The following is a 127,427-nucleotide window of genomic DNA, read 5'->3' as shown; positions in this document are numbered from 1 at the left end:
ATAGATAGATGGATAGCTAGATAAAGGGATAGATAGATGGATAGCTAGATTAAGGGATAGATAGGTAGATAGATAGATAGATAGATAGATAGATAGAAGGATGGATGGGGTAATAGAAATGGATGGATAGATGGATGGATAGATAATAGATAAATGGATAGATAGATGGAATGATAGAAGGATGGATAGGTCGATAGAAATGGATGGATGCATGGATGGATGGATGGATGGATGGAAAGATAGTCGAGAGAAGGATGGATGGATGAATGCATAGAAGGATGGATGGATAGATGGAAAAATAGAGGATAGAAGGATGGATGGATAGACAGAAAAATAGATGAATGGATAGATAATTTGATATATAGATAGATGTTAGAAGGATGGATGGGTGGATAGAGATAGATAGACACTCCTGAACATTGAAATTGCAACACCAAGAAAGAAAAGTTGGGAAAATATGAAAATCACAGGAGGAGACATGTGTTTAATGATCTGCAAATGATGAAAGATTGAATTTTTTTTTTCAAAAAATCGATTTCTTCAGTCTGGAGTATGATCACCATGTGCAAAAATCCTGGCACCTCCAGCCTCAGCTGCCATTAACTGAGGTTAATGGTTGTCTGAGGAAGGTTCTCTGCTGAATTCACTTGGGCACAGAAATCATCAAGATCCTCTGCTGGCAGCTTTGTGTAATCACTGAGCAATGACGTCCCATGTGTTCGATGGGAGACAAGTCCGGAGACGCTGCAGGCAGGCCATGGTAGGGCATTCAGCCCATGCATGCTGCTCATAGTAGTACAAGCAACATGCGGCCTGGTGGTGTCATTTTAGAAAACAGCTCTTGGGACATGTTCACTGTCCCTGGTGAAGCCTCTTCAAGGAGCTGCTGATGAGGTCTCCAGACTAATCTCCGGCTATTATTGCATTCATGACAAAAGCAGGAGTCATCGGTCACTAGTCTCTGGCAGGAAGGAGGTGGATGTATCGTTGGCTCAAGAAAGGGGCATTTAGGGTGAGGAACAGTTGGAAATTCTTAAAGGGAGTGTCTCAGCCTGAACTCACTTTATAAACTAAGTATAAAGCTTTGTAGAGGAGATCACCCCTAGAAATATCGCACCTCTAATGTTTTAATATCTGTTTCCATTCTGCAGAAACTGAAGTTTAATCAGATATGCTAATTAGGTTGCGACAAGCACTCTGGGTGTGGCTAATATTCTCAGCACATTGTCCCGCCCTCTAGTTTTGCATGTCCCCGCCTCCCTCACCGGGAGCTTTCTCTGCAGACATTGCTCACTTGCAGGAGGCCAGTGCTGTCCCCAGGGTGCAATGGTGCGCTGATCCTCTTGGCCACACCCAGGGTGCACCTTGTATCCTAATTAGTATATCTGATTAAACTTTAGTTTTCACAGAACTGAGGCAATAATTAGATCACTAAAGGTGCAATTTTTATAAGGGTTATATCCAGTGGGACAACTTGAAGCTCATGGACATTCACTAATGGGCAAAAGGGACCATTTGGGTTTTTTAGACTTCAGAGCCTTCGTGCGACTGCCACCCCTTCAACTACTGTATTTATATCTCTTATAAAGCTCCCTTTAAGTAGATTAATGAAAACTTTCAACAAAAAAAAACAAAAACCAAGAACAGCGCCATACCTGTCTACAGGTCACGTGTTGTATTGCAGGTCCATTGACTTGAATGGAACTGAGGTGCAGTACCACATGTACCCTGTAGGCAGGGGTGGCACTGTTCCTGTGTACAGGTCAAGTGTGGTATTGCAGGTCTATTGATGTGAATGGAACTGAGCTGTAATGCCACATGCAACCTGTAGGCAGGTGTGGCACTGTTCCTGCCTACAGGTCAAGTGTGGTATTACAGGTTTATTGAAGTGAATGGAAATGAGCTGCAATACTACATGCAACCTGTAGGCAGGTGTGGCACTATTCCTGTCTACAGGTCAAGTGTGGTATTGCAGGTCTATTGACGTGAAGAAAATTGGGCTGCAATACCACATTCAACCTGTAGGCAGATGTGGCACTGTTCCTGCCTACAGGTCACATATGGTATTGCAGGTCTATTGATTTTAATGGAACTGAGCTGCAATACCACATGCAACCTGTAGGCAGGTGTGGCACTATTCCTGTCTACAGGTCACATGTGGTATTGCAGGTCTATTGATTTTAATGGAACTGAGGTGCAGTACCACATGCAACCTGTAGGCAGGTATGGCGCTGTTCCTGTCTACAGGTCACATGTCGTATTGCAGGTCTATTGATTTTAATGGAACTGAGGTGCAGTACCACATGCAACCTGTAGGCAGCTGTGGCGCTGTTCCTGTCTACAGGTCACATGTCGTATTGCAGGTCTAGTGATGTGAATGGAACTGAGGTGCAGTACCACATGCAACCTGTAGGCAGCTGTGGCGCTGTTCCTGTCTACAGGTCACATGTCGTATTGCAGGTCTAGTGATGTGAATGGAACTGAGGTGCAGTACCACATGCAACCTGTAGGCAGGTGTGGTGCTGTTCGTCCATGATTGAAACTATGTGGCATATAGAAAGAGAATATTTGTTGCCTTGAATTAGTTTTACCCTTAGTGGGGGGCAAATATTTTTTCACGCCCTGCGTCTCAAGAGCTAATCTGGGTCTCATCTTAATGATGTAATTCCACTTCTGGTCTCTTCTGTCACCTGCCATCACTTTACAATTGGAGACTGATGTTTTACTTAGTCCCATTTTCGGCTTTGTTTGCTCAGAGATTAGCGCTCGGGTTAGTCAGGGCTCCGTTGTTCTTTCTGCACATTGTTGTGGGGGTTGGGGAGGTGAGAAGGGGTTAAATGAGTTTTTATAGAACTATTAATATGGCACGGAATGCGCTCAGAACTGGTCACGTGACCGTCGATCACTTCCGCAAAGGTGATCCGAGGACCTCTGCGTGACTCATCGCTGTGAATGTCTGGATACATCGTTTACAAATACAACTAAAGTTGTTTAACCCCCGGAGACCTGAGACACAGGTAGTGTTTTTTTTCTCTTGTGTCACCACATTCCAAGAGCCATAACTTTTTTTTCTACTTACTCAGATTATTTTTGGGAGGAGAGGAGCCAACATTGTGCTGAACGCCCCCCTCGCCCCCCAAATTCAACATCTGTAAAAGGTGTATTTTTTATTAAAGTATCAATTTTGCGACAAATTTTCGTTGCCGTGTCGTGTATATACAAGAAACATATAACACTATATCTGGCCATTATAGGACTCGTATCCTGCATTTTTCACCAGGTTTCCCCTCTGCAGGCTCTCTGTATAATTTCCAGTTGTCTCTGAGCTGGTGGGTGGAGGCTAGCTGCTATAATGTTTCCTATACACAGCACACACAGAAGTTAAAGAACGGGCGCCAGGAAAGAGAAAAGAGCCAAAAGGGAGCAATGGATGGACCAGAACTGGAGGGCCAGGGAGAGGTGTGTATAATAATGATAGTAATCTCCTCAGCGTCGCACCGATTGATTGACAGGTCTCTCCCATGTGTGTATGTGCTGCCTATGACTTGGCCGGCTCTTCCCAGTGCCATTCCGAGTGATTGACAGGTCTCTCCCGTGTGTGTATGTGCTTCCTTTGGTTTGGTTGGCTCTTCCCAGCGTCGCTCCAAGTGATTGACAGATCTCTCCAGTGTGTGTACGTGCTGCCAATGGCTTCACCGGATCTTCTCAGTGCCGCTCTTAGTGATTGACATGTCTCTCCCATGTGTGTACGTGCTGGCTATGTCTTGGCTGGCTCTTCCCAGCACCACACCGAGGGATTGACAGGTCTCCCCCATGTGTGTATGTGCTGCCTATGGCTTGGCCGGCTCTTCCCAGCGCCGCTCCGAGTGATTGACAGGTCTCTCCCGTGTGTGTACATGCTATCTAAGTCTTGGTCGGCTCTTCCCAGAGCCACTCCGAGTGATTGACAGGTCTCTTCCGTGTGTGTATGTGCTGCCTATGGCTTGGCCGGCTCTTCCCAGTGCCATTCCGAGTGATTAACAGGTCTCTCCCATGTGTGTACATGATGCTTATGGCTTGGCCAGCTCTTCCCAGTGCCACTCTGAGTGATTGGCAGGTCTCTCCAGTGTGTGTACGTGCTGACTATGGTTTGGTTGGCTCTCCCCAGTGCCGCTCCGAGTGATTGACAGGTCTCTCCCATGTGTCAACGTGCTGGCTATGGCTTGGCCAGCTCTTCTCAGCGCCACTCCGAGTGATTGGCAGGTCTCTCCAGTGTGTGTCAACGTGCTGGCTATGGCTTGGCTGCTATTCTCAGTGCTGCTCCCGAGTTATTGACAGGTCTCTCCCGTGTGTATACGTGCTGGCTATGGCTTGGCCGGCTCTTCTCAGCGCTGCTCCGAGTGATTGACAGGTCTCTCCCGTGTGTATACGTGCTGGCTATGGCTTGGCCGGCTCTTCCCAGCGCTGCTCCGAGTGATTGACAGGTGTCTCCCGTGTGTGTACGTGCTGGCTATGGCTTGGCCGGCTCTTCCCAGCGCCACTCCGAGTGATTGACAGGTCTCTCCAGTGTGTGTACGTGCTGCCTATGGTTTGGTTGGCTCTCCCCAGTGCCGCTCCGAGTGATTGACAGGTCTCTCCCGTGTGTCAACGTGCTGGCTATGGCTTGGCCAGCTCTTCTCAGCGCCGATCCGAGTGATTGGCAGGTCTCTCCAGTGTGTGTCAACGTGCTGGCTATGGCTTGGCCGCTCTTCTCAGTGCTGCTCCCGAGTTATTGACAGGTCTCTCCCGTGTGTGTATGTGCTGCCTATGGCTTGGCCGGCTCTTCTCAGCGCTGCTCCGAGTAATTGACAGGTCTCTCCCGTGTGTGTATGTGCTGGCCATGGCTTGGCCAGCTCTTCCCAGCGCTGCTCCGAGTGATTGACAGGTTTCTGCTTTGTGTATACGTGCTGGCTATGGCTTGGCCGGCTCTTCTCAGCACCACTCCATATGATTGACAGGTCTCTCCCGTGTGTGTATGTGCTGTCTATGGCTTGGCCAGCTCTTCTCAGCACCGCACCATATGATTGACAGGTCTCTCCCGTGTGTGTATGTGCTGTCTATGGCTTGGCCAGCTCTTCTCAGCACCGCACCATATGATTAACAGGTCTCTCCCGTGTGTATACGTGCTGGCTGTGGCTTGGCCGGCTCTTCTCAGCGCTGCTCCGAGTGATTGACAGGTCTCTCCCGTGTGTGTATGTGCTGGCTATGGCTTGGCCGGCTCTTCTCAGCGCTGCTCCCGAGTGATTGACAGGTCTCTCCCGTCTGTATACGTGCTGGCTGTGGCTTGGCCGGCTCTTCTCAGCGCTGCTCCCGAGTTATTGACAGGTCTCTCCCGTGTGCATACGTGCTGGCTATGGCTTGGCCGGCTCTTCTCAGCGCTGCTCCCGAGTGATTGACAGGTTTCTGCTTTGTGTATACGTGCTGGCTATGGCTTGGCCGGCTCTTCTCAGCACCGCTCCATATGATTGACAGGTCTCTCCCGTGTGTGTATGTGCTGTCTATGGCTTGGCCGGCTCTTCTCAGCGCTGCTCCCGAGTGATTGACAGGTCTCTCCCGTGTGTGTATGTGCTGTCTATGGCTTGGCCAGCTCTTCTCAGCGCTGCTCCCGAGTGATTGACAGGTCTCTCCCGTGTGTATACGTGCTGGCTATGGCTTGGCCGGCTCTTCTCAGCGCTGCTCCCGAGTGATTGACAGGTCTCTCCCGTGTGTATACGTGCTGGCTATGGCTTGGCCGGCTCTTCTCAGCACCGCTCCATATGATTGACAGGTCTCTCCCGTGTGTGTATGTGCTGTCTATGGCTTGGCCGGCTCTTCTCAGCGCTGCTCCCGAGTGATTGACAGGTCTCTCCCGTGTGTGTATGTGCTGTCTATGGCTTGGCCGGCTCTTCTCAGCGCTGCTCCCGAGTGATTGACAGGTCTCTCCCGTGTGTATACGTGCTGGCTATGGCTTGGCCGGCTCTTCTCAGCACCGCTCCATATGATTGACAGGTCTCTCCCGTGTGTGTATGTGCTGTCTATGGCTTGGCCGGCTCTTCTCAGCGCTGCTCCCGAGTTATTGACAGGTCTCTCCCGTGTGTATACGTGCTGGCTGTGGCTTGGCCGGCTCTTCTCAGCGCTGCTCCCGAGTGATTGACAGGTTTCTGCTTTGTGTATATGTGCTGGCTATGGCTTCGCTGGCTCTTCTCAGCACCGCTCCATATGATTGACAGGTCTCTCCCGTGTGTGTATGTGCTGTCTATGGCTTGGCCGGCTCTTCTCAGCGCTGCTCCCGAGTGATTGACAGGTCTCTCCCGTGTGTATACGTGCTGGCTATGGCTTGGCCGGCTCTTCTCAGCGCTGCTCCCGAGTGATTGACAGGTTTCTGCTTTGTGTATACGTGCTGGCTATGGCTTCGCTGGCTCTTCTCAGCACCGCTCCATATGATTGACAGGTCTCTCCCGTGTGTGTATGTGCTGTCTATGGCTTGGCCGGCTGTTCTCAGCGCTGCTCCCGAGTGATTGACAGGTCTCTCCCGTGTGTATACGTGCTGGCTATGGCTTGGCCGGCTCTTCTCAGCGCTGCTCCCGAGTGATTGACAGGTTTCTGCTTTGTGTATACGTGCTGGCTATGGCTTGGCCGGCTCTTCTCAGCACCGCTCCATATGATTGACAGGTCTCTCCCGTGTGTGTATGTGCTGTCTATGGCTTGGCCAGCTCTTCTCAGCACCGCACCATATGATTGACAGGTCTCTCCCGTGTGTGTATGTGCTGTCTATGGCTTGGCCAGCTCTTCTCAGCACCGCACCATATGATTGACAGGTCTCTCCCATGTGTGTATGTGCTGTCTATGGCTTGGCCAGCTCTTCTCAGCACCGCACCATATGATTAACAGGTCTCTCCCATGTGTATACGTGCTGGCTGTGGCTTGGCCGGCTCTTCTCAGCGCTGCTCCGAGTGATTGACAGGTCTCTCCCGTGTGTGTATGTGCTGGCTATGGCTTGGCCGGCTCTTCTCAGCGCTGCTCCCGAGTGATTGACAGGTCTCTCCCGTGTGTATACGTGCTGGCTGTGGCTTGGCCGGCTCTTCTCAGCGCTGCTCCCGAGTTATTGACAGGTCTCTCCCGTGTGCATACGTGCTGGCTATGGCTTGGCCGGCTCTTCTCAGCGCTGCTCCCGAGTGATTGACAGGTTTCTGCTTTGTGTATACGTGCTGGCTATGGCTTGGCCGGCTCTTCTCAGCACCGCTCCATATGATTGACAGGTCTCTCCCGTGTGTGTATGTGCTGTCTATGGCTTGGCCGGCTCTTCTCAGCGCTGCTCCCGAGTGATTGACAGGTCTCTCCCGTGTGTGTATGTGCTGTCTATGGCTTGGCCAGCTCTTTTCAGCGCTGCTCCCGAGTGATTGACAGGTCTCTCCCGTGTGTATACGTGCTGGCTATGGCTTGGCCGGCTCTTCTCAGCGCTGCTCCCGAGTGATTGACAGGTCTCTCCCGTGTGTATACGTGCTGGCTATGGCTTGGCCGGCTCTTCTCAGCACCACTCCATATGATTGACAGGTCTCTCCCGTGTGTGTATGTGCTGTCTATGGCTTGGCCGGCTCTTCTCAGCGCTGCTCCCGAGTGATTGACAGGTCTCTCCCGTGTGTGTATGTGCTGTCTATGGCTTGGCCGGCTCTTCTCAGCGCTGCTCCCGAGTGATTGACAGGTCTCTCCCGTGTGTATACGTGCTGGCTATGGCTTGGCCGGCTCTTCTCAGCACCGCTCCATATGATTGACAGGTCTCTCCCGTGTGTGTATGTGCTGTCTATGGCTTGGCCGGCTCTTCTCAGCGCTGCTCCCGAGTTATTGACAGGTCTCTCCCGTGTGTATACGTGCTGGCTGTGGCTTGGCCGGCTCTTCTCAGCGCTGCTCCCGAGTGATTGACAGGTCTCTCCCGTGTGTATACGTGCTGGCTATGGCTTGGCCGGCTCTTCTCAGCACCGCTCCATATGATTGACAGGTCTCTCCCGTGTGTGTATGTGCTGTCTATGGCTTGGCCGGCTCTTCTCAGCGCTGCTCCCGAGTTATTGACAGGTCTCTCCCGTGTGTATACGTGCTGGCTGTGGCTTGGCCGGCTCTTCTCAGCGCTGCTCCCGAGTGATTGACAGGTTTCTGCTTTGTGTATACGTGCTGGCTATGGCTTCGCTGGCTCTTCTCAGCACCGCTCCATATGATTGACAGGTCTCTCTCGTGTGTGTATGTGCTGTCTATGGCTTGGCCGGCTCTTCTCAGCGCTGCTCCCGAGTGATTGACAGGTCTCTCCCGTGTGTATACGTGCTGGCTATGGCTTGGCCGGCTCTTCTCAGCGCTGCTCCCGAGTGATTGACAGGTTTCTGCTTTGTGTATACGTGCTGGCTATGGCTTGGCCGGCTCTTCTCAGCACCGCTCCATATGATTGACAGGTCTCTCCCGTGTGTGTATGTGCTGTCTATGGCTTGGCCGGCTCTTCTCAGCGCTGCTCCCGAGTGATTGACAGGTCTCTCCCGTGTGTGTATGTGCTGTCTATGGCTTGGCCGGCTCTTCTCAGCGCTGCTCCCGAGTGATTGACAGGTCTCTCCCGTGTGTGTATGTGCTGTCTATGGCTTGGCCGGCTCTTCTCAGCGCTGCTCCCGAGTGATTGACAGGTCTCTCCCGTGTGTATACGTGCTGGCTATGGCTTCGCTGGCTCTTCTCAGCGCTGCTCCCGAGTGATTGACAGGTCTCTCCCATGTGTGTATGTGCTGTCTATGGCTTGGCCGGCTCTTCTCAGCGCTGCTCCCGAGTGATTGACAGGTCTCTCCCGTGTGTATACGTGCTGGCTATGGCTTGGCCGGCTGTTCTCAGCACCGCTCCATATGATTGACAGGTCTCTCCCGTGTGTGTATGTGCTGTCTATGGCTTGGCCGGCTCTTCTCAGCGCTGCTCCCGAGTTATTGACAGGTCTCTCCCGTGTGTATACGTGCTGTCTATGGCTTGGCCGGCTCTTCTCAGCGCTGCTCCGAGTGATTGACAGGTCTCTCCCGTGTGTGTACATGCTGCCTATGGCTTGGCCGGCTCTTCCCAGCACCGCTCCATATGATTGACAGGTCTCTCCCGTGTGTATACGTGCTGGCTATGGCTTGGCCGGCTCTTCTCAGCACCACTCCATATGATTGACAGGTCTCTCCCGTGTGTATACGTGCTGTCTATGGCTTGGCCAGCTCTTCTCAGCACCACTCCATATGATTGACAGGTCTCTCCCGTGTGTATACATGCTGCCTATGGCTTGGCCGGCTCTTCCCAGCACCGCTCCATATGATTGACAGGTCTCTCCCGTGTGTATACGTGCTGGCTATGGCTTGGCCGGCTCTTCTCAGCACTGCTCCGAGTGATTGACAGGTCTCTCCCGTGTGTGTATGTGCTGGCTATGGCTTGGCCGGCTCTTCTCAGCGCTGCTCCCGAGTGATTGACAGGTCTCTCCCGTGTGTATACGTGCTGTCTATGGCTTGGCCAGCTCTTCTCAGCACCGCACCATATGATTGACAGGTCTCTCCCGTGTGTGTACGCGCTCCCTGTGTTTTGGCCGGCTCTTCTCAGCACCGCTCCATATGATTGACAGGGAAAGCTAATATTTTGAAGGTTTGCTCATGGTAATGGGTCGATTTTTCCATAGCATGCCATAATCTCCAGCTATTGTGAAACTACTACTCCCAGAATTACATTAATTATACTAGCATAAAATATTAACCTCATCCTGCCCAGATCGTCACAAAACCCGCCGTATAAATCGCGCCGTCCCCTTTATAATGTAATTTATCAGTGAATATGCCACAAATAATTAATATAACCACGTGTCTCCTATTCATGTACGTCTGCGATGGATCGTGCAAGAAAACAACAACGCATTAGAGGTTAGTGAGTCCTTTTAACCTACGTAATACAGAAGAATGTTAACAGAATGTGTCCTGATGTGTTGCAGACTGGTGTTAGTAAGACCTTTGCTTCCATTACATCTCTCGCAGACTGATACTTGTTGAAGGACCTGTTGGGCATATTGATTGCTGGAAGATGTGTTATGTGAGAAGATTTTATTGGTAGAGTAGATCCTCCCAGGGGAGGCGAGACCCTCCAAAACTGGAGAACACTACTGACATCTAGTGGCCACCAGTGATAGTGCAGGCTCTCTTCCTTTACAGACCGATACGACCTAAAACCAGATCATTTATGTGTTTATTGTCACCCATCATTACATTAAATTGCACTTTTCATTTTTTCTCTTACCATCTGTCATAAACGACGAGACCCTATACATTGAATGAAGCACAGAGCTTTGTGCATTGATTAGGAGCTCATGAAAGCCATTCATTGCTCAGGTCAGGCGAGTGTATGGATCTGTATATGCTAAAATCACAAGATTATGTGTTTGTTTTTAACATCTGTTTGTACAGAAAAAAATCAGCTTCCAGCGTCATTGCAAAAATTGATAATATCTGCCGGTTCTCCCTGATTTTTTTGGCACCCAACGGGGTACAATCGTTACGCAATTTGCATCAAGGCACAAAAATCTCTAAGCCTCATTATAAGGCTGGGGGTTACATGACCGGTAGCAGATGGAGAAAAACAGTTCTTCTCCATTGGGTCAGTCTGTGAAAATTGGACCACGCTTGGATGTTATCAGTCCAATTTTTTTCCCGTTGACTTGCATTGCTGAGTGCGATCTGATTTATGGATGCAACTCAAACAAGCTGCAATATTTTCCGTCCGAGGAAAAAATCAACCTTGTCCACGGCCCCATAGAATAACTTTGGTCCCACTGTGATCCGATATTTTGTCAGATCACGCTCGCACAAAAAATAATGTCATGTGCACGAGCCCTAAACTTATTGCACTTTTCATAAGGATTAACTTAGAAATGTGCACTATTAACCCCTTTACGACCAAGGACATACTGCTATGTCCTTGGTCGCCTATCTCCCGTTACCACAAGCTATGCTGGTGTACCTGCAGTAATCCCCGTACATCTCTGGTGATTGGATCAGCAGAGATGTGGGGCTAACAGGCGCAGGTGGATCGGAGATCCACCCGCACCTCTTAAGCGTTTAGATTGCACTGTCAAACACTGACAGCACGATTTATATGGCCACGGCAGGGATCATGCTCTTCACCGCTGCCATCGGTGGCCCCGTGACGCAATCATAGGGTGACAATGTACTGCCATAGTAGCGTGGGGTCAGATGATGACCAAAGCTCCTCTCTCAGAGCTGGATGTGGCTCAGGCCCCTCTCACAGAGCTAGATGTGGCTTGCGCCCCTCTTTCAGAGCTTGATGTGGCTCGTGACCCTCTCCCAGAGCTACAGTGCCTACAAGTAGTATTCAACCCCCTGCAGATTTAACAGGTTTGATAAGATGCAAATAAGTTAGAGCCTGCAAACTTCAAACAAGAGCAGGATTTATTAACAGATGCATAAATCTTACAAACCAGCAAGTTATGTTGCTCAGTTAAATTTTAATAAATTTTCAACATAAAAGTGTGGGTCAATTATTATTCAACCCCTAGGTTTAATATTTTGTGGAATAACCCTTGTTTGCAATTACAGCTAATAATCGTCTTTTATAAGACCTGATCAGGCCGGCACAGGTCTCTGGAGTTATCTTGGCCCACTCCTCCATGCAGATCTTCTCCAAGTTATCTAGGTTCTTTGGGTGTCTCATGTGGACTTTAATCTTGAGCTCCTTCCACAAGTTTTCAATTGGGTTAAGGTCAGGAGACTGACTAGGCCACTGCAACACCTTGATTTTTTCCCTCTTGAACCAGGCCTTGGTTTTCTTGGCTGTGTGCTTTGGGTCGTTGTCTTGTTGGAAGATGAAATGACGACCCATCTTAAGATCCTTGATGGAGGAGCGGAGGTTCTTGGCCAAAATCTCCAGATAGGCCGTGCTATTTGGCTGAGAAACAGCCCCACAGCATGATGCTGCCACCACCATGCTTGACTGTAGGGATGGTATTCTTGGGGTCGTATACAGTGCCATCCAGTCTCCAAACGTCACGTGTGTGGTTGGCACTAAAGATCTCGATCTTGGTCTCATCAGACCAGAGAACCTTGAACCAGTCTGTCTCAGAGTCCTCCAAGTGATCATGAGCAAACTGTAGACGAGCCGTTGACATGACGCTTTGAAAGTAAAGGTACCTTACGGGCTCGTCTGGAACGGAGACCATTGCGGTGGAGTACGTTACTTATGGTATTGACTGAAACCAATGTCCCCACTGCCATGAGATCTTCCCGGAGCTCCTTCCTTGTTGTCCTTGGGTTAGCCTTGACTCTTCGGACAAGCCTGGCCTCGGCACTGGTGGAAACTTTCAAAGGCTGTCCAGGCCGTGGAAGGCTAACAGTAGTTCCATAAGCCTTCCACTTCCGGATGATGCTCCCAACAGTGGAGACAGGTAGGGCCAACTCCTTGGAAAGGGTTTTGTACCCCTTGCCAGCCTTGTGACCCTCCACGATCTTGTCTCTGATGGCCTTGGAATGCTCCTTTGTCTTTCCCATGTTGACCAAGTATGAGTGCTGTTCACAAGTTTGGGGAGGGTCTTAATTAGTCAGAAAAGGCTGGAAAAAGAAATAATTAATCCAAACATGTGAAGCTCATTGTTCTTTGTGCCTGAAATACTTCTTAATACTTTAGGGGAACCAAACAGAATTCTTGTGGTTTGAGGGGTTGAATAATAAATGACCCTCTGAATAAACTTTTCACAATTTAAAAAAAGAAATAACATTCTTTTTTGCTGCATTTCACACTTCCAGGCTGATCTACAGTCCAAATGTCACAATGCCAAGTTAATTCCGAATGTGTAAACCTGCTAAATCTGCAGGGGGTTGAATACTACTTGTAGGCACTGTAAATGTGTCTCACAACCCTCTGTCAGAGCTAAATGTGGCTCACAACCCTCTCCCAGAAGCTGGATTTGGCTTGCGACCCTTTCCATGAGCTGAATGTGGGTCGTAAACTCTCTCAGAGCTGGATGTGGCTCATGACCCTCTTTCAGAGTTAGATGTGGCTCATGACCCTCTTTCAGAGTTAGATGTGGCTCATGACCCTCTCTCAGAGTTAGATGTGGCGTGTGACCCTCTCTCAGAGTTAGATGTGGCGTGTGACCCTCTCTCAGAGTTAGATGTGGCGTGTGACCCTCTCTCAGAGTTAGATGTGGCGTGTGACCCTCTCTCAGAGTTAGATGTGGCTCATGACCCTCTCTCAGAGTTAGATGTGGCGTGTGACCCTCTCTCAGAGTTAGATGTGGCGTGTGACCCTCACTCAGAGTTAGATGTGGCGTGTGACCCTCTCTCAGAGTTAGATGTGGCATGTGACCCTCTCTCAGAGTTAGATGTGGCGTGTGACCCTCTCTCAGAGTTAGATGTGGCGTGTGACCCTCTCTCAGAGTTAGATGTGGCGTGTGACCCTCTCTCAGAGTTAGATGTGGCGTGTGACTCTCTCTCAGAGTTAGATGTGGCTTGTGACTCTCTCTCAGAGTTAGATGTGGCATGTGACCCTCTCTCAGAGTTAGATGTGGCTTGTGACTCTCTCTCAGAGTTAGATGTGGCGTGTGACCCTCTCTCAGAGTTAGATGTGGCGTGTGAACCTCTCTCAGAGTTAGATGTGGCTTGTGACCCTCTCTCAGAGTTAGATGTGGCTTGTGACTCTCTCTCAGAGTTAGATGTGGCTTGTGACCCTCTCTCAGAGTTAGATGTGGCGTGTGACCCTCTCTCAGAGTTAGATGTGGCTTGTGACCCTCTCTCAGAGTTAGATGTGGCGTGTGACCCTCTCTCAGAGTTAGATGTGGCGTGTGACCCTCTCTCAGAGTTAGATGTGGCATGTGACCCTCTCTCAGAGTTAGATGTGGCATGTGACCCTCTCTCAGAGTTAGATGTGGCGTGTGACCCTGTCTCAGAGTTAGATGTGGCGTGTGACCCTCTCTCAGAGTTAGATGTGGCATGTGACCCTCTCTCAGAGTTAGATGTGGCATGTGACCCTCTCTCAGAGTTAGATGTGGCATGTGACCCTCTCTCAGAGTTAGATGTGGCATGTGACCCTCTCTCAGAGTTAGATGTGGCGTGTGACCCTCTCTCAGAGCTGGATGTGACTCACAACCCTTCCTCAGAGCTGGATGTGGCTCGCGACCCTCAGAGCTAGATGTGGCTCGTGACCCTCTCTCAGAGCTGGATGTGGCTTGTGACCCTCTCTCAGAGCTGGATGTGGCTTGTGACCCTCTCTCAGAGCTGGATGTGGCTTGTGACCCTCTCTCAGAGTTGGATGTGGCTTGTGACCCTCTCTCGGAGTTGGATGTGGCTCACAACCCTTCCTCAGAGCTGGATGTGGCTCGCGACCCTCAGAGCTAGATGTGGCTCGTGACCCTGTCTCAGAGCTGAATATGTCTCTCAAGGTCAGAAAGGTTGGGGACCACTGATCTATAGTATATGATATTGATTAGTTTGTATTACAACTTTTTAAGTGACTTTTCTTTTTTGTCTTGTGATATTCATTGCCATTTTTTGCAGTAAATTCTTAAAAATGATGCTTGCTGGTTGGTGAAATTTGCACAAAATCAAAGTTTAGAGGGTTTTTTTTCTATTTTTTTTGCATATTTGTAGAGCACCTTAGTCTTTAACTCAGCAAAAAGAAAATTAGGCAGACCTTATAGTCCAGTAGGGTACCAGAGTACAACTGCACAAAAAATTATATAAAGGTGTATAAAGGTAATTTTTAGCGGTGTGCATGGCTGCCGGCAGACACTGGATAGATCGTTAGGATTCTAATTAGGAGGCACATAACGTGCTGGCAGACGTTTAATAACGGGAAGCCTGATGACGAGTTTCACCTCCAGTAAAAATAAAAGTGTTGCTCCCAGCGTCATTAATAGTTATCACCTATCCCAGTGGTTGGAACTTGTCTGATTCAGAGAGCAGAGTGCAAAAATGCCCCATCGAAATGGAGCAGTGGTTGTGTGTGCCTACCATATCTTACCCTAGTGGTCTATGCCATTGTCTATGGGACTGCCGGTGATAGTGTGGCGCCCCTAGGCTTCAGTCGCCACAGGGTACTAATATTCATCTCAGGTAAGGAGGGGGTTACTCACCGGTGTTCCACATTTACACTTTTCATACAGCTTAGGTGCCTTCACTCTGGGGAGGTTAGACAGGGGGGTAGCCATCACGAAGCATGGGATTTTCCCGGTCACTAGGACAATCACCTGGGAGGCGGGTTCCACTTGGGGTAGAAGTAGGAGAAACCTGGACACTAATCCAGTCTAGTCAAGCCAGGACTACAGTTCTGGCGACACAACACCCCTTTCTTCTTCTCTTCTTTCTTCACGGGGCCTGCGGCTTGGAGCGGGACGCTCAGCCTGGGTTCCTCACTACTGGAGGGGCAACTCTAAGAAAGGACACTATCAAAATACCAGTGGCTACCTTTAACTTAACCGGGATTGACTGGGGCCCATCACGGCGGTGACCGGTACACTGGGAATGCCTGGAACAGTGAGTAAAGACACCTGGAACTGCAGGGACTGTGTCAGCTTGTTATTGCTGGCGCCGTCGCATAGCGCTTCAGCGCCGACGGCCATTACCACTCCCCTCATCATCCTCCCCGGGGCCTGCTCCACCTGTGGGGAGCAGAAACCATCTTTGCTGCTATTGCCATCCGCCCCAGAGGACAGAGACAGCAGTGTTGGGTAATCCCTGGCTGCATACCGCAGGTGGCGTCAAGAGTCAATCATCCTCCTCACCCTCATCCACTACTACCCTCATCCTCTCCATCCTGTCCATTCCTTCCGTGGGCACCTCAGGGTCAAGAATCCGGGCAGGGCCACCCGTGACATCCACCTGACCCTTCACCGGCCCGGCGACGAGTATCCCCCAAGGCCCTGTGGGGTGCTCCTGTAGCTGAGTACTATATTGCACTATCTCCTGCAGTCCTATAGACAATGAATAGAGCAGTGGCACACATGCTCCAATCTGACGTGGCATTTCAGAGCTAGATTCTAGAAATCAGGGGGGTCCCAGTAACTGTATCCCTACCAATACTCAAGGCATTACTTATCCTTTGAATAGGCGATAACGTTATTGTAACGCTCACGGCCAGTTAAGGGGCAGTGAGTGGGATTAGTGGACCCACTAGACCACAGGGGCTTACCCTTTAGTAGGAGGGGCTTAACTAAGTACCCACTGCGAGGCGGATGTCACGGTACCACTCCCAGGGCAGTAACCGGGACTATGGCAGCTGACCCCCAGGACAAGTGACAGACTTAGGTATGGACACAGTTGCAGGGAGGCACAGGTGAGAAGAACGGGACAGATGGGTTTGGACAGGTATGCTGAGCACGGCAGGGAGAGACAGGTATGGGAAGGCAGGTGCAGGGTGACAGACACAAGGATACCGGGATCTGACAAGTAGCTAGTCAACTAGGACACTGACTAACTCAAAGTGTTGCACAGTCACCTCCCCTAATGGGAGGGTTCTTTAATTACATAGTGCTTCTCAGCCACAGACTGAAAGGCATTTTTTGGAAATAGTACACTGGCCCTTTAAGAAGAAGGCCAGAGTGGGTGCACGGGTATTAGGTGCACTCCCAGGAACTATGTACGGCATGTACAGGGCCTGGGAGGGGAGTAAGGCAGGAGAGCAAATGGAAGGCCGTGCGGCAGCAGGGGGAAGCAGGACCTGGCCGAGGGGGGTGAGTAAGTTGGAGGACCTGGCTGGGGGGGGTAAGTTGGAGGACCCGGCCCAGGGGGTGAGTAAGTTGGAGGACCTGGCCTGGGGTGTGAGTAAGTCGGAGGACTCGGCCGGGTGAGTGAGTAAGTTGGAGGACCTGGCCGGGGGGTGAGTAAGTTGGAGGACCTGGCCGGGGGGGGGTGAATTAGTTGGAGGACCTGGCCTGGGGTATGAGTAAGTTGGAGGACCTGGCCGGGGGGTGAGTAAGTTGGAGGACCCAGCCGGGGGGTGAGTAAGTTGGAGGACCTGACCAGGGGGGGTGAGTAAATTGGAGTCCCTGAAAGAACGTTGGTGCTACAATTATATGTTGGAAGAAACTTTTAATATTAGCTTTCCTTTTAATTACAGGAGTATCTGATCTGAGTATCGTAATATGATGCAAATATACCGTATCTCAATGAAAGGTTTGCACCACAAATTCAGCTCTGCTACATCCGATATACCATTCGATAACATTTTAAGCCTAAAGATGACATAGCAAAGCCCCGAAGACCTGATAGTTGTCACTTTGGTGGCGGTTCTGCACATCGGTTTCGGCATGACGCAGAGTTCCCGGCATATTGGTAAAGGATAAAACTCCTTTAATCTTGTTTTTTTATCATGAAGAGCATAAATCTAACCGCGAGCTCCGTCCCTTTTCCCGGTTTATGTCCATTTATATGGTGTATACAGAAAACGACGGCGTAGATCAATCTACCTATTGGATTTGTCCAGCGAGGCGTTTGATGTTACATGAACGTAACCGATCGGAGAGGTTGTTAATTGCCCATTGTGCTGATCAGCTCTGTAACTCAATTGATTTAGCAGGGATCAATGGCTGATTTACTGTCTTACTAACTCCCGGTCTGGACACCTCATCAATAGATGGTTACTTAGGGATGATCAGCACATTAAGTGAAGAACAGATGCTAAACATCACCGCTCCGCGCCGTCTCCGAGCTCAAACTCTTTCAGCACCAGTATAGCTAGAGCGGCCCATATCAATGCGGCACGGACCCTTGCGATGCGCCAGATGTTTGGAGGTTTGAGCTGGAGGTTTCATTCTTGCTCTTAGAATGCTCAGAGCTGATTTAATTGTCCGACGTAACTGATTTGTGTAAATATCACAATTTATCATCTGATCGCAGCGGATGCACAATGAGGACTAACAAGTATTGGAGAAGTTTGGGTATTTATAAATATTTATAGATTAGTAAAAGTAACTAAATCGTGTTTCTTAAACGAATGGTAACATTTTTAATTGGGTTTTAAACTTTCAAAAAGTTGTTGCTAAACTGTTTCATAACTTGTAAAACAATAAACGCCCCTAGTACTCACCCTACCGGGAATCCAGCATCGGCTCTCCGCCCCTAGTACTCACCCTACCGGGAATCCAGCACCGGCTCTCCGCCCCTAGTACTCACCCTACCGGGAATCCAGCACCGGCTCTCCGCCCCTAGTACTCACCCTACTGGGAATCCAGCACTGGCTCTCCACCTCTAGTACTCACCCTACCGGGAATCCAGCACCGGCTCTCCGCCCCTAGTACTCACCCTACCGGGAATCCAGCACCGGCTCTCCACTGCTAATGCTCACCCTCCCGGGAATCCATCACTGTCTCTCCACCTCTAGTACTCACCCTACCTGGAATCCAGCACTGACTATCCGCTTCTAGTACTCACCCTACCGGAAATCCAGAACCTGCTCTCCGCCACTAGTACTCACCCTACCGGGAATTCAGCATCGGCTCTCCGCCCCTAGTACTCACCCAACTGGGAATACAGCACCGGCTCTCCGCCCCTAGTACTCACCCTACCGGGAATCCAGCACTGGCTCTCCACCTCTAGTACTCACCCTACCTGGAATCCAGCACTGACTATCCGCTTCTAGTACTCACCCTACCGGAAATCCAGAACCTGCTCTCCGCCACTAGTACTCACCCTACCGGGAATCCAGCACCGACTCTCCGCCCCTAGTACTCACCCAACTGGGAATACAGCACCGGCTCTCCGCCCCTAGTACTCACCCTACCGGGAATCCAGCACTGGCTCTCCACCTCTAGTACTCACCCTACCTGGAATCCAGCACTGACTATCCACTTCTAGTACTCACCCTACCGGAAATCCAGAACCTGCTCTCCGCCACTAGTACTCACTCAACCGGGAATCCAGCACCGGCTCTCCGCCGCTAGTACTCACCCTCCCAGTAATTCAGCACCGGCTCTCCGCCACTAGTACTCACCCTCCTGGTAATCCAACACTGGCTCTCCGCCACTAGCACTCACGCTCCTAGGAATCCAGTACCAGCTCTCCGCCACTAGCAGTCAAGCTCCCGGGAATCCAACACTGGCTCTCCACTGCTAGTGCTCATCCTCCTGGGAATCCAGCAATGGCTCTCCTCCGCTAGTACGCACCCTATCGGGAATCCAGCAGCAGCTCTCCGCCGCTAGCACTCATCCTCTCGGGAATCCAGCACTGGCTCTCCACCGCTAGTGCTCTCCCTCCCGATAATCTAACACCAGCTCTCCGCCGCTAGCACTCGCCCTCCTGGTAATCCAGCACCGGCTCTCCGCCGCTATTAACCACCCTCCTGGGAATCCAGCACTGGTTCTCCAACACTAGTACTCACCCTACAGGGAATCCAGCACCAGATCTACAAGGCCACTAGTACTCACCTTCCCAGTAATCCAGTACCGGCTCTCCGCCCCTAGTACTCACCCTCCCAGGAGTCCAGCATCGGCTCCATCAGCAGCAGATCAGTTAGTAATGCATCTGTTCACCCATCAGTTAACGGATCCGTTGCCCATGGACTCCCATTATACTTTAACGGATCTGTTGCCTATAAATGCTGGAGAGATAGAATAGAATAAAATACAATTGAATAAAATAGGATAGAATAGAATAAGACAGGAAAATTGATAGAACAGACAGAATAGATAGATAAGAAAATGGCTGATGGCATTTCCTACCTTTCTAATGTGAACAGGTCCAAACTGAACATGAACCATAGTAACAAAAAGGAGACAGCTGCACTCTGTAGTGCTAAGATATGTGAAACAATGAATATGGGAATATAGACCTGCATTACTGCTATGAAAAACCATGTAAAAATTGAGATATTTAGCTCACAAAAATGGCCTGTTTTATTTGAGCCCAACAGCCAGCGGCAAGGTGACCTCTCTTTGTTGGGTCCCTACCAAACTAAAACCTCTCTTTGGGTTATGGGCAGACAGGAACCTGCAAATTAAGAATTAAAATAGCTTTATTCTGAAGAGCAGGAGTATACTCAATCAAAAGGCATAACCTTGTAATTTAGGAAAAAGACTGATGGCACGTCCTACCTTTCTAATGTGAACTGGTGCAAACTGAACATGAGACATAGTAACAAAAAGGAGACAGCTGCACTCTGTAGTGCTAAGATGTTTGAAACATTGAATATGGGAATATAGACATGCATTACTGCTATGAAAAACCATGTAAAAATTTATATATTTAGCACACAAAAATGGCCTGTTTTATTTGAGCCCAACAGCCAACGGCAAGGTGACCTCTTTTTTCCTAAGAATATTTCCACTCTAACCGCATAGACCTGGATACAATCATGATGTATTTTTTTATAATCTCATGTTTAAACTATTTTTTTACCAATAACAATAATGCTTTAATATGGATTCAATACGTCTCTGCAGTTCCTGGATCTTCTTCACTTTCCAAATCTCCCCTGACTGTTGGGTTGGGTAGATGGATCTCAGTATGCCCAATCCTTTTTTTTTTCTTGGAAGAAAAGTCTTAAGGGTACTTTACATGCTGCGACATCGCTAGCGATCTCATTAGCGATGTCTAATTCTAGATCGCAAGTGCGATCTTTCGAGATCGCACATAGGTTATTTTTTGCATGTGCGATCTCGAAAGATCGCACTTGTGATCTAGAATTTCACATCGCTAATGAGATCGCTAGCAATGTCGCAGCATGTAAAGTACCCTTTACTCCTATTTTACAACTAAAGAAACATGGAAAACTGGATGAGCAATCATGAGGTATGTATGAGGTGGTCGAGAGAACAAACCAGTGTCCGAATGAGCCAATGTGTATAGAACACCTTGCCGGGAAAATGGAATCAATGTATAAGCATGTTGGGTCAAATGTTACCAGAAATATTCACCATCCTCCACATTAGTCGGTTCTAGAACGTTCTTTTGCCTCTTCCTTTCTCCCAAACCACCATCTTGGACATGGGTCCACTGCAACCCGACCGGTCAGATTGACCAAAGACAAACTATTGTTACAGCAAATACAATTAGTAAAGCAAGATAAACACGAAAGAAAAAGGCGTCCAAAACATAAGCCACTTGTAGCCACTCGGTGAGGATCTTCTGGTCCTTGGCGTTCTTCAGGTGGATCTCTTTCACAATGTGATGAAGAACTTCCAGGTATTTTTCATGCACGGATTTCAGTTGTGCCGGAACGTAACATTCACTTTCCTTTTCATTATTATAGTCCGGAGGAGTTTCTGGATAAATGAAAAAACAATTATATATTTTAACTTATCAATTTCTTTTATTTTTGGATAATAAATATAAATATTTACCGTAGAAGAGAAAATTTTTGTAATTCAAGTTCGCAACGTTGACAAATTTTACCAAAAACATTTCACTCAATTTTGCAAAGTTCTAAAAGAAGAAGTGAAACATTCCGAGATCTTCTAGGACTGTATCTAACCCCCTTACTAACCCCTTGTCGGCAAACGCAGCCTTAATAATGCCAAAGTGACCCCCAAAATACAATATTTAGCTATGGGGTAAATGGATGGTAACTGTTCTTGTTGTTACAAACACTGAGAACACGGTGAAAAATGAAAGTACGCAACAAATCATAGTGGAATTGCAGATTATTCCCATTTCCAATCATTTTTCATTTTACGGAGATTATATGGGAAACTAAATATAAAACCCGTCCCACAAATACAAGGCAATAATGTGCTCATATTGATCCAAAAATCAATAAGATTTGGATCTTGGAAGATGTGGATGAAAAAAATATAGCAAAAAAAAAAATGGAACAAGTCCATGGTGAAAATGGGTGAAAAATAATGTATAAAAAAAAAATCACCTATGATTAATTCAGGTTTTTATGTTAAATGTATTTATTTTCACTTTTTAATAATTACGGTACTTATATTTTCAATATCAATATCTATATTAAAACATATAAATCGTGTAATTTTCACATTGTCAACAAAACTTAATTTTAGATTCCTACTTCCTGTTCTGTAAAGAAGACTTTTCAGCAGTCTCAGTATCATCACGGTCAGGATCAAAATGACCCATAACACTTAGGTATACAGTAGATACCATAGGATCCACCATTTACAATAAGTAATACCACAGCTCACCTTCTCCTTCTGTACAATGACTAATTACACCTCTATAAACAGTAGATAACACAAGATCTGACATTCACAATAAGTGATATCACAGCTCACCTCCTCCTCCTTTAGTACAATGACTGATAATATCTCTATATACAGTAGATAACACAGGATTCACAATGCACAATAAGTGATAGTACAGCTCACCTCCTCCTCCTGTACAATGACTGATAATATCTCTATATATAACAGATAACACAGAATCCTCCATTTACAATAGGTGGCCACAGCTCACCTCCTCCTGTACAATGACTGATAACACCTCTATATACAGTAGATAACACAGGATCCACTATTCACAATAGGTGATGTCACAGCTCACCTCCTCCTCCTCCTGTACAATGATTAATAACACCTCTATACATAGTAAATAACATAGGATCCACCATTCACAATAGGTAATGTCACAGCTCACCTCCTCCTCCTGTACAATGACTGATAACACCTCTATACACAGTAAATAACATAGGATCCAATATTCACAATAGGTGATGTCACAGCTCACCTCCTCCTCCTGTTCAATGCCTAATAACACCTCTATATACAGTAGATAACACAGGATCCACCATTCACAGTAGGTGATATCACAGCTCACCTCCTCCAGTACAATGACTCATAACACCTCTATATACAGTAGATAACACAGAAGCCACCATTCACAATAGGTGATATCACAGCTCACCTCCTTCTCTTGTACAATGACTGATAACACCTCTATATACAGTAGATAACACAGGAGCCACCATTCACAATAGGTGATGTCACAGCTCACCTCCTCCTCCTCCTCTTGTACAATGACTGATAACACCTCTATATACAGTAGATAACACAGGAGCCACCATTCACAATAGGTGATGTCACAGCTCAGCTCCTCCTCCTGTACAATGACTAATAACACCTATATATAGTAGATAACACAGGATCCACCATTCACAATAGGTGATGTCACAGCTCACCTCCTCCCTAATAGGTGATTTCACAGCTCACCTCCTCCTCCTGTACAATGACTGATAACGCCTCTATATACAGTAAATAACACAGGATCCACCATTCACAAAATATCACACCTGACCCTGCTCCCCCTCCCTTCACAATGCCCACACATTCATTAGCTGTCTCAGTACAATGTACATGTGGATTGTCTGAAAGAACAGAACTTATGGGTCTTAAATTAGGTTTTATTGACTATTGTGAAATTTGTAAGATTTGTGAATTTTCATTAAAAGCAACATGTCCCCAGGTCAAACGTATCCAGTTTTTGCTCTTATATTATTCCCTCTGCTCCCCTGAGTATTCTGTTTTCTTTTTTAATCCGCCATACGATTCCACAGTTACTGTCTTTTATATTTTGTGATCTTTGCTAGGTTGGGGGTGTAACTCACAGGATCCTCAGGGGCGTGTCCTTAGGCTGCTGTGCATAATTACCCTGTAAGCCACGCCTCATTGGTAAGCACTAGAAAAATAAGTACTGAATAAAAAGGCCCATATCTATGGAACCATATGGCCGATTTGGAAAAAAAACCCAAAACATAGAAATGGAATAATCATGTGAGCAACAGGAGTAAAATAAGAGTAAAATCTGGAAACTTTTGACCAGGTGACAGGTCATTTTTAAATACAGATTATGATATTAAAAATAAAGAAAAAGTATCAAAAATGTTTTAAAAATATATTTAAAATAAATATCTGATTTAAAACAATGGTTCATTTTCTGGCAAATATTTCCGTTTCCGATAGATCCAGGGTCGGACAGTCTTGATGTCGCAAACCCTATCGTGGCGGTAACTGGGAGGTGTCCATCGTTGACCGCAGTCCCCCTCCAATATCCGCTCAATATACATTATATATTGTGTTCCCGCATCCTCGCTGGTCGCACACTCACCGCTGCTGACATTTTCATTATGAAAACAAGCTCCAGAGTTGGATCCATCGCGTTCTCCTCCATCCTTTATGGAAATAAAAACTCTCATCTTCTCCAGGACTAATGTCTTTAACCATTTAGGAACCTCGGGACTGAGATTCCGCTGATGGAATGTTCGGACGATCAGGATGCTTTCTGTTAGACTTATCAGAAGTAGGAGCATACACAGCGCAAAGTATATAGCTAGGAAGGAAGGGGGAAGACGAAATGTACGCCAACGTTAGCAGAAAACACATAATGCTACATTTACAGCTATAGCATCAAGGTGTGTTTGTATATGACATGTTATACTTGTATCCTGACATTACTAGTATGAACACTTTGATCCATGCAATGATTGAAACTCTTAAAGGGATGGTCCACTATTTATTGTTTTACTTTCAAAAAGAGCCCATTGTTGTCTTACAATATTTTTCAAAAAGATACTTAACAATCCCCACCATTTCTTCATTCTGCAATCAAATACTTGGGAAGTGCATAGGCAAGAAGTTGCTTTTTTACCCAATTTAAATAGATAAGTAAATAGTGGAGCTTTGCTTAAAGGGAATCTGTCAGGTGATGTTATAATACAATATTAATGTTATCTTTAAATAGGGCTTAAGGAGACCTTTTAAGATCAGTAAGTTTTATAGCTTTACCTTATCCTGTTGTCTTGTTGTAAACTTTACCTTATCCTGTTATCTTGTTGTACGCTCCATAGAATTCAGTGTCTCTTGCACACTAGTCAAGTGTATGTAAATACAGTTTGCATATTTACACCTCCCAGGTCATTCACTATCACTGCTGAGAGGTGGAAGGGAGCATCAATGGGGGCAGAAGTGCAAAATCAGTTCAGACTTACTATCACTGATGCCAGTGTAGAGCCAAGGGATTGCTGGCAGGGTTCTGCTCTATGTTACTAGACTGAACTGATGATTGTGTTCTGGGGGGTGCGACACTTAGTTGGGTTTTCAGGGGTGCATCTGCCACTCTACAGCCAGTCACCATTGTGTACGTAGCAGGGCGACACATCACACACAGAGATTCTTTACAATGCAACAACAAACCCTTTATTTGTCTTTCAATCTTCTGGACAGACATGGCCACTTTCTCTATATATTCTTGTTCTGCTGCCGCCTTTCTTTTGGGTACTTTTTCTTATACTAACCCTTGCCCTGGGTATTAGCCTTCCAGTAGCCGAGCCTAGACTCCTGTTTTTCCCTAATTCTTGTTCCTGCGCCTTCCCTGGTCCGCTTCACTAACTCTGATGGCTTTGTAGTCTCTTCACCTGTATATGGGCCCACCAGCGGTACAATTGCCTTGACACCCAACTGGTCCTTGGACTCTCCTAAGCCCGTCATGAGGTGAGCCATAGGTTCTGGAACATTGAAGGATACCTCCTGGTTCCGTAATGGACTCTGGTACAGAGCTCGTCCTTGCTTCAGCAACACATGGCAGAACTGACCCTCTTCCTGACCTGTCTCGCTAACCAACCCTCTGCTCTCTCACGCTCTTACTTTCTTGTTGGTCTCTGGACTCTCCTAAGCCAGGCACGAGGTGAGCTGTAGGCTCTGGACCATTGTAGGGTACCTCCTGGTTCTGCAATGGACTCTGGTACAGAGCTCAAGCTTGCTTCAGCATCACTTGGCAGAACTGACCCTCTTTCTTGCCTGTCTCACTAACTGACCCTCTGATCTCTCACACTCCTCCCATCCTGGTAGTCTCTGGACTCTCCTAAGCCCATCACGAGGTGAGCGGTAGGCTCCGGACCATTGGAGGGTACCTCCTGGTTCTGCGATGGACTCTGGTACAGAGTTCGTCCTTGCTTCAGCAACACTTGGCAGAACTGACCCTCTTTCTTGCCTGTCTCACTAACTGACCCTCTGCTCTATCACACTCCTCCCATCCTGGTGGTCTCTGGACTCTCTTAAGCCCATCACGAGGTGAGCTGTAGGCTCTGGACCATTGGAGAGTACCTCCTGGCTCTGCGATGGACTCTCGTACAGAGCTCGTCCTTGCTTCAGCAACACTTGGCAGAACTGACCCTCTTTCTTGCCTGTCTCACTAACCGACCCTCTGCTCTCTCATGCTCCTCCAATCCTGGTGGTCTCTGGACTCTCCCAAGCCCATCACAAGGTGAGCGGTAGACTCCGGACCATTGGAGGGTACCTCCTGGTTCTGCAACGGACTCTGGTACAGAGCTCGTCCTTGCTTCAGCAACACTTGGCAGAACTGACCCTCTTCTTGGCCTGTCTCGCTAACCAACCTTCTGCTCTCTCACACTCCTCCCAGCATGGCTCTAGTTACCTCAGCAATCAGGACATATCTACTACATTGCACATACTAAAATCCTTTATGCTAGCATCCCTACTTAACATTTCCCAATTAACACATTACACAAATTATGCTATAAAATGCATATTTTACAATAAAATACAGAGGGCGCCAATTGCTGCACTGCTCCAGCCCTGCTTAATCGTTGGCTGTACTCACCAGCAGAAGCACTTAGACATTTAAACAACATATGTACATCATAGGCGTGGGGTGATCTGACCACCTCCTACACCAGCACTGAGAGGTGGTCAAGGGTAGCAGTGAATATACAGTTTGTATTTACATATGCTTGACTATTTACTACGTCACACTGAATTCTAGGGAATTTACAACAAAATAACAGGATAAGGTAGAGCAATAAAACTTACTGATCCTGAAAGGTCTCCTTAAGCCCTATTTAAAGATAACATTAGTATTGTACTAGAAAATCACCTGACAGATTCCAGACAGACTGCTCCGGCTCTGCTTCATCGCCGGCTGTACTCACCAGCAGCAGGACTTAAGGGGGCTTTACACTCTGCGACATCACTAGCGATTGCTAGCGATGTTGCGAGCGATAGCACTCGCCCCCGTCGTTCGTGCGACATGTGGTGATCACTGCCGTAGTAAACAATATCGCTACGACAGCGTCACACGCACATACCTGTTCAGCGACGTCGCTGTTGCTGCCGAACAATCCCTCCTTCAAGGGGGAGGTGCGTTCGGCGTCACAGCGACGTCACAAAACGGCCGCCCAATAGAAGAGGAGGGCGGAGATGAGCGGCCGGAACATGCCGCCCACCTCCTTCTTTCCTTCTTTTCCGATGGATGCAGGTAGGATGATGTTCGCCGCTCCTGCCGTGTCACACACAGCGTTGTGTGCTGCCACAGGAATGATGAACAACCAGCGGCATGCACCACCAACGGTATTATGATAAGGAGCGTTGATCGTCGCTCCTAGCTGTCACACGCTGCGATGTCGCTAACGACGCTGGATGTGCGTCACACACACCGTGACCCCGACGATATATGTTTAGCGATGTCGCAGCGTGTAAAGCCCCCTTTAGACATTTAAACAACATATGTACATCATAGGAGTGGGGTCATCTTACCACCTCCTACACCAGCACTGAGAGGTGGCCGGGGGGGGGGGAGCAGTGAATATGCAGTTTGTATTTACATATGCTTGACTATTTACTATGTCACACTTAATTCTAGGGAGTTTACAACAATATAACAGGATAAGGTAGAGCAATAAAACTTACTGATCCTGAAAGGTCTCCTTAAGCCCTATTTAAATATAACATTAGTGTTGTACTAGAAAGTCATCTGACAGATTCCATTGAAGACAAACTAAGTTTTTGCAAAACTTAAACTTTTTTAAAGTTGTTTTAAAGATAATGTATGGGCACATAATGATCTGATGTGTAAATTTCTGCCAAAGATGCACCAAATTTATTAACAAGCATACACTTTGTAACAAATATTGTGCATTGTATAGTTTCAGATTGGTGCAGGAAATGCCGGCAGAAGCAAATCTGTGTCTCTGCATAAAAGCTTTGTTCCTATTTAGCAATATTTTCTGTTTGCTCCATAATTTACTCTCGTTTTCCTCATTACATTTTGATTGTTTTATTACCAGAAAGATATTGATATATTTTTGCTGCTCGTCATTTTTATTCTTCCAGACAACTTAATAATTTCATGCATAATTTTACTGTCTGACTGTTGAATAGTAAAAAGAATACTAAAAGAAGAAAGATAGAGGAAAAAGCATCGACACCTGGAGAACGTTTTCTGTAATTGAACGGATACAGTGAAATTAACACGTATTTTTCTACTATGTAAACATTTCGGTAGTGATCAGTTAAAGGGGCTTTCCAGGATATTGATTTTGATGCTTAACAATATCAATCCTTTTGGGGTTCGTTACCTTGCACCCCCAACAATCACCTGCTACCTGCACCTGTGGCTGCTGGATCTATACAGTCTACTGAGCTGGAACTGGGCAGTCTTGTGCAGTACTTAAGAATGACCACTACATGGTGTAGGCAGCTGTGTTGTTACAGTCTACACTGAAGAGCAAAAGGGTAACAATGTTTAGAACTTTTGGCTTTCAGGCTCCATATCTCACCATTCTCTACAGCCTTCAGCATGAGACAACCTTCATTGTATATGTAGCTCCCTGAAGCCATCAGGGAGCTACAAGGTACTCCCCACCGGGATGCAGGGCCTACCCCCTAGGGACCTAGAAAACCAGTGCTGGTAACACACAAACACTCCAGATAATCCCTGTTTTTCCCCAATCATCCCCCATAGAATGGTACAAGGCTAGGGTCGGACCAATGGATGGCCGCCTAGAGGTGGAGCCACTCCAGTCTACTAGACCACCAGGTGGGAGGGGCGGACTGTGGGGAGTGAGACAGTGGAGAAGAGACAGAGTAATGGTAGTAGTGGAGGAGAGTGTGTCAGAGGAAGTGAAAGTGAGCAGACGGACTGACAGAAGTGAACAGTGACCTGGGGCCTAGGCGGATAGTTGCCGGTAGAGTACAGTGGTGTACTCCTGGAACTATGCACCAACGGGGTACAGAATCCTAGGTCAGGCAAACGCTCAAGGCAGACCTGATAAAATCTGCACAGTGAGGGGACCATCAAGGACCTCACTAAGCTTGAAGTTTGGGACTCAGTAGCAAAAGGGAGAACCGGGGACAGGACTAGAGATTCCAACCCCACAGGGTTCACGCTACCGTCATACAGACTGCTGAAGAAGACAACCAGGAGGGGACCCCCAGCCACTCCAAGCCACGGAGACCCACCAACCAAAGACAGGTGCAGGAGAAAGAAGCCACTAGGTCACTAGACCGTCACTGGAACAAAGGGGACCTGAGGTTAAGACCAGCCAGCCTCGGGTCACCAGTTACCAGCTTGCAGTGAGTAAAAAGAACCAGTTACACCAAACTCCCTTGTGTGGACTACCTTCTTTCAACATCCACCTGCATCACCTACCCTCTGGGGCCCGGCCCTGCTTGTGGAGGGCCTAACATCCAGGCTGCCATTAACACCAGCCCCAGTAGTGGACATTGTGCAGCGGCGGCTCCATCCCTATAGCCGCAACATCGCAAGTGGCGTCATGTATGAACTTTATTCAACAATCCCCTGTAAATATTCCCCTTTTCAAAAAGCACCTAGGGCACGGAACCGAGCAACGGCCACCAAAGTGACATTCCCCAGTTATACACCGCCCGGGAACGAGTATCCCATAACTCTGGGCGAAACATATAGATAATCATCTTGGCTATCTCATACAGACATTTGACTTGCAACTATTTAGCATATCATTTGTATTTGAATGCTGATATGGTGAATTGTCTCTTCAGGGAGGAAGGAGGAATCTTAAAATTCAAAAGTGACTCTCCAACGAGCCTTTTCATATGACTTAGGGGTACTTTGCACGCTGCGACATCGCAGGCCGATGCTGCGATGCCGAACGCGATAGTCCCTGCCCCCATCGCAGCTGCGATATCCTTGTGATAGCTGCCGTAGCGAACATTATCGCTACGGCAGCTTCACATGGACTCACCTGTCCTGCGACCGTCGCTCTGGCCGGCGACCCGCCTCCTTATTAAGGGGGCGGGTCGTATGGCGTCACTGCGACGTCACACGGCAGGCGGCCAATAGGAGTGGAGGGGCGGAGATGAGCGGGATGTGCCCACCTCCTTCCTTCCGCATATCCTACGGAAGCCGCAGTGATGCCGGTAGGAGATGTTCCTCGCTCCTGCGGCTTCACACACAGCGATGTGTGCTGCCGCAGGAACGAGGAACAACATCGGACCGTCGCGTCAGCGTAATCATGGATTACGCCGACGCTGCACCGATGATACGATTATGACGATTTTGCGCTTGTTAATCGTATCATCGAGCCTTTACACACTACGATGTCGCATGCGATGCCGGAAGTACGTCATTTTCAATTTAACCCCACCGACATCGCACCTGCGATGTCGTAGTGTGCAAAGCCTGCCTAAGTCATATGAAAAGACTCGTTGGAGAGTCACTTTTGACTTTTAATATATAGGCGAACATTTTGCTTACAGTGCATTTGATGTTTGACCTGTTGACTAATGGCTGTTTTTGGTGAGGTTTTTTTTACTACTTATTAGTAGTAGCAATGCTATTGGTCAATGGCCGACCCTTGTATTAGACCGCAATGTAGCTTAGACAAATCCACAAGGAAAAGCTCTCCATCTGCAGACAGCTCTCAATTCAAGTCCTCCATTAAAAGACAGCGAATAACTCAGTGTACCAGATTTAGTTATTGGAAGTTTGTGCTCCTGTACTTCTTCCTGCATAACTATTCCATTATAATTAGGGGATAATTATCCTGTTGGTCCCCCATGACTATGAGAGTGAGGCTCTGGAGTGATTTGTTTGAATAGATTGATGACCCGAAGAGTGCACCACCATTCCATTCATTGTCATAGGCAGTGGTGCGCATGTTGTTGTGCAGTGTTCGGCATTGCACTCGTTGGATGTCATGGCGGCGTTGGACACAGTTCACAACTGCTGAGTCTGACAAACAGCCTGGGATCACTTAGTTGCAAAGCCTGTATGGGCGTCGGCTGGTTCTGGTTTCACTGCCGTCCAGTACAGCAGGAGTTAATCCATGTTGGTTTGTGATCATCTGCTGGAAGCTCAGGTGGCTGATCTCCACCAGCTGCCTTCACCCTTTATAAGGCTATGGATACTGGGACTGAGTGCCGGATATAGCTTCTGCTTCCTCGGTTCCTGTGGTTATCCAGTTCTATGGTGATTTACAAGTTTTGGTTTCCCGTAGTGTGTGAGTCATCCAATTGTGCGTTAATTCCCTACCCCTTTTGCTTTACACCCCAGTTCACATACTGTCCCCCCATTCATGTTTAAGTGCAGTGTGTGTGAGCCTTTGTTTACCCTTGTATGTGCCTACTTGTGGGGTTTTGGTTTCTGGGTTCACGGCCCAATTCCAGGATGGGGGAGAGTAGCATCAGGGCTTGGACAGAAGACAGGGTCACGGTGGGGGCTTGAACCTGGCTACCATCAAGCCTACTTTCGAGATAAGGGACAGCACAGGGCCCCCTGGCCTTAGGGTCAGCCTAGAAGCCCCTTTTCCACCTGTACAGAACCCTGTGACACATGTATGGTCATATTTCTGTTCTAACAGGGGACAGTAGAGTTTTTCTATCAGGAAGGTATCGGGGTGGAGGGCAGTGTTGGGATCCCCAACTTATACTTTGAATATGTGATCACTTGATAGGTTTGGACAACAACCTTAACTCATTTTTTATACAAGTTCAGTGCGCAGGCCATTTTTTTGTTGCTCTGGTCTCACCTAGTAATGGAGCTCCGGTTGCAGGTAATGTGTCAGATACAATGATGAGGAAAACAGAGTAACCTAGAAGAAGAGTGATCTTAAAAGATATCCTCTCTCCACTCTCCGGAGGAATATAGAAGCCAATAATATCCATTATCATGAGGAGCACGCTGGGGAGGATCAGATTCACAATGTAGAAGAGAGGTCTTCTCCTGACACCTACCTATGGGGATCAAATGTAAGAAAGAGAAAGTGCACAGGGTAAGAAGAGTAGGTATAATGGGACCTGGGTGTACGAAAACAAATAAGTCAATATTCAATATATCGTTGAATGCTAATTACTTGTAAAAAGCAATGAGATAATGTCATTCCTTCAGACAGTCTATAAACGTCACTTTTTGGCCTAATTCATTTTCCATAGGCTGGGATAAATAATCACAACCCAGTTCTGATGGCTTCCACCACTTTGCATTGAAATGAGATGGACTAGCCTTGGCTTCATCCGGCCATTGCGCATGCGCTGTATACTGAGGGAGCTGGTTTGTTATGATGTATTCCATCCTGATAGGTGTTAATCGAGCCAAAATGTGCATTTAATAACTGGCTAGTATATATCCATCCATCCATCCATAAATCACACACACACACACACACACACACACACACACACACATACATATATATATATATATATATATATATATATATATATATATATACACACACATATATATATATATACATATATACACACACACACATATATATATATATATATATATATACATATATACACACGCACACACACATATACACACACACACACACACACTCCACCCTGTTTCCTATTCAGCTATAGACTCCAGCAAATAGGAGACTTTTTGGTGACAACCTCATCCTATGATGTGATGTCACAAAGGTCCTAAAGCAGTGTTATGATTAGAAAATTAACTCTGGGGCCCCTAGGAGAATGGGGGCAAGGTGAAATTGCCTAATTTGCTCTCCCTTTCCCCTGCAAACCAGCCTGTCTCCTGTTCAGTTCTGCAATTAAGAGACATTTGGTCACATGACTGTAAAGTCATCAAAGGTCCTTGAAGAGGACCAATCACCAGGATTTTCATACATAAACTAAAGCCAGTGCTATACTGGCGCTAGCATGCGGATTCTATACAGACTTTTAGTTGTGAGATCGGATGTATAGTTTCTGAAATATAGGCAAGTAAAGTTTATGAAATGCACTGTTATTTGATTGATTGCAGCTACAGAATATCTAATAGGCTAGTTAATCCCACCCCTATCTGCTGCCTGTCCTTTCTCCCTCCTGTCCTTCCTCCCTCCTCCCCCTGTAATACCAGAGATAGGGGAGGAAGCACAGGCAGCAGACAGGGGGGGAATAACTAGCAAAACCCGATCCACCTATTAGATATTCCGTTCCACCTATCAATCAAATAACAGGGTATTTCACACACTTTACTTGCCTGTATTTCAGAAACTATTCATCCGATCTCACAACTAAAGGTATGTATAGAATCAGCATGATAGCGCCAGTATAGGCCTGGCTTTAGTTTATATAGGAACATCCTGGTGGTGGGTCCTCTTTAAACAATCTGAACTTTGGAATACAACTGATGGGGTTACTAACAGAGAGGGAACCTGAGAAATTGTGAAGTTTGATGCCCCCTAATGCTAGCCCTAATTGTAACTAGGGCTTATTTTTGGATTAGGGCTAATATTTCAGGCATACTCCAGAAACCCTGTAAAATCATGCTAGGGCTTATTTTCGGGGAAACACTGTACTTTATTGAAAAATGCAGTTTAAATGGTTATCCCATCAGAATATTCCCTGCTCAAAAGATAAAAGATATGGGGGAACATGTAGCAATATAATATTATAAGGCACTGTGAGTTGGGAACCAACCAATGGTGGAAATAGGTCTTTTGCACAAAGGTTTAATTGATGATTTAAGCCTTCTAATCTAATATATAAAGCTGAATGTGTGTGTGTGTGTGTGTGTGTGTGTGTATATATGTGTGTGTGTATGTATGTATGTGTGTGTGTGTATATATGTGTGTATGTATGTATGTATGTATGTATGTATGTATGTGTGTGTGTGTGTATATATGTGTGTGTGTGTGTGTATATATGTGTGTGTGTATGTATGTATGTGTGTGTGTGTATGTGTGTGTATGTGTGTATGTGTGTATGTGTGTGTGTGTGTATGTGTGTCCGGGATTGGCATCTGCACTGTCGCAGCTACAGCCACAAAATTTTGCACACTCACACGTCTGGACCCCGAGAGCGTCATAGGCTATGTTGTGAGGCGAAATTTTAACCCCGCGTGTTCCAATTTACCAATCAATTTTGCCCCTATCTACATAATGGGGAAAAAGTGAAACAAAAAGTGTACCCGTCGCATTTACAATCACAAAATTTTGCACAGACACCTCATGTGACCCAGGGAACGTCGTAGACTATGTTTTGACAGGAAAATGTAACCCCCGCGCTTTACAGTTACTCTCCAAAAAACATGCCTCCATTAAAGTAAATGGAGCCTGGAACTACAGGTTATTAGTAGGAGCTGTGATTGGTTGCTATAGGAACAAAAGACATTCATAGTATAAGAAGCTTATATGTGAGGTAATAAGATGTCGGTGGGGAGACGGATAGAGAGAGACAGACAGAGAGACAGACAGAGAGACAGACAGGGAAAGAGACAGACAGAGACAGACGGTGAAAGAGACAGACAGACAGACCTGGAAAGAGACAGATGGGGAAAGAGACAGATGGGGAAAGAGCCAGACAGACATGCAGACAAGGACAGAGACAGGCAGACAGGGAAGAAGGAGACAGCCAGAGAGACAGACAAAGATAGATGGGGAAAGACACAGACCCTGATAGAGACAGACGGGGAAAGAGACAGAGAAATAGAGACAGACAAGGAAAGAGACAGACAGAGACAGGCAGACAGGGAAAGAGACAGACAGGAAAAGACACAGACAAAGAGATGGGGACAGACCTGGGAAAGAGACAGACGGGGAAAGAAACAGAGAGATAGAGACATACAAAAAAAAGAGACAGACAGAGACAGGCAGACGGGGAAAGAGACAGACAGGGAAAGAGACAGACGGGGAAAGAGACAGACGGGGAAAGAGGCAGATGGGAAAAGAGGCAGACAGGGAAAGAGACAGACAGGAAAAGACACAGACAAAGAGACGGGGAGACAGACAGGGAAAGAGACAGACCTGGGAAAGAGACAGACGGGGAAAGAAACAGAGAGATAGAGACATACAAAAAAAAGAGACAGACAGAGACAGGCAGACTGGGAAAGAGACAGACAGGGAAAGAGACAGACGGGGAAAGAGACAGACGGGGAAAGAGGCAGATGGCAAAAGAGGCAGACAGGGAAAGAGACAGACAGAGAAAGACACAGACAAAGAGACGGGGAGACAGACAGGGAAAGAGACAGACCTGGGAAAGAGACAGATGGGGAAAGAAACAGAGATAGAGACATACAAAACAAGAGACAGACAGAGACAGGCAGACGGGGAAAGAGACAGACGGGGAAAGAGACAGACGGGGAAAGAGACAGACGGGGAAAGAGACAGACGGGGAAAGAGACAGACGGGGAAAGAGGCAGACAGGGAAAGAGACAGACAGGAAAAGACACAGACAAAGAGACGGGGAGACATACAGGGAAAGAGACAGACCTGGGTAAGAGACAGGAGGGGAAGAAACAGAGAGATAGAGACAGACAAAAAGAGAGACAGGCAGACGGGGAAAGAGACAGACGGGGAAAGAGACAGACGGGGAAAGAGACAGACGGGGAAAGAGACAGACGGGGAAAGAGACAGACGGGGAAAGAGACAGACGGGGAAAGAGACAGACGGGGAAAGAGGCAGACGGGGAAAGAGGCAGACAGGGAAAGAGACAGACAGGAAAAGACACAGACAAAGAGACGGGGAGACATACAGGGAAAGAGACAGACCTGGGTAAGAGACAGGAGGGGAAGAAACAGAGATAGAGACAGACAAAAAAAGAGACAGGCAGACGGGGAAAGAGACAGACGGGGAAAGAGACAGACGGGGAAAGAGACAGACGGGGAAAGAGCCAGACGGGGAAAGAGCCAGACCTGTAAAGAAACAGACGGAGCACATTACTTGGTCAATTTAGTTAAATCTGTGTGGAATATCTGTGGTGTTGAAATATATGTTGTGAAATGCTTCTATTAGCTTAGTTTTTGCCTTTTAATAATTACATTTCTATCTATTTGTTTTGTAGTTTTTGTGTGCAGAATAAATTTTTGTTAATACATTCCATTTTGTTAACAACAGTTATTAACCTGGGCGAAGCCAGGTAGTACAGCTAGTCTAATATATAAAGCTGAGTGTATGTATGTACTGTATGTATGTGTGTGTATGTCAGCTAAAGTCCGCACTGTCGCATTTACAATCACAAGATTTTGCACAGACGCCTCATGTGACCCAGGGAATGTCATAGACTATGTTTTGAGGGTAAACTTTAACCCCGCGCTTTACAGTTATTCACCTTAAAACCTGCTTACATTAAAGTCAATGGAGCTGGTAGCGACAGGTCATTAATAGAGGCTGTGATTGGTTGCTATACGCAACAAAGGACATTCATAGTATAAGAAGCTTATGTGTGAGGTAATAAGATGTCGGTGGTGAGACGGATAGAGAGAGAGACAGAGAGAGACAGACAGAGAGACAGGGAAAGAGACAGAGTAAGAGGCAGACAGAGACAGATGGTGAAAGAGACAGACAGATAGAGACAGACAAGGAAAGAGACAGACAGAGACAGGCAGACAGAGAAAGAGACAGACCTGGAAAGAGACACACTTGGAAAGAGACACACGGGGAAAGAGACAGACGGGGAAAGAGACAGACAAAGAGATGGAGAAAGGCAGACAGGGAAAGAGACATGAAAAGAGACGGGGAGACAGACAGGGAAAGAGACAGACCTGGGAAAGAGACAGACCTGGAAAGAGACAGATGGGGAAAGAAACAGAGAGATAGAGACAGACAAAGAAAGAGACAGACAGAGACAGACAGAGACAGGTAGACAGGGAAAGAGACAGGCCTTGAAACAGACAGACCTGGAAAGAGACAGACCTGGAAAGAGACAGACGGGGAAAGAGACAGACCTGGAAAGAGACAGACCTGGAAAGAGACAGACCTGGAAAGAGACAGACCTGGAAAGAGACAGACGGGGAAAGAGACAGACGGGGAAAGAGACAGACGGGGAAAGAGACAGATGAGGAAATAGACAGATGGGGAAAGAGACACCTGGAAAAAGACAGACAGAGAGACAGATAAAGACAGACAAGGAAAGAGACAGATGGGAAAAGAGACCGATGGCGAAAGATACAGATGAGGAAAGAGACAGACGGGGAAAGAGACAGACCTGGAAAGAGACAGATGGGGCAAGAGACAGTTGAGGAAAGAGACAGATGGGGAAAGAGACAGAGGGGGAAAGAGACAGAGGGCAAAAGAGAGAGACAAACAGACACAGACATAGAGACAGACACAGAGATAGAGACAGACAGACACAGACAGAGACAGAGAGACAGACAGACACAAAGACAGAGATAGAGACAGATAGACTGATACAGAGACAGACAGAGAGATAGAAACAGACAGACAGAGACATAGACACAGACAAACTAGAAAAGAGACAGACAGACAGCGACACTCAGACAGTGACTGAGAGAGAGACACTGATGGTTACTATCCCGGGCAATGCCGGGTACTACAGCTAGTAGTTTAGATTTCCCAAAAAATGAGAATCTCTTTATTATTACTTGTAGGATTGATTTCAACTTATGTCGATTTGTTGAGCGCACAGATACAAAGTCTCTGCCATATTCTGACTCCATTCACTTACATAGAACGTTATCTGTCCATACTTGCGGTTATGATCCGTAGTGACTTGGTAACTGGGCACCACACTTTCGAGATCCCATTCTCCTTCGTTCTCAGAAGGGTTCATGAGCAATTGCATATCATTTAGTGTTCTCCAAAAAGATATGTTTATATCTTGGGCTGAAAGATAATGATGTAAAAATGTGAACCGTCTCAGATGCAGATCATCTTCCTGGTATGATGACCTGATATCAAATACATTTGGGTGAAAAAAAAAGTAATTAAAGAAAATTACGATATTCTTACTGGAATGAAGCCAGCTTCTGAATGAGAGGGAACAGTTCAGGAAATCAAAAGGGAAATGGTAGATATCAAGACTGCAGGAAGTCATGATGTGAATGGGATTGTTCTTGAAGACTCGGCCTCTATTGTTCACGTAGATGTAAGGGGCATCTGTCGTCTCTCTAGCACCCACACTGGAGACAGAGAACAATCAGTACTTCTCTGGGGAGTCAGTAACAGAGAATGGAAGTATATATATTGTACGGAATGTTTATCCTAATAAAGTATCAAATTATAATAAACAACAATTTGTTACAATGTAACACATAATTCTTCTCTAGGACATACGTTCAGTGTTTGATATCCCTTCAATAACATATTAGTAACGTCTATATAATATTTCATATATACAATATCTAAACACAACTTTGTCTCAAGCTAATAAGCCCTTTAACCTTAATACTAAGGGGTACTTTGCACACTACGACATTGCAAGCCGATGGTAGCGATGCCGAGCGCGATAGTCCCCGCTGCGATATCTTGTGACAGCTGCCGTAGTGAACATTATCGCTACGGCAGCTTCACATGCACTTACCTGTCCTGCGACGTCGCTCTGGCCGGAAATCCGCCTCCTTCCTAAGGGGGCGGGTCGTGCGGCGTCACAGCGACGTCACACGGCAGGCGGCCAATAGGAGCGGAGGGGCGGAGATGAGCGAGGTGTAAACATCCCGCCCACCTCCTTCCTTCCGCATATCCTACGGGAGCTGCGGTGACGCCGGTAGGAGATGTTCCTCGCTCCTGCGGCTTTATACACAGCGATGTGTGCTGCCGCAGGAGCGAGGAACAACATCGGACCGTCGGGTCAGCGTAATTATGGATTACGCCGACGCTGCAACGATGATACGATTACGACGCTTTTGCGATCGTTAATCGTATCATCGAGCCTTTACACACTACGATGTCGCATGCGATGCCAGAAGTGCGTCACTTTCAATTTGACCCCACCGACATCGCAGCTGCGATGTCGTAGTGTGCAAAGTACCCCTAACACTATATGCTGCAAGCTCCTGAGATACCCCTAGTGGCAGATAAGGACAGTTAGTATTTTAAGATTTAACGATGATCTGTCACCAATTCAAAATGAGCCCGTTTTTGCTGTAATTTTAATCCCACTGCTCCCCTGCATATTCCCATTTTTTTAATCCACCTCACAGTCCCAGAGATGTAGGCCTTTTTATTAATCAGTATTTTTTTTATGGTTTTTGACTCGCCCACCCCAGTGCTCTGGGACACACGGTGTCGGGCCGGACTAGTCCGGGGGTAGTCAGTGGTGGCGGGGCCCGACTCCGTGACCCTGGCGGGGTCAACTAATATGGCAGTTATGGGGGTGGTAGTTATAATTAAAGTTTGTGGAAATATTCGTGACGCCACCTGTGGATTGCGGCTATAGAGCCGCCGCTGCTGGATGGGACCTCTGGGGCTGATGGATTAGCAGCTGGGATGGTTTTGCTCCCCACAGGTGGAGCGGTACCCCGGGGCAACCGTTGGTGCTTATAAAAGTCTATGGGGCCTTGGAAATGGTGCAGGGCTAATCAGGTAGTGTAAAGAACCGACACAAACAACAGTCTCTTTACTTTCTTTTCTTTTACTTGGTAACTGTTCAGTCCTGGGAGACCATCACAGGTGGTGAAGGGGATCCGGTCGGCCTGGGAGTACCTGGGGGGGGATCTCTTTGGCCAGTCGAGTATTGAGGCCTACTCCCTGTTCTTCCTCGGCTTCTACAGGACCCTGCACTCTGGGTTTAGCAATGGCCCTCTTGCTGCTGGGACCGGTGGTACGTCCCTTTCTCGTAGGATAGGCTGCGCAGGCCAACTCTGATGCTTCCCTGCTGGGGTCCACACAGGGCCCTGGTGATGCAGCTGTACCTTCGGATTGTTTTGGGGGCCAGGAGACCTACAGTCCTCCTGCCCTTCGGATTCGGCTATCAGGTAAGGGTTTTACACCCTGGCAACTACAGACTCCGATGTCTAATTTTCACTGTGTTCTTCTGAGGCGAACTGGTTCTGACCAGTTCTCCCCTAGAATCTTCTCTCTGTGCCTCGCTACAGCTCCTGCTTTTCTGGGTTGAGCTAGCCTAGCTCCAAACCCCAGCTCACAAGACCGCACTACTCTGCTCCTCTCTCCTTGAACTTCCCTAACAGACTACTTAACTCCTCTCCCAGGTCAGGGCTTAAGGGATCCTCCCTGGAACTTCAGGTTTAGAGCTCCCCCTGCTGGCCTGAGGGAGAAACGGTGTTGAATGTTGGTACTTACTGGCCAATAGACTACCCCAATTACTTCCAGGTTCAGCATTAACCCTTTGGAGGGGCAACACTGTTGTGGCAACCAGATCCTGGGGCGCCACATTTTTACTTAGGAGGCATGGCTTACAGGATCCTCGGGGGCGTGGCTTTTGGCTACTCTGCATTATTATCCTGTGAACCACAGCCCTTGTATAGGCTCTAAAAGTTAGCACTAAAGAAAGAGGCCAATATTTCTGGACCTCAGAGGCATAGCTAGGGGTTCTGCAGTGGGGGGGGCTTAGCAGGTAACCATGGTAACAACTATGGTAGCGCAGCCTAATTGTGGGTATAGGGTAAAATCAGGAGATGATCGACTGCGCTGTTACTGGAATGAAATCACGCAGCTCCCCAAAAATAAAAGTCTACACACTGTATAATTGCCATATCAGTAGCGGAGACACAGTTTCATGGTCCCCACAGTAGCCCCTAAACTGTATAATGGCCCGAAAAGTAGTCCCCACAGTTCATGACAGCCCCCCACAGTAGCCTCCACGCATTAGCTCCCACACTGTATATTGGTCCATGCATTAGTCCCACACTATATAATGCCCTCTGCATTAGGTCCCACATTGTTGAATGACCCCACAGTACTCTCTATGATGTTTAAGGCTCCCACAATGCATATGTGCCCACCACAATGTACAAGGGCCCCTACAACATAATTGCACCAATTTTTATCTCTGTGCATAATAACTAAGTAAATGGTTTGTTCATTGGTTGTATAAAAATAGATGAAGATTTCCTCAGACTTACACTTCTTCAATCATGATATCTGGAAGCCATATCGAATGTGTGGGAATGTGGATATGAGTGATGTTGTCAAACTGGAGCGGATCCCACATTAAAAACTCATCTATCCAGGACTGTATAGGATGAAAACCAAAGGAACAATGATATCACATTATTAATGGTCACAATTTTATGAAAAATGTATCAACCATCTAACAATTGCTATTGTTTTATTTCTTTTTGTAATATTTTATATATATATATATATACATACTGTAATATACATATATATATATATATATATATATATATATATATATATATATATATATATATATATATATACACACACACGCGGTATATACAATACAGACCAAAAGTTTGGACACACCTCATTCAAAGAGTTTTCTTTATTTTCATGACACTGAAAATTATAGATTCACATTGAAGGCATCAAAACTATGAATTAAAACATGTGGAATGAAATACTTAACAAAAAAGTGTGAAACAACTGAAAATATGTCTTATATTCTAGGTTCTTCAAAGTGTCCACCTTTTGCTTTGATTACTGCTTTGCACACTCTTGGCATTCTCTTGATGAACTTCAAGAGGTGGTCACCGGAAATGGTTTTCACTTCACAGGTGTGCCCTGTCAGGTTTAATAAGTGGGATTTCTTGCCTTATAAATGGGGTTGGGACCATCAGTTGTGTTGTGCAGAAGTCTGGTGGATACATAGCTGATAGTCCTACTGAATAGACTGTTAGAATTTGTATTATGGCAAGAAAAAAGCAGCTAAGTAAAGAAAAACGAGTGGTCATCATTACTTTAAGAAATGAAGGTCATTCAGTCCGAAAAATTGGGAAAACTTTGAAAGTGTCCCCAAGTGCAGTGGCAAAAACCATCAAACGCTACAAAGAAACTGGCTCACATGAGGACCGCCCCAGGAAAGGAAGACCAAGAGTCACCTCTGCTGCGGAGCATAAGTTTATCCGAGTCACCAGCCTCAGAAATCGCAGGTTAACAGCAGCTCAGATTAGAGACCAGGTCAATGTCACACAGAGGTCTAGCAGCAGACACATCTCTAGAACAATTGTTAAGAGGAGACTTTGTTCAGCAGGCCTTCATGGTAAAATAGCTGCTAGGAAACCACTGCTAAGGACAGGCAACAAGCAGAAGACACTTGTTTGGGCTAAAGAACACAAGGAATGGACATTAGACCAGTGGAAATCTGTGCTTTGGTCTGATGAGTCCAAATTTGAGATCTTTGGATCCAACCACCGTGTCTTTGTAGAAAAGGTGAACGCATGGTGTCTACATGGCTGGTTCTCACCGTGAAGCATGGAGGAGGAGGTGTGATGGTGTGGGGGTGCTTTGCTGGTGACACTGTTGGGGATTTATTCAAAATTGAAGGCATACTGAACCAGCATGGCTACCACAGCATCTTGCAGCGGCGTGCTATTCCATCCGGTTTGCGTTAAGTTGGACCATCATTTCTTTTTCAACAGGACAATAACCCCAAACACACCTCCAGGCTGTGTAAGGGCTATTTGACTAAGAAGGAGAGTGATGGGGTGCTACATCAGATGACCTGACCTCCACAGTCACCAGACCTGAACCCAATCGAGATGGTTTGGGGTGAGCTGGACCGCAGAGTGAAGGCAAAAGGGCCAACAAGTATGAAAGAAAAAGATCAAGACTGAACGAACTTGTGTCTCATCCTTGTTTGGAAAATTGTACAGTGTGCCGGAGTTATTTGTACTTTAATGTTTTTTCATGTGGCCCCTTGCTAAAATTAATTGCCCACCTCTGATCTAGGCAGTCATGCACCTTTATAATAAAAGTGATAAATACATAATCAAAATGATAAATATAATAAATACATGAAAACCCTATCACCCTCTACATTTTTGAAGGGGGTTGTTCCATTATTACATATCACATCCAGTGTCTAGATTATAAAAATTGACTATTAATTGTAATTTTAATGGTGTTAAAAAAAGCAATCCTGTCAAGACACGAAACATTTTCTTACATAGTATGGTAACGTTTCTGCCTATTTATATTGACTAGTTTGGAAAGGAGAGCGGATCACTATTCTGAGAGTCACTGAGCGCGTGCGTCCACCAGCATTCAGCTCTTTAGATGGACCTGCATATTGCTATGTACTTTGAACACTAGGTGGCACTATGTAACAAAGCATCATTCACAACTCTTCACTGGATCGTTTATTTATTTCTAACAGAATGTAAATTTTAAATATTCATATTTTATGATTTGGACAGTTGATGTGATATATTATGATGGGACAGCTCCACTAAATAAAACGTTTTTTTGTACACCATTGCAAAATAGTCAAATATTTTACTCTCAGGGTTGTGTAATAGTGAAGGACGATCAGTAACATTACCTGATTGTACCAGATATAGGTCTTCACAATTTGGTTTTTCTCATCCTGTTAATAGGGGAAAGTATTTAAGATGTAAAACAACTATTTATACCAGTTTAAAAGAGAAGGTCGGCCAATAATAATCAAGAGATTCAAGTGGTATAGGGAAGTGCAGGACCTGTATAGTCAGTGTAACTGAGAACTGACTGCTCTGTCATATACTGTAGTATCCACCTTAATAACAGCGTTTTTTTATTCTTCACCCACTGCAAACTAGGAGGACATTTTTATTACTCCTCTGTCCTAATTTACTACTAAAGGCAAATTCTGTAACCAAGGCTTGTGTGTCACAGAAACTGCATTTTGTCTTGTGAGATGGGAAAACCATTATTTTGTTTTATCAAATCTACATATTCAAGAAACATGGACGCAACTGTCTACCACACAAAATGTGAATGTAGTAAATTGTAAATTGTCTTATACTAGACCCATAAGCATCACCCAAATTTCTATCTAAGTAGGTTAAGGTGACATGGACATGAGTAAAGGGTGCTTTACACGCTGCAACATCGCTAACGATATATCGTCGAGGTCACGTCGTAAAGCGGGCTTTACACGCTACGATATATCTAACGAGATGTCGGCGGGGTCACGTCGTAAGTGACGCACATCCGGCATCGTTGGTGATATCGTAGCGTGTAACAGCTATGAACGAGCAGAAATACTCACCTTCTCATTCATCGTTGACACGTCGCTCATTTTCTAAAAATCGCACATCCTGTTGTTCATCGTACCCGAGGCAGCACACATCGCTGCGTGTGACACCCCGGGAACGATGAACTGCAGCTTACCTGCGTCCCGCCGGCAATGCTGAAGGAAGGAGGTGGGCGGGATGTTTACGTCCCACTCATCTCCGCCCCTCTGCTTCTATTGGCCAGCAGCTGTGTGACGTCGCTGTGATGCCGAACGTCGCTCCCCCTTCAGGAAGTGGATGTTCGCCGCCCACACCAAGGTCATTCAGGAGGTAAGTACGTGTGACGGGGGTTACAGCATTGTGCGACACGGGCAAGAATGCGATCGCACGATACATTGTAACGTGTAAAGCAGGCTTTAGTGACGCACATCCGGTGCCGTTAGCGACATTGCAGCGTGGGACACCAATGAGCGATGATCAACGAGCGCAAAAACGTGAAAAATCGTTGCTCGTTAACACGTCGTTCATTTCCTTAATATTGTTGCTGCTGCAGGTACGGTGTTGTTCGTCGTTCCTGCGGCAGCACATATTGCTATGTGTGACACCGCAGGAACGAGGAACCTCACCTTACCTGCGTCCACCGGCAATGAGGAAGGAAGGAGGTGGGCGGCATGTTCCGGCCACTCATCTCCGCCCCTCCTCTGCTATTGGACGGCTGCCATGTGACGTCGCTGTGACGCCGCACGAACCGCCCCCTTAGAAAGGAGGCGGATGGCCGGCATGAGCAATGTCACAGGGAAGGTAAGTCCATGTGAAGGCTGTTAGCGATGTTGTGCGCCACGGGCAGCGATTTGCCCATGACGCACAACCGACGGGGGCGGGTACGCTCGCTAGCAATATCGGTACCGATATCGCAGCGTGTAAAGTACCCTTAAGGCTGTGTTTGCATGAAGGAGCTCAAAAGCGATGCAATGCAGTCTCACACTATCTCGGAGTCTTGTACACGTTTTTTACTGAACGATTGTTTTACACAACCCTAATGTCTAAACATGCCATAGCTAAGGAAAAAAAATAACTTACCACTCCAAGAATTGCATATATTGATACCTCTATATATACAGTAGTGGTTTTCCTCCAGTTCTTCACAGGTCTCACGCCCTTGTGGTAGCCGTCCATCAAATAATCCGAAAGTTCCACTAATGTTGACTTATTGGAATTCAACGCGTAAGATACTGGTTCAGAAAATAAAATAAAATATATTTTGCATATTTTTTTTGTTGTATTTATAACACAGAAGACAACATATCACACCATACAGTATGTCTTTACAGTGGCATAGTGCTAAGAGCGGTAGACCACATGGCCGCTCTCACCACACCAGTCCAGCATCTTGATTTCAACTATGTCTGCATCCTTTGTTGAATTCAATGATGGAAGAGGGAGCCGTTGGCTCTCTGCTCCACTATTCAGTCTGGACATCTGAATTGGAGCACAGCAGACATTATGACCTCACTAGATTGTGTCTACTGTGCAAAGACCAGAGCACCAAAGTGGGGTAATGGGGTTCAGAGAGTATTTTTTTTTATTTTGTCGATCAGTACTTACAGACTCATAAAGATGGAATTGTGGTGGACATCATACTTTAAGGAGGTCAGTATTGGAGTATCTTAACGTGTAAGAGGTCACTATGGAGGCATCATACTGTATGGTCACTCTAGGGGTCTCAATGTGTGTGGGGAACTGTAAAGACATCATATTGGTTTGGGGTCACTTTGGGAATATCATATTGTAGGGGTTCCCTATGGAGCCTCATAACTTGTGTGGGGTGGAACAGGGGAGTCATCAAACTGTGGAAAATGTCTGTGTATGGGGGTATCATACTGTGTGTGTGGGTGAGCTGTAGGGCTATTACATGCACATGCTTCTGTATGATCACAGAGGTCCTTGGTGGCTTTGGATATTCTTATCCTTTCCAAATTGGTTCATTTTACCGTGTTTATAATCAGCTGCATTTTTTTCTGTACATGCAGGTTTCTGAGCTGTAGAAGAATGTATTGTTTGGTTATACAAGAAATTTGTTTTGTTGTTTTGTTCTTTTTTTACAGCCTTTAGCTCAATCTTGAGCCATGGCAGCTTAATGGATGACTGCTCTGTAGGAAGATCGATCTTGTGCAGCCTAGATAGGTCCACCAGGGTCTTCTCCACCTAGATAGGTCCGCCAAGGTTGGCTCTGCCTAAATAGGTCCACCAGTGTCTTCTCCACCTAGGTAGGTCCATGAGGGTCTTCTTCATCTAGATAGGTCCACGAGGGTCTTCTCCACGTAGATAGATCCACCAGTGTCTCTCCACCTAGATAGTTCCACGAGGGCCTTCACCGCCTAGATAGGTCCACGAGGGTCTTCTCCATCTAGATAGATCCACCAGTGTCTTCTCCACCTAGATAGGCATACGAGGGTATTTTCCACCTAGATAGGTCCACCAGTGTCTTCTCCACCTAGATAGGTTTACGAGGGTCTTCTCCATCTGGATAGGTCTATGAGGGTCTTCTCCGCCTAGATAGGTCCATGAGGATCTTCTCCACCTAGATAGGTCTATGTGGGTCTTCTCCACCTAGATAGGTCCACGAGGGTCTTCTCTACCTAGATAGGTTCACCAGTGTCTTCTCCACCTAGCTAGGTCAACGAGGGTCTTCTCCGTCTAGATAGGTACACAGTGTCTTCTCCACTTAGATAGGTCCACCAGGGTCTTCTCCACCTAGATAGGTCCACCAGGGTCTTCTCTGCCCAGATAGATACACCAGTGTCATCTCCACCTAGATAGGTCCACCAGGGTCTTATCGGCCGTTATCTTGATAGTATGAAGCCATCGGGCTGCTGATCTTCCTCTTCGCCTTGTTCCTTCTATTCTTCTGACCATGATGGCCTTCTCCAGTGATTGCTCCCTTCGTATCGAACGATGTGTCCAAGGAAGGCAAGTCGTAGCTTGGTGATCCTTGATTTCAGTGACATATCTGGCATGAGTTGTTCTAAAATCAAGCCAGACATGTCACCCGAAATAAGGATCACCAGGCTATGACTTTCCTTCCTTGGACACATCATACAAAGAGCGCAATCACTGGAGAAGGACATCACGATATTAGTAAGAACTAAATGTCATGACATTTTTATTTTTGGATTTTTGCATAGGGCTAGGAACAGCAATTTCAACTGGTGATGAATTTATTTATACAGTCATATGAAAAAGTTTGGGCACCCCTATTAATGTTAACCTTTTTTCTATATAACAATTTGGGTTTTTGCTATTTCAGTTTCATATATCTAATAACTGATGGACTGAGTAATATTTCTGGATTGAAATGAGGTTTATTGTACTAACAGAAAATGTGCAATCCGCATATAAACAAAATTTGACCGGTGCAAAAGTATGGGCACCTAAACATAAAAGTGACATTAATATTTTGTAGATCCTCCTTTTGCAAAAATCACAGCCTCTAGTCGCTTCCTGTAGCTTTTAATGAGTTCCTGGATCTTGGATGAAGGTATATTTGACCATTCCTGTTTACAAAACAATTCCAGTTCAGTTAAGTTTGATGGTCGCCGAGCATGGACAGCACGCTTCAAATCATCCCACAGATTTTCAATGATATTCAGGTCTGGGGACTGAGATGGCCATTCCAGAACATTGTAATTGTTCCTCTACATGAATGCCTGAGTAGATTTGGAGCGGTGTTTTGGATCATTGTCTTGCTGAAATATCCATCCCCTGCGTAACTTCAACTTCGTCACTGGTTCTTGCACATTATTGTCAAGAATCTGCTGATACTGAGTTGAATCCATGCGACCCTCAACTTTAACAAGATTCCCGGTGCCAGCATTGGCCACACAGCCCCAAAGCATGATGGAACCTCCACCAAATTTTACTGTGGGTAGCAAGGGCTTTTCTTGGAATGCCGCGTTTTTTACCTCCATGCATAACGCCTTTTTGTACCAAACAACTCAATCTTTGTTTCATCAGTCCACAGAACCTTCTTCCAAAATGTAACTGGCTTGTCCAAATGTGCTTTTGCATACCTCAGGCGACTCTGTTTGTGGCGAGCTTGCAGAAACGGCTTCTTTCCCATACAGCTTCTCCTTGTGCAACATGCTCTGTATTGTTGACCGATGCACATTGACACTATCTGCAGAAAGATGATGCTGCAGGTCTTTGGAGGTGGTCTGTGGATTGTCCTTGACTGTTCTCACCATTCTTCTTCTCTGCCTTTCTGATATTTTTCTTGGCCTGCCACTTCTGGGCTTAACAAGAACTGTACCTGTGTTCTTCCATTTCCTTACTATGTTCCTCACAGTGGAAACTGACAGTTTAAATCTCTGAGACAACTTTTTGTATCCTTCCCCTGAACAACTATGATGAATAATCTTTGTTTTCAGATCATTTGAGAGTTGTTTTGAGGAGCCCATGATGCCACTCTTCATAGGAGATTCAAATAGGAGAACAACCTGCAAGTGGCCACCTTAAATACCTTTTCTCATGATTGGATACACCTGCCTATGAAGTTCAAAGCTCAATGAGGTTACAAAACCAATTTAGTGCTTCAGTAAGTCACTAAAAAGTAGTTAGGAGTGTTCAAAACAAGAAATTGATAATGGTGCCCATACTTATGCACCGGTTAAATTTTGTTTAAATGCGAATTGCACATTTTCTGTTAGTACAATAAACCTCATTTCAATCCAGAAATATTACTCAGTCCATCAGTTATTACATATATGAAACTGAAATTGCTGCTGCAAAACCCCAAATTGTTATAAAGAAAAAAGGTTAACATTAATAGGGGTGCCCAAACTTTTTCATATGACTGTATATATCCTCAAAAATACCTAAAACATGTAATAAAAAATATACAAGGTCCCCTTGAAAAATTGATTAAAAAGCCATTAAAATAACATAAATACATAAAAACACAATAATCAATAAGATATGAAAATTACGTCACACTCACCTGTACACGGAAAGATCACAAGCAGGATAAGTGGTGTCACCATATTTCCGGTTACCCCAAATGGCAGATCTAGAATTCATTCCCCGGTATCTGTCGATCTTGTTTAGTGACCACTCGAGGCTTCACCTTCACAAACCAGATCTATATCATAAAGTGTTCCTTTATGCCTTTGTGTTCTCCCTATATACTATATATATGTCTCCATCCATGTAACCTCTCCTCTTTTGCTAACCGAGGACAAATCCTGGCAGTGTAGAAATGTGATATGTATACAACCCCTCCCGTCTCTATGTTACTATATTTACATAGTCTTCATAGTTATCATTTTGTGATCAGATCTCTTAGGTATTTCATTATTATAGTTGATTAATGTTACATTTCTTTTTGAGGGATCGTACACTTTAAAAAGTATGTCCCTTCTTAAAAACACTGCGCAAATGCAGACACACTGGTAATGTACAGGTACAGGAGCATTTAAGGTTGGTTTAATAAAAGAGCAGCTGCAGGTAGAAATTGAAGTTATATTCTCCCTGCATCTACTTGCTTCGCGTCATTGAGGCGGTGCAAAGAGCGGTTACATTCACTGCTCATTGTACAATGAGGGCTGTAATCACTCCTGGTGTACCCTGACTGACAGAATTACCCCTTTTTTTCAACCATTATGGTGGCTGCCATTTTACTGGTTTTGTAAAAATAAAAAAACAAGACAAATTCCATTCACTTTGGATTGGATCCCTCACCTCTTGCTTCCAGAGATGTCTTCTGTCTTTGCAGGGTGTACACTGAACTTTCCAAGACAGAATGGCGTAATGTAACTGTATGTCCATAAACAGGGATTTTGTTCTATTAATGGCTCTTGCCATCTACATCGTGGAGCTCAGTGATTGCCTGCAGTGTTGTTTACGTGATGTCTGAACTGCAGCCTGTCAGCAAAAACTGTATCAATGGCTGAACTTTTGGGGGTAAACAAAAGGGTTTTTTTTGCTTCCCAGTGCCTTCAGAGAATCAGTCTTTGGAATATGATAACCCCTTTAGCATGTGTGCAAGATGAGTTCACCTTTGACCTTGAACATGTGCCTAAAACACTGATGTCTTACCTTGTAAGAGGCAACATTTCATTCCATCAGAGGCATAGCCGTAAAGGGTATAGAGCTAGTGTAGCGCCCAGTCCAAGTGTGGCGCCCCCACAAGCTCCCGCTCCCAGGCCATAGCGGGGTCACCACTCTCCTGACCTGCCCGAAGGTTCCATGTGCTCCGTTCCTGCCCCGGGGTCTGCCGCAGCCTCCTCCTGCTTCCAGGCCACGTGCAGGCCCGCTGGGAGTGCCCGAAGGTTGCATGCGCGGCCATGCCCCCTTTCATAAAGGACCGGCGTCCCATTACCCGGAAATGATCCCTGAGGTCACCTGTTACCCTAAAGGTATTTGAGACTGCCTCCCCTTAGGGGAGGCGCCTGAGCAACATTGCCTATTCGTTTAGTGCATTGCTATTTATCTGATCCCATTACGTTACTGTGTCTAGTTCATCTTGTCATGTCCTATTACCAGTCTTGTGTCTCTAAACTGTGTCTCATCCTAGAACCTGCTCACTACCATCACCTCCGTGCTGCCACATCTGAACCACTACCTCCATGCTGCCACGTCTTAACCTCCACCTCCATGCTGCCACATCTGAGCCTCCACCTCCGTGCTGCCAAGTCTGAGTTACCACCTTCGTGCTGCCACACCCACACACACCAGCACCGGACATTAAGTGACTTACCAGTCCATCAGAGCCTACCTCAATTGGTTCTGGCAGTCGTGCAGTTAGGCTTCTTGGGTGTCATGATTCATGCACAGTTCTACCATTCCTGAGCTGGTGCATGTATCCTGCCTCAGGGAGGGGCCTGTTTGTTTTGTCCTCATTCTGGGGGTCACACCACCATATCTTGGTGGTTCTGCCTCTGGGACGCCGCCAGTGATATTTCCGGCTCTGCTGTGTGCTCCGTTCCTGTGAGATGTTCTCTGGTTCTTTTCCTGCCACCTGGTACTGTTTGTCCTGACCTTCGCTCCCCTTGCCCGACCTGACCTCCATCCCTCTTGCCTGACCTGACTTGACCTCCGTCCAACTGACCTGATCTCCGTTTCCCCGGCCTGTCTTTATCTCCATTCCTCCTGCCCGTCTGTCCCTCCATTCCCTCTATCTGTCCTATTATCCATACTTCCCTGTCTTTTGGTCTCCTGTTCTGTCCTGTGTTCCCCACGTCCTCCCCTTTGCTTACTTGCTCTCCCGGTATCCAACCTCGGCTCTGTTCTTTGACTTTGGCTTGTTTTCTCCTCGATAATGACGCGACATCCCGGCTTTGACCCTGACTGATTGACTATCCCTGCTCTTGTTAGCGAACTCTAGGGGGCTAACTACACTCAAAAGTTCCTTTCCTACCTCAGTCCCTGCACCTCCTAGTGATAGCTTGACACTGGGCCTGTACCTGACAATCCCAGTATAGGGGTTATCTCCAGGTTAGCTCCTCCAGGGTAGTCTGTCTTACGGCTCAGTGGGTCCATTCCCGGACGCTCACCGCCCCTCGGCGACCGTAACAGGTAACTGTTACTTCTGGGTTCTGGTACCTTTAACTTTAATTTGTAGAATCGAAAAATATCACTTCTAACCCCTATATACAAGGTGGAAGTCCCCCAATAAAAGATCTTCATTCGTCAAGAAGGGATGGAACCTACAAAGACTTCTTGCCTTTTAGGATCCACCATGTTTGTCCATACATGCACAGCCCATTGGTTTTGATTGGCGCTGCATACTTCTTCACTCCCGCTTTAATGGTGCTAAAATGAAATCAAACAGTTTCCGCCAGGTTTTCGGATAGCTGATTGAGTTCCCTGTGATCAGGTGTTTATGTGGAAGCCATTGTAACAAAAATGGGACGTCCGCTTAAAAGATTATATCAAATATATAAAATTGATGCAGAAAAAGTATAGACAGAGGCAAACTTTGATTATTGTATCCATTTTATAGATTTTTTTTTAATTAGATATCAATATCAAAAGATAACACAGAAAAAGCAACAATGGAAAAGTGAAAAATAGGATTCATGGATTGAAGGCAGAGATTTGCATTTTTTATATAGCGTCATGTTGGAGTAGAATAAAATGGTGAAAGAGATGCAAAAATGATGGGATGCAAATGATGCTGAAAAGGTAGAGAAGATTTAAATGTCATCTTCGGTGCTATCTCATCCAGGAGAAGCCATTATAAATACATTGCTGAGCTGATCATCCAGAATGACTTTGGAAAATGTACAAGATCAATTTTAATTGTTAAGGTTCAATAACACAAAAGACTAATGGCAGAAAAAGATCTCGCAACGTCATCCATCTAGTCTGCCCTTTTAAAGTGTCATTCCGCTTAGAATGTTAACACCTGTATACATGATAGGTGATAACTAGTGATGAGCGGGCACTACCATGCTCAGGTGCTCAGTACTGGTAACTAGTGATGAGCGTGCACTACCATGCTCGGGTGCTCAGTACTCGTAACTAGTGATGAGCGGGCACTACCATGCTCGGGTGCTCGATACTCGTAACTAGTGATGAGCGGGCACTACCATGCTCGGGTGCTCAGTACTCATAACTAGTGATGAGCAGGCACTACCATGCTCGGGTGCTCAGTACTCGAAACTAGTGATGAGCGGGCACTACCATGCTCAGGTGCTCAGTACTGGTAACTAGTGATGAGCGGGCACTACCATGCTCGGGTGCTCAGTACTCGTAACTAGTGATGAGCGGGCACTACCATGCTCAGGTGCTCAGTACTCGTAACTAGTGATGAGCGGGCACTACCATGCTCAGGTGCTCAGTACTCGTAACTAGTGATGAGCAGGCACTACCATGCTCAGGTGCTCAGTACTCGTAACTAGTGATGAGCGGGCACTACCATGCTCAGGTGCTCAGTACTGGTAACTAGTGATGAGCAGGCACTACCATGCTCAGGTGCTCAGTACTCGTAACTAGTGATGAGCGGGCACTACCATGCTCAGGTGCTCAGTACTGGTAACTAGTGATGAGCGGGCACTACCATGCTCGGGTGCTCAGTACTTGTAACTAGTGATGAGCGGGCACTAACATGCTCAGGTGCTCAGTACTCGTAACTAGTGATGAGCGGGCACTACCATGCTCAGGTGCTCAGTACTGGTAACTAGTGATGAGCGGGCACTACCATGCTCAGGTGCTCAGTACTGGTAACTAGTGATGAGCGGGCACTACCATGCTCAGGTGCTCAGTACTGGTAACTAGTGATGAGTGGGCACTACCATGCTCGGGTGCTCAGTACTGGTAACTAGTGATGAGCGGGCACTACCATGCTCAGGTGCTCAGTACTGGTAACTAGTGATGAGCGGGCACTACCATGCTCGGGTGCTCAGTACTGGTAACTAGTGATGAGCGGGCACTACCATGCTCGGGTGCTCAGTACTAGTAACTAGTGATGAGCGGGCACTACCATGTTCAGGTGCTCAGTACTCGTAACTAGTGATGAGCGGGCACTACCATGCTCAGGTGCTCAGTACTGGTAACTAGTGATGAGTGGGCACTACCATGCTCGGGTGCTCAGTACTGGTAACTAGTGATGAGCGGGCACTACCATGCTCGGGTGCTCAGTACTGGTAACTAGTGATGAGCAGGCACTACCATGCTCGGGTGCTCAGTACTGGTAACTAGTGATGAGCGAGCTCTACCATGCTCGGGTGCTCAGTACTAGTAACTAGTGATGAGCAGGCACTACCATGCTCAGGTGCTCAGTACTGGTAACTAGTGATGAGCGAGCTCTACCATGCTCGGGTGCTCAGTACTAGTAACTAGTGATGAGCGGGCACTACCAGGCCGTCCTTAAGATGAAATTTTAGAACAAGTTGTTGCAGTATATACAGTATGTTTGTATGTATATACAGTATATATATATATATATATATATTAAAAAAAAATCATATTTATTGTCTCATAAAAGATCCAATAACAATAAATCTAGCATTTCTAAATACATCTAGAAGAATTAGGGAGAAATAAATATCCTGATTGTAGCATGTTTCCGCTCTGTTATATTAGCTGCGGCCATTTGTTGCGAATGCGGGATTGTGACTCCAGTCTACTCGCTGCTTTAGATTTGGAGGACAAATGTATTTTGCAAAAGAAATTTTGAGTAGCCAAATTGAAATGGATTCTAAGCTTTATTTGTATATCTTGTATATTTGAATAATGTCTATCTAATTGCGGAGAATACCGTATCGGTGCCATGTTATCAGTGGTTCATCAGATAAATACATTGGGAGAAATAACTTGTAGTCTTGAATATTATTTTAACACTTGGGTTTCAGGTAATGTGTCAGGATGGTTATTTGTTTATGAATTTTACCTATCACTTGATTAAAATGTTATAATAATGTAATATTTTTGGCAATAGACGCTATCATCAATGATGAAATGACAGAAAGAAATTTCTATAGGAACTAAGGAGCTACGGTAGAAAATGGGGGACAAAGATTTTGTAGGACATAGTAGGAAACACTTCTGTAGGGATTAGTATATGGAAAAAATAGGCTACTTTTTAGAAGATAGTAGACCAAGCTAAGGTAGGGGTTCATGAAAGAAGCCATGGTAGAGGTTAGGAGAAAACACTATGGTATGAGTTAGTTAAAAAAAAAGTTACCGTAGAAGATAGAAGAAGCAATAGAAGAAGCTATGGTAGCATTTAATAGAACAGTATGTGGTAGGAGAAGAATGCATGGATGGAGTTAGTAGATCAAGCTATGGTAAGAGTTAGTAGGAGAAGCTATGGCAGGAGGTAATAGAATAAGTTTTCGTTAGGTGAAGAAGCTATGGTTGGAGTAGGTGGAAGAACCTATGGTAGACGTTTCCAAGAAGAAGTTATGGCAGGAGTTAGAAGGAGCAATTGTAGAAGAAGCTATGGTAGGATTTAATATAACAATATGTGGTAGGGGAAGAATGTATTGTTGGAGTTAGTAGATAAATCTATAGTAGGAGTTTAAAGGAGAAGCTATGGCAGGAGGTAATAGAATAAGCTTTAGTAAGAGTTAGGAGAAGAAGCTATGGTCGGAGTAAGTGGAGGAACCTATGGTAGAAGTTTCTGAGAAGAAGTTATAGAAGGAGTTAGAAGAAACAATAGTAGAAGAAGCTATGGTAGAATTTAATAGAACAAAATATGGTAGGAGATACATGGTAGGGGAAGAATGTATGGTTGGAGTTAGTAGATAAAGCTATGGTAAGAGTTAGTAGGAGAAGCTATGGCAGGAGGTAATAGAACAAGTTTTAGTTAGGAGAAGAAGCTATGGCCGGAGTAAGTGGAAGAACCTATGGTAGAAGTTTCCAAGAAGACGTGATGGTAGGTAGAAGAAGCAATGGTAGAAGAAGATATGGTAGGATTTAATAGACCAATATGTGGTAGGAGATGTATGGTAGGAGAAGAATGTATGATTGATAAAGCTATGGTAGGAATTAGTGGCTAAAGCTATGACTTGAGGTAATAGAATAAGCTTTAGTAAGAGGAGAAGAAGCTATGGTCAGAGTAAGTGGAAGAACCTATGCTGGAAGCTTCCGAGAAGTAGTTATAGTAGGAGTTAGAAGAAGCAATATTAGTAGAAGTCATGGTAGAATTTAATAGAACAATACATGGCAGGAGATACATGGTAGGAGAAGAATGTATGGTTTCAGTTAGTAGATAAAGCTATGGTAGGAATTAGTAGCAGAACTATGGCAAGAGGTAATAGAATAACTTTTAGTTAGGAAAGGAAGCTATGGTCGGAGTAGGTGTAAGAACCTATGGTAGAAGCTTCCAAGAAGAAGTTATGGTAGGAGTTAGAAGAAGCAATTGTAGAAGAAGCTATGGTAGGATTTAATAGAACAATATGTGGTAGGAGATATATGGTAGGAGAAGAATGTATGGTTGATAAAGCTATGGTAAAAAGATTGTTTAAAAGAACTGAAGTCCTCAGTGGTTGATACCTTTTAATGGCTAACTGAAAAGTTTGTAATAATAGCAAGCTTTCGAGACTATTCAGGTCTCTTCTACAGGCTCAATATATATATTACGGTACAAAGATATATTTTACCTGTATCAAAGCTATGGTAGGAATTAGTAGGAAAAGCTATGGCAGGAGGTAATAGAATAAGCTTTAGTAAGAGTTAGGAGAAGAAGCTATGGTCGGAGTAAGTGGAGGAACCTATGGTAGAAGCTTCCGAGAAGACGTTATGGTAGAAGTTAGGAGAAGCAACTATTGTATGACTTAGTAGTAACAGCTAATGTAGGAGTTATGATGGGAAGCTATCGTGAGACATTGTAGAAGAAGCTATGATAGAATCCACCTTCTGTGACGATACATGTGGGGTCCTCATTCCCAGGAAGTAAACCCCTGAGGAAACCACATCTGGTGATGCTACACAGTAACACCTCATTCCCAGGGAACCCCAAAGGTAGCTTTCTTCCTCATTACCAGGAAACCCCTAAGAAAACCACCTTCTGTAGAAAGAAGCAAAAGGTTCTAACTCCCAGGAATCCCTGTAGAAGCCACCTGCTGTGGTTATAGGTGTTAGGTCTTCATTATGAAGGAATCCCTGAGGAAATATGTGAAGAGTCCTCATTCAAAGAAAACTCCTAAGGAAGCCTGCTCCTATGGGGATACATGTGCAGTTCTCATTCCCACAGGATGCGTTTTCTTTGAACCAATTACATGTGTATTGCACCACTCTTCATTATTGAAAACATCTTGACATCACTTTGAGGTAGTGTCTATTTATACCTAGGCTTGCAAAGTCTCCTTAAGGAGAATAGTGTTCCCTCGTGGTCCCCACAAAGCTTCTCATGAGGCAGATCAGACACCCCATACTTTGCTCTGACGAGGGACAAGCACCCCGAAACACCGTGTCTGCAAATTGGGATTCTGATCTGGCATATATATCCTAAGTCATATGCAAAGGATTGTTAAAAATCTACATTTGACTTTTAGGATCGCTACTTCCAATAGGTGGCGCTGCGCTAGAGTTTGTCTCTTTTCCTGGAGAGACAATTTGAATATTCCCCAGAGGGGCATGGCAGCTGTAAGTGCCTTTACTGGCAGCCAGACTGGCTTGCAAAGTCTCCTTAAGGAGAATAGTGTTCCCCCGTGGTCCACACATAGCTTCTCATGAGCCAGATCAGACACCCCATACTTTGCACTGACGAGGGACAAGCACCCCGAAACACCGTGTCTGCAAATTGGGATTCTGATCTGGCATATATATCCTAAGTCATATGCAAAGGATTGTTAAAAATCCACATTTGACTTTTAGGATCGCTACTTCCAATAGGTGGCGCTGCGCTAGAGTTTGTCTCCTTTCCTGGAGAGACGATTTGAATATTCCCCAGAGGGGCATGGCAGCTATAAGTGCCCTTACTGGCAGCCAGACTGGCTTGCAAAGTCTCCTTAAGGAGAATAGTGTTCCCCCGTGGTCCACACATAGCTTCTCATGAGCCAGATCAGACACCCCATACTTTGCACTGACGAGGGACAAGCACCCTGAAACACCGTGTCTGCAAATTGGGATTCTGATCTGGCTTATATATCCTAAGTCATATGCAAAGGATTGTTAAAAATCCACATTTGACCTTTAAGATCGCTACTTCCAATAGGTGGCACTGCACTAGAGTTTGTCTCCTTTCCTGGAGAGACAATTTGAATATTTATACCTATCTCAGCTATCCGCCATACTTATATGGCTCTATTGGTAATCACGCTGATAATATGGGTTGTATCCCAGTGCCAGTTTATTGGTCTTGGAAACATTGTATGTATTTTTTACTGTTTTTATTTGTCCTCTCTGAGCTTTTGTGCTTGATATATATAATAAAGACTGATATTGTTAAAATGTAGGAAGGGCGAATGATCTTTTGCATGCATCTTCCTTCTTGAAACACATTGGCCCACATTTGCCATTGTGGTTGCGTCAATTGCACTTTAAGAAAAATGTCTATGTTGCCCATAGTAACCAATCACAGCACAGCTTTCATTTTACCGTAGCAGTTTAAGAAATTAAAGCTGAGTTCTTATTGGTTGCTATGGACAACGCAGTTTTCTTTTAGTCAGACTTGCAAATGAGGCCTAGTGTCTAAGTTTTGACAGGATACGCCAAATCTATGTGTCACTGTCATAAATTTGTCATATCATCAGGCCTTCTGGACTGAGTTTACACTGTATAACGATTAACACTAGAACTACTGAGGTAGTCATTTGACTACTTTGCACCATGTATTTCTATATAGGTGTCACAAGTCCAGTAGTTCTAGTGTTAATCAATGCTAGTTAATGTCGGCCGTTGCATCTTTGTTAGCCTAGGTCCTACACATGACTTTGGTTTTGGGTCCACCTTGGCCTTTATCTTTTTGGATTTCATCCAATAAAATTTAAGCTTGGGGCCATCGAGCCCATGCAGCTGCCATGGAAAGCATGAACAGAAGTACAACTAAAATATATATACGGAAAAGGAAGGCATCAGTGATGTATCCAACATGGAGCCACTCGCTGGAGATACACCGGTCCATATTCTTCTTCAGATCTTCTTGGATTTCTTTTATTATTCTGAGTTGTACGTCCGGTTCCTGTGCTGTGGTCAATTGACTGATATAGTACTTCATAGTTTCATCATTGCACTTTCCCAGTTTCTCTGTGAAAAAATACAAAAATAAAATAGCCATAAGGTTTAAGGGATTGAATCATAGGGTATACCTTCCCGATTGCTGGCAGTCCGACTAATGGGATCCCCACTGATTTCAATAAGGAGATTTTGAAGAGCCCTGTTTGAATAAAGTGGAGGTTGAACATGTGCACCTCCACACCAATCATTCTTCACAGAAGGGTCAAAGACCAGCTGAGCGCAACGCTTGGCTTTATCCAACAGTCCCAATGACAATGAATGGAGCATAGGTTAGGGGATAACTTTCCGAACGTTGTCAGTTCTACAAGGTTCTGAAGAGCCCTAGATGAATGAAGCGGAGGTTGAGCATGTGCTCCTCCACACCATTCATTCTATACAGAAGGGTCAAAAACCAGCTGAGTGTAGTGCTTGGCTTTATCCAACATTCCCTATAACAATGAGTGGAGCATAGGTTAGGGGATAACTTCCCGAATGTTGTTAGTCCGAGAATGTTCTGAAGAGCCCCGTGTGAATGGAGTGGAGGTCGAACATATGCACTTCTATATCATTCATTCTTCACAGACGTGTCAAAAACCAGCTGAGCGCAGCGCTTGGCTTTATCCAATGGTCTCATTGACAATAAATGGAGCATAGAATAGAACATAACTTCCAGAGCATTGACAGTCCAACTGATGAGCCACCACCTATCCCAAGAATGAGGTTCTGAAGAACCCTGGGTGAATGAAGTGGAGGTCCAGCATGTGCACCTCCACACCATTTATTCTTTACAGAAGTGTGAAAGACCAGCTGAGTGCAGTGCTTGGCTTTATCTAACAGTCCCAATGACAATAAATGGATCATAGGATAGGGAATAACTTTCTGAATGTCAGTCCAACAAGGTTCTGAAGAGCCCTGTGCGAATTGAGCAGAGGCTGAGCATGTGCCCCTTCGCATCGTTCATTCTACACAGAAGGGTCAAAGACCAGCTGAGCGCAGCTCTTAGCTGTTTCCAATGGTCCCATTGACAATGAATGACGCATAGGATAGAAGATAACTTCCAGAAAGTTGTCAGTCCAACTGATGGCCCCCCACCGATCCCAAAAGTGAGGTTCTGAAGAACCCTGGCTGAATGAACTAGAGGTCGAGCATGTGCTCCTCCACACCATTCATTCTTCACAGAATGGTCAAAGACCACCTGAGTGCAGCACATACGTTTATATAACAGTCCCAATGACAATGAATGGAGCATAGGTCAGGGAATAACTTTCCAAACGTTCCCAGTCCAACAAGGTTCTAAAGAGCCCTGTGTGAATGGAGTGGAGGTCGAGCATGTGCACCTCCACACCATACATTCTTCACAGAAGTGTCAAAGACCAGCTGAGCGCAACACGGCCTTATCCAACAGTCCCATTAAGAATGAATGGAGCATAGGATAGAAGATAACCTCGTGAATGTTCTCTGTCCAACTGATGGGACTCCACCGATCCCAAGAATGAGGTTCTGAAGAGCCCAGTGTAAATGGAGCATAGGTAGAACATAGCCACCTCCACACCATTCTTTACTGGGCGTGCCAAAGAACAGATAAGGCTGCTTTCACACTACGTCTTTTTAACATGCGTCCTGAACGTTTTTTTGCTGCAAAAGCGGATCCTGCTTTTACAGCAAAAAACGCATGCAAACGCATGTGTTACTTTGCAGGATCCTGTCACTGGATGTTTAGGGGCGGGCATTGGAGTCATGTGATCGGGAGTGATGGGAACCAAACGGGCCAGACTGGGAGCCGGCTTCTTACAACTGCGGAGGTTCGTAACCAAGGTAAACATCGGGTATACTTGCTTGGATACCCGATATTTACTTTGGTTACGAGCGTCTGCAGCTGCTAGGAGCCGGGCTCCCTGCACACGTAACCAACGTAAACATCAGGTAACTAAGATAAGTGGTTACCCGATATTTACCTTGGTTACGAGTGTCCGCAGCTCTCAGGTGGAGGAGAGGGAGGGGGAGAGACAGAGAGAGAGGGAGGAGAGAGACAGACTGATCACGAGGCTGGTTTCTGGGCATGCTCAGTAGAGCATGCAGGATCCTGTCTATCAGCATGCCAGCTTTCACCTGCGTTTGCGTGCTGTTTAGTCAGGATCCAGCGACTTGCAGTATTTGGACGCAGCTCAAAAACGCTACATGTAGCGTTTTTGAAAGATGTTAAAAAACTGCAAGTCGCTGGATCCTCACTATAACGCACGCAAACGCAGGTGAACGCATGTTAACGCGAGTCCATTGCAAATGCATTGAAATGAAAACGATTTGCACTGGATCCGTTTTTGCGTTAAAAAACGTTCAGGACGCATGTTAAAAAGACGTAGTGTGAAAGCAGCCTAAGCACAGCACTCGCTGATCTATGGTGGTACTATAGAGAATGAATGGAGCCTAGGAAAGATGATAACTTCCAAACTTAGTATAACCTCTTTAATATATGACTAAGGCCATTAAATATCAATTTCTAGGTGTCCTAACCCAACATGGGCCACTGAATTTTGGATGGAGTTTACATAACAGACATTTATTTTGTGCCCTGAAATTGTCAAGATTGTATCTCAAATTTCAGGACATTCTTGGTAAATTCTGGACAGTTGGCAAGTATACAATAGCTTACTTCCTTTTTTTAAAAGCCTTAAGCTCAATCTCGAGCCGTGACAGCTTGATGGTTGAACACTCTGTAGGAAGATCAATCTTGTGCATCCTAGATAGGTCCAGCAGGGTCTTCTCCACGTAGATAGGTCTAGCAGGGTCTTCTCCACCTAGATAGGTCCAGTAGGGTCTTCTCTGCCTAGGTAGGTCTTGCAGGGTGTTCTCCACCTAGATAGGTCCAGCAGGGAATTCTCCACCTAGATAGGTCCAGCAGGGTCTTCTCCGCCTAGCTAGGTCTACCACGGTGTTCTCCACTTAGATAGGTCAATCAGGGTGTTCTCCACCTAGATAGGTCCAGCAGGGTCATCTCCACCTAGATAGGTCCACCAGAGTCTTCTCCACCTAGATAGGTCCACCACGGTCCTCTCCACCTAGATAGGTCTACCAGGGTTTTCTCCACTGTTATCTTGATCGTATCAAGCCATCAGGTTGCTGATCTTCCTTTTTGCCTTGTTCCTTCTGTTCTTTCAACCATGATGTCCAGTCATTGCTGTATGATACTAATATATTAATTAGGAGAGGTGAGAAGGGGATGTAGCTGCAGTTTCATACTCTCCATGTGTCTGTGAGACTGCACACTGTGTGAAGGAAGAAGGGCAGAAGGGAGGAGACATCTGATTGTCTTAGAGTGATGAACACAAGAAAGGGAAAATCAACAAGAGGTGCTATAAATGTCCGATAGATGGAGATCCCACAACTGAGAACTAGACCTACAGTATGTCGTATACTGTTCCTGAAATATGGCTCCTATTCCTATATATAAATATAGTCTTGATATTCAAGTGGGCGTGACCATCAGATGGTTTTTGGGGGGGTGTTCTTGATGACCACACCTACTTGGCTAAAATACTAGATTTATATACAAGGAAGAAGGGGCATACCTCAGTAATTAAGAGTTGCAGGAAGAGAAGAAAAACAATGTTGGATTTATAAAATTACAGAATTATGGCAAGTTTTAGGTTCACGTTAAGTGTTACATATGAAATATACTAGTTGGTTTAACCTCCAGGCTATCGCTTACCAGTGCTACTACTTTCCTCTTTTAGCTCAGATATATCTGATATATTATTGGATGATATCGCAAAATAATCCTTGTCATTTATGCAGACCAGTCTAGCCATCTTCTCCAGGACGAGTGTCTTCACCCACTGAGGAACAGATCGATGTAGAGTCCGCTGATGTATTATTCGGCCTATGAATATGCTCTCCATCACACTGATCGCAAGAAGTACCATACACATTACAAAATATGAGCCTAGAAGGAAGGAACACAAAGACTTGAGACAGTTCTGGAGAACAATGACTTTCGAGAAGGGTTCCACATTGCAAAATATGAGCCTATAAGGAACTAACACATAGACTTGAGACAGTTCTGGAGTACAATGACTTTCGAGAAGGGTTCCACATTACAAAATATAAGCCTATAAGGAAGGAACACAAAGACTTGAGACAGTTCAGGAAAGCAATGACTTTTGAGAAAGGTTCCACATTACAAAATATAAGCCTATAAGGAAGGAACACAAAGACTTGAGACAGTTCTGTAGAACAATGACATTCGAGAAGGGTTCCACATTACAAAATATGAGCCTATAAGGAACTAACACAAAGACTTGAGACAGTTTGGGAGAACAATGACATTCGAGAAGGGTTCCACTTTACAAAATATGTGCCTATAAGAAAGGAACACAAAGACTTGAGACAGTTCGGGAGAACAATAACTTTCGAGAAGGGTTCCACATTACAAATTATGAGCCTATAAGGAACTAACACAAAGACTTGAGACAGTTCGGGAGAACAATGACTTTCGAGAAAGGTTCCTCTAAGCGCGGTTTAAATCTATTACTGTAGGACTATTGACTATTCACCTATTAGTGGTGTTCCAGTCGGAGGACAATTGTCTGATACAATGAGGAGGAAGACAGAATATCCGAGGAGGAGGGTGATCTTGAAGGATGTTCTTTCTCCACTTTCCGGTGGTAGGTAAAATCCAGCGATATTCATTATCATCAAGAACATACTGGGTAGAATCAGATTCACAGCATAAAACAGAGGTTCTCTTCTTAATATTATCTAAAAAAATGAATACAAAAAATCAAGTTACTAAAACTAACATATTTATATAATCCACCAGCAATTAGGGTTATTGTGGGGTTGTGTTTATAGGGTTCGGCCTCAGCCCCTTAGTTGCACTGTTAGGAAATCTTAAAACTTCAATACAAGACTTTGTGGATAACTTTAGCTTCAGCTTTGTGGGAACAGTTTGGGGAAGACTCTTTTCTGTTCCCCATGACTGTGCCCGGTGCATAAGGTTCATAAACCCACTCTCTGTTCCACATAACAAAGAGATGTGAGGTGATATATACAAGTGCATCTCAATAAATTAGAATATCATCAAAAAGTTAATTTATTTCAGTAATTCAATACAAAAAGGGAAACACATATATTATATAGAGTCATTACACAGAGAGGGATCTATTCCTATATATTATATAGAGTCATTACACACAGAGGGTTCTATTCCTATATATTATTTAGAGTCATTACACACAGAGGGATCTATTACTATATATTCTATAGAGTTGTTACACACAGAGTGATCTATTCCTATATATTATATAGCGTTATTACACACAGAGGGATCTATTCCTATGTATTATATAGAGTCATTACACACAGATTGATCTATTCCTATGTATTATATAGAATCATTACACACAGAGGGATCTATTCCTTTGTATTATATAGAGTCATTACACACAGAGGGATCTATTCCAATATATTATATAGAGTCATTACACACAGAGGGATCTATTTCTATATATTATATAGTCATTACACACAGAGGGATCTATTTCACGTGTTTGTTATATATTATATAGAGTCATTACACACAGAGGGATCTTTTTCACGTGTTTATTATATATCATATGGAGTCATTACACACAGAGCGACCTTTTTCACGTGTTTATTATATATCATATAGAGTCATTACACACAGAGGGATCTATTTGACGTGTTTTTGTCATTATCGCCTGGCTTCTGACCTCGGACCTCCTCCTGACCACGTCCCCGCCTGCGCACCCTATATCCTGTACACACTCTGCTGGAATCCTGACCCTCGGCTTGTATATTGACCTCGTCCCTGTCTGTTTGCAGTGTCCTGCCATTACCTCCTGACTTCTGACCTCGGCTTGTCTGACTACCTCTCCATTCGCTGCGCACAAGTGTGTCTAGGGCCACCTAGTGACGGACATCTCACAATATAAATGGAAATGCACAATTTGACCAAAACCAAAGCACCTTTACCTGTCACATGGCGTTCCAAAAAAGTTAAGGTGCCATTCAGCAGGTGCAGAATTATAATATACTGTAGTAGTCAGTAGTCACTGATTTGAGTCAATATGACAAAAATACAAAATATCAGCAATTAATTCACAAATAAAAATAATACAATAAAAGTATTAACTTACATAAAATAAAACCGTCCCAAATTTGTGAGTGTCATCGTAGTCAATAGCTGCCTTGTAGCTGGGCATGACTTCCAGGATATCCCATTCCCCATTTTTCACATAATCACTTGTAAAACTCTTTGTCTCGTTGGCACGTCTCCAAAAAGCTACATCAATGTCTTGTGCTGAAAAGATGTAAATTAAAAAAATTACAAAAATTTAAACTTTTTGGAATCAGATACTGAAGGTATTAAGTTTCTAAAGTCTCGGTTAAGTTCTGCACAACCTAACCAATCACATACAGTAACAAAGTAGAAGTTTGGAGAAACGTACTTGTGTGAATCCAACTAGAAAACGTCAGGCAGCAGTTCTGGTGGTCGAATGGAAAATAAAAGAGGTTTACATTGCAGGACGATTTTATTAGCATGGGCTTGTTGTTATAGACTCTGCCCGTGTAATCAAGGTAGATAAAACTGTTCTCCGCAGATTTTTCGGCATCCACTCTGGAAACCAAACCAAAAGGTAATGTCACTTTTATCCAGAACATATAATATAATAGATACATGAACTGTTAAGGCTGCTTTACACGCAGCGACATCGCTAGAGATGTTGCTCGTGAAAGCACCTTCCCCCGTCTTTTGTGCGAAACGGGCAAATCGCTGCCCGTGGCGCACAATATCGCTAGGACACGTCACACATACTTACCTTCCTAATGACGTCGCTGTGGGCAGCGAACAACCTCTTTTTTAAGGGGGAGGTTCGTGCGCTGTCACAGCGACATCACACAGCGGGCCACCAATAGAAGCGGAGGGGTGGAGAGCAGCCGCATTAACGACACGCCCACCTCGTTGCTGGAGGACGCAGGTACGTTGTTGTTCGTCGTTTCCGGGGTGTCACATGTAGTGATGTGTGTTGCCTCAGGAACGACGAACAACCTGCGTCCAGCACCAGCAACGATATTTGGGAAATGAACGACGCGTCAACGATCAACGATTAGGTGAGTATTTTTGATCGTTAGCGGTCACTCGTAGGTGTCACACGCAACGACGTCGCTAACGAGGCTGGATGTGCGTCACGAATTCTGTGACCCCAACGATATCTCGCTAGCAATGTCGTTGCATGTAACGGGGCCTTTAGATATGAGTGACTTTAATCAAGTGGAATTGAATAGTTCTCGAATATTTTGCAATTCACTCATCTTGAGTTTAGAAAATTAGCGGCTAACTAGCTGCCATTTTACTAAGCTACAGAGGGTCACCAAAATGCTCATCTCAACGCTCATCTATCCTGCTGCCCCCATGGCCTCCGCATCCCAATGTGTAGTCTAGTGCGCTTATTCTTGCCCCATCATGCTCATAATCTTCGGCCTACTTCACTCTGGAGTATGTTCAGTGCCAACTAGACCTCCAATATCCCGGTGCATTATGCCTTTGCGGCACACGTCATGACATCGCAACATGATTAGCTGACTAGGTCTCGGGCAAATAAAATCATGCTCACAATGAGGAAAGGTAGAATGAAGATGAGCAGATTAAAGGATGGCAGGCTGCGATGGCTGTGGGGGCGGTGGGGACTGGTCAGTGATGAGGTGAGTATTGATTTATTTTAGATCTTACGTTTATTGGCAGGGTTCCCCAACCTGTGACTTGGAAACCGCATGTGGCTCATGGGTCCAATGTCACGCACATGACTGACAACTGACAGAGTTTACCTTTTATCTGGTAAATCCCCAGAAGATTTAACAATATAAGGAACACAGGGGTCACGATACAACGGAGGTCCCTGCCGCTAGGGAGAGGGGTGAGGGGACACCTCCTGAACTCACCTCAAGCTGTTTCCAGAGGTCCCTAGCGTCCCTATACAGGTTCTTGCAACCTGTCTCTGAAATAGATACCTTAGGCCCTCAGCTAGCCCTGGCTAGTGAGCAGGTCAACAAGAACACTAGTCTCGCCACTACAATACAGAAACACAAGGGAAGGAATACAAACAGGGGAAATAGACATTCAAATTAAAAGAAACTCCAGGTGGCTTCAGTGCAGCAAACACCACAGCTGCACACAACAAGGTAAACGTCTTCCAGAAATGTCTTTTTCCAAATGGGACAAAATAGAAATGAGGGATTCAATTTATATTACAGTCATCAGCTTCTCAGAACACATGACTTATATAGTGAAGGGTTGTAATCCCAAAGAGCCTTACCTGAGATTGGAAGCTACAGATAGCAGCCAGGCAGGAAAGGTACTTAACCCTTAGAGCACCACTGGCAAGGAGATGTTATCAAGTAACAGTAGCAAAACTGCCAGCGGCAAGGCGCTGTGACCTTCTGACACCAGATTCACCCAAGGGCTCCCCGAGCGGGACACGCTCATCACATCCATGATGGGAGGCTTGTGGCTGTCTGCCAACTTGCTGCATTAGCACAAGGTCTAGAAAACAGCTATTAAGTGAAGTCCTACAGATGGTGACTTTTTTTTAGCTTCCCTGCACTTCTAGATACAAATATATTGGCAAGGGTGATGAATATGGTAGGCTGGATATAGGATGGATGGTCCTGTTAGTTAGAGGGGCATTGAAGCTGGATGAGACAGATTGGTCGTAGAGCTTCATGCAAGAATTCTTAATGGGAGTTATTTTGGAACCCTTTGCCGTAAGTATAATGTCTATGATTGAGGGTAGCACCAGGTGCTTTCTGTGGGGAAGCTTTGGAGGAGGGAAGTTGGGGTTTGTTTTTTGTTGGACACTCAACATCCAAAAACGTTTTTACCCCCAATGAGAGCCATTCAGACACTGCAAGTGGCTTATACTGGGCCGAGCACCGAGTGTACCTGAGCACCCCGGTGCTTGATCGAGTAGATAGCATACTCTGAACTCGGACACTGATTTTCGATATGAACCCCGAACTTTACAGTTCAGGTTTGCTCATCTCTAATAGGGTTCTGACTGGATTTTTGAGTGTCATAACATGATAGCTCACATGATTTCTAGAGCTGGGCCTTGATAAAGGTATCTATTCTGATATATTTTTGGACTTGTGAAGGGTCTGCGCTCTCTTTTAGAATAACTGATCTACAGTATTGGTCAAAAGTTGACCTCCACAATCACCAAACTTCAACCCAATTGAGTTGGACTCAGCGTGAAGGCAAAGATGCCAACAAGTCCTCATCACCTCTGGGAACTCCTTCAAGACAGTTGGAAGCCATTCCAGGTGATGATCTGATGAAGCTACTGGAGAGAAAGTGAAGGGGGTGTAAATCTATCATTATGGCTAAAGAGAGGTATTTTAGAGGGATCCATGTTCCAGTTTTTTCACACGTTTGTCTTTACTCCGTGGTTCCATATGTGTTTATTTGGAGTTTTGCTGCCTCCAGTCTGAATCTGCACATGTGCACATTTTAATAAGAACGAGGAAAATCATTGTATGAACAGGTGTATATATCTAAATAGCAATTCACTTATCATATGGAGGAGTTAAGAGCAATAACACATACTTACTGTTCAATGACCACAATGTCTGGTATCCATACCAAATGTGTAGGAATTGAAATTTTTGTTATATTATTAAATTCTTCTGGATTCCAAGTAAGAAACTCATCAAACCAGGACTGTTGAACATGAAATAGGAAAAAAATAGCAAATATTTTATATTTTATATACTGGCTTTACATTATGTACGAAAATCCTGGTGATTGGTTCCCTTTAACACCACATCCCATTCAAAGCACCCCCCAGCAAACAGCTGATGTACCAAACTAAAGCATTGTAGTGTATATGACATGGCAGCCCTTAGAATGGCCAACTACATACAGTAGTTCAGGAATGGCTCAAGTGGACTGTAATATTGATAATATGAGATACAGTGCTTTGAAGAAGTATTCATACCCTGTGAACTTTTCCACATTTTTTCATGTTACACCCACAAACGTAGATGTATTTTATTGGGATTTTATGTGATGTATCAACACTAAGTACAAGTATTTTTGAAATGTAAAGGAAATGAATGATACATTAGTATTTGAAAAATATATATATGAAAATTGGAACATGCATTTGTATTCAGCCCCCTGAGTCAATACTTTGTAGGATCACCTTTCTCTGTCTTTTGGGGCATTTCTCTAACAGCTTTGCACTTGTAGAGGTGACATCTTCCTTTTCTTCCTTGCACACTCGCTCTCGCTTAGTGAGATTGGATGGAGACGGCTGTGATCAGCAATTTTAACGTCTTGTCACAGATTCTCAATGGGATTTCAGTCTGGACCGTGACTGGGCCATTCACACACTGGAATATGCTTTGATCTAAACCCTCCATTGTAGCTCTGCAGGTTATTCAGGGTCGTTGTCCTGCGAGAAGGTGAACCAACACACCAGTCTCAAGTCTTTAGCAGTCTCTAACAGGTTTTCCTCCATGTTTACCCAGTTTTTGGCTCCATTCATCATTCCATCACCTCTGACCAGCAGTTGGCCAGAGACAAAACAGGCTATAGTCCAACAGACAGAGCAACTGACAATGCACCAAGAGGTCACTGTATCAAGCCCCAGAAGTAGAGCCATAACAAAAATTCAGTTTAGCCTAAGAAAAGAAAGGCAAAAGAACTATCAGCAGTTGGCCAGAGACAAAATAGGCTATAGTCCAACAGAGAGGGAAACTGACCATGCATCCAGAGCTCACTGGATTGAGGCCCGGAAGTTGAGCCATGACAAAAATGCATTTTAGGCTAATGAAAGGCAAAGGAACTATCAGCATTTGGCCAGAGACAAAACAGGCTATAGTCTAACAGAGAGAGAAACTGACCATGCACCAAGAGGTCACCAGATTGAGCCTCGGAAATAGAGTCAAGACAAAAATGAATTTTAGGCTAAAGAAAAGAAAGGCAAAAGAACTATCAGCAGGTGGACAGAGACAGAACAGGCTATAGTGCAACAGAGTGGGAAACTGAACATGCACCAAGAGGTCACCGGATCGAGCCCCAGAGTTGAGCCATGACAAAAATGCATTTTAGTTTGTGCGTGTAACGTGAAAAAAATGTGGAAATGTTCATGGGGTATGAATACTATTTCCAGGCGCTGTAATTAAGGCATGAACAAGTATCTAAAACACTTAAGAAATGTGGAACACATTAGGCTAAGTTCACATTTCCGCTAAAATGTATCAGTCACAATCCGCTGCTCTTGTAAACAACGGAATCCGTTTAGCGGATTCCGTTGCTCCCATAGACTTGTATGAGCAGCGGATTGTGACTGATGATGCTGCGTTGCACCCTCCGCCTGACTGATCAGTCGTGGAACGACTGACCGCCGGGCGGGAGGAACGCAGCATGTAACGTTTTTTGAGCAGCGCGATCCGTCGGATTTCGCTGCGCATGCTCTCTGGCTCCCTGCACACGTAACCAGCTTTGGTTGGTTACCCGATATTTACCCTGGTTATAGTGCAAGGAGCCAGCGCTAAGCGGTGTAGGCCCGTAACCAAGGTAAATATCGGGTAACCAAGGTAAACATCGGGTGCTTTGCTGTTACCCGATATTTAGTCTGGTTACGTGTGCAGGGAGGCCGACACTTCCCCGCTCGGTGCCGCCCCCTCCCGCACTCCGCATGTACACACACACACACACACACACACTCACTCACACATACACTCACCTGTCCCCAGCCATGCAGACCGCAGCACTGCCACTGACATCCTCAGCGCCTGGCCCCGCCCCCCGCTCGGCTCCGCCCCCTCCCGCATTCAGCATGTGTATACACACACACACACACACTCACACTCACGCACACTCACACACACACACACACACACTCACCTGTCCTGCAGTCCCTGCGGCACTGACGTCCTCAGTGCCACGGCCCCACTCACCCCCCCCGAACTCCGCCCCCCGCACACAACGGAATCCGACAAAGAATTCTGTGCTTTGTCATCCGTTGTACAGCGTTGTACAGCGCATCAGTCACATGCGTCAAGCGACGCATGTGACTGATACAAAACAACGGAAATGTGAACTTAGCCTTACTGAGTAATAAATCTGTACCAACGTTTTTATTTTTACAAAGTGTTGTTAACAACGAGCAGATAATAGAATTAGTAATATTTCATTCTATGGTCTTAGATGGATAGGAAAGACAACAACGTCTTTACAGAGTTAATCTAATGTATAAAGCTGAATGTGTGTGTGTGTGTGTGTGTGTGTGTGTATGTATATATGTATGTATGTGTGTATGTGTGTGTGTGTGTGTGTGTGTGTGTGTGTGTGTGTGTGTGTGTGTGTGTGTGTGTGTGTGTGTGTGTGTGTATGTCCGGGATTGGCATCTGCACCGTCGCAGCTACAGCCACAAAATTTTGCACACTCACACTTCTGGACCCCGAGAGCATCATAGGCTATGTTGTGAGGGGAAATTTTAACCCTGCGCTTTACAGTTATTCACCAAAAAACCTGCCTCCATTAAAGCGAATGGAGCTGGGAGCCACAGTGCAGCCAGAACTTCAGAAGAATGCGCAACCACGCCCTTATATGGAATGTTGGCGTGTCACAATGCAGCCAGGGAAGGAGACAGACACAGACAGGGAAAGAGGCAGACACAGACAAAGAGACAGACAGGGAAAGAGAGGGAAAGAGACATACAGGGTAAGAGACGGACAAAGGCAGGTAAAGAGACAGACAAAGAGACAGACACAGGGAAAGTGACAGAGGGAAAGAGACAGACAGGGTAAGAGAGGGAAAGAGACAGAAAGGGAAAGAGACAGACAGGGAAAGTGACAGAGATAGACAGGGAAAGAGATAGACATACAGGGAAAGAGATTGAGACAGACGGAGAAAGAGACAGAGACAGTCAGAGACAGACAGGGAAAGAGACAGACAGGGAAAGAGAGAGAGACAGAGAGATATATACAGAGGAGGAGACAGACAGAGAATGGGAGAGAAACAGAGAGACAGTTACTATCCCGGGCGTTAATACATTCGATTTATACATTCTATCCCGGGAATGTTAATACATTTTATTTTGCTAACAACAGTTATTAACCCGGGCGAAGTCTGGTAGTACAGCTAGTTAAAAATATAAATGTAGCAAATTTACCTGATTGTACCACATGTAAGTTGTCATTACTTGATTTTTCTCGTCCTAATTGGAAAAAGGAAAAAAAAATTGTAGATATGACTGAGTTGGGTATAAAGAAGGAATTGCGTTTGAATATAATTCCAAAATTCACGGATTGTTTGAATAACGCACTTTGTTTCCAAAAACTATCATGACATTGGCATTCAAAGCAACTGTATGAGAAAAGCCCCCTCTGCTGAGAATAATGTACAGATTATAATGTGATTCTAAGGTCTATATATTTTTATAACGGGCTCGTTTGAGCTTTGTTGGCCTCCGTTCACACATGGAAGGCGAGCGATCATTGTGAGCAGTCACGGTTTTGTAATATCGTTCTTGGTAGCGTGGCCACTTGCAGGTCTCTTTTATGTCCAGGAAAATTACTACTCTTTGACAAATTTTATTGCAGCTGAGACAAATACAATGTTGATACCTTATGTTTCATCCACGTTTTGGATTTCACCATATGTTTTTCCTTGTATGCAAATAAAAAAGAAGAAAGAATTGCAAAACTTCTACAGTGTTAATAAAAGATAGAACAGGAATTGCACCCAGACAATATCTGTGTGGTTTTCGGGGATTTTATTTGACCCATAGAGTAGACTTGAATGGGCGATTTTACTCTATGATTAAAGAGAACCTGTCATCAGTTTTTTTGTCCTATAAGCTGCAGCAACCACCAGTGGGCTCTTATATACAGCATTCTAACATCCTCTATATAAGAGCCCAGGCCGCTGTGTAGAACATAAAAAACACTTTATAATACTTACCTAAACCGTTGCTGCAGTGGATGGGGGTCAGATGGGCCTCTTCATCCTCCGGTGCAGGCGCTGCCTCTTTCGGCCATCTTCGTCCTCCTTCTGAAGCCGCGGTACATGACCTGTCTATGTCATACACACTCGCCGGTCCCGTGCATGTGCACTACAATACTTGATCTGCCCTGCTCAGGACCTGAATACCGGCGAGAGTGTATGACATCGGACACATCATGCACCGCGGCTTCAGAAGATGGAGGACGAAGATGGCTGAAAGAGGCGGCGCCGGCACCGGAGGACGAAGACGCCCATCTGACCGACATCCACTGCATCAACGGTTTAGGTGAGTATTATAAAGTGGGTTTTTTTGTTTTACACAGCAACCTGGGCTCTTATATACAGTATGTTAGAATGCTGTATATAAAAGCCCACTGGTGGTGGCCGCAGCTTATAGGCCAAAAAACTGGTGACAGGTTCCCTTTAAGATCAAAAAGGGACATGGAAAATTGCAGTAAAAAAAATGAACATAATGCACAGCAATGTAAAAGTGACATTGCTGTGCATGTGTTCAGGGTTCAGAAACAGTTAAAATAAGTAGCAAGTTCCTTCTTCGGGAAACTTTGTTTTGAAGCTGCCAGCTCTTTATAATTAAAGGGGTTGTCCACTACTTTTACATCAATGGTCATCAATGTCTGATCAGCTGGGGACTGACACTGTGCACTCCCGCCGATAACTGTTCTGCAGTAGGTAGCCGGAAATGCTCAGTTTCGGCGTTGCTCCGTCTTCTGATAGCGGCTGGGTACTGCACATCTGCCTCCTATTGATTAGAATGGGATGTGGATGTGCAGTTCCCGTTAGAAGACCAGGCAGCTCCGGAACTGAACATTTCCGGCCACCTGCTACCGCCGCCAGGACTGGGAAGAGCTGATTGGCGAGGTTGCAGGCTGTCGGACTCCGGCTGGTCAGACATTGATGACCTATCCTTAGGGGTACTTTACACGTTGCGACATCGTTCCTGATATATCGTCGGGGTCACGTTGTTAGTGACACACATCCGGAGCCGGTAACGACATTGCAGCGTGTAAATCCTTGGAGCGACGATCACCGATCGCAAAAACGTCAAAAATTGGTTATCGGTGACACATCGCTCCATTCCATAATGTCGTTACTGCTGCCGGTACGATGTTGTTTGTCGTTCCTGCAGCACCACACATCGCTTTGTGTCTGTGTGTAAAGCCGCATGAATGACAAACATCTCCTACCTGCGTCCCGCCGGCAATACGGAAGGAAGGAGGTGGGCGGGATGTTATGTCCCGCTCATCCCCGTCCCTCCACTTCTATTGGCCGGCCGCTTAGTGACGTCGCGGTGACGCCAAACGCATCTCCCCCTTGAGGGAGGGATTGTTCGGCAGTCACCGCGACGTCGCCGACAAGGTAAGTGCGTGTGAAGCTGCCGTAGCAATAATGTTCACTACAGCAGCTATTACCAGATATCCAATGTACGACGGGGGCGGGTACTATCGCGCTGGACATCGCTAGCCGATGCTAGCGATGTCGCAACGTGTAAAGCCCACCTAAGGATAGGCCATCAATGCAAAAGTTGTGAACAATCTCTTTAAAAGGGTAGGGAAAAGACACTAGCGATAGCACTGCTGCCAAAATCGATGGCAAAACCGACAGTGAAGCCATTTTTTTAGAAAAGCTGAGTCACCTATTAAAGCTTTGGTGGCTCTAACCATAACCCCAGTTCACACCCTGTTTTTGGAGAAGAACTTGAGCGTAAACTCTCCAAATCCACTCAAAAAGCTCACAACTCCTCAAAAAGTTGCTTTTTGTACTCAGTGGCGATGTGCACAAAGCGGTTTTTGGAGAAGAAACTGAGCGGAATCTGAGAGGAAACTCTTCAAACCCTCAAAAATGCAAAACTCTAAAATTTGAGTTTTGCTCAATTTCTTCTAAAAAAAATGACTCCATGAGCACATGTAATAACAAAAAAAAAGGACAGCTGCACTCTGAAATGCTAAAGTATGTAGACAATGAATGCAAGAATATAGATATGCATTACTGATTAAGGAAAAAATTGAGATATTTAGCAAACAAAAATGGCCAATTTTATATCTGCCCAGTAGCCGCGTCAAGGCATATCTCATAAACTGCTTCTCTCTGGGTTACAACCTCCATGTAAGTTACAACTGGGTTACTGGGTTACAACCTCCATGTGCAAGTAGGAAAATACTACTAGATAATAAAATCACCTGTGGCTAATGGGGGAGGGGTGTACCGTCAGAGGGCATGTCTAGATCCATGAGCACATGGCCACCAGGCTGAAATTACAGTATATCTGGCAATACCTCCGAGAAAAGAAATGGATGGCCAATTGTAGCCTTGGTGGTTGCAATATTTTATTTAATTTATATTTGTAAATATGCCATATACAGTATATGTATACAAGTACAGTATTCTATATACACACAGCTTGTTCTATGACACTTTTCAGGGTCTCTAGGAGCCTTTTTTTCTCGGTGCGTTCCCCCCCCCCCAAACAGCCCCCCACCACCGATGTATAAAGAGTGTAGAAATAAAGTGCATTCCGCTATGCAAATCCCCGTCTTCGGCATTAGTAGAATCACTTTCTATTTTTCTGCATTTGTTTCATAACATTTGATTAAAAACAAATTAGTCGTCGAGCTTTAAATTGGGTTTGCATGATTTGCTATTGTGGTTTTCCTCCTGCGAGGAATGATAATAAGGTTTCCTGCCATCTCGGATGGATTTCTCCCTCTTATTGTAGCAGCTCACAAATGACCACGGAGAACTACTTAGATTTAGATATAGAAGGGGAACCACAAATACAAGCAAATCTCCTACTTACCACTCCCAGAATGGCATATATCATGACATCTATGTATATAGTGGTTGCCTTTTTCCAGTCGTGCACCGGTCTCACTCCATTGTTGTATCCCTGCATTAGGTGGTCTGTGAGTCTTACAAGGGGCGGTTTAAGAGTTGAGTCATGTTCCTGGGCTTCAAAAGATTGTAAGATATTAAACAAAGGGTTAATTAGTGCAATTCATATCATATAAGGTTATGTATACGGTGCTGGTCTAGTGGTTCTTACCTGTGCAGATGCTGACGAGATATAGGATGAATGCACCGGATACTGTCCGGATGAGGTCCATTTCTTCTATTTTCCCGGTAGACCTGGTAGACCCCAATGGTCAATGACTTGTGTCCAGATCGGGTCGCCCTCTACGTTCTGCTATGGTCCAGTACTGTGATGTAGATGCCGGTTGCCGGTGCCTCAAGCACAGACTGAATCCTTCTAACTGTAAGGTACAACTGCCGGATATCAGGCGAGGCCTCTCGTCTTTTCCGACCCACCATTAGCGCGCTCTTCATCCCCTTGGTGCCATTAACTCAACTGTTTTGTTTTTTTCAATTAGTTGTGTGCAACATTAATGCCACGTCAGCTCCGAGCCTGTAAATGCCGGCAATTAGCTTCATAATGGAAATGTAACATCACCATGTTGCTGTTAACAGATATCTTCCGGAATAGGCGTCTTCAATATGGAAAACTGCAAATGTAATCCCAAGCGTGACCACCGGCAAATGGAAAAAAATGCAATAGAAAATCACAAAATACATACATATATGTTTTTAGTTTTATATGACACACCGGATTATAAGACGCACCCTAAATTTGGAGGAAAAAATAATTTTACTGTTAAGATTAGGGTCCCTCTTATAATCCTCGTGCCTCTTAACTCACCAGGGGGGACCGGCGGTGGTGGAGCGGCTCAGGAAGGTCACAGGAGGCCGGGTGGAGATGCTGCGGGCTCAGAGGAGGCGGTATCACGGTTCAGGAGGGTCAGTGTGCAGCAGCGGAGTGTCGGCGATGCTGGAGACTCGTGGCGTGTCATTGACCTGCCAGCGGGCTCGGAGAAGGGGGTGTCATAGCTCAAGAGGGTCAGTGTGCAGTAGCGGAGGGGCAGTGATACTACGGGCTCACGGGGTGTCATTGATCTACCAGCGGGCTCAGAGGAGGGGGTGTCGTAGCTCAAGAGGGTCAGTGTGTAGCAGCGGAGGGTCGGCGATACTGCAGGCTTGTGGCGTGTCATTAATCTACCAGCGGGCTCGGAGAAGGGGGTGGCATAGATCAAGAGGGTCAGTGTGCAGCAGCGGAAGGTCAGCGATACTGCAGGCTCATGGGGTGTCATTGATCTACCAGCGGGCTCAGAGGAGGGGGTGTCGTAATTCAAGAGGGTCAGTGTGCAGCAGTGGAGGGTCGGCGATACTGCGGGTTCGTGGTGTGTCATTGATCTTCCAGCGGGCTCGGAGAAGGAGGTGTGGTAGCTCAAGAGGGTCAGTGTGCAGCAGGGAAGGGTCAGCGATACTGCAGGCTCATGGGGTGTCATTGATATACCTGCGGGCTCAGAGGAGGGGGTGTCGTAGTTCAAGAGGGTCAGTGTGCAGCAGTGGAGGGTCGGCGATACTGCGGGCTCATGTTGGGTATCGTGGCGGCAGCAGCGAGCATCATTGATCTGCTGGTGGAGTGCAGGCTCCACTGAATTGCCGGCAGTTGACGCGATGTACTTCAAGAAAATGGCCGCAGAAGTGTAAAGGTAATGATACCTGGTTTTCTAAATGTTTCAAAAATATCGATCTGAAAATTGTCACGTGCATTTGTCTTCAGCCCCCCAGAGTCAATACTTTGTAGGACCACTTTTGGGTGCAATTTAGTGCTGCAAGTCTATTGGGATCTGTCTCTCCAACCTTGCACATCTAGAGGTGACAGTTTTGCCCCTTCTTCTTTGCACACTCGCTCTCGCTCAGGGACATTAGATGGAGACGGCTGTGATTAGCAATTTTCAAGTCTTGTCACAGATTCTCAATGGAATTTAGGTGATTGGGCCGTTCACACACATGAATATGCTTTGATCTAACCCCCCATGGCAGATCTGGCAGGATGTTTAGGGTCGTTGACCTGCTGGAAGGTGAACCTACGCCCCAATCCAGGGCCGGCGTCAGCACCCGGCATACCCGGGCAAATGCCGGGGCCCTGGAGAGTCGGGGGGCCCACTCAGCTTCGTCAGTTCTGCTGCCCCTTGGCCGGGGCCCACTCGCCTTAGTTCTGCTGCCCCCGGGCCGAGTTCCGGGGACCGCAGTCCTCGGCAGGAATCAGCGGCACCGTCTCTTTAAGGTGCGCAGACTTCCTGGTTTGAACTTCATCTGTGGGCGGAGCTACCGACCGGCGTCCTGCTCAGTCCCACAGATAGAGTTGCAGTGCCAGCCGACCCCAGCACAGCGCTCCAATCCGGCGCTGTGTGGGCCCCCTCTCCACCATGACCTGAGCGGTATGTGCCCTCCCCGCCCCCCGATTTATGTGCCCCAGTGAGCTGTATGGGCTTTTCTCCCCCTAGGTGTATGCCCTGCCCCCCCCCCCCTGTGCCGTATATGCTGGCCCCCAGAGCTGCGTGTTTGGGCCCCCCCAGAGCCACGTGTGTATCTCTGTATGTATGCAGCAGAGCTATGTGTGTGTGTATGTATGTATGTATGTATGTATGTAGCAGAGCTATGTATGTATGTATGTAGCAAAACTATGTATGTAGCAGAGCTATGTATGTAGCAGAGCTATGTATGTATGTATGTAGCAGAGCTATGTGTGTATGTATGTAGTAGAGCTATGTGTGTATGTATGTAGCAGAGCTATGTGTGTATGTATGTATGTATGCAGCAGAGCTATGTGTGTGTGTGTATGTATGTATGTAGCAGAGCTATGTATGTATGTATGTAGCAAAGCTATGTATGTAGCAGAGCTATGTATGTAGCAGAGCTATGTATGTATATATGTAGTAGAGCTATGTGTGTATGTATGTAGCAGAGCTATGTGTGTATGTATGTATGTATGCAGCAGAGCTATGTGTGTATGTATATATGTAGCAGAGCTATGTGTGTCTGTATGTATGTATACAGCAGAGTATCTGTGTGTGTCTGTATGCAGCGGGGCTGTGTCTGTATGTTTGTATGTATGCAGCAGAGTATCTGTGTGTGTCTGTATGCAGCAGAGCTGTGTCTGTATGTATGTATGTATGCAGCACAGTATCTGTGACTGTCTGTATGTATCCAGCAATGCTGTGCGTGTCTGTATGCATGTATGATGTGTATCTATGTATGTCAGTGTATATGACTGTATAGATGTGTCAGTTCTATATGTATTTTTGTGAGTTTGTCTTTAAATTTGTATATGTATGTGTACGTATGTGTGTGTCTATGTGTGGATGGGCCCCACTGGGACTCTTCCGCCCGGGGCCCACAAAAACCTGGAGCCGGCCCTGCCCCAATCTCAAGACTTTTGCAGCCTCTAACAGGTTTTGCTCCAGGATTGCCTTGTCTTTGGCTCCATCCATATTCCTATCAATTCTGACCAGCTTCCCTGCCTCTGCTGAAGAAAAGCCTCCCCACAGCAGGATGCTGCCTCCGCCATGTGTGATGGTGGGGATGGTGTTTTCAAGATGATCTTCAGTGTTAGTTTTTGCCACACTTAGCATTTTGCATTTAGCCCAAAAAGTTTTATTTTGGCCTCTTCTGACCAGTGCACATTCTTCCACATGTAGCTGAGTCCCCTACATGGTTTTATGCAAACTGCAAACAGGACTTTTTATGGCTTTCAAAACTCTCTATCCTCTTGCAAGTCTCTCATAAAGGGCAGATTTGTGGAGTATAGGACTAAAGACCACTTTTCACACAGATAAATCTTTGGCAGATCTGTGGTTGCAGTGAAATTGTGGACAATCAGTGCCAGGTTTATGGCTGTGTACAAATGGAACAATATGTCCATGATTTCACTGCAACCACAGATCTGCCAAAGATTTACCTGTGTGTGTAAAGTGGCCTTAAGTCATTCTGTGGACAGATTCTCTGACCTGATCTGTGATCTCTGCAGTTCCTCCAGGTAACATAGGTCTCTTGGCTGCTTCTGCAATTAGGACTTTCTTTGATTGAGATGTCACTTTTGGCAGACGGCCATGTCTTGGTACATTTGCAGTTGTTTCATGCTCCTTCCATTCTTGGATGATTGATTGCACAATGCTCTGTGAAATGTTCAGGGATTGGGTTATTTTTTTATAACCTTAACCTGCCTTCCTCATCTTCACAACTTTATCCCTGACCTCTCAGGTGTGTTCCTTGTTTTTGGTGATCCTGTTTGATTCCTAAGATTCTCAAACAAACTTTAACAAAAACAACTGTAGTTATACTGAGAAGAAATTGAGCAAGGCCGTGCCTACTAGATGGACGTCCCTACTAGTCGGACGCGCCTACGCTATACACTTGCATTGAGTGAGGCTGTGCCTACTAGTCGGGTTCTGGCCAAGAACATGCATATAGCACAATAATGGTCACATGACCGCCGTTCCTAGTTCAGAAACTGGCAAATCCTCGCAGCATACAGTGTGTACGATGGGAGAATTAACCATTCATTCATTTTAGAACTGACAACCTGTCACGTCACCACCGGAGTCCGCTCCATTGACTTCTACTCCGATCGCCAGGCGACTTCGTGTTCCTGCCGTGGATGGTGCTGGTGATAGGAGAGGAGTCGATGCCAGCGGCGCTGGTGGGCACAGGCTCCGCTAATCCACTGGTCTGGGTTTCCTGGGGATCTCCAGTACCACTGGCTGACTGTGGGTAGCGGGTGTCTCCCAGCTGAAGTAGCATCATTCAGCCACAGCCATTGGGAAGATACCACACCCTTCTTAATTCCCCTCTTGTCTGCTGACCTCTGCCAGAGATAGTTCTGATTTCCTGGCTCCTGGTCCGTCCTATTCTGTTGGTGATTCCTGTGTGCTGACTTCTGCGTGTTTCCTGACTACCCTTCTGCCTGCTGTTTTTGTACCTCGCTGCCTGATCCGGATTTGACCTCTGCTATGTTTTCTGATTACTTCCTTGCCTGCCGATTCTGTCCCTGTTCTGCAATTCCTGGTTTGACCCTGCCTGACGACTACTCTCTTGGACTGCAGCCTTCCACAGGTAGTGATCTCCAGGGCCCTGTGTAATTCCAAATCCCTGTATAGGGGTTAAAGGGTTTCAGGGTTTTGGGGGTCCTGCTTGGTGAGTGGCTTCCCTCTAGCTTCCCCTTTACAGCCCATCTGAGCCTGTGGATCCAGGCAGGTGTTACCCAACCCCTTTAAATAACCCATTCTGCAGCCAGCAATATACGAATGAGACTCAGATACTATAGAAGGAAAACGGGGCAACATTTTTAATCAAACCTAATTGCAAAAATTATTTTTGCATTCAAGGTTTCCACGTTCTTTAATGAATTTGCGGTTTAGCAAATGAACCAGTAAACTATGTGACCACTAACATAGATTTGTCTTCATTTCTGCATGCCGACAGATCCTCGTGCATTTGTCCTGCTAATGATGGGAAATCATGATCCCTACAGAATAGATATAATTGCAATGCGTCCTTGTATTTGTAAAGTTTCTTTTTACCATAACAATGTATGAAGAGTGAAACAATGTTTGCAGGGATCAGCTAGATGCTACTGAATGCGACACTGCGGTGCGGCTCGTTATGACACCTTCTCCTTAGGTTGCTCGGGTGCTGTTATTATTTGATGTGAAGTGTTTGAGGTGTTAAAGACTTTGCAGTGTGAGACGGTTATACAACCTTTTAGTAACATTTTTGTGAAACCTGTTAATCTTTGTAAAGTCTATTTTCAGGGATTGAGTATTCAGAAGCCAAACAACTCGCAGAAAACATTATTACATTTCAATACGACCGTCAGCATTTACACACAAAGAAACGAGCGATGAGAAGAACACCGCGATTCTCTATTTGTAACAGCTTTAACTATTGTTCTATTCTGTTTTATTTTATTGATTTATTGTTCTTGCATTTCTACAACAATAAAGATGAAAATACAGATTTGGTTAAATCACTAGTTACGAGTACTGAGCACCTGAGCATGGTAGTGCCCGCTCATCACTAGTTACCAGTACTGAGCACCCGAGCATGGTAGTGCCCGCTCATCACTAGTTACCAGTACTGAGCACCTGAGCATGGTAGTGCCCGCTCATCACTAGTTACCAGTACTGAGCACCTGAGCATGGTAGTGCCCGCTCATCACTAGTTACCAGTACTGAGCACCTGAGCATGGTAGTGCCCGCTCATCACTAGTTACGAGTACTGAGCACCTGAGCATGGTAGTGCCCGCTCATCACTAGTTACCAGTACTGAGCACCTGAGCATGGTAGTGCCCGCTCATCACTAGTTACCAGTACTGAGCACCCGAGCATGGTAGTGCCCGCTCATCACTAGTTACCAGTACTGAGCACCCGAGCATGGTAGTGCCCGCTCATCACTAGTTACCAGTACTGAGCACCCGAGCATGGTAGTGCCCGCTCATCACTAGTTACCAGTACAGAGCACCCGAGCATGGTAGTGCCCGCTCATCACTAGTTACCAGTACTGAGCACCTGAGCATGGTAGTGCCCGCTCATCACTAGTTACGAGTACTGAGCACCCGAGCATGGTAGTGCCCACTCATCACTAGTTACCAGTACTGAATACCCGAGCATGGTAGTGCCCGCTCATCACTAGTTACCAGTACTGAGCACCCGAGCATGGTAGTGCCCGCTCATCACTAGTTACGAGTACTGAGCACCCAAGCATGGTAGTGCTCGCTCATCACTAGTTACCAGTACTGAGCACCTGAGCATGGTAGTGCCCGCTCATCACTAGTTACCAGTACTGAGCACCCGAGCATGGTAGTGCCCGCTCATCACTAGTTACGAGTACTGAGCACCCGAGCATGGTAGTGCCCGCTCATCACCAGCTACGAGTACTGAGCACCCGAGCATGGTAGTGCCCGCTCATCACTAGTTACGAGTACTGAGCACCTGAGCATGGTAGTGCCTGCTCATCACTAGTTACCAGTACTGAGCACCTGAGCATGGTAGTGCCTGCTCATTACTAGTTACGAGTACAGAGTACCTGAGCATGGTAGTGCCCGCTCATCACTAGTTACGAGTTCTGAGCACCCGAGCATGGTAGTGCCCGCTCATCACTAGTTGCGAGTACTGAGCACCCGAGCATAGTAGTGCCCGCTCATCACTAGTTACCAGTACTGAGCACCCGAGCATGGTAGTGCCCGCTCATCACTAGTTACCAGTACTGAGCACCCGATCATGGTAGTGCCCGCTCATCACTAGTTACCAGTACTGAGCACCCGAGCATGGTAGTGCCCGCTCATCACTAGTTACCAGTACTGAGCACCCGAGCATGGTAGTGCCCGCTCATCACTAGTTACCAGTACTGAGCACCCGAGCATGGTAGTGCCCGCTCATCACTAGTTACGAGTACCTGAGCACCTGAGCATGGTAGTGCCCGCTCATCACCAGTTACGAGTACTGAGCACCTGAGCATGGTAGTGCCCGCTCATCACCAGTTACGAGTACTGAGCACCTGAGCATGGTAGTGCCCGCTCATCACCAGTTACGAGTACTGAGCACCTGAGCATGGTAGTGCCCGCTCATCACTAGTTACGAGTACTGAGCACCTGAGCATGGTAGTGCCCGCTCATCACTAGTTACGAGTACTGAGCACCCGAGCATGGTAGTGCCTGCTCATTACTAGTTACGAGTACAGAGTACCTGAGCATGGTAGTGCCCGCTCATCACTAGTTACGAGTTCTGAGCACCCGAGCATGGTAGTGCCCGCTCATCACTAGTTGCGAGTACTGAGCACCCGAGCATAGTAGTGCCTGCTCATCACTAGTTACCAGTACTGAGCACCCGAGCATGGTAGTGCCCGCTCATCACTAGTTACCAGTACTGAGCACCCGAGCATGGTAGTGCCCGCTCATCACTAGTTACGAGTACCTGAGCACCTGAGCATGGTAGTGCCCGCTCATCACCAGTTACGAGTACTGAGCACCTGAGCATGGTAGTGCCCGCTCATCACCAGTTACGAGTACTGAGCACCTGAGCATGGTAGTGCCCGCTTATCACCAGTTATGAGTACTGAGCACCTGAGCATGGTAGTGCCTGCTCATCACTAGTTACGAGTACTGAGCACCCTAGCATGGTAGTGCCCGCTCATCACTAGTTACGAGTACTGAGCACCCGAGCATGGTAGTGCCCGCTCATCACTAGTTACCAGTACTGAGCACCCGAGCATGGTAGTGCCCACTCATCACCAGTTACGAGTACTGGGCACCTGAGCATGGTAGTGCCCACTCATCACTAGTTACGAGTACTGAGCACCCGAACATGGCAGTGCCCGCTCATCACTAATTACGAGTACTGAGCACCCGAGCATGGTAGTGCCCGCTCATCACTAGTTACGAGTACAGAGCACCCGAGCATGGTAGTGCCCGCTCATCACTAATTACGAGTACTGAGCACCCGAGCATGGTAGTGCCCGCTCATCACTAGTTACGAGTACAGAGCACCCGAGCATGGTAGTGCCCGCTCATCACTAGTTACGAGTACTGTTACTTTTGCAGTGTCCTAGAAAACCATGCATGTAATCAGTAACTCATTTATTGCCACAGATCAGAAAGAAGCTTAAAGGGAACCTATCAGGTCCAATATGCACCCAGAACCACAAGCAGTTCTGGGTGCATATCGCTAATCCCTGCCTATCCGTCCCTGTATACACTAGCATAGATAAAAAGATTTTTAGAAAAAGTATTGCTAAAGATCTTTTATCGTATGCTAATGAACGCGGGGACTAGTCCCAAGGGTGTTGCTTTTCTTGCTAGTCTGCTCATTAGCATGTTAGTACACCCCTGTGGGCATGCTAACATACTAATGAGTGCACAGCGTCAGAGGATGATCTCACCCACCTCTCCGCTGCCATCGCGTCTGACGGTGGATTTCAGCTCAGCGCGAATGATCCCAGACTTTCGGTCATGCGCACTATGAAGTCGGGTGTACGCGTCCCGGCTTCAAACCGAAGTAGTGCGCATGAACGAAATTCCGGGATCATGCGCACTGAGCCGTAATCTAGCGTCGGGCGATGATGACAGCGGAGAGGTGAGTGAGATCATCCTCTGACGCTGCGTATTCATTAGCATGTTAGCACTCCCACAGGGGTGTACTAACATGCTAATAGGGTCGACTAGCAATGGAAGCAACGCCCTTGTGACTAGTCCCCGCACTCATTAGCATATGATAAAAGATCTTTAGAAATACTTTTTGTAAAGCTCTCTTTATCTATGCTAGTGTATACAGGGACGGTTAGGCAGGGATTAGCCATATGCATCCACAGCTGCTTGTGGTTCTGGGTGCATATTGCACCTGACAGGTTCCCTTTAATACTGAAGGGTCATTCCCATCTTGGCCACAGAACAGGGGATAACCTGCAGATCCCTGGGGTCCGATCTTGCGTAAGAAAATATTACTTAAGAAAAAAGAAAAGAAGTCATTGCAAACATTTTAACAAGCATTTATTCATAAATATTTTCTTCTGTGAGAAAACCCCTCTTGAGGTACAGTATATAGCACCATGGCTTCACAAAGGTACATATCCAATACTATATATGATTGCATTTTTTTCAAACCGTTAATTCGATCTGAACAAGCCATGGTTTGCATTACTCTGGTCGGTAATAAGTATAGAAATTATTAATAGTATCATGAAATTCAGTTATAACATGCGCTGCCGTTACTGCTCATCACTCATTCTCACTGCATGCAGTGCTGTAGACAAATAAAATAAGAAATTCTGCAGCTTCATCTCCCTCCTCTCCCCTTCTCCCTGCCCTCTGTTTACTATGTGAAAATTAGAAAAGATGGTGCAGGTGCATTCCCTCGTTCCCTTGCTTCCTGTAATGCTAGTTACTAGTTACAGGTAGTATGGACGGAAGAGTTGTCAGTAAAGCCGAGGTCTCGTAATGGGAGGACACGTATGTGCAAATTTTTTTCACAACACACAGAAAATGTACAGCACTTCACTTCTGGTTAATATTTAGCGACTAAAGGCTGCTTTACATGGTACGACCGATTGTGCGATTTCACAATCGATCGTACCCGCCCCCATCCTTTTTGCGTCACGGGCAAATCGCTGCCCGTGTCGCACAAAGTCAGTAACCCCCGTCACACATACTTACCTCTCGTGCGACCTCGATGTGGGCGGCGAACGTCCACTTCCTGGAGTGGGAGGGACGTTCGGCGTCACAGCGACGTCACTCGGCCGCCGGCCAATGGAAGCGGAGGGGCGGAGATGAGCGGGACGTAAACATCCCGCCCACCTCCTTCCTTCACATAGCCGGCGGCGGCCGCGTGACGCAGGTGAGCTGCTGTTCATCGTTCCCGGGGTGTCACACGGAGCGGCGTGTGCTACCCCGGAAACGATGAACTACTAAATTAAACGATATTATGGAACCTAGCGAGCAGTACACGACTCACGATTTGTGAACGATACTGCGTCGCTAGGAGGTGTCACACAGGCCGGCATCGCCAGCGATGCCGGATGTGCGTCACAAAAACCGTGACCGCGACGATCAATCGCACGATAGATTGTCTGGTGTAAAGCAGCCTTAAGCCCTATCTAACACTTCTTTTACATCTGTGTCTTTTTTAATTCTATGCACATCCAGCTTCACTTAGCTAAATGGGTAGTCCTAGTCTTATGTTGCCAAAACTACATTTCTCAACAGCACCCTGCTTCCCCTCAGTGCTGCAGCCCCTCCTTCCCTTTCCTCTGTTGAATATTCACTTGTATCTACCGCATATCTCTGGTATTTCTTTACTATATTCTTCTGTGTACTGTGTGCTTTTGAACAGAGCTTTGATTTTTTTCTTCTGTTATCTACCTCTGTATAGATGGCTGTGTCTTTTTACATCATTGCCAAGCGCAATAGGGTCTTATCTGTTAATGTCCTGAAGAAGGAGTATGTGTGAAGCCCCACAGGTGTTGTGTCGGTGCATTACCTTCAGGGACTCCACTCGGCTGGATCTTGTCACAGGTAGGAGATCTTCTTCTTGTCGTGACGCCACTCTCAGTATTGCGGTCAGTGGGGACCGCCACTGCAGGTTGAGGGACGCCTGGGGCTGATGGTGAGTGCAGTTAGTTGGAATAGCCTCCTGAGAGTGAGGCAAGCCCCAGGGCCCTGTGTAGGTGCGTAGTACCACAAGGCGCAGAATAACTCCACACACGCAGGATGTCTTTCAGGGGTTTTACTCACTTCAGATGGCAGGGTGAGTAACCCGGGCGTAGCTGGGATGAACCAGGCTGGAACCAGGTATCCTTCAGGCTGACTTCTGATGGTGACTACCAACTCGCCTTCCTTAGCCCTTGGTGGTTTGGGGTAACCCCGACTTTTAGTCCCTATGGGGGTCACCCAGGGAAGTTGCTGAAGCCTCACTCCCCTTCGTTTGCCGTTTGCTTGTTGCCTGGGCCAGATCACTCCAGCTGCTTGCCTCCTGTGAACTATGGGCCCTAACTGTGGCTACGTGGCTGCGGCTTTTAGGTGTTGTGGTGTGGGCTTTGAGGGCCCCACACCGGCAGGTTTAGCAGGGAAAGGTGGATCTATCCCCGCTCCGGGATCTGCCGCCCGTTTGGGCCTGGTTCTCCCTAGCAGTCTCCTTACTTCCCACTCTGTGCTCTCTCTTTAGCTGGAGATGGGTTTCGGGTAGCACTCCTAGGTGACCGTTCTCCCCCGTCGGTAGCCACTGCGCGGACGCTGTCAGACTACAGCAGCCCACGGGGTCTGCTCCTCTCTGAGCTCCCTGGACTCTGCACTGAACCGGCTCACTCCTGGGACCTTCACTGCTGCTCCTGTCTGAGCTCCACTTTCCTGCTCCTCACTCCTCCACACTCTGCTTCAGACTGTTTACTCCTCCTTCTCTTTTCCCCTTGTGCCTGCCTACGCCACCTAGCAACCAGGCTCTCTTACCACACCCCTTGAGAGGAGATGGAGGCTTTTGGCCCCCTCCACTATTCCAGTGGAGGTGAAGGCTTTTCCCCCTCCTGGGATCCCCAGGGGTCCTCTCAAAGGTACATGTGTGAGACCTGATCACTATGCGCCTGTGTAGTCACACCTCGGTCAGCCTTCTGGATTACCTGTATTGTACTGTCCCCAGCATGGGTGCAGTACTCAGTGGTGCCTGACCAGGTCAGGGGCGCCACATTCCCCCTTAGTTATCACCAGCACGTCCTCGGGCTGCAAGACAACATTTTAAAATGCATGCATAAAACATTAAAACATGTAAAACATTTTTAAAACCACCAGGTACCATACATCACCACCCTCCACCCACAAGTCCGTTAACCCACCCAAAACCCTCTCACGTTGGCCGCGCCTTCAGCCACTTCTGGCAGGATGTAGAGGCGGCTTTCATGGGCTGGTGGTTTCAGGGTATACCTGGCCTGGTGGAGCCGCGCCTTCAGCCTCTTCTGGCAGGATCCAGAGGCGGCCTTCACAGTTGGTGCTGACCAGGTACCCTCTTTGTGGTGGAGAGCCAGGCCCCATAAACAGGCATGCTCTCTGGTTGCAGGTGAGCCAAGGCCCTATATACGGACGTGCTCCCTGGTTGCAGACGAGCCAAGCCCCTAAACAGGCTGGCTCTGGTGGTGGTGGTGCCCTCTGGTGTAACTATTTACACTGCGAGAGTTTGTGGCTATAGCCAGTTCATAGCCTTAAGGTTCATTTCTCACATTAGTTTATGTGGGCACATACTTAAACTTTAAAACGTTGCAAAAAAAACTTCAAAACTGGTAACTTGCTGTATTTCTTATGTTATTTACATGGATTCCTCCTCACCAGGGCTTGGGCCTGTAGGGCTGCGGCACCTGTTGCTTCCTTGACCTTTTTCTTCATCTGTAGTTGTCTCATCAGTAGGTCCTTTGTCTTTTCTTTCTTTATCGCTGTCTCTCCTTTCTTCTTCTTTAGGACATGGTGCTACATCTAGCGCGTACCACCCTCTTTCTCCTTGATGCATGGTAAATTGTACGGAGTCTCCCATCTTTAAGTTTCTGCCAGGGTGTCCTCTGGGCAAATGAGCTCTCACATCTCTTCTATTGACGAAGATACCTTCTTTGATACCAGGTGCAACGATGAACCCGTATCCTGACTTCAGGCTAAAGTCTTCCACAATTCCTCTACAAAGGGGTCCTCTGACCTGTGCTTTGGCTCTTCTCAGGAACCGTTTTTCTTGTAGGTCTCTGGCCGTGACTTCTCTCTGCTCTGGGGATGGCGGAGCAGGTGACAACTGGTTTCTGCTACGGCGCCGTGTCTTGCGGGCTTGATTCTGCTGGGTGGCTGCTTCACTGCTGGCAGGCTCCCAGGTGAGGTTGCTGGATAAATCTTCCTCTTCATCCCAGCGAGAATATGGCAACATCTCCGGCTCTGGGCATGGATCCACTGCTGGTATCTCCGGGGTCAACTCCTCAACTTCCTGGCCTCCTCTCCCCCTTAGTTCTTCTTGGCACTCCTTTGGTGGCGGTGCTGGGGATGGACTTCCTTCAGCAGGCCCAGGCGGGGGACTTTTTGGCGTGATTGCTGCAGGGGTTGCCGGAATCCTCTTGGGGGTATGCGGAGGGAGCATGTACCGGTCCACCATCCATTGTGGAAACTTGGCCTCCATGTCAGCCTTCAGCTGCCAGTATGCGGGGTCCTCCCCCAGCGTGGGCTTTCCAGCAGGGACCTCTTTGGACTGGGGAGCGGTGTCTGCTCTGGCCTTGCAGGCCGGGGTCAATGATGATGCAATCTTGTCTTGGCGGGCCGCGCCTGACATGGCGGCGGCCTGGTCTTGGCGGGCCGCGCCCTGCATGGCGGCGGCCTGGATCGGCGTCGCTGTCGCGATGGGATCGGTGCAGGCTGGGCTGGGCGTCGCTGCAGCGATCGGAGCTTGGCGGGCCGCACCTGGAGGGGCTGCGGCCTGGTTCAGCACCTCACTTGCGGCGCGGACGAGCGTTGCTGCTGCGGTAGGGTCTCGGCGGGCCGGGCCTAGCAAGGCGGCGGCCTGGGTCAGCGTCACACCTGCGGCGTGGATGAGGGTCGCGGTGGCAGCCGGTTCTTTGCGGGCCGGGCAGGGCATCGCTGCAGGGACCGGGTCTTGGTGGGCCGAGCAGGGCATCGCTGCGGCGGCCTGGGCTTGGCGGGCCGCACCTGGCGTGGCTGCGGCCTGGCTCAGCGTCGCCGCGCCGGGCGCCTCTTCAGGGACCGCGGGCGTGGCAGCAGGGGTCGGGGCATCCGGGCCGGCAGGGGTAATACTGGACTCACCCATCGGTGGCAGCATCGGGGTCTGAGTCGTTGCCACTCGGTCTGGCGCTCGGCGCGCGGCTCTCCCTTCATAGGCCTGAACCGCGGCAGCCATCTCCAGAAGTTCCATGCGTTCTTCTCTGATCTGCTCCACGACCCGGGTCTCCAGTCGGTCGCAGAACTGGGCCAGCTCCCGATACCACCAGGCAGCGGAGCCCGGTTCTGGGTTTCTGCGGTCAGACGCCATTTCTTCTGCGCCCTCTTCTGTACGATTTCCCAGCAGTGGACTCGTCGTTGCCTCTAGTAGCAAGCTGTTCAGTTTCCGCTCTGCCTCTTTCAGCAGCTCCTCTCCCAGCAGCAGGCTTCTGGCTCCCTTTCTGTCCCGACGTCTCTGGACGCTTCCGCTCTCTTCACAAGCGAGGTCAGAACTCTGCAGGGGATCTCTGGGTAGCCACACCTCTTCGTGGGCGGTAACTTCTTCCAGCGCGGGCTGCTGTTGTTTTTCAGCGCGCTTTCCATGGTGGCAATATGGCGGCGCTTCCAATTTTCCAAGCGGACCGCCCAGGCACATGGTCACCTGTCTGAACAGGTCTAGTCCTTATCCTGTTCGTGACGCCAGATGTGAAGCCCCACAGGTGTTGTGTCGGTGCATTACCTTCAGGGACTCCACTCGGCTGGATCTTGTCACAGGTAGGAGATCTTCTTCTTGTCGTGACGCCACTCTCAGTATTGCGGTCAGTGGGGACCGCCACTGCAGGTTGAGGGACGCCTGGGGCTGATGGTGAGTGCAGTTAGTTGGAATAGCCTCCTGAGAGTGAGGCAAGCCCCAGGGCCCTGTGTAGGTGCGTAGTACCACAAGGCGCAGAATAACTCCACACACGCAGGATGTCTTTCAGGGGTTTTACTCACTTCAGATGGCAGGGTGAGTAACCCGGGCGTAGCTGGGATGAACCAGGCTGGAACCAGGTATCCTTCAGGCTGACTTCTGATGGTGACTACCAACTCGCCTTCCTTAGCCCTTGGTGGTTTGGGGTAACCCCGACTTTTAGTCCCTATGGGGGTCACCCAGGGAAGTTGCTGAAGCCTCACTCCCCTTCGTTTGCCGTTTGCTTGTTGCCTGGGCCAGATCACTCCAGCTGCTTGCCTCCTGTGAACTATGGGCCCTAACTGTGGCTACGTGGCTGCGGCTTTTAGGTGTTGTGGTGTGGGCTTTGAGGGCCCCACACCGGCAGGTTTAGCAGGGAAAGGTGGATCTATCCCCGCTCCGGGATCTGCCGCCCGTTTGGGCCTGGTTCTCCCTAGCAGTCTCCTTACTTCCCACTCTGTGCTCTCTCTCTAGCTGGAGATGGGTTTCGGGTAGCACTCCTAGGTGACCGTTCTCCCCCGTCGGTAGCCACTGCGCGGACGCTGTCAGACTACAGCAGCCCACGGGGTCTGCTCCTCTCTGAGCTCCCTGGACTCTGCACTGAACCGGCTCACTCCTGGGACCTTCACTGCTGCTCCTGTCTGAGCTCCACTTTCCTGCTCCTCACTCCTCCACACTCTGCTTCAGACTGTTTACTCCTCCTTCTCTTTTCCCCTTGTGCCTGCCTACGCCACCTAGCAACCAGGCTCTCTTACCACACCCCTTGAGAGGAGATGGAGGCTTTTGGCCCCCTCCACTATTCCAGTGGAGGTGAAGGCTTTTCCCCCTCCTGGGATCCCCAGGGGTCCTCTCAAAGGTACATGTGTGAGACCTGATCACTATGCGCCTGTGTAGTCACACCTCGGTCAGCCTTCTGGATTACCTGTATTGTACTGTCCCCAGCATGGGTGCAGTACTCAGTGGTGCCTGACCAGGTCAGGGGCGCCACATATGCACTATAAAACGCATTGAATAATAACTTTTCCAGTATCCTGCGTTCATCTTCTTTAATGGCTGCACAGCTTTTTAACCCTTCTCACTCTATTGTATACATCATTGACCTGTTAGCTGGTTTTCCGCAGAGCTCAACAGTCCTGCACTTTTCCACAGTGGAGCGTTTAGTAGTAACTAGACTCAACAGAACTAACACAAACAGTGCTGAGTTGTATTGGTTGCCTGCAGCAGACACTTCAGTGTTCCAAAAGTGCAAATGCTGCCCTGTTGATGCATATGGCAGATGACTATCTTCTGCCATATGCATTAACAAAGCAGCTTTTTTTCCCAGTTTTACATAACTTATGTGTCAAGCACAGTTCAGCTCTGTGCCTCATGGTAATTACAAACTGTATTGTGGAAGAGCTCATGACAGTTGAGTTCTGGCAGAAACCGGGTAACAATTATGTAAAAACACACAGAATGGTCTACCAATTTAGATGGCAGAAGATAAAACAGAGATGGTGGAATTGTGTACAGAATCAGAGTATATTCTAAAGGACTATGCTGCCACAAAGTCAGAAGGAGCATGGAAACTATAGCAAGACTGATATTAATGGCAAATAGAAAGTAGATAGAGCCTGGACAGATATTTTATGTGATTTTTTTTTTTGGGGGGGGGGGGGAAGGGGCGGGCGGGGATCATATGTACAAATTGGGGTTAATTGAGAAGAAATTAATAAATATACTGTATGTGTTTATTGATATAAGAAGACCACATTGTTATTTTGGGAATGACCCTTTAAAAGCTGCTGGAAGATGAGGAAGATGCCACATTCCATAATAAGATACATTGCAAAGTTTCTTAAACTCACAAAGGTATAGGTCAACTTGAAATTTTACACAACTATATGACTTGACCAACATATTGCCAAGGTGACACTATACGTAATCACCGTTATCAAATACAGCCAGAAAAGGAATTTATCCAGGACATATCCAACGAGCAGCCATTCATTGGAAGCTCTGTGATCATTGTGGTCTACAATACTCTGCCGGATGGTGACGATCTCACTGAAGATTCTGTCCATAGTCTCCGAGCGTTCATTGATTACTGCAGGTGTCAGCGAGGAGGGTTCACTGTTCCCAGTAAATCTGTCCAGTTTATCTGTGTAAATAAAATATAAGGTTATATAGTTTTCCAGTTTTGGAGAAATACAAAATACAAGTGTGAAACAAAACAATGGTCCAGCATTCACGAAACTTAGTAGTGTAGCGTTGGCGTCCTACCCCGCACTTCTCCGGCCATCCACGTGTCTGCAGTGTGCGTGTTTGGCTCTCGTGAGCTTACTCTGATCCATCCTGCCTCCCAGCTACCTTGTCCTGACCTGTGCCCTCCCTGTACCGCTTGTTTGTCCTGTTTCCCTGACCTCACGGTTTTGTCTAGTGTGTCCTCTGCCCTGTCTGTCAGTTCGCGGTCCTGTCCTGTGACTTTCTCCCCTGCGTGTAGTTTTGACCTCCCGACTCCTGACCTGTATTACTGTTCTTGACTTTAGCTCTGGTTCTCCCTTCTGTCATTTTTGAGACCTCCTGGTTTCTGACCCCCTGGCTTGCACCTGACCATGATTTGCTTCTTCCTAAGGTATTGATGAGACATCCTGTTACTGACCCGGCTTGCTGATTACTCTATCGCCCTATTGTGGGTTATTTGCTAACTGCACATTGGAGATCACTCTGCAATCTGTCTCAGTGCCTCCACAAGCAATCGTGACAACAACAGTCTGATACACCCCTGTAATAGGTGAGTGTGACACCCTGGCCAGCCAGGTAGTCACAGATAGGGCCCCACATTACACCGTTCCCTAACAAGGTGACAGCAGCCAAACATATAAAACCCTAGTCACCCCCCTCAGAGCTTGATGGACACACCAGGGGGCGGAACCAGGCGGTTGGAAGACGCCCACCGAGGAGTCTCAGACAGCCTGAGGCGGGAAAGTAGTCAGACAGTTTGTAGAGTTCAAGTTGGAGAGGTGTGTGGGCTGGAGCTGTGTGCAGCTCCAGCAGAGGAGGAGAAAACCCAATTTGAGCAGGTGCCGGAGTAGGAGCCCTGGTACCATTGGCTAGGAGGCAGACGGAGGCCTTTGTCTGCAGGAGTCGGGAAAATGGCTTGGTGAAACCGAGGTGGACCGGGACAGGATTGTAGCCCGCCGGCACCGACCCGGGGAACCGACTCGGAAACTGGAGCACAAAGGAGGCTACTCAGACCCTGAAGCTAGGTTCAGAAGCTACTGGGGGCTAGCTAATTAACTGATTATAGCCAAGACTAGAGGTCCTGTCCCACCCAAAGTCCCGACTGAAGGCAACAGCCCAACGAGGGGGATAGAAAGCCACAGCCACGGCACAGATATCCCACGGGCCAGCGTCTGCGGCCAAAGGGCTTCTCAGCCAACCAAAAGCCGGGAGCAGACTCCTGAAGTTGCAAGCGCAGGTAGTCCACCATCACAAACAGGTGCGGGAGAAAGACAGAGACCACCAGCCGGGTGGGGGACCAGACTGCAGCCGGCTGCGGGCACCGACCATCACCTTGGTTTACCAGAGACTCGTGTGTTTACTAATCGTGAGTACATCAGTGCCCTCCGTCCGACCACCTCCCTGCACCGCCAAACACCCCCAACGGGTCCCTGGGCCACCATCCCTGCCCACGGAGGGGTTAACAACTTGCTGCGCAACATCTCCCCCGAGTGCCCCGGTGGTGTCCATCTTCACCACATCCCGTGTGTGGCATCACGAACTTAACACGGCTCCAGCCGTCCAACTACATCCCCAACCCCAAACCCTTTTTGATCGACGTGACCGCAGGACCCCCGAGACCCTCGAGCCACCCACTGAAGGTCCGGATCCGAGTGGCTCGGCTGCCGAGCACGTGGCGGTACATGGGCAGTACCCTATGACATAAATATGCTATGTCTTATGTGTGTACTATTGAATAATATGATGCATTTGTTATATTTAAGTGGTTTTTAAAGAAGAGCAAAATTCCGCATGTAGTAGAGCTAAAGGCCGCTTTACACGCTGCGATATCGTGACCGATATTGTCAGCGTGCATACCCGCCCCTATCGGTTGTGCGACACGAGCAAATTGCTGCCTGTGTCGCACAACATCGCCCGGACCCGTCTCACTACTTACCTGCCCTGCCCTGTGACGTCGCTGTGACCGGCGAACCGCCTTTTTTCTAAGGGGGCGGTCCGTTCAGCGTCACAGCGACGTCACAGCAGCGTCACTGAGCCGCCGCCCAATAGAAGCGGAGGGGCGGAGATGAGCGGGACGTAACATCCCACCCACCTCCTTCCTTCCGCATTGCGGGCGGGAGGCAGGTAAGGAGAGGTTCCTCGTTCCTGCGGTGTCACACGGAGCGATGTGTGCTGCCGCAGGAACGAGGAACAACTTCGTTACTGCTGCAGTAACGATATTTGAGAATAGACCCCCATGTCACCGATGAGCGATTTTGCACGTTTTTGCGACGATGCAAAATCGCTCTTAGGTGTCACACGCAACGGCATCGCTAATGCGGCCGGATGTGCGTCACAAATTCCGTGACCCCCACGAGGTCGCTTGAGCGATGTCGCAGCGTGTAAAGCCCGCTTAAGACAGTAGACAAGGCTACCAAACTAGCCATCTAGTGGTCTGATTAAGTCACCAGTAAATTGAGTTTTAGAAGAGATGTTAGATAAGATAGGGTAAAGGTAGTGAAAGGTTGCAGGGTGGATGACTAGACAAGGGAGCACCAGAGGAGAGCTTATCAAGAAGTGGGTTTTTATGTGAGAAGATAAGTCCCCCATGTGAGGGACAGTCAGAGAACCCTGAGGTAACTTCTGGAGGTCCAGAGCCTACGACTCACCCCGGAGGGCTTAGAGAGTTCTCCAGCTAGAGAAGCTGTTGGGGCACAGAGACGCACAAAGGTGTGCGGTATTAGGGTATGTGCGCACGTTGCTTTTTACCTGCTTTTTACCTGCTTTTTTGCTGCTTTTTCTTCTGCGCTGTTTAATGCCAAAATGGATGTGTTCTTCTATTCAAGCAAAGTGTATGGGAATTTGGGTTTCTTGTTCACACTATGTTGTTCAAAATGCTGCCTTTTTGTGGCAGAACTTTGGTCAAAAACTCAGCTTTGCAGTGCAAAACCCAAATGGCAAAAACAATTGACATGTTGCTTCTTTGGAAAGCTGAGTTTTTGACCAAAGTTCTGCCTCAAAAAGGCAGCATTTTGAACAACATAGTGTGAACAAGAAACCCAAATTCCCATAGACTTTGCTTGAATAGAAGAACACATCCATTTTGGCATTAAACAGCGCAGAAGAAAAAGCAGCAAAAAAGCAGGTAAAAAGCAGGTAAAAAGCAACGTGCGCACATACCCTTAGAGGGAAGGAGGTACAGGCCCTGGAGATTTGAGGACAAGGTTCGAGATATTGGTGGACAGAACAAGAAGCAGTACTCCACAAAGAGAGAAAGAAAGGCCATATCTGTCATAACAGCGTGAAGAATCAAAGTAAACAAAACTGTTTGGTTTTGCCGAGTGAATTTTGGTGGTGCATGTCTCACTATCCGACGATATTGACAACTGGCAGCAGAGGTGATGTACACCGGCCCGGAGCAGCAAGTAAGTGTCATGGTCCCTGCCCCAAACCACATCTGCACACGGAGTCTCCTTGGTGAAGGAGAGCAGCAGTGCTCGTGTGACCCTTGCATTGACCATTGCAGTGTGTGACACCCCGGGAACGATAAACAGATCTTACCTATGTCCCGCGGCTCCCGACCACAATTGGAAAGGAAGGAGGTGGGCGGGATGTTTACGTCCCGCTCAGCTCCGCCCCTCCGCTTCTATTGGCCGGCTGCTGTGTGACATCGCTGTGACGCCGAATGTCCCTCCCACTCCAGGAAGTGGACGTTCGCCGCCCACATCGAGGTCGTATGGACGGGTAAGTACGTGTGACGGGTGTTAATCGTTTGTGCGGCACGTGAGACAAATTGAACGTGCCACACATACGATGGGGGCGTTGCAAATCGCATACAAGATCGTATGCGAAATTGCAGCGTGTAAAGCAGGCTTAAGTGTGAAAAGAGCCTGATGCAGATATATGTCTCCATCAGGTAAATTATATATATTTGATACATCTGAATGATATCAGAAACAACAATGGAACAAAAAACAAAAAGATGCCATCCTGAGAGATGTATAAATAGTTTATGTGATATGAAGTCGTTTTTTTGTGCTGAGAAACCAAGAAACCCATTTCTACTAATGCACTGAAGGAAACGGTAGACGCAGGGTCCATGCACATCACTTTTGTAAGAGCATCCATTAGAATTATCTTCCACTTCAAGGCGGAAATATTAATTTTCATTTTCTCTCATTTTATGTTAATTGCGCTCTCTCCTAAGACAATTTTTCCTTTTAGTTTCCTTTGTAAGAAAACCTGCTGGAATCCAAATTTAAAGAGTAATCGGCATTTATTTGTATCTTTTCATAAATCAATACTATAAGTAAAAATGTGAAATTTGTAATATATCTTATGTCAGAGGGATCTCCTTCTTTCTCCTTCTTTCTCCTCTTTTTTTCAAAATTCTCAACTCACATGTAAAATCTAATTTTGTTGAATACAGATATTTCCATTACTGATATAGGAGATGACAGTTGGTGCTCATAATGTTCTATGGAGATCTAGAATTTTAAAAGCACCAACCGTCATCTTCTATCTCAGTAATGGGGAAATCTGTCTTCACCGAATACAGATTTTGCAAATTTTTGCCCATGAATTGAAAGCGAAAGATCAGTCTAGGGGGTGAAAGAAGCAGATTTATCTGATAAGATATATTATAAAGTTGCTTATTTCAATGTATATTAATTTCTGAAATAAACATGAAATCGATGATTGCGCTTTAACATTCTGAAAATAAGCCATGTACAAGAAATAAGATGAAATATTGGGATTTTCAGGAGAGTTAATTTTTTTGTCATTATTTATGAATTTAAAACAAAATTATTAGTCAATAAAAAATAATAAATTAATCAATGTAGCAATATGACGGCTTGTTTTTTTTGTGGAATGCGTTGTAATTTTTTTAATGGTGCTATATATAATTTATTGCTTAGATTTTTATAATTATTATTATTTATTTATAGAGCACCATTAATTCCATGGTAATAATAATAATAACAACAATAATAACAAAAACAATAATAATAACAATAATTATTATTATTATTATTATTATTATTATTACTTTGTTTTGTTACAAAAAAAATCAATTTAGCAAATTTTTAAATTTGTTTTTTATTTTTTGGGTTTATGGAATTCAGCGGGTAGTTGCAAAAAAAACAAATTTTGTAAATTTTGAGATTTTTTTTAGTTTTTGGGTTTACACATTCAGGGGGTGGTTGCATGAAACAACATCAATTTTGCAAATTTTTGAGATTTGTTTTTTTATTTCGGGGGTTTACGGCATTTGAGGGTGGTTTCAAAAAACATCATCAATTTTGCAAATTTTGAGATTTTTTTAGTTTTTGGGTTTAGCGCATACGGGGGGGTTGTGCAAAAAACATCAATTTTGCAAATTTTGAGATTTGTTTGTTAGTTTTTGGGTTTATGGTATTCGGGGGGGTGGTTGCAAAAAACATCAGTTTTGCAAATTTAGAGATTTTTTTTTAGTTTTTTGGGTTTACAGCATTTGGAGGGTGGTTGCAAAAAATATCAAGTTTGCAAATTTTGAAATTTGTATTTTAGTTTTTGGATGTATGGTATCCGTGGGTGGTTGCAAAAAAAACATCAATTTTGCACATTTTTTAAATTCGCTTTCTAGTTTTTGGGTGTAAGGCATACGGGGGGGGGGGAAATTGCAAAAAAATCAACATTAATTTTGCAAATTTTTAAGATTTTTTTTTTTACTTTGGGGCTTACGTCATTCAAGGGGTGGTTGCAAAAAAACATTAATTTTGCAAATCTTGAAATTTGTTTTTTAGTTTTTGGATTTACGGCATTCGGGGGGTGGTTGCAAAAAAAAAAAGAACATCAATTTTGCAAATTTTGAAATCTGTTTTTAAGTTTTTGGGTTTATAGCATTTGGGAATGGTAAAAAAAAAAAAAAATATCACATTTTTTAGATTTGTTTTTAGTTTTTGAGTTTATGGTATTTGGTGTGGACACCAAGAAATGAATATGCAAGCCAAAATGTATAATTCAATAAACAAAATTTTTATTAACAAAATTCAATAAAAATCAATAAATAACAATAATGGATCGGTATTTGGTGCGGGTGGTTGCAAAAAAACAGCATCAAATTTGCAAATTTTTGAGATGTTTTTGAGGTTACGGCATTCACTGCACAGTATAATTATTATGTTATATGTATTCCTTTTATCAGCACAATTCAGTCAATAGTAAATGTATATAGTTTTATTTTAATTTTGTTACTTTTGCATAAAGAACGGAAAAATAAAAATAGATTTTGCGTCTCTGCTTTCAGAGAATCGTAATGTAACTTAATTGTAACAAAATCTTTCAATCTCTCTGTGGATCTGACTGTGAGATGGCTTGATTTTTTCTTGTGATCTTTCTGTGGATCTGACTGTGAGATGGCTTGATTTTTTCTTGTGATCTTTCTGTGGCTCTGACTGTGAGATGGCTTGATTGTTTTCTTGTGATCTTTCTGTGTATCTGACTGTGAGATGGCTTGATTTTTTATTGTGATCTTTCTGTGGATCTGACTGTGAGATGGCTTTTTTCTTGTGATCTTTCTGTGGATCTGACTGTGAGATGGCTTGATTTTTTATTGTGCACCTTCTGTGGATCTGAGTGTGAGATGGCTTGATTTTTTTCTTGTGATCTTTCTGTGGATCTGACTGTGAGACGGCTTGATTTTTTTCTTGTGATCTTTCTGTGGATCTGACTGTGAGATGGCTTGATTTTTTATTGTGCACCTTCTGTGGATCTGACTGTGAGATGGCTTGATTTTTTTATTGGGATCTTTCTGTGGATCTGACTGTGAGATGGCTTTTTTCTTGTGATCTTTCTGTGGATCTGACTGTGAGATGGCTTGATTTTTTATTGTGATCTTTCTGTGTATCTGACTGTGAGATAGATTTTTTCTTGGGATCTTTCTGTGGAACTGACTGTGAGATGGCTTGATTTTTTTTCTTGTGATTTGACATTTTTTATTAATATAATATTGGGGTACATATAAGACTCTGATCACCTTTTATTCCATTCTTTATGGGATGGGATGAAGAAAAGAACAGCAATTCTGCCATTCTTTTTTTATTTCTTTTTGATGGCGTTCATTGTACAGGTTAAATGACATAACTGTTTAATAGTTTGGATTGTTCTGAACATATCAATACCAATTATGCGCCATTTTTATTTTTTATATTGTAAAACAACTTATGTATAGTGGGAAATTGTGTTTGTTTTTTGTGTTGCATTTTTTTTATTTACATATTTTTAATCTTTTTATTTTTTTTTTTTAGTCCCATTTTGGTATGTGTATGCTCTATTTTTCTTATTTCATATCTTGCAATAATTCAGCATTGCAGTATATTGAGCCTGCCGGTATAAGGGTATGATCCTACGTTGCAGATTTTCGGCACCAAAAACTGCACCTCTTGGTAGGTGAAATGCATTTTTTGCTGCAGTTTTGATTTTTTTTTATGTGCTTTTCAATGCTTTTTTATGCATTGCGATAGGAAAAGCGCTGGAAAAATAGGTCAATTGTTTAGTGCAGTTTTTTTTTTGCAACAAAATCTACAAGGACTTCAGGATTCTCATAGACTTTGCTGGGATACGTTTTTCCTTGCAGATTGATTCAAATCTGCAAGAAAAAAAATGCATAAAAAATGCAGCGTGTGCACACAACCTACAAGTGTAAGGCATTCTACAGTATTTGCTAAATAATCTGTCAGGGTCTAATAAGTATAATAAGACAGCAGTGATGGGGGCAATTAGTAGACCCCCCAGTTACCATAATGACCTATCAGCACCCTTCAATCAAAAAAAAAAAGATAAGTGATGGCTTGACAGAAGAAGCCCCCTCCCTCTGTCCAACCACCTAAGTGCCGCTGTTGATAATCAGAGCAGCATTTAAGGGGTTAAACTGCCAAGATTGAAACTGGCTTCGAGCTCACAGACGAAAAAAGTTATGTTACAGCTCCGCGCCTGCCAATCATCTCGTGGGGCACTGGAAACATCTGTCCACTATGATAAAAATGCGCATCAAGACGTGGCAACCGGCATTCAACCATGGCATACATTTTTTCACAGGTGAGGAATTAGTTAAATACCTACATCTAAAAAATACTGTAACCGTTTTTACAAAATTAAATTGTTTAGAAATATAGATTGGAATTGAGAATGTTTACCACTGTCCCATTCATTTCAATGGAGGTTGCAGAAATCCACGCACATTGCTGCGGAAACATCCCCTTCACACGTACAGGACAGATATTATGTTGCAGAAACTTCTCCAATTAATCCATTGTATGAGAATATTTCCTAAAGATGTTAAAATAAATCCCAGTAATCTCAATCTCCGAGACACAAGACGTCTGAGATTCTGACTTCCGTCCATTCTTCAGGGTAACACAAGCTCTCGTGGCTTATAATTACTGATTACTATTGTAAATGTTTTGCTAAATTATTTGTGCAGTTGTTTGACTAATGTACAGTTTACCACAAATGTAATTAATGGTGGAACAGGTCAATCACCCGGGCGTGGAGCCTACAGTCCACATAATAAATAATTGTATCTCTGCCGCCTTTTAGATATATCACAATTTAAAATACCAGGGAACAACCCTTATCTCATAATAAACAATTACTAAATTACCATAATTAGTTATTATTATTATTATTATTATTAACAATTACCCTCCTTTGTGTTTTTAATATTATTATTATTATTATTAACAATTACCCTCCTTTGTGTCTTTTAATTGTTATTATTATTATTAATTACCCTCGTTTGTGTCTTTTAATTATTATTATTATTATTATTATTATTAACAATTACCCTCCTTTGTGTCTTTTAATCATATTATTATTATTGTTATTATTATTATTATTATTATTATTATTATTATTAATAACAATTACCCTCCTTTGTGTCTTTTAATTATATTATTATTATTGTTGTTGTATTATTATTATTATTATTATTATTATTATTACTATTAATAACAATTACCCTCCTTTGTGTATTTTAATTAATATATTATTATTATTATTATTATTATTATTATTATTAACAATTACCCTCCTTTGTGTCTTTTAATTATTATATTATTGTTATTATTATTATTATTAATAATAACAATTACCCTCCTTTGTGTCTTTTAATTATAGTTATTATCATTATTATTATTATTATTATTATTATTATTATTAACAAATACCCTCCCTTGTGTCTTTTAATTATTATATTATTATTGTTATTATTATTATTATTATTATTATTATTATTAATAACAATTACCCTCCTTTGTGTATTTTAATTAATATTATCATTATTATTATTATTATTATTATTAATAACAATTACCCTCCTTTGTGTCTTTTAATTATTATATTATTGTTATTATTAATAATAATAATAATAATAATAATAATAATAACAATTACCCTCCCTTGTGTCTTTTAATTATTATATTATTGTTATTATTATTATTATTATTATTATTATTATTAATAACAATTACCTTCTTTTGTGTCTTTATAACTGAAGTGAGCAGATAGTTTTCACATCAATAAATGTAATAAAAATGTTACATAATTCTTAATTTAATTTGCAAATTTAAAATCCCTGAAACCATTTTAGTAAACGTCTTTTCACACAAGCAAATACATTTCCTGTAATGATCTTTGATCAGGAGTAGTTTACTGTCATTTACGCTTAACCATGATCAGGATGGGGGTTATACAGATCGTTTTGTGCAAAAGATGTTAAAGGGGATGATTCAATATGATATGGTTAAAATTGTAAATTGCTCCTAAAAATTGATCATAAGATCTAAAGAGGACACTTGGTCAAAAAATTGACTTATATCTTGTAAAATTCCCCATGCTGTCCTGATTCTGACGTTCTTTTCCATTTTGTGGTGTGACGCTCCATTGCTGAGATATTCACATTTGTTTCTACTGGAACGCAGTATGTGAAATCTCCACTTTTAGTCCAACTGGGAGTTTCCTCGCAGCCTTTTCTGTGTGCATGGTCCTTCCCAGATGCAGCCAATCACAGCTAAGCATTTAAACTAGCAGTCTAACACTCTCAAGCTGTGATTGGCTGCAACTGAGAAGGAGTGAGAAGACTCTGAAGAAATGCCCAGCTGGGTCACAAGCAGAGATTTCACATACTGCGCTCCCTCCAGAAGAAAGAAATATGAATATCTCTGCAATGGAGTGCCACAGAACAAAATGGAAAAGAGCGTCAGAATCAGGACAGCACAAGGATTTTAACTTAATTTTTTTGAGCAAGTGACAAACAGTCCTCTTAGATGGGTTTTCTTGTTATACTGAATTATCCAGTTAAGGTGGGAGTGGTGACCAGTTGTGGTGACACTAACATCTCCCAGACACAGAGGCCGGGATTGAGTTAATGTTTAGATATCCTGTTTCCCTAAAATAAAACAGGGTCTTACAATTTTTTAGGCTCCAAAATATGCACTAGGGCTTATTTACAGGGGATGTTTTATATCACTTTGCTTTCTTTGATAAAAGGTCCTGCTGTATTTTTTAAAGGGAATCTCTCAGGTCATGTTTGTGTACCATACTAATACCTTGTATACTGAAATGGAGCTTGGGCAGCCCGTTCACAATAGGTAACTTTTATTGCTATACGTTGCCCCATTGCGTTGCTGTAAGCCCTGAAATATTTATAGTTGTGTACCAGCTGTTAATGAAAAATGAATATTCCGCCCTTCTCCACCCATAATCCCACCCCTCTGTGCTGGCCTCAGTGATTGGGTGTAGTCAGACGGCCATATTACTCCCCTGAGGATCGCATTGCAATCCTCAGACCGGCTGTCCGCTCTCCTGACCTTAGAGTGACAGCTGCATAGAAATACATACCAGGAGTTGGCAATTATTATTTGGTTAATTCCTATTATACGGATTTGCTTTTCCTCCTGTTTTGATCTTGATCCTGACCTGGCGTATAACCCTGGCTTTCTCTACATGTTTTCCCCTGTACTGACCCTGCGCTGACTTAGCTCCTAATACTTGACCTTAACTATTTCCCTATTTGTTTTGTCTCCTAATTTTAATCTTCCAGTTATTGACCCATCTAGTTTTAACAATCCTGCTAAGGCTTGCAGCTGTTCTGTAGATACAACCTAGGGTGCCCTGTTGTAAGTCTAAATCCCTATAATCCCTATATACAGTAGGTCTTAAAGAGGTGAAGGTCAGAGCACCTTTGGGACATGCACAGCAGAGGGGCCTGTGCAGTGTCGGACTGGCTACCGAAGAAACCTCCAGTGATACCAGGTCTGGCTGCTGTTACCTGCACTGAACTCCGGAGCGCTCACCTCCGGAGTGCAGCCTGGACTGAACTCAGGGTTTGCAGGACTAAACCGCGAGCGCCGACTGATTCCCCGGCGATTGCGGTTCAGTTCATGACAGCTGCGGACAGGCCGGGCTGAACTCCAGAGCTCAGGTGACAGCTCTGGAGTTCAATGCAGGTAACCACAGCCAGGACTGGTATTACTGGCAGTTTCTCCGGTAGCCAGTCTGACACTGGGCTTGTGTCAATATCACCTTTTTGAGCCCAAACATAAGGCCGGAGTTACACTTGCGAGTGACTAGTGCGTAACTTTTGCAAGTCTTGCATCGCATCACCCGGCACGGTCTGCCACTCTCCAGACAGGAGCGGGTCAGCTGCATGTTTTTCTATGCATATGACCTGCTCCTGTCTGGGAAGTGGCCAGCCGTGCTGGGTGATGCGATGCAAGACTCGCGCAAGTCAGTCACTCGCAAGTGTGAAACCGGCCTAAATACTGTATACAAATCCTTTATAAAGAATTGACTATACAGAATAAATAATACACATAATATACATTATTCATCAACACTTTAATAAATCTATAGAGTAGCATCAGTAAAACACAGGAATGTGAAAAAAAACAAGATATAAGGATACTGAGAGTAGCTGATATTTGATAATATTATATATGTTGCACAGCTTCTAGCTTCCCAGTTGGAGAAGAAAGTTCACAGAGCAGATTACATGGGATAACAAGCGCTTTACTTCTCAACATAAGGTAAAATTATGTACAGTCATACAGCATTGTATCAGGAAGAGGAAGTGAAACCAAAAAAGAAAAACAAGAGACCTTTTACAATACTGTGACTAAGGAAACTTTACACAACATCGCCATCTACTGTTAGATCAGCATAAAGTCCTCCTTCACAAAGACAAAGAAGTCCTGATCTGTTGCATATACCAACAATATAAAGAATGTAAATAAAAAAACACAAATAGAAATAGCTACTTAACATGAATAGATGGAATGAAAGGCTAAAAGTAACAATATATTCCCCTTCTCTGGACATTATTATATATTTCTTATTAAAGAAAAGGAGTTGGAATGAAGGACCCTTGATCAGGCCGGTTTAGGGAATTGTCAGGTTGCAACTTATCGACAGCTCAGTGGCTTTGATACTTGGCTAACGAACTGTCAATCACTCAGACGAGGGTGGTGGTAATCCAGGAATGCAGCGGGAGGTTGAGGAGGAGAAAGGGCATCAATTTCTCACTGCTCAATCTGCACTTTGGATCATAAAAAGATTGAATGGCTCACCTTTTCAAGGGAATCTGTCACCACTTTGACCTTTTTAAACTGTTAATATGGACATACAGGTTATAGAATGCTTAGAATAGTCTTACCTTTCTATCTCATATCAGATGCCATGTTGTTGAAATATCATCTTTTATCACTTTATGTAAATGAACTCTTCCGGGTTATAGGGCAGATGTTGCCTGGAAGATAACTCCGCCTCTGGAGCTTATTTTAAATAGAAGAGGCGTTCCCAGTGTAATGTGCTTGAAAGAAGACAAATTTAATTTCTCCTGTTGTGTGTCAGTTAGTTCTGTTATACTGGTAACGCCCCTTTTATTTAAAATAATCTCTGGAGGCGGAGTTATCTTCCAGGCAGCATCTGCCCCATAGTCTGGAAGAGCTCAGCACTGCAGGTGGGGTTATCTTCCAGGCAGCATCCACCCCATAGTCTGGAAGAGCTCAGCACTGCAGGTGGAGTTATCTTCCAGGCAGCATCCACCCCATAGCCTGGAAGAGCTCAGCACTGCAGGTGGAGTTATCATCCAGGCAGCATCCACCCCATAGCCTGGAAGAGCTCAGCACTGCAGGTGGAGTTATCTTCCAGGCAGCATCCACCCCATAGCCTGGAAGAACTCAGCACTGCAGGTGGAGTTATCTTCCAGGCAGCATCCGCCCCATAGCCTGGAAGAGCTCAGCACTGCAGGTGGAGTTATATTCCAGGCAGCATCCACCTCATAGCCTGGAAGAGCTCAGCACTGCAGGTGGAGTTATCTTCCAGGCAGCATCCACCCCATAGCCTGGAAGAGCTCAGCACTGCAGGTGGAGTTATCTTCCAGGCAGCATCCACCCCATAGCCTGGAAGAGCTCATTTACATAAAATGATAAGATATGATATTTCAGCAACAAGGCATCTGATACGAGACATAAAGATATGGATTTTTTCAGCATTCTATAACCTGTATGCTCATATTAACAGTTAAAAGGGTCAAAATGGTGACAGATTCCCTTTAAACAGCTGCACGGTCACATAAATGGTTTGACAGGTTCCCTTTAAATATTTTTTGTGACTCCATGTTTAGTTATCAGTTATATCACAAACTTTTTATTCTCCATCCTCTAGATAAAAATTATGAATTTATTACCTTTTATATTATTTATATGATCATGTGCTTTGACCAGCAAATAGTTATACTGACTATAAAAACTAGGAGAAATAACAGATAAAGCCAAAAAAGACATTTATCCAGAACATGGCCGACCAGTATCCATTCCTTGTAAGCTCCCTGATTGCTTCGGTCTTTGATGTACTTTCGAATGGTGACTATCTCATCGTAGATGTTTTCCATAACATCTCCGCGTGCTTCCATAACATCTCCGTGTGCTTCCATAACATCTCCGCGTGCTTCCATAACTGCAGCTGGCTGAGCTGTGCGTTCTCTGTTGTTAGCACATTTATCCAGTTTATCTGTGTCAACAAAAGAATAATTAATGATACCATAGATATTTCATTCTTTTCTTTTATGGGATTTTCCCATCTCAGACATTCATGACAGACTTGAAAAACAGTAACCATGCACCGGTGTTGGGAGATGGAGCATGGCTGCCCTACACTGTTTCTGTATCCCCCATAGAAAGGAATAGGAGTTATAAAAATAACATAACTCACATGTAATGAGTAACCTGAATCCCGTACTATTTGTGCGAGTAGCAAATAGTGCGGAATTCGGGTTACCATTACATTGCGTGTATTCCCCATTAACTTGCATTGCACACACTATTCGGAATGAATACGCGAGTATTAGACAGTACTCGTTATGAGTATCGCGAATGTGAGTATTTCAAAATGTGCTCATTGTTAGTTAGAATAATTTCTACTCTGGCCAGCCTGGTGGAAGGAACTGCTGAGGTTTTTTCTTGTGCCTCATCACTAATACTAACAGCAGCAAAGACTGCTTGGAAAGCTCCAGTATTTAACCTAAATGGGCGTGGCCGTGGACCCAAATCAACGACATCTGACCTGCACTGCTATGAGCTGCTGGCAAAAAAACCTGAAATTAACTCATGAGATGACAAAGGAAAGGAAATCTCATTTAAAAAAGCCAAGATGGAGATGGGAGGCTCCAGTCCTAAGGCAGTCACCAATCTCAAAACAGCAGGGAGATGACCATGACACTAATTTCCTGATCACAAATAATGCAGATTAATACTCACCATTTCTAGCAGAGTTCATCTTTTGGGTTACAGAGAACTTTCCGTGGGGCTCAATATCCCAATCCTTGTTCTTCATGCCTAACAGCTTGCTTAACCTTTCTAGAACCAGCCCCTTCATCCATGTCGGGACCTTATATTGGATATTTTTGTTACTCACTATACGAAAAATGAGAATACTTTCTGCCAAACTGAACCCAAGCAGAGCCATGCAGACAAGGAAATATATATCTGAAATAAACATAAAACAACATAAGAAACGTTATGGTATTTTAGTAGACTGATACAAATACAACCTCGGATGAAATCTTGTTTGTGCGTCTTCACTTTGCTTCCCAATAAACAGGATTCTTAAAGGGAACTTGTCATGATCCATAAATATGCAACTTTTTTTTTTTTTTTTTAATTCTTGATTAATATTTTTTTTTTTTGTGCTTGAGCTCATTGTTGCTGAGACATGGCTTCATCTTCAGGTATTTTGTTTATCCAACAAATCATGGTCATCTTATACAGAGTGGTTTGAAGACAAAAATTACTGTCATGGGGTATATGGAGATAGGACAGGGGCCCCTAGGCTGGCCCTCAGACTTGAGACCCTGCGCTGTCCCTTATCTCGAGGGTAGGTTTAATGGTCACCAGATCCAAGCCCCCAGTGTGACCCTAACTCCTGTCTGGGCTCTGATATTACTCCCCCTCTCCCACACCCTCGGGGCAAGCTAGAAAACAGAAAGACAAAACCCCACAAAACGACACAGACAAGGGAGAACAAAAACCCCTACACACAGCGCTCAAAACACACAGGAGAGACAATATGTGTATGTGTCGCCCTGGGCAAGCCAGGGGACACAGGTCACACACCACCACACCCCACATCCCAGGTAGGCACACCTAAGCTGAACCAAAAATCCTTGTTGCCTTCCTCCAGGAGTCTGATGATGCACACCAGGGGGTGGGCCAGGCGGTTGGCTCCGCCCACCAAGGAGCTCACAGCTCTGGAGGCAGGAAGTGCCAGGCAGATTAGCCCAGGCAGGGCTTGAGTAAACATCGAGATGAGCCCAGGGTGAGCCTGTGTCAACAGCAGAGTAGCCCGGGTAGGGCTAGAGTAAACAACAGAGAAGTGAAAGTGAAGGAAAGAAAAGTGGAAAAGGAGGAAAGCAAGAAGTGGTGACAGAGCAGAGAGTGTGCAAGCCTGAGAGCCCAGCTTTGTGTAGGGCCAGAACAGCAAGGTCAGCGACGGCGGTGACTGTCCGGAGGGGGACCGTTTGGAAGTTCCTGGAAGGACCCCGTTGGCTGTGTGCCCGGTGGTCTGGAGCAGTGTTCCGAAAGACAGTCAGCACCAGGGCAGGGGCCTCTCGGACCCCGGCAAGGCTAGGAGTCGCCAAATTTGCCGAATCCGTCAGTGAAGGGGACATAGATTCCCCCAACAACCAAGTCCCGATTGAAGGCAACAGTCCAACCTGTACAACAGAGGCACCGCCACCGCCAGGGCACCAGTCTCTGAGGGCCAGCGCCTGCGGGCAAAGTGTAGTGCTCCTCCGGCCCAGCTTGAAGCCGGGGAGCGGGTTACCGGTGGGGACCCATCGCAACCATCCGTACATACAGGTGCAAGGAAGAGGGACATCACCGTCACCTACCGGGGAAGCAAAGCAGCCGTCTGTGGGACCGTCCTACCAGCCGTTTGGTTTACCGTACAAACTGTGTCCAAGTCTCAGGCTGAGTGAGTACCACAGTGCCGCAAGGCACAGCGCTGCCCCCGCGTCCCTGCGCCCACCAAGCCCTGCACCTCCCAAGCCATCACCGGGCCCCAGGATCACCAACCCCTACCCACGGAGGGGCAACACAACACCTGGCTGCTCCCCATCACCATCCCCGGGATCCCCGCATTGAGCAGCGGTGGTGCTACACATCACCACAACCGTGGGTGGCGTCACGGACATTATCCCAACATCCCAAAACCCCCCTTTCACTCACGGGCGAGGAGTGCCGCTCGAGAAACCCCGGGATCCGGCCCACCGCTCGAGCCACCACTGAGCAGCTGCCGGACCCGAGCAGAAGGGGTGAGCGCGGTGTGCTGACACCCTCCTCCCCGCCCGCGACAACTTGGCGTCACGAACAGGATCTTACCGCTCTGCCGTCTGGTAGAGGTGCGCCTTGTTACCGCCGGAGGTATCCGGCAGAAAAATTTCAGAAGCCGCCATCTTTGGCGCGAAAAGTTCCCGCTCGAGCGTCTTCTCGAGCAGTAGAGGCGCGAAGGCCAAAACCCCGCCCCGAGAGAGGAGGGGCCGGAAAGAGCTAAGGGGGACGGAAACAAGATGTCTGCGCCCGACGGAGCCGCTGGAGGAGCGGTGGTCGCAGCCGCAGCGGCACCCGCGGATGGGAATGGGCCTGCCCAGGTCCCGGCCGTACCGGCGGGAGGTGCCGCGGCCCCCGCGCTTGCTCAGGTCATGCCGTTTTCCTTGCCCTATGCGCCCAGAGCTGCCTAGCTACCGCAGTATGACGGGAAACCGGATGCCTTACAGGCCTTCCGGAAAAAGCTTAACCCGTTGCTAGAGCTGTACCCCGTGACTGATAAGCAACGTGCAGCGATAGTGCTAGGCCAGTTAACCGGTGCAGCGGAGCAGGAAGCGGAGACCTGGGCCGAGGGGGACCGGCTCTCTGTAGCCACCATCTTCGAGAAGCTACAGACTGCCTTCGAGACCCGGACCGAAGCTGAGCTGAGGATGCAGTTTTACCAGTGCCGGCAACGAGCTGGGGATAGCATTCGGGACTATGCTCTACGTCTGCAGACCGCCCTCCGCACGCTGAAGCGGGTGAACCCTATTAATGAGGCGGACAGCAACAAGATGTTAGTGGAGCAATTTGCGCAGGGGATGAGGTCCCCTGAGGATCGTAAACAACTCCGGCTGTGGGCCCTGGAACACCCTGATGTGGACTTTGCTGTGTTAAAGGAGCGGGCTATCAAAGCACTACAGCCCCCAGCTGCTGAAGTTCTGGAACCCGTCCCGTGGCCCGTCGAGACAGCTCCCGTTGTGGCGGCCCCAGCCAAACCAACCTCCTTAATACCTGCAGCCTCGAGCAGCACAGTGGAAGAACTGGCAGCCCAGGTCCGTCGCCTGGACAGAGACCTTGCCAAGATCCTTGCTGCGCTACAACCTCTGACCAGATCTCAGCCTCCAGCACAGATACAGCTTGCTGACAGTCCCGAAGATGTTCCCTGGATGCAGCGGAGAAGCGCTAGCAACCTGCGGAGCAGACCTCCAATCTGCTACAAGTGCCGTAAGCCGGGCCATTATTACCGACAGTGCCCGTTAAACGAGCAACCCCTGGGGCCCCGGGCCAATCCTCAGGAGTAGAACACCGTGGCCCCCCGGACTGACGAGACCGATATGTCGGGGCCCGCCCCATCATCCCCGTGGCTGTGGACGGCATACCAGTGATGGCTCTCTTGGACACTGGATCACAGGTAACTACCATACCGTACACGTTGTATCAGCGATATTGGGCCACAGACGAGCTGGCGCCTCCAGACAATAGTATAAATTTGATTGCCGCTAATGGACTTCCATTGACCCAGGTGGGGTATAAACAGGTGGCTATGACAGTGGGGCAAGCTGAACTGCAACACCAGGGTATGATTGTGATCATGAATGAACCTAGTGATCATAACCCGAAAATAGAGCTGGGAACCAATGTGATGGAACACTGCATGGCTGATGTGTTGAACCTATTGCAACAGCTAGCCGCCACAGCAGCAGGGAGCTGGCAGAGGGCTGTGCAGCGTGAGATCCGAGCCCTGATGTACCGCCAGCATGTAAGCTCAACCGGAGGGGAGATTGGTGGAGTGCGAGTGATGGATGTTGCTCCATTGACTGTGCCCCCTAGGAGTGAGATGATGATCTGGTGTAGGGCAGCAGTAGGGCCTCAGGGGCGTGACTACCCTGCGATGATGGAGCCCATGCCTTCCGAGCACTGGCCCACTGTAGTAGCCGCCCGAGGGGTGGTAGATGTGAAGAAAGGGAGAGTGCCTGTGAGAGTGTTGAACTGTGGGGAGGAAGAAGTCAGGCTCCCCCGGTATGCCACCATTGCCAAGCTGCTCACCCTGGACCCTCACACTATCCAGGAAGCCAGCCCATCCACACTCCCACCTACCACCAGCACTTCCCCACACCAGGGGGACACCAAGGAGTGGCACCAACAGCTACATGTGGGCACTGATGATACCCCTACACATCACAGGGCAGGGGTACACAGGGTGGTGCAGGAGTACGAACAGGTTTTCAGTAAGCACCCCCTAGACTTTGGGCAGATCAAGGGGGTCCAACACCACATTCCCACAGGTGAACATCCCCCTATCAAAGAGAGGTATAGACCTATTCCCCCTGCACATTACCAGTGTGCCAAAGATATGTTGAAGAATATGAAGGAGGCAGGGGTTATTCGGGACAGTTGTAGTCCCTGGGCCGCTCCGTTGGTACTGGTCAAGAAGAAGGATGGTACTATGCGGATGTGTGTGGACTACCGGAAGATCAACCAGATAACCCATAAAGATGCCTATCCATTGCCTCGTATTGAAGAATCTTTGGCTGCACTAAGAACTGCAAACTACTTCTCGACCCTTGACCTCAACAGCGGATACTGGCAAGTGGCCGTGGCCCCAGAGGACCGGGAGAAGACCGCCTTCACCACCCCGATGGGGCTCTGCGAATTCAATAGCATGCCGTTTGGGCTTTGCAATGCCCCCGGGACCTTCCAACGGCTGATGGAGTGCTGTCTGGGACATTTAAACTTCGAGACCGTCCTGCTGTATTTGGATGATGTGATTGTTTATTCCCAGACGTATGAAGCCCATCTGGAACACCTGGCCGAGGTGTTCGCGTCCCTTGCCAAGTACGGGATGAAGTTGAAGCCCTCAAAATGCCATCTGCTGAAACCCAGGGTGCAATATCTAGGGCACGTGGTGAGTGCGGATGGTGTCGCCCCCGACCCAGAGAAGATCACTGCCATCCAAAGCTGGCCGACGCCCACTACAGTGAGAGAAGTAAGGCAGTTTCTGGGTCTGGTGGGGTACTATCGGTGCTTTATAAAGGGGTACACGAAGATGGCCGCCCCCATGCAAGATCTCCTCGTGGGACAGACCAAAGGTGGTAAACCCGTTGGAGCCCCACTGTCGTGGGAGGACAAGCATGAGGAGTCCTTTTGCCAGCTGAAGGCGGCCCTGACCGGAGAAGAGGTCCTGGCGTACCCTGACTACGGGCGCCCATTCATCCTCCACACGGACGCCAGTAACGTGGGGCTAGGAGCGGTCCTCTCCCAGGTCCAGGATGGAAAGGAGAAGGTGATTGCCTACGCCAGCCGAAAACTCCGGCCGACCGAAAGGAACCTTGAGAACTATAGCTCTTTCAAGCTCGAGCTATTGGCGTTGGTGTGGGCTATCACGGAGCGGTTCCGGCACTATTTGGCGGCAGCAAAGTTCACCGCATTCACGGACAACAATCCGCTGACTCACCTGAACACGGCCAAGTTGGGCGCGCTGGAGCAGCGGTGGGTAGCCCGGTTAGCCAACTATGATTTCACCATAAAGTACCGAGCTGGTCGTGTCAACATCAATGCAGATGCACTCTCCCGGATGCCCCATTTGTCAGAAGAGGGGTGTGAGGATGACGACCTCGAAGAGATTGAGTTGCCTGCGTTTCACCAGCCGCCTACTGAGAGGGTACAAGTATGTCAGCAAAGGGTGGATCTGGACCCGCGGCCCAGTCAAGAGTGGCAGAACGCCCAGGACCAAGCGCCGGCTGTCCGCCTTGTCAAGACTCTGGTGGAACAGGGCGCCATGGGAATGGACCCTAGCGCTCCAGCCGAAGCTCAACGCTTGTGGAAAGAACGAAAACGGCTCTACCTACACCAAGGGAGGCTGTGCCGTGAGCTGATCAACCCAAAAACCCATGAGAAAATATGCCAGTTGATCGTCCCTCAAGCTGAGGTCGCTACTGTCCTGCGGGCATACCATGATGGTGCTGGCCACTTCGGGTGGAAAAAGCTGGAGATGCTGTTGAGGGAGCGGTTCTATTGGAGTGGGATGCGGGAATCGGTGGAAGCCTGGTGCCGAGAGTGCGGTCCTTGTACACTGAGGAGAAAGGACGAGACTAGCCAGAGGGCACCATTACATCCCATCGTTACCCATCAGCCGCTGGAGCTGGTCGCCCTGGACCATGTCAAGCTCACCCCTAGCCGAAGTGGGTACACCTATGCATTGACCATGGTAGACCACTATTCAAGATTTATGGTGGTCGTCCCCGTTAAGGACCTAACTGGTCGAACCGCTGCTCGAGCGTTCCAGGCTTATTTCTGCCGACCCCACGGGTACCCCGAGAAGGTGCTGACAGACCAAGGCCCGGCTTTTGAAGCAGAAGTGTTTCACGAATTCTGCCAGTTGTACGGCTGCAAAAAGATTCGGACCACCCCGTACCACGCCCAAACCAACGGCATGTGCGAGAAAATGAACCACTTGGTCCTGGGACTCCTCAAGACGCTGCCGCTGGAAGAACGGAACATGTGGCCGGAAAAGTTGCCCGACTTGGTCGACATGTACAATAATATCCCGTCCAGCTCGACGAAGTGCACCCCAGCATATCTGATGAGGGTTCGGCCTGGCCGCCTGCCGGTGGATCTGGTGATGGGGTTGGAGGCCCCGGAAGCACTCCCTTCAACGGCAGAGTGGGAAAGTCGGAGGAGGGCACAGTACCGGCAAATCCAGGAGTATGTGGAGAAAAACCTCAGTCGAAGTCGAGAACAGCAAGAGCACCGGTTCAATCAGAAGGCGCCCGCAGGTCCTTTCCAGCCAGGAGATGTGGTACTGAAACGAAAGAGAAAAGCCCACAAGCTGGATGACCAGTGGGAGCAAGTCCCTTACGTCATACAACCCACAGAATGGGGAGATGGGAAGACCTACCAGATCAGTCGTGACCAAGGGGGCACCCTGGCCACAGTTTCCCGGGACCATCTAAAAAAATGCCCCCCAGCGTTGAAGGCAGAGGCTGAAGTACCGGTTCCTCCACCAGTGGAGAAGGCAGCAGAGGTAATCCACACTGTAATGGGTGACTTCCCAGCAAACTGGCCTACACAGAACGGCGCGGTGATCCTTCCAGTGATACTGTTCCCACAACCCGTGGATGAAGAAGTAGTGGAAGCGGTTAACCGTGAGCCAGAACCAATGCCAGTGCCCAGGGATGAACCTGCACCCAGCCCCCCTGCACCTCCGCCTGCTCCACACTATAGCAGGGAGGAGGGACCGATTGTTCCCTCTACCCCACTATCTAGCACCACTGACACCGGGCTCCGAAGGTCCACCCGTTCCAACCTAGGTAGACCCCCACTTAGGTACAGGGAGACCGTTCTATGAGTAAAAGGGGTCCGCAAATGTAAGAGAGTGTTGTTGCTTGTTTGAAAAGTGGTTGAAAGTTTTGCCAATAATGAAAATGATTACTTTGAAGAAGTAACCTGATTTGTTTGTTGATTTGCAACCGGCTGGAGCCGGCACCGTTGTCCCCGTGGGGACCGTTAAACGTTTATGCATGGGAACTAGCCATGGACAAGCCCGTGAACTTGCAGGGCAACCACAAACGTTAGTGGCTTGTAAATATGTTGGGTACCATTACCGTTTCCGCAGGCCGCCTCCGGAGAGGCAGGTTGGAGGGAGGGCCCTGAGCAGAGCAGGCCAGGGCCCAGCCACCAAAGGAACCGGTGGCTACCCTCTGGAGGGAAGGACAGATCCCGCTCGGGTACCGTGTGCTGGACTGTGGGTCAAGGGGTGCTGCCTGGGCTTTAGGGGCAGCATCAGAGCCAGGTTACTTGGGTGGGAGAGAGCGGAAACCGTGACCGTATACCGTTGAAACGTTAAAAGTAAAATGTGCCTCCCATCTTGGGAAGATTTATTAAAAATGCTTATGTTTGTTTAACCCTGTTATCCCTTTTACAGAAAAATAAAACCGGTGTAGGACGGCAGCCCGTGGACGGTCTGCATTTTGCTAAGGGTGAATGTGTCGCCCTGGCAAGCCAGGGGACACAGGTCACACACCACCACACCCCACATCCCAGGTAGGCACACCTAAGCTGAACCAAAAATCCTTGTTGCCTTCCTCCAGGAGTCTGATGATGCACACCAGGGGGTGGGCCAGGCGGTTGGCTCCGCCCACCAAGGAGCTCACAGCTCTGGAGGCAGGAAGTGCCAGGCAGATTAGCCCAGGCAGGGCTTGAGTAAACATCGAGATGAGCCCAGAGTGAGCCTGTGTCAACAGCAGAGTAGCCCGGGTAGGGCTAGAGTAAACAACAGAGAAGTGAAAGTGAAGGAAAGAAAAGTGGAAAAGGAGGAAAGCAAGAAGTGGTGACAGAGCAGAGAGTGTGCAAGCCTGAGAGCCCAGCTTTGTGTAGGGCCAGAACAGCAAGGTCAGCGACGGCGGTGACTGTCCGGAGGGGGACCGTTTGGAAGTTCCTGGAAGGACCCCGTTGGCTGTGTGCCCGGTGGTCTGGAGCAGTGTTCCGAAAGACAGTCAGCACCAGGGCAGGGGCCTCTCGGACCCCGGCAAGGCTAGGAGTCGCCAAATTTGCCGAATCCGTCAGTGAAGGGGACGTAGATTCCCCCAACAACCAAGTCCCGATTGAAGGCAACAGTCCAACCTGTACAACAGAGGCACCGCCACCGCCAGGGCACCAGTCTCTGAGGGCCAGCGCCTGCGGGCAAAGTGTAGTGCTCCTCCGGCCCAGCTTGAAGCCGGGGAGCGGGTTACCGGTGGGGACCCATCGCAACCATCCGTACATACAGGTGCAAGGAAGAGGGACATCACCGTCACCTACCGGGGAAGCAAAGCAGCCGTCTGTGGGACCGTCCTACCAGCCGTTTGGTTTACCGTACAAACTGTGTCCAAGTCTCAGGCTGAGTGAGTACCACAGTGCCGCAAGGCACAGCGCTGCCCCCGCGTCCCTGCGCCCACCAAGCCCTGCACCTCCCAAGCCATCACCGGGCCCCGGGATCACCAACCCCTACCCACGGAGGGGCAACACAACACCTGGCTGCTCCCCATCACCATCCCCGGGATCCCCGCATTGAGCAGCGGTGGTGCTACACATCACCACAACCGTGGGTGGCGTCACGGACATTATCCCAACATCCCAAAACCCCCCTTTCACTCACGGGCGAGGAGTGCCGCTCGAGAAACCCCGGGATCCGGCCCACCGCTCGAGCCACCACTGAGCAGCTGCCGGACCCGAGCAGAAGGGGTGAGCGCGGTGTGCTGACACCCTCCTCCCCGCCCGCGACATGTACATGTACAGGGTAGATACAAAAAAGAGGAGGAAGTAACGCACAACAGGGGAGCTGTCACGATTCCTTGTGCAGAACATTATGTATTGTTCTGCCATGCTCTCCTGCAGAGCCGGTATATGTTGCCTATGGTGCAGAGCGTTTTGCAGGATGAATGCTCTGCTGATGGTTTCACAGCATGGGGTTTCTCGCTGCTCCTGGGAGGTGCTTTCGCAGATGCTTCTCGTTCCTGGTGATTGCTCTGCTTCATTAGGGAGCATGTTAGCTTAGGACGTCGCCAGTCATACTTCCTGTTTACAGTTGTGCTGTTGCCTCCCGTGGTGCTCATTGTACAGGGCTTGGCTTCTCGACTACGGACTGCTGTTTACCCGTCTCTGCCTGTCCTCCCCTGTTTCTGTTGTTACATCCGCGGCTTTTGACCTCGAACTTCCTCCTGACTACATCCTCGCCTACTACCTGTATCTTGTATGTGCTCTCCTGGAACGCTGACCATTGGCTTGTATCCTGACCTCATCTCTGTCTGCCCCCCCATGTACTGTCGTGCCCTCCTGGTTTATGATCTCGGCCTGCCTGACTACCTCTCCATGTACTGTATACTAGTAGTGTCTAGCGCCACCTTGTGGCAGTCATCACAGGAACGCTCATACCACTCAATAGCACAGCACGAATAACGATAAACAGAAGCAACAACAAGATCAGGATCGTAAAAGTTATCATCGGCACATACAGGAAGAAAGCCATGCTTAATATAGGGAGGAGACAGCTGCACTTGGCAATCAGAAAACCTGAGCATTTAGATCCTGCTCACAAGTCTGCAAGGGTTAACTCCTGCAGACCTGAAGACCAGTGAACCTTAACCAGCCGATGCCCGGCTCTGGCTGAACAATCCACAAGCCTCAGGTTAAGGCCTAAGTCACATGGCATGAAAATCGGAGTGAGTGGAATGCGATGTTTTATCACATTCCACTCGGACCAATATTAGCCTATGTGCCAGCACCCATGAGCGATTATTTTCTCAGCCCTAATCAGACCGAGAAAACAATTGCAATTGTAATGCGAGACTTGTTTCTCTTGCACCCATTCAGCTCTATGGGGCGAGAGAAAAATCGCACTGCACTCGCAGTACACCAGTGTACCGCGAGTGCAGAGTGAGAATGGCAATAGCCGGCAACGGAGGAGAGAGGGAGATAAATCCCTCCCTCCACTCCGCAGTGCCAGCCCTCCCCTCCTCAGCGCCGGCCCGCACCCCGCAGCTGAGGTCCAATCACATGGTCGGACCTCAGTCACAGTGACACTCGCATGACACTCGACTCCTGCTGTGCTGCCAGCGTGAGCCGAGTGTCATGCGAGGATTGCATTAGTCCCCGTGTGGCCCCGGCCTACTTGTCAGACTCTGCAGTGTGAACATAGTCTGACACCACAGTGCCAGCAGGTGTCTTTAGAGCTGAACATTGCATGACATACAAACACTGGATTTACGTACCCACAAGAGAAGGCCATGTCTTGGCAACAGAGGATGCAGGAGCAAAAGAGAAAGAATAAAAAATTCAGGACAACAGTGGCATTTACACAAGGTAAAACAAAAATGGCACATTTATTGCATGTGACCGGTCCTCTTTAGGGAATACAGTATGAACGGGAGAATTGTGCATAAAATAACTAGAGGTACTCTTCCAACTGAAAGAAAACCCAAGGAAAAACAAAAAACAATCGAAAAAAGCATAAACACCATACCGCCACAACAAGGTGTACCCATCGGGAAGGTCCTAGCCTGTCTCCAATATTAAAACCTTACCATGTGAGCTGTCCAATAACATCATTGTGAATAACGGCAGAGCAGGGGAGGGTCCTGAATCAAACACCCATCCATGGAAGCTATACGGATAAAATACAATTTGCCTGCTCTAGGGTACATGCTCATTTTGGGTTTTTTTTTTTTTTTCTTTCCTTGGGTTTTGTCTGTGAAATGGCCAAAGTGTTAACATGCTGTTAGGGTACGTGCCCACGATCAGTGTTTCTAGCATCTTCGATGAAGCATGTTTTCACTGTGTCCAAAACACTGCATTGTACAGTACAAGCACAGTCAATGGGATTTCTAGAAATCTCTTGCCCACTGCAAGTGTGCAGCCCGCAGCAAAAACTGACCTGTGATGCGGCTTCCCGAGCCAGAGCATGTCAATTCTTTGCTGCGGAGTCCCAAACATCCTCCGTAGGGAGAACACAAGCGTAAGACCGCAGCGCACCGAACCCTGATCATGGGCATGGGCTGCTGTGGTCTTCTGCGTTCTCCTGCTTATGTTTTTGGTTTTGCTGTAATCTTTTGCATTTCCAACAAATATGTGGTCAGTTGACACCCGATAAGGTTTTCATACTGGAGACAGGTTACGACCATCTTGTTGGGTACACCTTGTAGCGGTGAGAAGACTTTTATGCTTTTTCTTCCAAGTATATAGTAAGAGTTAAAGAGCGTCAACCACCAGGATTTTCCTATATAAGCTAAAGCCAGTGCTATACTGGCACGATCAGGCTGATTCTATACATACCTGTAGTGGTATAATGAGCAGTTTTTTGAATGACAGCAGCTGCCAATCAGCTGATAGCTGGGGTGGGTATTCATAGTTATCCCCTCCCCCTGTTATTTCTGCTAATTCTATTATAGAAACAATTTACTTTGTGACTAAAAGGACCTCTGCTGATGTCATACCCATGTGACCAGAAGGGGCAGGGCCTCAGCCAACAGAAAGATGTTGCTTCCTGGTATCAGCTATGTTGGCTAAGGCCCCGCCCCTTCTGGTCACATGGGTATGACAAGCACTACCGTGTACTCCACAAGAAAGCCACCGGTTGACATGTTGGCCAAGGGCTTATTCCTAGGACAACAAAGTGATCTGTAGTCTGAAATTGGGCATGAAAAACTTAAAATATATTTTTGAACCTTGTTTGCTTTTCATATTTTGTACCATTTTGGAACCTCTTTATTTTTATATCGTTGAAGCCACTGTAAAACACCAAAGAAACACCAATTCTAGAACTTTGTCCGCCATACCTATTAATGGCGTTGTGTGCGATGAGGCCGGTAATGTGTCCATAACTATAATGAGGAACACAGAATAACCGAGTAACAGAGTGATCTTGTAGGAAATCCTCTCTCCGCTGTCATTGGGGAGGTAGAATCCAATGATATCCAAAATCATCAAAAATATGCTGGGCACGATCAAGTTCACAACATAGTACAGGGGGAGTCTCTTAAAGATTATCTACGGAGAAATAATTTAGTAAGAGTTCATATATTCTTCAAAGACATTGTATTTTATATATTAGCATTTAAACGGACAATTGCATCCAAAAAAATAAATTCTTTAAAGTTTTTGTGAATTTTTGAAACCTTCATCAAGGGCTTATACTATTATTTTTCTGATCTATGCTCACAAATTGAAAGCATTGCAGATTTACATATACTGGGAGCTAGTGGCCAAAAAGGCTACCTTACAGACTAGTATAAAGGCCTGTGTCACGCTCCCCGGGTCTCGGCACCCCCTGTCACTCACCGCCCTGGTCCCCGGTCCTCCTGCCCGCTGCTGCTCCTCTTACTCCCCCTCCTGTGCGTCCTCCTTGCCTCCCGTCCACCGGCCCCGGCGTCTCCCTGCGACCCAGGACACTCTGTCTGGCACCCCTGCATCTCCTTCACAGCTTCCTGTACTGGCCTCCGGCACTTGGGCCTCGTGCATGCGCATTAGGGCACGCGCACTCACTCACCTCTTCTTAAAGGGCCAACATCCTGGGAACAGGATGACAGATACAGGTACAGGGTATATAAGACTTCCCTTTCCAGGTGGGCGGTGCCTGTTCAACGTGTTCCCATAGCTAGGTGTCCAGGTCCCTCTGTGCCTTGTCTCCCTATTAACACTGTCTCTTCCACAGAGTCCGTCTGCCGCCCTGACCTGCTCCTGACTGCTGATTCCCCGGGAAGTGTTCCGGTGACTGACTGCTGAGGATCCCACCATCTTCCATCAGCCTGAACCCGTCACCGATCCCCGACTCCACCTGGTAACAGCAGCCTGCACGTTTCGCTGCACCCGGACCCAGTCTGCTGTTCCTACCTGGCACCTGAACCCAGTTCCAGTCATCCATCCCGCATATGGTGTCCGTTGGACTCAGAGACATTCCTGTGCAGATCCCTCAATACCTCTTTCCCCGTACCCCTAGTGTTCCGGTTACCGTGCATCTAGGCCCTCTGGTGGGGTGATCAGACAGTCCCTGTATAGGAGTTAGCTCCGGATTGCCTCACTGGGGGAGTCCGGTGCACGTCCCCGTGAATCCACCTCCAGGACATTACAGCCTGTGACACATTTGGAATAAGGCCACTAATGAAGGGGCATATGAGCAGGAGCCAGGAGTGTAACGATCACAGTCACAGTGATCGCGACCATGACCGGGCCCAGGGGTACAGGGGGCCTGCCAGCCCCAGCTCGTGTTTCAGCTGGATGTGTGTTCACAGGTGCACATCCAGCTGAAATGCATCGCAGCACAGAGACTGTCAGGTCCCTGCACTCCAATGTGCTAGCTGCCGATTAAGACTATGAATATTCACTGCTCCCCACACCCATAAACCAAGGCAAGGGGAGCAGAAAATATGATGGCACCCTGCAGCCGATCGCACTGTGATGCTTACATGCTAGTCAGATGCGACATGCCATATCATTGGAGGAGGACACTGGGGGAGTGGGGGGAAAGATGAGCATAATTGTTTATATTTATTACTGTATGCAGCACCCACGGATATCATATGTACCAGGATGCAGCCAGGATGGAGACATAAACCAGGCTGGGGCCATTATGGGGACATGTATACCAGGATGTGGCCATCATTATGGGGACATATATACACCAAGATGAGGCCATTATAGGGACATCTATACCAGGATGGGGCCATGATGGGGACATATATACCAGGATGGGGCCATTATGGGGACATATATACCAGGATGGGAGGATATATACCAGGATGGGGCCATATATTCCAGGATATAAATATGAGGAGGTTATATACCAGGAAGGTGGACATATTTACCAGGAAGTGGCTCAGGATGGGGGACATTAGTACACTATGGGGGTTAGTACTACACAATGAAGGATAAGGCGGTAACTCATTTGTCTTTATAGAATTTAGAAAGCTACGATGGCCCATACATCTGACCAATATGTGTGGGGGGGCTCAGGCTCAAACTTTGCATTGGGGCTCATCAGACTCTAGTTACACCACTGGCAGGAGCTTCTTCCAGTGGACTTCAAATTGGATGAAATCCAGCAATCCCAAAACAATATGATAAAAATCACATTTTATTAAAAAATTCACAAAAAGGAGCAAAGTGCAAAAGTGAAAAAAATGAAATATAGGGTGACGCGTTTCGAACTGAATGAATTCTTAAAGCACACCAGTCACCAGGATTTTCGTATACAGCCTAAAGCCAGAGCTATAGTGGCACTATCAGGCAGATTCTATACATATCTGTAGTGGTCAGCTCGGATGTTTAGGTTTTGAAATCCAAGAAAGTAAAGTTTATAAAATCAGCAGCTTCTTGAGTGACAGCAGCTGAGGATCAGATAATTACAATCGTTTTAACTTTTCACTAGCTTGACATGTGGGAAGTCATACCCATGTGACCAAAAGGGACGGCGCCTCAGCAAACAAAGCTGATACCAAGAAGCAACATTTTTCTGTTTGCTGAGGCCCTGCCCCATCTAGTCACATGGGTATGACCTCACACAGGTCCTGCTAGTGAAAAGTTAATTCTAACAGGGGGAGAAGATAAGTATGAATACCTCCATATAACACTGGCTTTAGGTTATATAGGAAAATCCTGGTGGTTGGTTCCCTTTAATCATACCTATATTGCATTAGCCTCAGTAAGGCAATTATATATATATGTATAAATATATATATATATATATATATATATATATATAATATTTGAATAAAATGTGAGTTTGTTGTTGGTATATGCAACAGATGAGGACTTCTTTGTCTGTGTGAAGGAGGACTTTATGCTGATCTAACAGTAGATGGTGATGTTGTGTAAAGTTTCCTTACTCACTGTATTGTAAAAGTCTCTTGTTCTTACTGGTTTTGGTATCTCTTCCTGATGCAGTGCTGTATGACTGTGCATATTTTTTTTTTATCTAATATTCTGAGAAGTAAAGAGCTTGTTATCCCATGTAATCTGCTCTGTGAACTTTCTTCTGCAACTGGGAAGCTAGAAGCTGTGCAACATTTGTAACCTAGTTTTTGGGCTTGCATAGCAATCCTGTGACAAATGAGATACTGAAATAAAGATTAGGGTAGACTGGCCCATCACTTAAGGCGTTTAATGGCCATGGGGTCAAGGAGATGGGGCTTCTTCAAATTATACCATGTACAGTTAATATAGTCATGCATTGCAAAATTTCGAATGGCATCCAACTGAAGAAATGGAACTCACATGGAAGGCGACCACCGCGTATTCCTTGCCTTCGTCAAACTCCACTCTGTAAGTGGAATACATATAGGAAAGTTCCCATTCCCCTTGATAGAAAAGCGTTTGCAGTTCCAATCTCAAATTGTCTGACGCTATCCATTCCGCCAAATTAATGTGCTCAACTGAAAACAAGAGGCAGATGGGATTAGGTCTTCTTACTTTACAGCATCCTATCCACTCCTGCCTACAATTATTGCACTATAAATAGGTAGATATTGACTTTAACATATTTTTTCTTTAAGGTGCAACAAGCATAGAGGGTTTTTCCAGACACCGAAGTAAAATAAATTAGTAACATGATCTTGCTGTCCTTGTATTGAGTCTACAAATCATGCTACCCATATTTTCTTACAGGACAAGTCCAGCAGCAGTGCTGCTAATCTAAGGTCCCTGCCCCTTCTCTTATACTCTTCCTCCGGCGTAGTCACCTTTTATTGACGTGATTCTAGTCCAGCGGCGCCATATTGTGATCTCAACTTCTCACTGGCTGGAAGTCAGAGGTAACATTCACAAGCCCACATGACATAAGTCCGCACACCCCACCAGGACCATGTATTTTATGTAGTGTACCAGAGTCAACCCCTCGCCTACGTGTAGGAGGTGGTCGAGCCCCTCTTAATGTTTTATGATAATTGTCTGTGTAGCCAGAGTAATGTGTTTTAGGTACCAAATGTGCTGTTAATGTAGTGGTGTTGCTGTTGCTGCTAGTGAAGTTTGGGTCCCCGATGTAGCACAGCCGGGACTAGGTAGTGGCCAGTTCCACCTAGCGGTCGGGTAAGAGCAGCGGGAGGTTAGGTGTTAGGTAAGATAGGAAGAAGAGTGACAAATGGCAAGTGGGTTGGTTATAAAGATGTGTCATGGAGTAAGGGACAGTCAAGGAACCCTGATCTAACTTAACTTCCTAAAGGTCCGGAGCCTACGGCTCACCCTGACGGGCCCAGGGAAGTCTTTAGACTAGACAACCACCGGGGCCCAGAAGCGGACAGTGGTGAGAATAAGTGTCGGGGCGGGGAATGGAGGCACAGACCCGGTGTCATGGTTCCGATGTGCAGAGCATCTTGTGCTCTATGATGTTCTGCCATGCTCTCCTGCAAAGCCGGTACTTGCCTGTTCTATCGCGCAGAGCATTTTGCAGGTTTAGATGCTCTGCTGTTTGTCTTGAGCTCCTGTGGACTGGTTGTTTCTCATTAGTGGGTCGAACGCTGGTGCTGGGAGGGGCTTTCGCAGATGCTCCTAGTTCCGGGTGATTGTTCTGCTTCATTAGGAAGCATGCTCGCCTGGAACATCACCAGTCATATTTCCTGGTTCTGCAGTAAGTGCTCTTGGCTCTCGTTTGTGTATGGGAACCAAGATCTTGGCTCCTTGACCCTGGACTGTAGTTGACCTTGCTCTGCCCGCCCCCTGACTTTGTCATTACTTCCTGGCTTCTGACTTCGGACCTTCTCCTGACCACATCTCTATCTGCTCCCTATATCCTATACATACTCTCCTGGTATCCTGACCCTCAGCCTGTATCTTGATCTTGTCTCTGCCTACTCCCTGTGTCCTGTCTTGTCCTTTTGGTTCCTTATCCCGGTTTGTTTGACTACCTCTTTGTTCACACTGCACGCAAGTAGTATTTAGTGCCACCTATTGACTAGCATCACACTACGCTACATAGTGTCGAGCATCACACCCAGCAGCGTACGAATGGGACGACCAAGATAGCAGGGATAGGCCGAGACGGAGCACCCCAGAACGCATAGTCAGCAGAGGAGTGAGGTCATATCTGTCATCATGGTGAAAAGGAAAATAAACTGTTCAACTTTGATCTGCCAAGAGAACCTTGGTGTCATGTGTTTGTCTACTGTGTCTACATCAAGGTGATGAACACCAACCCAAAGACAATAGTAAGTGTCACAAACCCAACCTGAAGACCTACACACACACACACTGACTCTCTATGGTGTAGGAGTGTGGAGCCCCCCGCGGCCTAGCATCTGTACCATCCTACACACAACTACCGTGACACCCTAGACTTGCATTATTCGCTCCTGCTCACCCTCATTCCTGTGTAACTGGCCAATGATTGCCAGCAACATCCCTTATAGGATCAGAACTCACTGAGCAAAGCACAGACTGGAAAACTCTACTCTGTGCTTTAAACAGACTGTAGCAGAGGTGAGGAACTGGAGGTCACGGCATCACATGGGACAGTTCGGGAACAGAGCAGAACTGTAACAGAATGTATATTATGAAGTTTCCTAATTTCTGATAAGTTTTTTACAATTCTTTAAGAATCTGTGTTGCTGGAAAACCCTTTAAAAAATGAGCAATGCAGACCAGTGTCTGATAAAAGGCCTGCAAATGACAGAGTATTGGAATTGATATAAAAATTGTAAAAGACGTACGTGTGTGAAGCTGACTGTGAAAACTCAGAGTGCAATTGTGTACATCAAAAGGGAAGAAGTAGATGTAGAACATGCAGACGAATGACTGTCGGAGCGCCGTCTGATACTTTATTAGCCCATTGTTAGTAATGTAGACAAAACTATGTCCTCCTAATAATTTCCCAGAATCCACACTGCGAAAAGAGGGAAAATGTGATCAGTAGACATGATACAATCAATACAAATGCTACATAACTCATGGCCAACAACCCTGAAATCATCAGAAGCCTCCCGGGAAAGGTCTAAGCTCTCAAAAGAAAAGGAACCCGGTGTCCTCCCCCAAGGAGCTAAATACCTCCCCCTTCCCATTTCTGTAATCCTCCCCACTACTGGGTGCCATTTTTTCTAATATTTGCCCCAGTACCATTATGGTAACTCCAGCAGTTGGCAAGGAAGAGGATTACAAGCTAAAGATATTGGATGGGGATAAAATCTGTGGGGTCTTTTATGGGGTCAGGATTGTCTTCGGGAGGTTGACCTTGGGGTTCACTCTCCTCTATCTCTCCACTTAGTTGTCCAGTATCACGCAGGTTATTATATTGCACTCACAGTTCAGCGATCTGTATATCTGGAAACCAGACGCTCTCAGCAGGAATGGAAATAATAGTCATACTGTCAAAGTCCATTGGATTCCACTGAAGAAATTCATCAGTCCAGTACTATGAAGACAAAACACCATTGTAGATAAGTGTAACACTAAGCACACCCTACATAACACAGCACTAAACACCAGGCAAGGACTCTCTACAGGTCAGCAAAATAAGAACTGGACATTAAATATATCTGTACATAAAAGTTATTAGGTTTATTGTGATATCCATTCACATTAGGTTTCTTGTAGGGTTTCTTGCTTGCCATACGTCCCTGACATTGAATTCTACCATCTTCTGTTTCCTCGGTGATTTTGCATATATATGTGTGTAAGGTGTATAATGATATACAGATATGTACTGTGTGTAGGGTGTGTAATGTTTGTACTGTATATGTATGTGTTTAAGGTGTGTAATGTGCTGTATCTGTGTAATGTATGTACTGTATATGTATGTGAATAATATATGTACTATATATGTGTACTGTGTATGTATGTGTGTAATGTATGTACTATATATGTGTGTAATGTACAGTATTTACTATTTATGTGATTAAGTACTATATATGTATGTGTGTAACCTGTGTAATACATGTACTATATACTCTATGTGTGTAATGTATGTACTGTATATGTAAGTGTATAAGGTGTGTAATATATGTACTATTTATGTGTGTAATATATGTATTGTATATGTGCGTAATATACGTACTACATACGTGTGCAATGTATTTACTATTTATGTATAAGTCTAATGTATGTAGTATATATGTGTGTAATATATGTACTGTATATGTATGTGTGTAACCTGTGTAATGTATGTACTATGTAT

General features: G+C 46.3%; 3 protein-coding genes across 4 annotated transcripts in view; all 3 read right to left on the bottom strand.

The window, feature by feature from the left end:
• Positions 1 to 20,987: 20,987 nt before the first annotated feature.
• Positions 20,988 to 45,257, bottom strand: LOC142255893 (5-hydroxytryptamine receptor 3A-like). Its single transcript, XM_075327339.1, has 8 exons — positions 45,114 to 45,257; positions 43,361 to 43,405; positions 40,977 to 41,086; positions 37,906 to 38,075; positions 37,618 to 37,779; positions 31,738 to 31,938; positions 24,042 to 24,263; positions 20,988 to 21,241 (listed from the first exon to the last, which is right to left on the bottom strand). The coding sequence occupies exons 1-8, from the start codon at positions 45,207 to 45,209 to the stop codon at positions 20,988 to 20,990; spliced, it is 1,260 nt and encodes a 419-aa protein (XP_075183454.1). The 5' UTR covers positions 45,210 to 45,257.
• Positions 45,258 to 53,646: 8,389 nt separating this feature from the next.
• LOC142257253 (5-hydroxytryptamine receptor 3A-like) lies at positions 53,647 to 76,167 on the bottom strand. Of its 2 annotated transcripts, none has more exons than XM_075329409.1 (9): positions 75,788 to 76,167; positions 75,542 to 75,688; positions 71,894 to 71,938; positions 68,321 to 68,430; positions 65,162 to 65,331; positions 64,850 to 65,013; positions 63,245 to 63,449; positions 62,401 to 62,634; positions 53,647 to 58,724 (listed from the first exon to the last, which is right to left on the bottom strand). In XM_075329409.1, exons 2-9 carry the CDS (start codon positions 75,635 to 75,637, stop codon positions 58,465 to 58,467), a joined length of 1,284 nt encoding a protein of 427 aa, XP_075185524.1. In that variant the 5' UTR covers positions 75,638 to 75,688; positions 75,788 to 76,167; the 3' UTR covers positions 53,647 to 58,464. The 2 variants fall into 2 exon arrangements, with proteins under 2 accessions (XP_075185524.1, XP_075185523.1); XM_075329408.1 differs by having other exon boundaries at positions 75,542 to 75,693; positions 75,788 to 76,166.
• A 30,355-nt stretch (positions 76,168 to 106,522) lies between these two features.
• Positions 106,523 to 127,427, bottom strand: part of LOC142256024 (5-hydroxytryptamine receptor 3A-like) — a 69,208-nt gene continuing 48,303 nt past the window's right edge. Inside the window, exons 4-9 of the mRNA XM_075327520.1 lie at positions 126,556 to 126,665; positions 125,968 to 126,140; positions 123,542 to 123,699; positions 120,109 to 120,319; positions 107,750 to 107,977; positions 106,523 to 107,003 (exon numbers count right to left, since the gene is read on the bottom strand). Coding sequence (XP_075183635.1) covers positions 106,693 to 107,003; positions 107,750 to 107,977; positions 120,109 to 120,319; positions 123,542 to 123,699; positions 125,968 to 126,140; positions 126,556 to 126,665 — 1,191 coding nt within the window. The 3' untranslated portion in view covers positions 106,523 to 106,692. The remainder of the gene's footprint in view (positions 107,004 to 107,749; positions 107,978 to 120,108; positions 120,320 to 123,541; positions 123,700 to 125,967; positions 126,141 to 126,555; positions 126,666 to 127,427) is intronic.

Source organism: Anomaloglossus baeobatrachus, chromosome 11 (assembly GCF_048569485.1).
Source record: "Anomaloglossus baeobatrachus isolate aAnoBae1 chromosome 11, aAnoBae1.hap1, whole genome shotgun sequence".
NCBI lineage: Eukaryota > Metazoa > Chordata > Amphibia > Anura > Aromobatidae > Anomaloglossus > Anomaloglossus baeobatrachus.
This window is presented reverse-complemented; position numbering and strand designations above follow the sequence as displayed.

Coding starts and splice junctions, on each gene's coding strand:
- LOC142255893 (XM_075327339.1), bottom strand. CDS start 45,209: ATGGACGGCTACCACAAGGGCGTGAGACCTGTGAAGAACTGGAGGAAA. Junction 38,076..40,976: donor GATATCATGATTGAAGAAGT/GTAAGTCTGAGG, acceptor CTCTGTCTCCAG/TGTGGGTGCTAGAGAGACGA. Junction 37,780..37,905: donor CAGAAGCTGGCTTCATTCCA/GTAAGAATATCG, acceptor ATTATCTTTCAG/CCCAAGATATAAACATATCT.
- LOC142257253 (XM_075329408.1), bottom strand. CDS start 75,848: ATGGACCTCATCCGGACAGTATCCGGTGCATTCATCCTATATCTCGTC. Junction 65,332..68,320: donor GACATTGTGGTCATTGAACA/GTAAGTATGTGT, acceptor TTTGGTTTCCAG/AGTGGATGCCGAAAAATCTG. Junction 63,450..64,849: donor TTGGGACGGTTTTATTTTAT/GTAAGTTAATAC, acceptor TCATTTTTTTAG/ATAATATTAAGAAGAGAACC.